Here is a 121896-nt window from a genome sequence, read left to right on the forward strand (position 1 = left end):
ATTTATGGTATTAATGGTGAAATGGTAACCCTAGTTTAAAGTGAGAAAAAGTCTTATTCGACCTTTATATACATATAATATTACTTTTTTAAATTGGTCGTTTACGCGGGTTACATATAATATATAACCCGACTCATTTAATAAACAGGTTATACGGGTTCACTTCGTATTGGTGGGTTGACCCGCGGCCGACCCGTTTATTAAATGGGTCATGGGGGGTTGACCCGCGTTTTTTAATCGTGCGGGCTCTACCTACTTTATTTTGTGTGGATTTCGCGTCATGTATCTGGTCGTGTCGAAATTGACAGCCCTACTTGCAAACCACAATGGTACGCGTACGGTGTTAGCAAATATTGTAGGATACATTCCTTCCCTTAATTTCTAATTTCTCTTAAGATATTAAATCAAATTTTATCCTATTGAAAAGCCTAAATTAAAGAAGAAAATTCACCAATTACTGACCACGGATCACATATTTGTTTCTTTCTCTACCACTATTTATTTATTTATTTAATAAATGGACCAACTCTTTTATTGATTAGCAAAACTATATATAATAGTCTACCTAAAGGCGTTGTAAAAAAAATCATTACCAAAACAGTTATACCTTCTTCAAACCATGAAGCACATCCAACGCAGTTCAAAATTCATCCATGTAAGTTAATGGTAGAGATGAACCGAACGCCATTGGCATCATATTTCCTCATTAGCTAAAATTGGAGCATTTTCTAGAAGCAGAAAATCTCCACCCTCAGCCACTTCTTCCATTGTAGCCTCCACCGCCGCCTCAGCAACAACCTCACCAGCCGTTTTCCTCTATTCATTATTGATGCCACCATTCTTGGCCTTTTTCCACACCTTTTCTCTTTCTATATTTGCTAATTTTTCTATTCTTTATTCTATCTTTATATTGCTCGATAAATATAATATTAGTCGAGAGCTTCCCATCTTGCAATTATAATTTATTAGACTAAAAAGAAGGGTGGGGCTATTCGCACACCAATTTTCTCTATTCACACACCCCATTTATTTATCTATTACTTTAATTCAATTTTTTTTACAAATTACCCTAACTACCCTCCCTTACAATTCTGTTTCATTTTTTTTTTATTTGGCAAGTCAATCATTTCCAAATATTCAAGGGTTTCAAAGGTTTTGGGTTGGAAGATCGAGTAATAACTATATCATAATATTCAATTAATTTAGTTTAAGAAAATTTCAAATCAGATTGATTTGAATTTATTTTTGTATTAAATGATGGGCCATGTATAGAAATTATTATTTTTACTTAATTATTTTAGGTAAATTGTAAAACTATATAGGCAATATAAGGAAATTTTGAATGAAAAAAAAAAACAATTTAATAGAATGTTATATTTGGTTGGAGGAGGTAAGAAGAGTATTTATTTTTTCATTTTTCTCTCTTTGTCCTTATTTGTCTTTTCATATAACTTAACAAAGTCAATTAATAATTGAAAAAAGTTGGAGGTCCAAAGAATCACCCTCTCCAAATCCTCTTTGCCAAAAAAAAAAAATCATCCCCTGTAACAAAAAAAAAAATCATTCCCAAATCCTAAACCCTTATTTTCCTGCAGACACAGAGAACTTCAAAACTCTTTACGATTTTCTCTTTTCTTTTCCATCAAAAACTTCTCTAGCATAGTCATTCTATCTCTCTAACGTGATGCTTTGAAGTTTAATTATGGCAGAACAAGCAACTTTAGACCCATCTTTGAAAAAAAAATTACATCTGATTTGCAATTGAGACATGGAAGAAAAATATGAATTTGATTATTCGAGCCCCTTTGAATTTATCATTCCTAGTAAGATTCTAACTGAAATTATTTGGTCTAGTTCAATCCATCGCTCCCCATTAAAAGGATCAATTTCTCAGCGATTTGGTGGACTAGGAGCTTTACATTTGTGCGTTCTATTCATCTTAGTTTGATTTTGGTATGGCTTGCTTGCTAATCATGGTTTTGACTTGAGTTGATTGATAATTTTGAAATTATTGATGCTTTGATTTCATTTTGACTATAGTCATATCATCACTCTGCAAAATGCTTTATGTCACTGAGAATGGTATCTTGAATCAACGTTGCTTAATCAGATGTGAGAGATTTTAAATCTCCTTTAGTTTAGGTGATATGCTTGTATCTTTCTTCAATTTTGTATAACAGTCATGATGACATACCTAAATTGACAGGACCCACCCCGGAATTTCCCTCCTAACTCCAAGATGGACCTGCGGGGCCCACTTTTCGGGAAAATTCGACAGAACCTCCCCTAAAAGTAGACAACCCTAAACCTGTTGAAAACACTTCTAAGTATAATAAATTTCTATGCCTGAAGCCACCCTGCTTCCAAGCAACATTCCGCAAATTTCCAAGTATAAACATCGAACTACTTATATAAATTACAACCCAGCAAATCAAATCATTCAACTTCCTCCAATATTATACAACTCCCGTACACACATAATTATACAAATGTATAAATCCACCCTTTTAAGTAATCAGAGCAATCTAAAGAACATACTCGAAATATAATACATAAAGTAGGTTAATAAATAACCTACTGAGGATAGATGGCAAAGGTGGTGCTAGCCTCCACTCCTAAGCCGGTCAGCAACGCTGCGATCTGGGCAATTGAAACCAAAGGGCCCAGGGGAAAGTACATAAAAACGTTAGCGTGAGTGGACAAATAAATAAGTATAAAGGAAGAAAAATTTATACTTTCCCACAAATTTAAATTATAAAATCTCGATGCATGCAACATTTATAAAACGTATTTCTTTAAATTTAAACTCGTGAAAAACATACCAGCCCCGCTGGTTAAAAGAAATCGGACTAGCCCCGCTAGTCAAGTAATGGTAAAATATGGGGAAGAAATTTCACCATACGAAAGAAGGGAGCCTCCCAGGCTCGGGTCGGAGTGTCCCACACTCTGGAGCATCCCATGCTCTGCTCTTACTCACCCACAAACACATAGTAAGCAGGGAGGAGTACTAATAGGCTAGCTAGCAATAAAATATATCGACCCAGGTATGGTGGGTAAAAACTATTAAAATAAAATAAATCCTTAAGGCTTCCCCATGTCCCACGAATAAAGAAAACACGGGTACGATTCCCAACCGTACCCGGAAATTCTCGTAGAATCGTATAAATTAACAGCGTGTCCCACACGCTAAAGGAATAAGTAGATGGTCAATGAGGCATTCCCAATGCCAAAATCGAAAATCAATAAATAAACATGGAGATTTACTCCAACAAAATTCAATTTGTAAATAAAGTCTCGAATCGACGAATATAAATATAATATAAATAATATAAATCCGGAAATCACATCGAAAACAATTCGTCGAAAATCAACATCAAATATAAATTCGAATCCGAGCATAACAACTTAATAACCGAAACTCACAACCGGTATAAATCATAATACTTCACAAAAATCATCATTGGAAACAAATCCACGAGATAAATCGTAATCAAATTCCAAAATCAATTAGTATGCTCGGAAAATAATAGGTTAATTAAATAGAACATACTTTAGTAAATAAATGCATGCATCACTTATTTAAAAACAAAAGTCCACTCACAGTGTACGGCTAAGCCTGCCGTCGATCCGAACCCTCCTCGAGGGAATCCTCCTCACGTCCTGTACAATATAACGTTCGTAAACCCATAATTACTGGATGGAAAACTAAATTACGATAAGTAAAACCAAACCCTAACATTAAATATATTTGCCCAAAACCTCCCAATCTTCTTCACTAATGTTATTCCCTTAATGTATAGGTTTAAGGGCCAAACCGAGGAAATCCGATGGATGGATCCCTCGTAATTCAATTAACAATTCCACCATTGAACAACATCAAAATCCATATTCATTCCATCTCCAATTCTATCCCAAAGCTGCAATTATGAAACTAAATGTATAATTGACTATTTAGCTCAACAACAGAAGTTAAAGACTGGCCAAACACAGTCTCACGTGCCACCAACAGTGGCGGCGCGTGGCACCCACGCGCCGGTACCAACCTCCACCACCGGCTACCAAATTCCATGTATAGCTACAACTCAACCCACTGATTAATTTCTTCAACTACAACACATCCAAATAACAATTAAAAACGGCCGAAATCATTTGATGAACACAAACCCAGAAATTCCCAAGAACCCTAGAATTTCATTTCGTCAATTCGACTTCTACACAATAAATCACGATACAAGGCCATAGGGGAAATGATCAGTGATGAAAACCGAACCTTCGACGCCGGTTTGGTGGCCGGAGATGGCCGGAATCGCCGGAAATCGGCAAAAACCACGAGTTACTACAGTAACCTTCCCAGCTCAAATCGAGCTCCTCCGGCCAAATTTTTGCAAAACACCACCACAGATGCGTTGAGGGGGAGGAGACGAGCTTGGGGATAGCCGGATTGCGTCCTGGGTCGGCCGGAGGGGGAAGAAATCGAAGGGGGAAGAACAGGCCGAAAGGGAGGAAAGGGTCGGGGGAAGAAGAAGAAAGAGTTACCGGGGGCTAGGTAGATTTTCCGAAAATGGAAATCTACCAACAGTAACTTCCATTTATATATTAATTACCATGAACAGTAACTTTTACATTTTCAGCCATAACTTTCACATACTAAGTCCAATTTTTACGCACCACATATGCACGCGCTCGGTTTAACGTCCCCTACAACTTTCATGATGAACATTTCTTCAAATTTTGACCCGAACAAAAAGTCAACTTTTAGGGCCACTAAATATCGATAAAAAGTAAAAATTGAAAGTATTCGACAATTACCGTCCAAATAGTGAGTAAACCGTTAATTCTAGGTTCGGGACGTAACATAAATCCCCAAACTCAGTTACATAGTGATTTTTCATCTGAGCCCTAAACTTTGCCACACTAATTGCAGAACTTTTGACAGATTGCACTTCATTCTACCCATTATTTTTTTTTTATTTTTTATTTTTTCTAATCAGCAATGACATTCACGAGAAAAATTGGTTTATTGTATAATGATGTTTAATTCATGATTGACTTGCCAAATAGAAAAAATAAAAAGAAACATTTACAAGAGAGGGTAGTTAGAGTAATTTGTAAAAAATAATTGTATTAAAGTAAGGGTTTTTTACTTCAACAGTGTCTGAACTGTTCGAGGACTTTTGAAATGATACCTGAACTTTCAAAGTGATCAAAGTGATACCTGGACTCTAATTTTCTTGTCAACGGAATACTTACCGTCAATTTCCGTCACGGAACCGTTAACTATGACCACGTGTCCGGCACATGAGGCACAAATAAGGGTAAAAGACTAATTTACCCTCAAAAGTATTTTTTTTATTAGTTTTTATTCTTTATTTTTTTGCTTTCTTTCTTTCTTGTTTTTCTTTTTCAGCTTCTTCTTCCCTCTGCTTTCTTTCAGCTTCTTCGTCAGCGACCCGAAGGTCCGCCAAGTCGGGTTCTTCGCCGCCTCGGAGCCCATCGCCTCCTCCCCTCCCGTCTCCGATATTTCCCCCTCAGGAAACTCTCTCTCCCCCGCCACGTCACTCCTCCGCCGCCGCCCGTCCCGTTCTCTTCTCTCCCGTTCCCCCCGCCTCCTCCGGCCGCCGCGACTCCCTCGCCTCCTCCGGCCGCCGCGACTCCTCTCCTCTTCCGGCCGCCGCGACTTCCTCGCCTCCTCCGATCTCTTCCCCGCCTCCTCCCCCACAACCTCCACTTCCTACGCCGACGCCGATTAATGTGCAAGAACTAAACGCAGAAGAAAAAAGAAGATTAATCTAATGTTGATATGTGCATGTTAATTTGATGGGTATTAATCTGATGTTGATTTGACTGGGATTGGGGAGGAAGAAAAAAGAAAAAAAGATGAAGCAGAATTGCAGGAACTAAACGCAGAAGAAGAAAGGTCGAAGACCAGGACAGAGAGAGAGAAGATTCTGTTTTGTGTTTAATCTCTATCACCTAAGAACAGTATAAATAAAAAGTTTGTAGAGATTATAACATTGGCAGCTCGTGCTCCAGTGGTGGGGAGTTGAACTCTTGTGAAAGAGGTTGGGGGTTCGAATCTCATGTCTTCCAAGGTTATATATTTTGTTTAATTATTCGGTATCGCCTAAAAAGAGTATAAATATAAAGTTTGGAGGTTGTAAATCGAGGGCAGTTTGTGCTCTAGTGGTGGGGAGTTGAGTTGTTGTGAGAGAGGTTGGGGGTTCGAATCTCATGTCTTCCGAAGGTTAATATATTTTGTTTAATTATTCGATATAGCCTAAAAAGAGTATAAATACAAAGTTTGGAGGTATCATACTGAGGATAGTTCGTTCTCCAGTGGTGGGGAGTGGAGTTCGTTCTCCAGTGGTGGGGAGTGGAGTTGTTGTGAGAGAGGTTGGGGGTTCGAACCTCATGTCTTCCAAGGTTTATACCTTTTGTATAATTATTCGGTATCGGGGAGTTGAGTTGTTGTGTGAGAGGTTTGGGGGTTCGAACCTCATGTCTTCGAAACTTTTGAGGGAATTGAGTTTTTGATCGACTTTTAAGGGGAATTGGGAGAAAAAGTCTGTTTTGCCCTCACTTTTTTATCACGTGCCTCCGGATAACGGTTCCGTGACGGTAGGTATTCCGTTGACAAGAAAATTAGAGTTCAGGTATCACTTTGATCACTTTGAAAGTTCAGGTATCATTTCAAAAGTCCTCGAAGAGTTCAGACACTGTTGAAGTAAAAAACCCTTAAAGTAATGAAAAAATAGAGAGGATGTGTGAATAGAGAAAATGAGTATGCGAATAGCACCACCCAAAAAGAAAAGGCAAATACAATAATGAAAAGGGTGCGGCTATTGCCACCCTACTATTTTCTTAGTTCACCCTATAAACATTTGAATGATTGAAAGACTATATTACCCAAGTGCAAAATGACTAATAAGTACACTAATTTTCTAAAATCCAAATATGTAAGAAAAAATAAATATATAAGTAATTAATTAAATATAAGACTACTTAATTTCTCATTAGATAACATTAATCTTTATCTTCTCAACCCAAATTTGAATTTATTACTATTTCTTTGTCTTTTTGATGCCTCCTCATCGTTAATTCATTATTCAATTCACAAAATCATTACTTTTAACTTCATCAAAATCTCTACAATATTCTTTGTCACCGAAAGTAAAAATTTAAAACACGAAGAAGAAAAAATCAATCTCTTCTTCATTGATCATTGTTGTAAATTTACTAATCTCTTTACATAGATTGAAATAGAGAACATTGAAATTCCTAATAAAAAAAAAATCATTGAAATTGAAAGAAAAAATTAAAAAAATGGGAGTAAATTAGATTATGATTTTATTAGGAAACTTTAATAAATTTTAATTTTTTTTATGAGTATAAATTAAATGATAGATTTTCATTAAAAATATTTATTTTCTAATTGGATATGTCATATAAGGATATTCTTGAAAAGAGAAATGAGTTAAATAAGTAAATTTAATAATTGAAATTAAAACGTAGGGTGTAATGAGCAAGTAGGGTGAACAAAGAAAATGGTAGGGTGACAATAGCCGCACCTTAATGAAAAAGGACATAAAACCACACTCCTTGAAACACAATGATTAAAGGTAAATCACTGCCTAACTAGTAACTAATAACCAAAAAAATAAGAAGTTGTACAAGAAAGTAAAACTGTAAAACCAACCTAATAAAATTGAAAATTGTGAAACCCCAAATAATTACAAGAGAGACCAAGCCTAATACTGGTCTCTTCGCGTCAGAAGTGTGACGAGTAGGGCTGGGCATAAACCGATCCGAAGTTCCAAAACCGGCCGAACCGGCCCGGAAAACCGGGTCGGATACTGAACCGGATAAAACAAGGCTGAAAAGTTAATTTTACCGAACCGGACCGGAATGAACCGGGTCGAAACCGGGTTCTGCCTTTGAACCGACCGGAATAAAACCGAACCGGTCGATTAATTAAGTTATATTTAAATTTATTTTCTTAATGGCTGTCGAATTTTGATTGGGAAGAAACATGTTTTACGTAAAACCTGTCGCACCAGATCCCTATCAGCTATAGAAAACCCTCAGCAACGAATTTCATCTCTCCTCTCTCGTCTCTGAGCCTCTCTCATCTCTCTCTCATCTCGACGTTGTGCTTCGTCTTCATAACAGGAGACGAAGACGCTAACACCAAATCGCAACTCAGGGTCAAAGACCTCAGATCTTGACCCCCACCTAAACCCCTCTCTGCTGCTCTGCATAATGAAGAAGCTAGCATCAATCTCATTGTCTCAAAGCTTCAAATCTTCATTGTGAAGAAGATGAGGCCGACGAAGTTTCTGACAACGCTAACAACAGCGACAGCGCCGAGAACTAGACAGAGCCGAGAACTAGACAGAGCCGAGAACCAGACAGCGCCGAAACCGAACCGGGCCGACTTGAAATTCGGGTCACCCGAAATTTTCGGCCCAATGTATTTACATTCAGTTTTTGGCCTTAATTTTAGGCCCACCGAATGATTCGGATCAGACTCGGTTTTGGCCCAAAAACTGAACCGGGCCGACCCGCGCCCACCCTTAGTGACGAGAACGTAAATGCATATGAGAAATACGATGCAAGTAATTACTCCACTAGACGTAACGTGAGTACGCGATGCGTCGTTCATGTTAGTTGTAGAAAGATTACAATTGGTATGCAAATCCAACGGCTCAGGCTTCTCCAATCCCAGATCTGTTGACTAATTTTTGTTGCGTGTACTACAGAGGCAGGGAGAGAGAGAGTGCTTGCAGGGAAACCATTTCAGAGGAAATCTAGAGAGCTCCATCGTCGCCATGGCGCCACCGGCATCGATTCGGTGGTTCGCGGCCGCTTCAGCTCTAATGCTCTGCCTTCTCATCTCTCCATCCACCGCCATCTACTGCGACGAAGACGACTGCTACGATCTCCTCGGGTCAGCTCAGCTCCGCTCCCTAATTTTTCATCTTCTTCCCCAAATTACCCTTCTTTTTGACCTGTATTTACGACCTGAGCAGGGTTACGCAGAGCGCAAACTCGTCGGAAATCAAGAAAGCGTACTATAAGCTATCTTTGAAACAGTGAGTTTTTTTTTTTTTTCTCTGAATTTTTTTATTTTAAAAATCGAATTAAGGTTTTGATTTTTTTTTGTTTGATGAATGAATTCTCAGTCACCCGGATAAGAACCCGGATCCGGAATCGAAAAAGCTGTTTGTTAAAATTGCAAATGCTTATGAGGTACTTTGGATTATGTGATTGTATAGAAAATGTTTGAAATTGATACAAAGCTAGTTGATTTTCTGGACATTTGTGCTGTTGATGATGGAGTGTGATTGCTGCATTGCAGATTCTGAAGGACGAGGCGTCGCGGGAGCAGTATGATTATGCAATTGCACATCCTGAGGAGGTAAATTTATGAGCAATTTAGTTGGCATTGAGTTAAAGGTGGAAAATGTAGTAAAGATATGACCTTTACGACGTAATGTAGTATGCATTGTATGGTAGGTACAGAACTAGAGATATGATGGCCTTTACTAGATGTGGCTGTTCCTTGGATCTTTTGTTAGTTTGTTGCATTGCATTCTATTGTATGCCTTCTTATGTACTTAGGTTGCGCCGCACCCTTCTTTTTCGTGTTGTCTGGGAAATTTACATGGTTCTCGTTATAAATGTTAAGTACACGGTTATTAAAAGTGCAATGTCAAGAGTCCCATTGTCTGTTTGTAAGTCTGGTGGAGGTGTGGGCAAAGATATGTTTGGTTACAGATCAATTGTGTCCGGTTATTTGAGTAACAGTCCTGGACTATTTCAGTATAAGATGTTGCGTTCACAAAACAACAATATTCTTGTTAGCGATTACTCATTATGCCATATTTTAAATATAAAGGGGTAGTTTGAGTTTTCAGTACTTAAAATTTGTAGACTTCTGAGCTTTTTAAATATGTGTGGAAATTATAATCCTAACTGTTTTTTTTTTTTTTTAATCTTTGCTAGTATTTTTACAATACAGCTCGCTACTATCAAGCATATTATGGTCACAAAACGGTAAGAGAATTTTCATTGTTTAAATTATGAATTTATATTCTGCCAGGTCTCAACAACCTATGTTAGTTTATATTGAAATTTCATTTTACTTATATTCCTAAGAACTTTTTATGCTGACCTTCTAGGATCCTCGTGCTGTACTGGTTGGCTTTCTTTTGGTTCTTTCAGCATTTCAGTATTTCAATCAATGGACAAGGTATAATCAGGTACTGTGGCAAATCAAAGTATTTTAATACTACATTACTCCAGTCTTAATGCAGTAATGTTTGATTTTCTGGAGACTAATATGTATGGCTTTTAAAACTTGGACAAATGCCCTTGATACATGTCTCCTGATAGCTGATGTCGTTCAGATATCAGTTCTAGATATTATAATCTTTTCATGTTGTACTCTGAGAATATACTATTGGCAATTGCAATAAGGTTTGTACTACAGTAAGGCCATTTGAATACTCAGGTGGATTCTTACAGTACTTTGTTATTCATATTATTCGTTTCATGATATCGAAGGCTGCAAAAATTCTCAGTTTTTCCTTGACACTTTTGTATGTTTCATGTCATTGTAGGCTATAGACATGGTTAAAAAGACGCCTGCTTACAAAAATAGACTTCGGCAATTGGAACTTGAGCGTAGTGGGGGGACTACAACTAAGAAGAAGAGTAACAAGCAGACAAACAAGTAAAAACTTCTGACAACTAAATTGAAATAATAAATTGCATAGTTGTTCCTTTTAATCTTGGTGGTGTGCCCATGAGTATGTAGTTTTGAATATCTTGTACATTTAAACTTCTTTAAGTTTCTTTTGAGTGTTAATCAATTATACTGTTGCTGATTTTTTGTCAACAGGAAAATGGATGAAGATCTCAGCAAAGAACTTGAATTGCAGATCACAGGTGCTGAGCAACCCTCCATGTGGGATCTTCTTGGTGTCCGTTTCATTCTGCTACCCTACACTATTGGCAAGGTTAAATTCCCATCTTTTCGTTCAAGAAATTTTGAATTTTTATAAGTAGTAGCCAAATTTCACCCATTTTGCTTTTGATGGTTTTAGTTTGACGTCCATGGCTGTAGTTCATGTTTGACATATTTCACCCATCTTAGTTTTTGATGGTTTTACGTCAATCATTACAAGGATTACCAATTAGTTTTTTGTTGATTCAGCTGCTATTATGGCATGGCTGTTGGTTCTGGAGATACAAGGTGAAACAAGCTCCATATACATGGGATGATGCCTCCTACCTGACACAGAGATCCCTTAGTGCGCCGCTTGACGCATGGAGAAATGTTGGTAAGAAACTTTAACTCACAAAGTTTTTTTTCCTGTAAAGGGAAGGAAACTTGTATTTGGTCGGGTTATGTGCTTCTTAATTTTTTGATTTTGGTGGTGAATTCATGGAATCCTTACTTGGTTGAGGGTCATCAACTTTGAGATCCCAGTAGACTACCACCATTGGGGGATGGACGTATGAGAGCTTTGTTTCATCATCTGTTTGTTTTCAAATGGACTTTTAGTTGCACAAAAACTTTCCTACAAGATTCTTACAACATCAAAAACCTGTTTATGGTGTTTAAACTCAATCCTTCCCATTCTAAGGCTTGGGTTTTGAGTTTCAGAACTGTTACATTCTAGATGCCCTTCATAATGCACTCTTTACTAAATAATGGCTTTGATTTGTCAGATGACTTACGAAAGGAAGATCTTATCAATAGACGTTTATGGGAAGGTTCGAACTTGGAGAGCTATTATGCAGAGATGCGAAAAGAATCCAAGCGCAGAAGATAGCAAGTTTTGTTGCCTTTGCTACCTTTTGCCCGAAATACTGACTATATATATTTTCAGCAAAGTAAAACTAAGACATGAAGAGTCGACCAAAGTTTTATAAAAGTAGCGGAATCTGAGTGGTGGAGTACTGGAGTTGGTTTAATGGATTATGAAGGCCGAGTATTAATTAGGATTTTAGTTGCAAGCGACTATACTACTAAATTGTATTCTTATAGAAACCTATAAGGGGAGGTTTGTATGGATCGAGGTTTTGTAAACCTTGTATTCTCCATGAAGCATATTAAATTATTCAACTCTCCAATCTAGTAATGTTAGAATTCTTTGGAATTTTTTTTCCTCTCCATATCGTCTGATTTTATTGGAGTAAATGTAACCTGGATTTATCATAAGTTTTATAGTAGATTACCCACAAGTGTCATCCACTATGTTTTTATCCCGCAAATGCTTTTAAAGTTTTTCTCTTCTTAGTTTGGGGGATAAAATTGAAATTTTATGGGAAATGAATCAGATATGCATGGTTTATCAGTATAAGATGTCGTTCATTGTTACGGTGACATACTGAGCTGCTAAATCATTATGTTCAAGTTGGTTTTGGTTTTTGGTAGAAGAATAGTGGTGTTGATGAAGTTCCATGGGACAAAGGAGGGTTCAGAATGTGGCGATGTTGAGAGAGTATTTTCCAAATGAAAAGTCGGGGAGTTGTTGAATAAGAAGTACGACGAGAAGAAGTTTGATCACAATGCCACAAATTCAAATTGGCGACAAACTACAGCTACCCTAGAAGAGAAAAGGAAGAAACAGAGGAGATGGTAAAATTTCTGGTCAAGGCATTGCGTATTTGATTTTGTGATATAGGCATATAGCTATTTATACAGTTTTTTCATTTTATCTTTTTCCTTCTCTTCCTAAATATATCATGCTTTTGTTCAGAATCATGTGTCAATGATGAACTGCTTTCCTTGGAATCTTTGTTTGGTTTTCAATTGGTTCATCTTCTTGTCAGACGCAACAGACTGGTAATTAATTTTTTTTTTTTGAATTATTTATTTCTTAAGAGGTAGAACATGGTAGATGAATTCAACGCCATAGATTAAAATTTACGACAAACTATAGCTGACCTGTCTTCCACTCGCAAAGGAAGAATCAGAGAAGATGGTAAAATTTCTGGTTAAGCCATTGTGTGTTAATTTTGTGATATAGCTATTTATACAGTTCTTGTTTTTATCTTTTTCTCCTTCTCTTCTTTTATTGTTTAAATCCTCTCTATTTGATATATAGGATGCAATTAGTAGTCATAGTAAAGAAAAGGAAGCCAGGCCTGCTGCTGAGAAGTTGCAAGTTGCTCTCTCAAGCGAGCTTGATAAAGTACCGGAAGAGAAATTAGTTTTTGAGCAGAGGGTAATACAATTATCTAGCCTCTTCAAATCTTACAGATTTCTTTATTTTCTCTAATTCCCCTCAGATTTACAAAACTTTGCATAATGTCTATCTCTGACATTCTTAATCTCCGTAGGCTCTCAAGTTTGAGGATGATTATAATCAAACACGAGTATAACAAGTGTTTGCAACAGTATAATAGCAAACTGCAACGTGATGTTAACAAAATGGATGAGTCCCGGAAACGAGCAGAAAATGAGAAGCTGACTATAGTAGAGAACCTTAGCAACTTGAGGGGTTTCAAGAAGGCATTAGGAGATCAATTGGCTTCACTTAAAGATTCATCACATATTTCAGTCTAATGCTTTGAGAACTGCTGTTGCATGGGTTTTCCCAGTTTTAGACTAATTGACTTTACTGGCGTCTTGCATGTAGGCTTCACATGATGATGCTTTGAAGCAAAAGGAATGTCTTCGAGGGCAATTGCAAGAGGTTAGAGATGACCATGATCACCATGTAAAAGAGAATCATGATTTGAAGGTTGAAGTTGTGAGACACATGAATGAGCAGTCGTCGAGAAGCCACCTTGTGTTCACATTGCGTATTTCTGGTATCAATGAGGTTTGTGTTTTACAGTAGTGAAGATCAAGTTCTTAGATTTCCTGTATGCTTGTTTAGTTGTTGGCCTTCCTATGGTTATGTGATGATATACTTGTCCTATCAGAATCCTGAACAGCTAGTTCAAGGGGTCGTAAACCTGATTGAACTTGCTGGAGGTGAGCATTTATCAAGAAGTGGTGCAACTGGAGACCGTTTGAAGGAAACTCAGGTTCGTTCCTCTTGACAATCTGATGTACTTCTGTTATTGTTTTTTTATGTGTCAGACTGTCAGCTTACTTTTTGTCTGTTCAATCAGGTTATTAACAAAAGTCTTTCATCCTAAAGCGATGTGATATTTGCTCCGGCAAAGAAGGACTATCATGTTCCTTTTAGGAATTCAAAGCTCACCTATATTCTCCAGGTATGGTGATTAGTATTGTTCTAAACTCAACCCCTACTTAGGAATCAGCACATTCTGTATTGTATCTCAGTATCCTTTCGAACATTTAATTGTGTCATGAACAGTCTTGTTTGGGAGGGGACTTGAAGATCCTCATGTCTGTCAATGTCTCACCAGATTCTACATCAGTAGGAGAATCTCTGTTCGCTCTGGTTTGCGCACAGGGTAAATGCCTGCGAAATTGGGGTTCCTTGGCGCCAGACAACTGCACGTCCTACTTCAGATTCTCGCTTGACTTACGGCTGATGAGGGCAAGGTCGTCATGGGTACGTGGGTAGTTTCGTATTGGGTTTGTATTATTGACCTGCAGATCTTTCTGCTTCAACCTTCTTCTACTAATTTGTACTTCTAGATCCATAGTGAGAGACTGAATTTAAATGTGATACGAATGAGATATAAATGGTAGTTACAATGTGCTAAACATTAATGGGATATATAAATGGAGGAAATTTGGAAATTTAGGTAATCTTCAATTGGGTTTCTATGAATTGAAACGAAATAGCAGAAACAACGATGAACAATGAGTAGCTAAATACTTTTGTGTTAGGGGCTAGTTTGAAGCCCTAAACTATGGTTCAAGTTTCATAATAAATTTCTATGTTTTAGTTATTTTGTCAATGAGATTGTTCTTTGGTTCTGGATTAGATGAGTCTTTTATATGTATGTTTTATATAGGATATGCATGTAATTGGTGTTAAGTTAAATAGCAATTCACCTAATAGTTTTGTGATTTTAACCAAAGTAGTAAAGCCTCTCGTCAAGGTGTGTACCAGAGATGAGGAATGCAACTAGACACGCTTGTTGTACTAGTTTGTACACTTAGATTGACATCCTTCCACATGTGCTTAATGCTTAGAACTTGCTAAATGTAGGAGCCGCTTGTGATCTCTATGTTGCATGTTTTCAAAAGGTTCTAATAACGGCACTTGTTCTTGTTAGAACATTATAGGGAAGTAATATAAGGTACTTAGCTTGCTTCTAGCTTTGTAACTTGGTCAATCTCTTTCTCATGACTTAGTAATAAACATAGGAAGAAAAATTGGAACTTGGATTGTGTTTAGTGGTGGATAACGAACTCCTAACTGCTCATCATCATATTCACAAACTTTACTTTAAATTCATATTTTGTTCTTACTTTATTTTCGGTAGAATTAATCAACAATTCCCCCCTTGTGTTTTTCAATTTGTTTCATACGGTAGTTTAACATTCTAGTTTTCTTTGTTTTATAGGTTACATAAATTGAAGGTGAACCCTTGATCCTTGGCGTAGAACGATCCCTTACTTTCACTACTACAACTTGACAACAAAAAGGGTTTTAAATTGCGTGCTATTTTTAGCAGAGCATCAAACTAGGAATTGCACTAGTTAAAAACGCAACCAAGCAAGAGGATGAGAGGTAGCCTTATTAAGAACTTCAATTTGATGTTTGGTTGTGGGGAAAACGTATATTTCCTCGTAAAGTTTTATGGTTGGCTAACAGAGAAAATCCCCTTTGCAGTTAGTGATACCTTGTCTAGTTTGAGAATCAGAAGCAACGGGAATCTGGAGCTCATAGATATGAAAAGAGCATGTACAAAAGGCAGATGCGGAATGGAGCAAAGGAAACTGGACAGGAGGATATGTTAAAGGCAAACGTGATAGTGACACAGTCAGGCAAGTCCTTGTCTAAACACCAGTGATCTTGCCAGAATTGAGGGTTTATCTAATGTACTAGTTGGGAATTCAAACATGTATCATGTATCAGTAGATGACATTTTAGACTTCTGATTATGTTCTGCACAGCCTCGTTTGGATATGGTAGATGTAAGAAAAACGTAAACTGAATTTTGTATTTCTGAACATTGTAATGTTTGACAAAATTGTATGACTGCCTGGTATAGTAGGACTACCATAGTCCCCACTCATCATTTTCGATATGCTAGACATTCTAAACATGTAAAAACTTGTACAACTATGCTAGACATTCTAAAGGTGTAAAAACATGTACTACTGGTAAACATGTAAGTAATTGTGCTGCAGTTGAGTTACTGTGCAACACTCCTTTCACACCGGGGCTTATAGGGCTTTGCAATTACCTTCTTCCCGTTACCGACGAAAAATCTTGGTCTGTGCTGGAGTAGGTACTGGGTTGCGGAAGATGCAAAGAAATAGGCATATGCGTGAAGTGGTTTTTCGTGTGTTGTGACGTTTTTGGAAACGGATGGAATCAAGCCAAGGGAACGAATGGTTACTGCAGGCAAGAAAAAGACACTTCTTCGTTAGTCACATTTCCAGATTTAGATTCGTTTCCATATAAAAGCTCTGTGAACTGAAATACTTACAAAAACTTATACAGCTCTACCTCGGTGACTTCATCGTCAATTCGTCATTAATATTAAACGTCAAAAACACACATCGCTGTTTCTCCGTTTCCACCCACGACTAATAATTGAAGAGGTAAAGGAATTTTCCGGCCATGGAGCCCAAGATCTCGCGGGTGGGAAAAATGTTGAGCAGGGCTTCCGCTGATGAAGAATTTGTGAACATGATCCTAGCGCCCCGGCCCAAATCAACGTATTCAATCGCCTCTATTTGACCGACCTCGTTCAAGCTCCTCAATCTGGGAATTTCACAGAGAACCATTATCGCAAAAACACCGGAATTAACAGAGTCCCAAATCAAACAAACAAACCCTAAAGAGCTAAATTTCACAGCAAGAAGCAATCTAATCACAAATAACAAGTCACACAAAAACGGAAATCAGAAAATCGCAAATCTAAATTTTACTCGATTGATTGTTCGCAATCGATCACAAAACAAAAACGGAATCAACAGAATCGAAATTGAGAGAAAGAAACCCTACACATTGTTCAAGTGTGAACACAGATCTGGGTCGGATACTGGAGCGACACAAAACCGGATGTACATACTCCGGCCTTGGATCGCGTCTAGCGACCGGGCGGCCACCGGGTCCTCATATGTCTGCACGAGTCTTGGATTCGCGAGGTAAAGAAGGTTATCAACCCAAACATAGAAGTTGGAATTGCTCGCCGGACGAGCCATTTCTGAGGCGGCAAGGGGCGGGAGAAGAAATTCTCCGGCAGCCGTGGGTCGTCCGGCGAATGTGGCTTGCACCCGGACAACTTCTGCGAGCGACTGGCACACCGGATCAAAGATCCACATGGTGTGCTGGCCACTGACGAAGGTGATGAATGAGATGTTGAAGTAGCTGCCAGACTTCGTCTCCTCCATCTCCGCCGCCACCGGAAACCCCACCAGAGCCATAGGGTCTTCCGCTAGTTGCCGGACCAGAAACTTTTCCGGCAGTAGCCAGTAGGTGAAACAGCTCCGATTCCATTTCTAGGGTTTTTAATTTTCAAGAAAAATGGAGATGGAAATCGGAGAAGGAAGCCCAGATTTCTGGGCTAACCGACCTGGTTTTTATAACTCTCGAGCGCGGGAAGAGAAAAGATTCTCAAAGGTCCTCCAATGATAAAACGCCACGTGTAATGTAGCCGTGTGGGAGAGAGAGAGAGAGAGAGAGAGAGAGAGAGAGAGAGAGAGAGAGAGAGAGAGAGAGAGAGAGAGAGAGAGAGAGAGTTTTACCCACGTGTGTGAGTGTCGTTGAATTTTCGACGGTATATAAATCACAAGTAACATTTTTCTATTTATTGTAAGGGCGCACACACCTTCACATTATGTAGTGTAAAAATTTCAATTTTTTTTGTTTGTCTGTAAAATCAATATAAAAAGTGCAAAAAAAAGTCACACAATTAGAATAATTCTTGTTTAACCACGTGAAATATGTATGATTGCATTAATATTAAAAACAAGAAATCAACTTCAACTAGAAATGTTTTTGTGTTCTTTCACATTTTGACGGTAAATACATTAGCTTCAAACTTGAAATACTCACTACTAGAATTTTTCTCATATACATCGGCCAGAAACCGATGTAAAAAAAAATTTGTACACATGTGTTAGTGGGTGATGTAAAAGATCGCCAAAAAATAGACATCGGTTAAAAACCGATGTCCCATACAACAATAAACATCGGATTAGATTCCAGAATCAATGTTAAACTGCTATTATGATCACAAATTGATGTTTTTAGATATTGTTAAACCTTCATATTTATGCATTTAATGCTTAACGAAATATAAGTCCAATAGCACTAGTATTCATTTTAACATCGTTACTCATTCTAGAAACGATGTGTAACCGCTTCTTAAACATCAGTGTTTTTTAAATTTGCCTGCTGTTTATAAGCTTTACGAGTACTTGCCATAAATCACACTATTTAAGATTGAATCTACATTCTTTTGTATTACTCGACCGATGTTCATTATTCTGTTAAACATCGTTTCCTTTTATGAAGTGATGTCCATTTTTCTATTAAACATCAGTTTTTGAGGTTGACACCGATGTTCATTCTTATACTAGACATCGTTTTTCATTTAATAAATCGATGTCCATTGATTTGTTTTACATCGTTTCTTACTTAATAAGTCGATGTCCATTGCGTTGTTTTACATCGTTTCTTACTTAATAACTCGATGTGTATTGAATAAAGAGACATCGATTTTTGTTTCCAATCTGATGTATCATCTCTTTAATGACATCGTTTTTGTAGTTTAATATTGATTTGAAATAGACGTATATACATCATGTCCTTTACATGAGCATGATGTCCACTAACTTTGTAATTGCTGCTACAATGCATCTATGTAATCCACATTTGACAACATGAAATCCCAAATAATTTGAATATGGGGCATTGCATTAATTTGTATCCAACATCAAAGATGTTAATAGTTCAAAAAATGGGCAAAAAGACCCCAACCTACTTCAAGGCTAGCCTAAAACATACCATTGCAATAAGTGTACATGTAGTTTTGTTCGCAAAAAATCTAGCTAGCCTTACTGAAAATCACTTTGCTAGTCATCATCTATAGCAAAGTCTGCAAATAGTCAGCCACCTCAATGCGCACCTTGTCAAGTTGCTGTTGGGTGTATCCTTTCCGAGTCTTTGTTGCCCACTAGGAATGTATTTCATAATGTAAGTCATAATCATCAGGTAAACGCGCTATTTATAATTAAACAAAAGTTTATATCAACTATAATGCATATACCTTAGTCGGAAACGAAAACGTGTCATCATTTATAATCTCCTTCATGTATCTCCTACACATAACATCTACAAAATGCTGGCTAAGTAATCTGCAGACTCATCTAGAATAAACCACGCCCCTTTCGAAGTCTTGCCCAGGCTATGGCTGCTGCTGCCGCACCACCCCAGTGTGCAGATCCTGAGATCTGACTGTTTCCCTGTAAAAACAACATAATGTCACACTGCATTTACTAGAAAATAACAATGGCTGTGTACTCGGGGTTTTATGGGGAAGAAAGTTCAGTAGTTCAAACTCATTATGGCACAATGAGGTTGCTTGGTCATGCCAAGTCGGGCCAGGTTATCACACTTGAACAATAATATGCACAGAACATAAACAAAATGATGAACAAAATCTAATTGTCAAAATACTCGGTTTAGTTTTAAAACAAATGAGTGATGATAATCATGGCTCAACTCCAACTCTATTTTAAAAGCCAATGCGCATGCAGAAATATAAAAACGGTAGAAATCAACATACCTCCATTATTCTTAAGATATCCTTTCCAATTAGAAAGATTCCCTAAAATAGAAAAAGCAGAGGTAACATATTTTAGGTATTTGCATAACCGCCTCAACAAATCAAACGACATATATAGAAGCACACTTACCAGTAGCATGGCAGGAACTGGTATGATAAAATCAAAGTAGAGGGTAGCTGTGGGGTGAAGGAATATATCAAGCAACATGATGCCATTAACAGCACCGCTTGCCCCCTAAATGTCACAAACATACTCAATAGTTAGATGTTTCAAGTCATGATCCTAACAGAATATAACAACTAATCAAAGTTAGTTTGTCAACTTTTAGTCAAACAATCGATGAAAATAATGAAGCTGGTGGAGTGAAGGTCTATGTTAAACTATTCATCCTTTCTTGCCTCCATATAACATGCCTTCATTCAAAACATAACTAGCATTGTGCATGGCATTATATGTCAGAAAGTAAACAGTGACTTGAATAAATAGACTACGTCTCACAATGCCGTGCATAAACAACAAGTTATATAGTGGTGAGAATGACAAATGTTCTCGGGAGAAGTTAATTTCCACGGTATATTTTCTTATATTCATTGGTAAGATTTGACACCAGACACTTCTAAAGAAGGAGAGGTAAGGAAAGGGAAATAAATAGAAACCCAAACGCCATGCAAAAAAAGAAATATCACATTTTTATTCCCATTTATAAACTTCATTGGATGGATAATTCAGACTAAAAAAGTATAACATCCCTTTCATGATTATTTCCTTTGGTAATTATTTATAGGCTGTTAAAATTTGTTGAGAATTTATATACAGAGAATCTACTATCATTTAGTAGCCTGGTTGATAACATACCAATATTAGGGCCTTAGAAGCGTCCATAATCCCAAATGGTTGATTCTGCAAACGTTAGACTGAGAGAATTCTCAATAGGTATATTCAGTAAAAGTTCACTGAAATATATTGACATCTACTTAATGTTATGATCTTTTTGGGTAGAATAATCCCATCTTATTAGAGGGGATTACCACTTAATTCCATTACAGTATCTACTACTTTGCCAAAAACTTCAATTGCGGACAATTACTTTTTATGTTTATAAAATACTGACTCAATGCTTGATAGCTGATAGAGTTATTATCTTTAGTATCATGGTACCTTCAATGATGCAGCCAGGAAGGCATGGTGCACCAAGTAAAAGACTGAGCCACCAATAGCTCCAGCTAGATACAACTTCAGCAAAAACTCAGGCCCAAAAGTGAAATCCAATCTGGTCAATACACCAAAGCCAGTAAGCAAGATTGAAACTGATTGAAGTCGCCATTTCATAAAGATTTATATTAACAAAATAAGTTGAGCAAACTTAGCTTTATGATACATGCTTCAACCAAACAGATTCCATAACAAATATAGTAGCATACAGGAATCCTTTAGGATATGTGTGTTTAAGAAAAATTGGAACCAGTAGCACGCAAGAGAAATAGCTTATGAGGAAGCTGAGCTTACATTGATCCCAAAAAAATACAGTCCAATCATGTTAGAAATGATATGCCCAATATCAACGTGACTAAATGCAGAAGTTATCAATGTGTGAAGACGTCCACTTGTAAAATTGTTTAATGAGATCTGCTTAGAGAAAATCAAGAAGTTAGGAAAATGAAGTAAGAAATGGAATATTATGAGACAAGAATACTAAGCAGCTATAAAGAGTTCTGTCCGTCAACATATTGTTTCCTTGAGTTGTGCACTTGTTACTTAAGTCACTTCTGAAAAGCCAATGGGTACACATAATCAAGCAGCTGCTCCAGAAGACAGAGCCCATAAATGGTCAGGAATTAAAGATTAAATACAAAAAAGTTGACAGCATTTAGTAGCACACAAGTTCAAATTAAGAACTCACAGTAAAATTCTTGTACATGAATATAGGGTCTGCTATCCTCCATAAAAGAAAAACAGCAACATTAGCTACAACCAATCCCAAAACCATGTCACCGCTTAATAACCTTCGCAACCATGTTCTCCTGCAAACAGAACATATAAATTATTCACAAAAAGGATCTTGCATGTAGTGCGTTAAACGACAAATATGGAGTGACGAGAAACTCAAAAATCTGCTGTTGTGTTTGATAGTATTCTCTTTTCAATATGTGTTTCTTCAATAAGTGAAATCCGAGATCTTGTAAGTGTACTTATTTTGTAGCAGTATCGAGGAAACAAGCTGAACCAGAAACTGCATATCAGATCTATACTTGATTCGTAATTCACAACATGACCACAGGTCCACAAGTAAAGTAATACCTATAGTCATATGCATGTTCTCTTGCAACTGATTAACTCATCACTACCAGAACTCGTTTTTTTATTTTAACTCAAAAACACAGTAATTTCACATTTCCAACTTGAAGATGATATCTCATTAAAAAAAAAAAAAAAAAGGAAAAAAACTTGAAGACGGTATGAAGGCATATCGAATCCCAGACTATTCTGCCCACTCATGTTTAATACATAATAATGTAAAACCCAAAACCTATAACTCAACAAAAGTGCAAAAATTTCCCAAAATCAATCACAAACAATGAGAAGAATCGAGAGAGAGCAAACCAGATATGGAGAATTCCCAGAAAGCTCAGAACATGAATGCCCAGAAAGCTCGAATGCAGCCCACAAAGCTTCGGTAGATGAAACACAAATCCTTGGAAGCAAAATAATAAACAAAATCAGATCAGTGAATTAATGACTCACAAATCCTTCGAAGACATGCATTGAACAAATTCGTCAATTACCTAAGACAAAAAGCTCAAATTTTCTCCAAAAGCCCGGCCTCCATCTCTGATTCTCTTCACCGTCTTCGAGCAGAGGAGCTGGTCCGAGGCGGAAAAGGAAGAGGACGAGGCGGGTCGGGTTGTGATTGTAGCTGGAGAACGAAGACGAGGCGGAGGGTTGTGGTCGGAGGCGGAGAACGAAGAGGAGGATGGTTTTTGTCGGATGGGGAGAACGAAGAGGCTGATTCTCTTCACCGTCTTCGAGCAGAGGAGCTGGTCCGAGGCGGAAAAGGAGGAGGACGAGGAGGGTAGGGTTGTGATTGTAGCTGGAGAACGGAGACGAGGAGGAGGGTTGTGGTCGGAGGCGGAGAACGAAGAGGAGGATGGTTTTTGTCGGAGGCAGAGAACGAAGGAGAAAAGGGCGGTTTGGTCGAATAGTGTTAGGGCAAGCTGAAGTCAATGATACTCCAAATATGTCTAAGTGTGGGAATGAATTTTTCCTCCCCCGCGCTTCTTTTACAAATTTTAACTTAGCCGCTCAGCGGTTTTCTGAAAATTCAAACAAAAATTTTGTCATCAGTCAACAGTAAAAAGCGATGTCAATTATATGCATACAAATCGGTTTTTGAGGAATCAATGTTAATGACATTGTTTTACATCGCGTGTATTTCTCACCGACTTAAATGGCATGATGTCTATGAGCATAATTCTAGTAGTGACTATATCAGCGAAGAGGTCATCGTGAAAGTATTTTTATTTTTGGATAAAAGAAAGAATGATGAACTTTTAAATCAGGACATTAAAAGTATTTTAGAGCTGATTTCAAGTTAACACCTTGAATTTTATATCTATAATCATGTTAGTCCATGTGCTTCTAATTTTTTTAGTAATACCTCTCTATATTTACTAGTTTCACTAATTTTGCCTCTCAGTTAATGTAGTATTCTTTCAATTTTGACTATTAAAAACTGAACTCGCTCTAATGGGCCGCACCATTTGTTGAGGTGGCAATGACATGGGCGTCTCAATTAACTTAAATATTAACATCTTCCGAGCTTCATTTAATCATTTGTCTCACTTTTATTACAGTGGTGGGTTTCAAATTACTAATATGAAAAAATGACAATAGTTTTTGAACTCATCGATAATAGTACTTTTTTGGATAAATAGTAGTTTTTTTTATTCGTAGGGAGTAACTTTTTAAAAATCACTGTTTTGACACAGTGATATTTTTGTACATAATGAAAATTAACATTGAGGTGGCATTTTTATAAATATTGATATACATTAGTAATTTTTTCGTGAAAAAAATATAGCAAATGGGTTTTGGTTGCAGGGCTTAGTTTTATAGTGGCGAAGCTTCTAGAGAATCTCACGCGTTCGTATGATCTGACGGTGGGTTGTGGAATCAGATTTGTTTCACTGGGACCCGCATTAGTACATACAGCAAACTTAATATTTGTTGATTGGAACAACAGAAGTCATGGTTTGTGGATGCAAGATTTTCCCTGGAAAGATCAAAGTAATCCAAGCAAAGGTTGTGGATTTGCAAATGACTTAATTGACTATCTCAGTGCACGTACTGAAGGTACCCTATCACAATCTTGACTTTACCTATTATCCTATATCTACAGTGTCAAGGTGTCTTGTGCGGAATGTAAAATGAAAATTTGGGTTTGCAATGGCATTTGGCCTTGTGCTCAGAGTGCATGAATTGTTGCTATAGCGTTGAGATGCATTCTCCTAGATTTTAAATGATGTTAATTCAAATTGAACCTAATATTCTTTGTTTTTCGTTGAATGTCAACAGTGGCCCGAGTTTTCTGTTAATTTCCCTACCCTGGGAACTTATATCCTGGATTTTTCAAGAAATTTGATTACAGCAATGCAGCAGTGCGTTTTCTATTCCCTGTACCTCTTGAGATATTTTCTTATATTTGTGTTTCAGATTGTTTGATCGATGTCCAATAACTTATTAAGTGACTGTGCTTAACTAGGCCATATGAATTGATATTTAATTTCTGGTTGAGGTCGTTGCGTCTTTTGACTGTGTCTGTAATCTTCAGGTGAGGCTAATTGCATCTGTCCCTGGATATCACACCGGAAACAACATGAAAAGTGGGGACATATGAAACTACGTACTGTTCTCCAGGACTGTACTTTTGATAAAGAGTTTCGGAAATCTCCTCTTGCTTATTAGGTATGTTACACAACATCTTGACTTATGTAGTGTACCTGCAGTAGTTGATGGTGGATATCAGTACTGAGTGCTTCTTTTGATTTGATGCAGCAATTGAGCAATGCATTTGTTCCTCTCATTATTTGGGATTTTGCATTGCTATTTGTTGCAAGACATATTAAATGAAACAGTATGCATGCATGAGTTAAAAGTTAAAACTTATGGTGTAGACTGCTTTGATTAGGGAATGTAATAATCAGAAACAAGAGAAATGGTAGCGATTAGCGAAGCATATCTCATTTAATGAAAGCGTTATTTATTTGTATTCTTGCCTTGTTGCAGTTCTCCTCCCTACGTTCTTTGGATGAGAAATGGATGGCTGAGCTTGCACATTCATTCATTCATTGTCATCAGGTTTTTCGGATGATAAAACTCCTCTCGGTCCTGGGGAGCCACGTATAATATGGCCCACAGTTGGAGATGTCAGATGCTCTGTAGAGGTACTATCAAGGCTGTAATGTTGGATATACAATAACAAACTTCTGTAGAACAGTACTTGAGGAGTAGTCCTGATGCGTTATTTTTTTGAGATAGAACAAGTATAGGTCTAACGATGTTCTAAATCGTAATATGCTAATATGCACAGTGTTTTCTGGAAGGAGTGACTCATCGTGTCATCTTCACTGTAAATTAGATTTTATATCCTGCTTCTTGGTTTGGGTTATGAAACTGTTAAGTGAGTACTGGTTTGCTTTTATTGCCTTTTACACCTTGCATGCCAGGGTTATGCTGCTGGAAATGCTGTTCCAAGTCCAGTAAAGAATGTGGAGAAAGATTTCTTGAAGAAATACTGGGCAAGATGGAAGGCAAGCACACTGGCCGCTGATAATCCTGATATAGCTTTCCTTTCTAGTGGCATCTTACACTCTGAAATCATAGTTAGAAACTCCATAAATTTACACCGACACTTCTGCCTCTTTATTACAGTCGTGCAATGCCACATGTAAAGACATTTACTCGATACAGCGGTCAGAAACTTGCGGAAGATTTCATTCCAGACCTATTGGTTCTGATTTCTTTTATATTGAATGAGAATGAGAATCGAGCTCTTGATGAGCATACTCCCATTTTCTAACCCTTCCGTCAGGCTAGCTAATTAAAAAAAGGATACGAAGCTTTCTCAGATGGTCGGTAATTTTACTCTTTTCAAAAAAAGAAGGAAAAAACAAATTGAAAAGCAACGTTTTCTTTTGCTAACACTTTTTTATGGTTAATTTTCTACGACTCTGTTTTATAAGGTCATTTTTGGTTACGATGGTAGGAATGTAACCTTTGATCTAGCATAATTTGAATCCAATTCTCAACCCTCTCTTGAGCTGTTCTAGAAGCCCCAAACGGTGAACGCCTCAGGACTGGAGCTCCTCTTCGCCATAACATAGAGCAGTCTGCAAATTGGTGGGTTAAAACCACGGCGGTGCCGACAGGACCAAAAGACGTCCTCCCCTCCTCCGAGATAGACAGTGTAGCCGCCAAGCGTGCTGATACTTTGTCGACCATGGTGAATTAAGTCAAGGATGCTGAAAGACGATAGAGGCAGAGAGAAACCCTAGCGGCCTAGCTCCTCGTTTTCTCTAAAAAAAATTACACGAAAAAAGCTTAGATAGAGATACTGGATTAAGTTATAGTTATGCAATATTACCACTCGTTCGTTTTCAATTTTGGCTAGCTATATTTAACTAGAGAATCATGCATAGCTAAAGCAAAAGTTATATTCTTCTCTCCTCTTTTGTCCACATGTCAATTTATGATTGGATAAAATATAGTATACTATTTAGCTACTGGATTAAGTTGTAGTTATGAAATATTACCACTCGTTCGTTTTCAATTTTATCCCCCCAACTAAGAAAATAAATAAATAAGATATAGTTTATTAGTAATATTTCTAACTGATGTGGTCGTTGTCATACTGTGGTCACCCCACTACCGAAGTCGGGCCACCGTTGCGCCTCTTTAGTCGTCCAACCATCGGCGAACACTGTCGAGCATCCCAGTCCGCCCAAGATACACCGGCATCTGGAAAGTCTGCAACAGGATCAGGATCGATCATCCAAACCAGCCCTCAATCGACCGTCGTTCCGACCATCGACGTCTGCCGGCCGACGAATGTCCACCAACAGACGCCGCTCCGACCCCAGCAAACCCCATTTCCGTCTCCGATCCCTTCCCACTTCCACAACGCAGCCAGTTCCTTCGACCAATAGGGACGAAACCAGACAACTTCCGATCCAATCCTTCGAAACCGAGATACAACCCTGGAGAGAACACCCGTCCGACCTCACCTAACAGCCGCCGGCGCCGAGGCGCAGCCGGACAGGCACTAGTATACACAGCGGCGGCCTCTAGGGTTTTCTCTAGAGAGAGAAACTAGAGAAAGGGGGAGAGTGAACATTGGATATTTAAAAGAGTGGTACTATCTTATATGTCATGTTCACGATAGTAGAAATGTATGTAATGTGCTACTCTGACTTGAGATTAATGAGAATTATTTATGATTTTGTTTCAAAAAAAAAAAACTGAAATAATTATATTTACGAAGGAACTATTTGAACTTACAATTTTTTTTATAAGTTTAGAGAAATGTTACTAAATTAAAACTGCTAGTTAATTAACTAGATTTGAATCTAATCAGCATAATGCAAATTTAGAGCATATCATCTTCATTGATAAATCACGAAAAGTTATATATTTCTTATCATCTAGTAATTGTGATCCTTTGACATGTTAATTTTGCTATTTCACCTTCACACATATTGTGAGCTATTACAATCTATCTATGTACCAAGAAACATTATGCATATTTGTATCTTTTCATGTTTTCTTTACAATAAAATGATCCCATCGCGACAATTATAAGAAAAAGGGTAATAGTATAAAACGTTTAGTAATTATGTGAGATATGAGATATTGAAGGAAACTAAAAAGTTCTACCTAGGAAAGTAACTTAGATGATTTAAGCAACTTAGGGTACCTCGCCGTGAAGCCCTGACGCAGATGCTGCTCCGTCATCGAAGCAGTACAGAACGTAATATGCATGGTCCTCAAATCTCAGTCTTGATGAATCAACGGCAGTCGAGCAATCTGTGTGGGTAAACGATAAACCAAAGAAGAAAGTGGAACAACGAAGTTAGATGAAAGTCGCCGACCCGATGAACTGAGAAGCCGCTAGCAGAGGAAGGAGTAGAGTTTTGGCGGTGTATGTGTTGATGTAACTCGCAGCGGCTCGAATGGCCAGAACTGATTGGTGCGAGCGAGGGTCGTTGATCACCACTATGGGCTGTCCGGACATAAAGCTATCTAAGCAAGCAATATTTTATTGAATTTTTCTTGTGTCATAATCTTCATTGGTAAACCATAAATTTTTAGAGCTACTCCAAGGGACGAACTTCAAAAATATCGAAATGATTTTTTCTTCATGATCTTCTCAATTTTCGACTTTTAAAAATCATAAAAAGTCATTTGGTCGAGATTTTAATGTTTTGTCAATTATAAAATTGCTCAAAAATTATAAATTTGTAGACAAAAACAAAATAAATGTGATAAAAATAAAATAAAATCAAAACAGCCTGCCTCCAAATTTAACCAACACAGTCCTCCTCTTCTTCTATTTCTCTCTCTCATGCAACCAAGCATTCAACAATGGCTGACCTTCTGGTCTCTCTCTCTCCCCCTCCCCCTCCTCTCACTTCTCTTAAATTCTCTACCTTTTTCCATTTTCGTCTGACCAAACGCTTCTTCTGTTCGTTCTGTGCAGGTAGGACACTTGGTTCCCTTTAGCAACCACGTCCAAGAAGACGCTTCAATCCCCAAAATACCCCTCTCCCGGGGCCGCAATTCCATCGGCCGCAACTCCGCCCCTTCCCTCACCGACAAGCGCCTCAGCCGCAACCACCTCTCCCTCTCCGCCGACGCCTCCTCCGCCGATTTGGTCGTGGTAAAATTACTAAACTAACCTCCCTCCAATGCTTGCTTTAGTGTAATTTAGTAGTAAAACTGTTAAAGACGATTGCTTTGAGTGAATGAATGCGGTTAATAATTGTAGGAGGGAAGCAATCCGGTTGTGGTAACTAGCGGAAATGATAGGAAGAAACTGTATCATAAAGAAAGTATGACGATTCGAGACGGTGATATTATAGAGCTGATTCCAGGGCAGTATATTTTTCAGTATAGGAAATTGTGTGGTGATAGTTATGAGAAGTCTTCAAATGGTGAAGAGAAGGCTGAGGAGTCTAGTCGAAAGCGGTCACATCAGTTAGAATGTGGGGAGAATGGTTCGAATTTGAAGCGTTTTAAGGTGTTGTTCTTTTTGATGTTCATGTAGTTTGGTGTGTATTTGCTTTTGATGATCGTGGGAAATGTGACTCGCTTGTTTTTGTTGATGTTGAAGGGTGAGGTGGAAGGGAAGAGTGATGATGGTGGTGGTCGTGTGGAGGCGATACGGCATTTTCGTGTTCCTAAGGATAAGTTACCACAGACGTTTCGGCTTTTGAATGTGCAAGGACTGCCCCCGTGGGCGAATACCTCGTGTGTTTCTATAAAGGATGTGATTCAGGTAATGATCACAGCTCGGTTCATTTACCTCATTGAGCTTTGGTTCATGTTTCACGCATTGCTGTGTAATAGTTTATCTGTTTTGCACTGCATAGTTTCACGTTTAGTATGCAAATGCATTCTGTATAAAAATTGATTGATTAGGAATTTTTGGTTTTGGATTGGAAGTTGATTACTTAATTCTTTCTGTAGGGAGACATCCTTTTTGCTGTCCTTTCCAATTACATGGTAGACCTTGATTGGCTGATACCTGGTATGCTGTTCTGTTCACTTTGATTGTGTTGCCTGTTACAATGTATACTACTTCAATACTCTTAGATGGGTGTTTGTACTTTTAGATGGTTTATTATCTTGTACCATGTCTAAGATATTTCGATCATTGCATTTAGTTGCATCTTTTCCATTCTTCACCGGTTGATTCTGATTATTTTTCTTTTCTGTTTTTTCTCTTCACTGGATTTAGCTTGTCCAACAGTTGCAAAAATCCCACATGTATTGGTTGTTCATGGTGAGGGTGATGGTACACTGGATTATATGAAGGTTTGCTTTAGCTCCACCTATGTTGATTCTGTCTATGACATGCTTTCGGACTGTCTTTGTTTGGGAGCACATGGAGTTTAATCTGTTACCTCTCTGCTTTAGAGAAAGAAACCTGCAAATTGGATTCTACACAAACCACCATTGCCTATTTCATTTGGGACACACCACTCAAAGGCCATGCTTCTTGTTTATCCTCGAGGAGTGAGAATAATAGTACATACAGCAAACTTAATATTTGTTGATTGGAACAACAAAAGTCAAGGTTTGTGGATGCAAGATTTTCCCTGGAAAGATCAAAGTAATCCAAGCAAAGGTTGTGGATTTGAACATGACTTAATTGACTATCTCAGTGCACTGAAGGTATCCTATTACAATCTTGACTTTATCTATTATCCTATATCTACAGTGTCAAGGTGTCTTGTGCGGAATGTAAAATGAAAATTTGGGTTTGCAATAGCATTTGGCCTTGCTCATAGAGCATGAATTGTTGCTATAGCTTTGAGATGCATTCTCCTAGATTTTAAATGATGCTAATTCAAATTGAACCTAATATTCTTTGTTTTCTTGTTGAATGTCAACAGTGGCCTGAGTTTTCTGTTAATTTGCCTACCCTGGGAACCTTCAATATAAATCCAGGATTTTTCAAGAAATTCGATTACAGCAGTGCAGCAGTGTGTATTCTATTCTCTGTACCTCTTAAGATATTTTCTTATTTGCATGCTTAATTAGGCCATATGAAATGATATTTAATTTCTGGTTGAGGTTGGTGCATCGTTTGACTGTGTCTGTAATCTTCAGGTGAGGCTAATTGCATCTGTCCCTGGATATCATACCGGTAATAACATGAAAAAGTGGGGACATATGAAACTACGTACTGTTCTCCAGGAGTGTACTTTTGATAAAGAGTTTCGGAAATCTCCTCTTGCTTATCAGGTATGGTTACATAACTTTTTGAGTCATGTAGTGTATCTGCAGTAGTTGATGGTGGATGTCAATGCTGAGTGCTTCTTTTGATGTGGTGCAGCAATTAAGCAATTTATTTGTTCCTCCATTTTTTGGGATTTTGCATTGCTATTTTTTGCAAGATCTATCAAATGAAACAGTCTGCATTAGTTAACACTTATTCTGTGGTTTGCTTCGTGATGGAGTGTAATAATTAGAAATAAGAGAAATAGTAGCGAAGCATATCTCATTTGATGAAAGCGTTATTTATTTTATATCCTTGCCTTGTTGCAGTTCTCCTCCCTAGGTTCTTTGGATGAGAAATGGATGGCTGAGCTTGCACATTCAATGTCATCAGGTTTTTCGGATGATAAAACTCCTCTCGGTCCTGGGGAGCCACGTATAATATGGCCCACAGTAGAAGATGTCAGATGCTCTATAGAGGTACTATCAAGTCGGTTACTGATTAATTCTTCGAGAACCTTTTAAAGTAGACCTTGCTTTCAAATCTATGGTATTTTCCAGAAGGCAGCCAGGTCTATATAGACCTCATGTAGTGACTATTAAAAAGTCAATTGGTCAAGGTTTTATATATCTAGTCTTTTATAAATTATATCAAGGCTGTAATGTTGGATATACAATAAAAAATATACATATAGAACAGTACTTGAGGATTAGTCCTGAGACGTTATTTTTTTGAGATCGAACAAGTACACATCAAAAGAAGATGTTCTAAATCCTAATATGCTAATATGCAGAGTGTTTTCTGGAAGGAGTGACTCGTTGTGTCACCTTCACTGTAAATTAGATTTTATATTCTGCTTCTTGGTTTGGGTTATGAAACTGATAAGTGAGTGCTGGTTTGCTATGATTGCCTTTTACACTCTTTGCCAGGGTTATGCTGCTGGAAATGCTGTTCCAAGTCCAGCAAAGAATGTGGATAAAGATTTCTTGAAGAAGTACTGGGCAAGATGGAAGGCAAGCCACACTGGCCGCTGGTATCTCTTTCCCTTCTACTGGCATCTTACACTCTGAAATGCATAGTTAGAAACTGCATAAATTTACACCGACACTTCTGCCTCTTTATTACAGTCGTGCAATGCCACATATAAAGACATTTACTCGATACAGTGGTCAGAAACTTGCGTAAGAGTTCATTCCAGACCTATTGGTTCTGTTTTTTTTTTTTTTTCCCTCTCTCTCTCTCTCTCTCTCTCTCTCTCCCTCCCTCCTTTTCTTTTGGGAAAAATAATGCATTCCCCTGCAAGTCGTGCTATAATTTCCAGCAATAATTTTTAACTCCTACAATTTCCCAACAGTTGGTTTTTGCTAACATCAGCGAATCTTAGCAAAGCTGCATGGGGAGCTCTCCAGAAGAATAATTCTCAACTCATGATCCGTTCTTATGAGGTAGGCATATCAGAATCATAAAAACTTTAATATTAGTAAATGCAGACCCCACAATAGTGTGGCATGTGAAGAATAATTTCTTTGGCATTTGCTCAATTAGTTTCCCCAATGCTGAACTTGAGATGTGCATCTTTGTCAGAACAAGAATTTTCTCAAACTGTTGAATTTAAGTTACTGCATTGAGACCCTACACGTTGAAGGCACATGTTTCATTTGAATTATATTTTGCGCACCTTATACATATGAATCGACCAAGTATTTTGCGCACCTTATATTTTATCCCAAAGCTCCTGCTCAAGCTTTGGGATTATTTGTGTTGACCATGTTTGGATGATAACAGCTTGGGGTGCTGTTTCTACCATATAAAACACGAAGTTCTGGATTTTCTTGTACCAGTAATGGGGTTCCATCTGAGGTTATAGCTACACCCTCACTATTTTACATACAATTATAGTTATTTAAAGAAGGAAATTGAAGAAAATAAGACTAGAGAAGTAGAAGCATCTAATTCCATTGACTTCCAGGATAAATCTGAAGAGTCAGATAATTCAGAATCAAGGAGAAATAAACTAGTGACTCTGAACTGGCAAGGGAACAGGAACACAGATTCATCATCTGAAGTAATCACATTGCCTGTGCCCTATGAACTCCCTCCTCAACCATACACCACCCAAGGTCAATCACTTGCTCTTCTTACATTTAGTCAGTAAATATTGCATGCCCATTCTTCATAATCTTACTTCGTTTTTCATCTCCTCACCAGATGTTCCTTGGTCATGGGACCGGCGATACACCAAGAAAGATGTTTATGGTCAAGTTTGGCCGCGGCAAGTTCAGCTGTATGCAGCAGCTCTTCAAGATTCTTGAGATCTCTTGTACATTTAACTACATGTCCTTGGCTTCTTTCCCAGCTCAATTGTTCAATTGTGAGCTGCCGTGGAAGAAATCTCTAATGCATGTAACTTCTTGTAAAATTTTCCTAAGTTTTCATATTCCGATTGTTCCAACACATTTCTTATTCCATGAATACTCCAAACAATCCTTAGAACCATGCTTCACAAGTATATATGATGTCATCATTAAATTTAGACAAACGCATAATTAAGAAAAAACTAAAATAAAGAACATAATTGGACATTTATTTTATATGGAATTAAATTGAAATTGACGTTGTACCTATTTTTGGCTACAATTTTGGATCAGAATTAGTTGTTACAATCTAAATCCACAATGGCAACAACAATCAAATATTACAGCCAGGAAATCCGTAAGATTACATGAAACGGATAACGTTCTTTGATTTTTTTTCTAATCATAAATTCAGAATTTAACCCTCATCAAAATGCCAGATATAATGGGATACAGTTACACATAAAATTTCCCTTCAATATATACATGGCATAACGATTGATCTCAGAACAAAATGGATGTCACATTTGAACCCCAAAGAGGAAGGCCATCCTTCACCATTGAAATTGGTTACTTCGACAGTGTCCTAGAGATCAAAGAAAAGGTTCAGAAATACCAAGGAATACCCGTTTCCCAGCAAACCCTAGTCTTCAACGGCCAAGTCCTCCACGACGAACGCGACGTTGCCTACTGTGAAATCCTCGACCAATCCAAGATTCAGCTCATTATTAATTCCGAATCCGATAAACATGCTACCAATGTCAAGCTGGAAAACTCATCCCCACCCAAGAAGATCCAGCTCAATGTGAAGACCCCCACGTCCAAAATGCATGTCCCCATAGAAATGGACCCAAATGACACCGTGACCAAGTTGAGGGAGAAGATTCAAGGCTTGGAGCCGGTTCCCCTTAGCCGTTTGGTGCTGCATTACACCGGTAACGAACTACACGATCATCGATCTTTGCGTGAATGTGAGATTTCCGACAATGCAGAGATCGAGGTGAGCTTGAGACCGTCCCCAACAGCTGTTTCAGCTGGTGGGGCAATGGCGGTGTCCCCCGGGTCAAAGAATAAGTTGAAGCTGATGGTGCTGCCCAAATGCGGGACTAAAAAGATTCCAGTGGAGGTTAACGCATCGGATAATGTAGGGGAGCTGAGAAAGGAGTTGCAAAAGTTACACCAGAGGCTACATTTTCATCTGCCTCAAGAGAGCTACTTCTTCATCTATAAGCAGAATGTGATGGACGATGACAAGTCGTTTAGGTGGCACCATGTTTGCCAGGGTGATACTATTGAAATTTTCAATGGGAGCGTTACCGGTGGTTCCTAGAAGCCTAGAATTTAACATATTTTCCTTGTCCCTGAATTTTCCTTGTATACAAGTTGGCACCATGAAATTCTATGATTGGGAATAATTAAGACCATAGTCTAGACTCTAGATGTTAATTATGTATTGCCCAGTGTTTCAAATGCGTGGGGTAAGGCTTTTTGTCTAAGCCTTAAGCCTCAAATGCCTTGGGGCGCTTTTGAGGTGTTGAGGTGAAAACTTTTTGCATATTACCTTTTAAACCTTATCTTTTAAAGAGTTAGTGTCCTACATTGATAGAGTTCTACAAGGATGTTTACACTTACTTTGAAGCACATATATGTTTATCTATAATAAATATAAAACTTATTTTGATTTTCATTTAAAAGAAAGAAAGGAAGAAAATGTCTTTTATAGGTAGCCTCAAGACGTTTTGGTGAAGCCTCGCACGCTTCACGCCTAAGGCATGCCTCAAGACGCGCTATTTTAAACAATGGTATTGCCATTTGCTACATTTATTCATAATTTGCTAAAGTCTCACTTGAACAGATTTTAAATACATGACTAATCAAGGTTTATTCATGCTTCATATATCACCTGAAACTGACACAACATTCTCATATATTTTTCTTCTAATCAGAGTTTGCTCAAACAGAAACACCAGGCAGATAAAATGATGCAGGAGATGTGGGTCCAAAATTTGGTGAATTGATGCGATTAGTAGGCTAATGAACAGAATTCTTGTTTGCTTCCATTGCCATTGTAAAAGAACTGATACTGTGGGTTGCTTAAAGAACTAGGGAGGATTATTAGCATTCAATTAGTGATAAGCTTCAAACTTTGTTTGCATCTTCCACTTTGTTGCCCAGACAATTGTGGTGACCCAAAGGACCAAAAATTGTTCCCTTGCCCAATGTTATTAAATAAAGACCTACTCGTCACTAACTTTCTATGATTCCTTTAAACTATGCTGATACCAATAATCAACCACAAATCATACTCAGCTTAAGGTGTTTCTTGCAAATTAGTTCAAAACAAAATGCAAACAAGTTTCTCCTGTATTCATATAGTACAACTATGAGTAACGATGGAAGATTTCATTATTCCAACTAGCCTTCACGCACGCGCGTAAGTGCGGCTGAATGCTTTCTCAACTTTCTTTCAGCTTCTAGCTCATCCTTAACCAACTGGACAGCAGCTTTGATTCGACTAGGTCTGAAACTGTCTTGCCTATCCAATTGCTTTTCATACACCAACAGACCAACTCTTTAATTATAATTCTAGCCTGAGAATGATCAGTCTATACTTGCTCAGCTGTTTAAACAGATCCTCATAAGAGTCCTGCACACAAAAACCACATCAAAAAATTTAACAATTTTAGTTAAAATCAAGGAGTTTCCATCTTGCACAAAGATATATGCGAGTGCTTCATTTTTCCTGCAGAAAGCGAATGATATAGCTTAGTTTTGTGTAGTACCTCATGAATTGAGTCCCTGGTTACTTTAAGGATTTGGCAAGAAGTGAATATCACAAAGAGGGCTGTCATTAATAATGGGATAGCAAACTAATATGAACATATTGTGAATGCAGCTTATTAATATTAAACTGCTAAATGGGCAAGCATGCATAAGACATTGCCTCTAAGAAATCGGTTTGATTTTAACTAAAATTGTTAAATTTTTTGATGTGGAGTATGCTTATTATTATACCGAGCTAAGTAGCATACTCTAACAACTACAAATTCATCGAGCTAAGTAGCATACTCTAACACTCATTAAACTGCAAAAATGGGCAAGCATGCATACCTTTAATAAGGCTGTGGCTTAAATTGCAATGAAACAATAACTTATTCGATACTTGACGACCCAAATCAAACGAAGCAATAGGGCACCTGCCACAAATATAAAACGAAAAGGGCATCACTTTCTTGAACTCATAAACACACATTTCACTTCACCATCATCATCATCAAGTAATTGCACCTAATGGTTCAGATTGATCAGCAGAGCATGTAAATAAAGACATTATTACACAGTATCCAAACCCAGAAGCTAAGAACACGAAGGCTACCTCAACAAATAAAGAACAAATTCAACAAAAATTACATGCAACCAAAGACCTAAAAAGAAAAATTCACCGATTTCTATAAACTCTCCAAGGCGTTCTACTGGCCGAGAATGGTATTATGGTATGGTTACTGGTATTCAAATCAGGCATTCAACCACCAGAGAACAAAACTTGTCTTGAGTACAATCAAAGACCCAAACTTGTGCAAATTTGTTGAAACAAATCAGATGGTTAAGTCTTACCTTTGAAGTTCCCCAGAAACAAAGTTCCCTACTTTCAGATACCCAACAATCTCAATTGCATGTATATCTGAACCATGCACCAATCTTTCACCCCTCTTGTAAATTATTGTACACGCCCAAAAATCCAATCCTCTTCCTCTTTTCATGCTTCTTTCCTTTCTTTCCTCTGCATCTCCTCTTTCTTCCTTCCCGCTCCGTCTTCTGCTTCTTCCTCTCTCTCCCCATTTCTTCCTTATTCCGAATTTCTTCCTCTATCCCTTCTTCCCCTATTCTGGCTTAGTTTGGGATTGCTGTGCTGTGAGGGGAAGCACTTTCGAACTTACTGTGAGAGGAAGCACTTCCGAACTTGCTGTGAGGAGAAGCAGCTGAGGTGTTTGGTAAACTGTTTTTAAAAGTGCTGTGAGATCCAAAAGCAATTTCTAGGTGTTTGGTAAGTTGCAAAGCAAAAGTGCTTTGGCTAGGTATAATTAGCAAAATAGTCATACATGCTAAGATATGCTACTAAAATACATAATTTTATTTTTTGATTATGTAACCATACCAAATAAAAAAAATTCTCATGTATTATTCTTGAAACCTTGGTTGGACCGAATAAAATATTTACTTTAAACCCTTCAATATGCATATTATGTTTTACTATTACACAAAATCTCATCTAGAATATTTGGATTAATTTTCCGACCATAGTTCAACGGAAACCATTACACAAAATATATTAAAATCACTTGAAATTTGCAACTAAATGCTAAGTAGATGCATTCATTAGACTTTGTGCAATTGCATTTCTTAACACCTCTATTTCTTGTCTTCCTGGACCATCTCCATCATGTTCATTATCCTCCATCTCTTCACTTGAATAATTTCCACTTTCATCAAAATCAATATCTTGTTGAGCATATCTTCTTATGTAATTATGAAGAGCCATAGTAGCAATAACTATCTTCACTTGTTTTTCATACGGAAAAAATGGCATATCACGTAAAATACTCCTTTTTTTTTTCCATACTCCAAAAGTGCGCTCAATAACACCCCTGAGTGAAGAATGTGCATGATTGAATATTTCTTTATGACCGGTCGGTTCATCACCTCTACGAAAGGGAAAAAAAAAACAACTATTGAGACATCACTAATCTCATTGAGAAAACACAAGTACATGACACGAGAACTCGGACGTTGGACTATTATTTAAATATTTAGATCACACCACTACATTTGGAAATAAGTTTTTCGAATTAAAAAAACCAGAGAATGCTATGAGAATGATCACAAGAAATCAAATTCCTACTGTAATGATTAGACCTGTTCACAAACTAAACCAATCTTTATAGATGGATTAAAACTCAATAAAACTGCATCAAGTGAGCTGGTGAACATGGTTGAGATGGAGACGGCAAGACAATTCTACATTTACAGGAAGAGGTTGCTGCCCTTCAGTTTGAACTTGATGAAAAATTACAAGGCATGATTCAAGAAAATAGGACACTGAAAAATACCATAGCATCTAAAGAGGATGAAATAAGGACGCTGAGAATAGATTGGGAAAAGGCAACCTTAGAACTAACCAATTGAATTACGACATAAGAGCTTGAAAGATGCCAAACCAAATAACCAAATAACATATGCCCTCTTTCTAATAGAATACAATACAGAGTACATTCATCATTATTGTACAAAAACAAAATATGTATTCCAATATTCATGTTTTTTGTGTGTGAGTTTTGTGCATGTGTCAGCACAAGGAAGCAGAAAACCACAATATATCCAAGCAAATAGTGCAGAGAATATAAATACATATTGATTCAAGAACTCGATCAGAGGAACAATAAGAAAGTAATGGCTCCAATCAATTGAAAATGCTGGGAATAATCTTCACAACCAAAGCAGACGATTTCATAGTTCAGAAAAGGAATCAAATTAAAATACAAAGAGAAAGAAACCAGACTGGGGAAGTTCATGCATGCTAAGCTAGGCAATTCGACAAACATTTGATATGTATAGCTGGAAACAATATCACCAAAAAATCCTCGAAGTCAAGTTTTGATCAACAATAATGTGCTTTGATCAACTTCCCTTGGGACTTCTCACAACACAACAATAACAACCACATCCAGAAGGCTCAAACATAGAAAATTCTTCTCATTCCCTCTAGTTTCACGAAGACTAAACAAAGCATAAACAAGCAAATCCAAATTTCTGATGAAGTTGTGAGTTTTCTATTCTAAATATCCAATACAAATATTTGGGGTTTGAGTACATATTGGATCATGAACAAAGAAACACACCAGCTAATAATTCCTCGAAGTCAAGTTTTTATTCAATAAGAACTAGTAATATGCTAAGCAAGCAAGCATTAAACTATTACCCCAACCAATACTAGCTAATAGGTACTTCTTTTCTTTCTTGTTTCAAATCCCATTTGGGGCTTTCTGTATAATATGGAATCACTAACAAAGAAAACCCACAAGCTAGTAACTCTTTTAAACCAGGTCTGTATCTAACAAACACCTCTAACATGCTAAGCAACCAATAAAGCATCAAATTTTTAACCCAAATTCCAAAACGCAATTCAATAATTCAACAAACCAACAACACCAAGCAATCAAAATCCAAATTAAATCAAAACCCAACTAAGAACAAAGTACCAACTAACTTACTTGACAGGCAAAACCTCCTCAAGCTGGTCCATGGTGTCCAAAGGCCCTTTAAACGAGCTCTGAACCTCACCCTCCGACGACCCATTAGACTCGTCACTGTTATTACCAACCGACGAGGACCTCGAGATACTAGAGTCCTCCTCCAACTCCAAACGACAATCCTGATCAAACCCTTTTGTGTCGTAGATCGAAATACAAGGCATCCCATGGATGAACCTCCCGGACCGTGGGATCATACCATTCCCACTATTCCCATTTCTGTCCAAAGCAATAGACATGATGTGGGTTTTGGTTCAAAGTTGCGAGCTTTGATTTAAAGACTGAAACTTTGGATTGAAAAACAACAGAGAAGAAAAATGAGGACAATTGGGAACTAATAGCAGGTTTCAAAGTTGAGAGCTTTGATTGAAAATCAACATAGAGAGAAAAAAATGACTGGAATTGGGTATTAATAGCTGGTGAGGAAGAAGACCCACATGGGTTGGAGACTAGGAGTTTTATCTGAATCGAATTCAGGGACTTTAACTATCTGCAGAGAAGAAGCATAACCCAGAAGACCCAAAGTCTGCGCAGAGGAAGGAGGCGAGGCCGGCGAGAATCCAGGAATTGAAGGACGTCAACAGCGACGAGCTGAAGAAGAAGGCGATCTGAGAGAAGAGGATGGAGAACCAGGCACCGAAGAAGAGGAAGGAGGAGATGTGGAATGATAATGATAATGACGGCAAAGAGAGATGAGGAGGACAGAATTGGCAGGAAGTCCAATTTCATTAAACAACAGTGGAGAGCTCCTCCGTGTTTTCCCAAAGCAGTTTTTAAAAGCTACAAATTGTAGCTTCTCAATTTCAGCTTTACAGAGAAGCAATTCCAACCAAAAGCAGCTTTCAAAGATTTTACCAAACACCATGCTCTTGTCCCAAAAGCAGAAGCAATCTCAAAAGCACTCCAGAAATCAATCCCAAACTAAGCCAGTCTCTCTCTCGTTTTTTTCTTTCTTTCTCGTTTTCTATGTGTCCGGCAGAAGCCGAATCTTGGTTTCAGTCTCATCTGTTTTTGTTTTTTGTTTCCTATATGCTCTGTAATTTACGTTGTTAAATATGGGCAATTTCGGAAGTTTAAAAATTTGACCAAACTATAAACAGTACCAGACGCTTCGCTTTATATATGAAGATATGTGAGAGGCATTGCACCTTCTGTGCCTGTTTTGCTCTAGGTAGGCGGCGAGTTCCTTGCACTTGCAATGGTCGCTGCCTCTTAGTAGCAGAGGGAAATTAAGTGTCATTGGATGTAGTGTCCAGTGGCATTATGATGGGAAAGCTATGCGTATGGTAGTTATGCTTTGCTGCAGTCGGGTTGCAGATCAAGTTATCTTTTCGTTGTATCACCGTTGCGTTAAAGCAAATAGAGTCGCCAGTAGAGCGCTCTTTGCTAGTTGGTACTTTGTTGAGTACAAGCATTTAGTAGAGACTCAGGATAGTATTTCAGGATGTTCTACTTATTGTAATCAGGGGTTTAGGCTTAATGTCCCCCATTGTATTCGACAGTTTCTTTAATTAAGACTAAAAAGATTCCAGTGGAGGTGAACGCATCGAATAATTGTAAGGGAGCTGAGAAAAGAGTTGCAAAGTTACACCAGAGGCTACATTTTCATCTACCCCAAGAGAGTTACTTTTTTTTTTTTTTTTTTTTTTTTTTTTTGAGTAAAGAGAGTTACTTCTTTATTTATAAGCAAAATGTGATGGACGGCAAAAAGTCATTTAGGTGGCACCATACTGGCCAGGGTGGTACTATTGAAATTTTCAATGGGAGCGTTATCGGTGGTTCCTAGAAGTCTAGAATTTAACATATTTTTCTTGTCCATGAATTTTCTTTGTATACAAGTTGGCACCATGAAATTCTTTGATTGAGAATAAAAAAAGTATTGCCATTTGCTATACTTAGTCATAATTTGCTAAAGTCACACTTGTACACTTTCTTATAAAATAACAACCTACTTGAAATATCTCGTGCTTTTCTACTAGCTAGACGATAATATTTAAAAGTATATATAGTATTCGGAAGGTTCATTTTGATATTGTGTTTACAATTGAATCATCATTTGAAGACATATTGATACCGATTTGCTCCAATTACACTCTTGTAATTCAAGTTGAGTATCATCTATGCAATCCAATCTTTTAAAACCAAATCCATCCTGAATTAAAAGTAAAGAATCCTATTCCATGTTGGAAAGGCAAGGGGAAGTCGATAGCTATACTTGGGTAACAATCCAAAGCAAAATGAAGAACTAACATAAGATATTTAGGGGTGGGGAAGAAGAAAAACTATTAATATAAAAAATCCCAAAATAACAACAAAAGGTGACGCCGTAAGGGCCCCGTTATCCACCCACTAAAAGGCAATGATTGAGTCGTATGAGGTCATCGTTTTCTCCCCTCCGAAAACGACTAGATACCAAACCTTGCCGTCTAACCCGGGTCACCACCATCTCCACCGTACACGTGTCTCCAAATGATTGGCCCTCCTCGTCACGCCTCGTCGTTTGCGTGACCAACTCTCCCACCTCTTCCGCTATATAAAGAAGCCCTCAGCTCCTCTTGTTCTTCAAATCTCTCTTTGTTTCAATCCCTCTCGAATTCTTCATCAACCTCTGTCTCTCTCTCTCTCTCTCTCAAGGTAACGTCGCCTCTTCTCTTTCTTTTGCTTAATTTTGTTTTTGATTTCTTAGATTTTGAATTCGATCTGTGAAACGATAGGTTTGCATGTGTTGAATTGAGCAAAATTTTGATGGAATTTGATGAATTTTAGACGATTAGGGATTTTCCTTGAGCTGATTGTTATAGATTTATGATCGATCGTTTGGATCTGTTGAAAACTGTAGTAGTTATTGGATTGATGAACCTATTGCATGTGTTGAATTGAAGAAATTTGATGACTTTTGTACGATTAGGGGTTTTGTTGAGCTGATTGTTATAGATTTATGATCGATCGTTTGGATCTGTTGAGAACTGTAATTGCTAATGAATTGATGAACTGCGAACGGATGTGATACTGATTCTGTGTAGAGCTTGATTAATCAATTGGAACTGTTGGAGCTTTTTGTTTATTTGGTTTTGATAGATCTACATGATTTTGATTAGGTATAAAATCTTAATCTGGAGTTGACCTAGTGATTTTGAAAGATTTTTGTTTTTTTGATTTTGATAGATCTAGAGGTTGTTGTACAAGCAAAGTAAAATCTTGATCTAGTGATTTTAAAATTAGTTTTTTTTTGTTGTTATGGAATTGAATTTTGAATATTACGTTAGGGTTTGAAAATTCAGTTGGTTTTATGGTAAAAAAAAAATGAAAGGAAAGTTGGAAAATTGATTCTTTGTTTGGAAGTTGGTTTTGTGTTTGATTGGTAGTGCCTTTTGTATGATATAGTTGTTACTTTTCAACAAGTCTACATGTTATTGATGATGGATTTTGATATAGAATGGAGGTCTTATGTTATTTTGTTTATTGCAGATGCAAATTTTCGTGAAAACCCTCACTGGCAAGACTATCACCCTTGAGGTGGAGTCTTCTGACACCATTGACAACGTTAAGGCCAAGATCCAGGACAAGGAAGGAATTCCCCCAGACCAGCAGCGTCTGATCTTTGCTGGCAAGCAGCTTGAGGATGGCCGAACCCTTGCTGATTACAACATCCAGAAGGAATCAACCCTCCACTTGGTGCTTCGTCTCCGTGGTGGCATGCAGATCTTTGTCAAGACTCTGACCGGAAAGACCATCACTCTTGAGGTTGAGAGCTCTGACACCATTGATAACGTGAAGGCCAAGATCCAGGACAAGGAGGGCATTCCCCCAGACCAGCAGAGGCTCATCTTTGCCGGCAAGCAGCTTGAGGACGGCCGCACCCTTGCAGACTATAACATCCAGAAGGAATCCACCCTCCACTTGGTGCTTCGTCTCCGTGGTGGCATGCAGATCTTTGTCAAGACCTTGACCGGAAAGACCATCACCTTGGAGGTTGAGAGCTCAGACACCATTGACAATGTGAAGGCTAAGATCCAGGACAAGGAGGGAATCCCACCAGACCAGCAGAGGCTTATCTTTGCCGGAAAGCAGCTTGAGGACGGCCGTACCCTTGCAGACTACAACATCCAGAAGGAATCCACCCTTCATTTGGTGCTTCGTCTCCGTGGGGGTATGCAAATTTTTGTGAAGACCTTGACCGGAAAGACCATCACCTTGGAGGTGGAGAGCTCAGACACCATTGACAATGTCAAGGCTAAGATCCAGGACAAGGAGGGTATCCCACCAGACCAGCAGAGGCTTATCTTTGCCGGAAAGCAGCTCGAGGATGGCCGTACCCTTGCTGATTATAACATCCAGAAGGAATCCACCCTTCATTTGGTGCTCCGTCTTCGTGGTGGTATGCAGATTTTTGTCAAGACCCTTACAGGGAAGACCATCACCCTTGAGGTGGAGAGCTCAGACACCATTGATAATGTGAAGGCTAAGATTCAAGACAAGGAGGGGATCCCACCAGACCAGCAGAGGCTTATCTTTGCCGGCAAGCAGCTCGAGGATGGGCGTACCCTTGCAGACTACAACATCCAGAAGGAGTCTACCCTTCACCTTGTCCTCCGTCTCCGTGGTGGTTTCTGAAGTCTGGTGATTGCAAAGCAGCAGCTGTGAAGATCCTGAATGTTTTCTTTTATGTTTTTACTTTTCGTGGTACTTTTTTTGCTTCCTTGCTGAGGCAAGTATTTTAATTTCATGTTTGGTATTGCCTCCCTGTTGAGGTAATTGGACAAGTTTTATTTCCTATGATACTCTTGGTTTTATAAATAAATTTGGATCTTCTGTTAAATATGTTTCTGTTTGTTTGATTGCATGAGTGATCCAGCTCCAAGTTTAGGTCCTTTTGATGCTAAAGCAGATGTTTGGTGTGGTTTTCGGGCTAGCTTGTTGTGCAGGTTATAATCCTGTTTTGATGTGGTCTGAATTCTATTTCTCAAGGTTCTGCTTTGTTTGAGTTTGGATTTACACTTTTTGAGATCCCTTTTCTTTGAAAATTTTGAGAACAAATGATCCTAGATCATATTGTTGTGTGGCCTTCCTCTTTACCTTGCTTAGTTTTCTAACCACTTACGCCTGATTTAAGTGGCAAATTCTCGGTCTGATTTCATCACCGAGATGTTAGAATAGGTGTCTTACAAGTATAACAGCTGGGAGGTATTAAGTAAACCATTTCGAAACAGAGCTCATGTCCTCGAACCGTATCATTGCCATTAAGTGCATCGAAATCTATTAGCCACCATCCATTATTCAACTAAACTACGTATTTATGAAGCAAAACTCCACCATGAAATTCAAATTAGCATCAAAACATGTTCAATATAAGTCCCTTGTGCCTTTGGTTTTTTTCTCTTGCTACTTGTTTGCAGTTGCATTGTCAAATAATTGATGATTTTTATCAGTTCTGTCAACACTAGGTTCACACATCACACAAATATTTGTACACAGCACTTCTCTACTAAATTAGCCAATGGTGATGCATAATCGCAAATGTGGTATAAGAGAAGCAAATAAGCATGTACAACTTCAATCAAAACAATTCATATACCTTATGGATGCTTTTAGAAGATAACAATGATTAAAGATTAAATTCCAAAGTACATGTTATAACCAAAGGTTACATTGCAATTCTTATTCTCAAAAAAAAAAAAAGGTTACATTGCAATTCTGAATAACATATATGCCAGTACCATATAGCAAATAGACAATTCAGCTATGAATCACGGTGCACAGAGAGTCAACCGACATATCGTTTGTATTATCATTGCTTTGTTTGTAAATCTTGGTGTCCACTACTTGTTTACCGCACATCGCACAAACTTCTGTAAAAAAACAAATCACATACATCAGCTTTCCTGCATTACTCAAATCTGACAAACCAAATCCAATGAGATCTGGAAACAGAAACACTACCTTTGGAGTAAGCACAGGTGTGACAGTATTTTCCTTCTTGGTGTACTGCTCGCAAATAATGCACTTGGTATTTCCAGTAGTTCCATACGGACTCCACCTAAGCATTGGAATCCAGTTACAAAAAGATTTACTACATGTCTCGGTGACTCCACACTAAATAAACAATCGGCACTGCAAAGAACTAATAAGCGGAACTTAAATTGTTATTGTACAAACGTATAATGAATGTTTAACCTTATCAACTGATCAAAGACATAGCAGTATATGACTTAGATACTGTACATATGTATCTCTGCGAAAACTGACCGTGTCCTCTACACAATTTGCAAATACCTCAATCTCAGAACCTACTCAGAATATGTTCATTCTTCTCTGTACTAGTCTAAGAACAAACTTAATCAACAAATGCAAAACTACTCTATACAACTTGCAAATACACTCAATCTCACAACCTAGTTGGCATATAACATCTATATGTTACTCACTATTCTCTCCATATTAGTTAGTTTTAAGAACTTGATTGCAGTCTACTCTACAATCTAATAGAACATTTACAACCTAGTTAACACATAATATACGTAGGTTACACATTATTCTCTGTATAGCTAGTTTAAGAACTTGACAGCAGTCTCTACAATCTAGGCTGTCGACCAAAAACTGATAGAAGTGAAATATCAGGTAGAAATTTGATCAAACATGTTCAATCGAATCACACAATATTCTATTATCTTAAAGCAATAAAGTTGCAAATACCAACATAGCTGTCATTGATAACTTTTACACATATATGCATAAATATTCAATTTAAACACTAAATTTGTCTTATATGCTTCTTCTTTTTATTATATTTTCACACTCAGGGTAATGCAAATTTGCTTCATCATTTACATTTCCGAACAATTACTGATAATATGATCCTACTGTTGTGGTTTTGAAGTTGAGTGATGACATCCATCTCAATGAGATTGATTGTGTCCATTTGATCGTCTCTGCAAATCAACAGGTAAATATCTGCTGTCCTTTTCTTTTTCTCATAATATTCAATTGACCTACAATTGAAGTGCCCGGCATTTCTATTATATGTATGTGATTTAAACTTCTACTCAATTATTGGTTTTTTACCAACTGCTTTTCTTTGGTATCTTAATGCTTTGGCCAACTGTTCTATGGCGACGTGTTTGGTGTTCAGCAACAGGATCCTCCTAATTATCAGGTATGGCTTGTGATTTGGACAATCCGGTTTCACTTGTAGAATGCCGTCTGCAAAGTTTTAATTGGCATTAGATTGTATAATTTGCATGTTATATAAAGTAACATTTATGTTCCATCTGAGATTTAGGAAGAGCCAGTTGATAAGACAAAGCATTGAGGTGATTTGGAGGAAGAAGAGGAAGAGGAAGAATCGATGGAGGACGAAGATTTAGAGGATGGTATTGAATCTGTAGATAGCCTTTCAAGGTATATCTTTGTTTATTTCCCATTTTCATTTTGTTTTAGTATGCTTGTGAAGTTCCATAAGACCCTATGTATGTCTAATATCGTTCTCCTCGCAACTCTTTTATGTATGACAAATGGTTATCCTCAACTCTTTATTCTGAGACTCAAAAATATCACTATTTATATAATACCGTCCATGTTTAACCATTACTCCTGATATTTATTGCAAAATGTTTTTAAGTGTGAAATGCAAGTTAGTCGCAAGTCTCATGAGACCGCAAAAACATCACTATTCATATAGCACCATCCATATCTAACCATTAGTTCGATATGGACTACTCCGGCGGGACGTTGAATCCCAGAATGACTCAAATTGAACTCCAGAATCCAGTTTTACTTCTTCTGTCAATTATTCAAAACTCATCTTTAAGCTTACTTCTCTACTAGAATTGGCCAATGGCCAGGCATAATTGCAAATGCGCTAAATCCAAGCAAATATGCTCAATGCACACGTTAATCAAAATACATTCATAGTACATTCACTGCCCTATCAAACTTGAAAAGCGCAAGCGTAATCAGAGAGCTTTTGGAAGATATCACTGATTGAAGATTAAATTCCACAGTACAGGTCATAAGTCATAACTAAAGGTTACAATGCAATTCAGAATGACAAATATGCCAGTACCTTACATCAAATACACAATTTAGCTATGAATCAGTGCACACACAGTCAACCAACAAATGGTTTGTATTATACATTGCTTTGTTTGTAAATCTTGGTGTCGAGTACTTGTTTACCGCACATCGCACAAACTCCTGCAAAAAACAAATCACATACATCAGGCTATCCTGCATTACTGAAACAAAACCAATGAGAGCAGGAAACAGAAACACTACCTTTGGAGTAAGCACAGGTGTGACAGTATTTTCCTTCTTGGTGTACTTGCTGCTTGCAAATAATGCACTTGGTGTTTCCAGTAGTTCCATATGGACTCCACCTAAGCATTGGAATCCAGTTACAAAAAAAAAAATTAGTATATGTATCCGTGACTCCACACTAAATAAACAATCTGCATTGCAAAAAACTAATAAGCGGTGATGGAGGACTCAAATTGTTATCGTACATACGTATAAGATCAAAGACATAGCACCATATGACTTAGATACCGTACATATGTATCTCTGCAAAAACTGCCTATGTCCTCTACACAATTTGCAATCTACCTCAATCTCATAACCTACTTAGCATATAACATCTATTTGTTATTCCTTCTTACCTCTATTAACAACATCTTAGGTTACTCATTACTCTCTGTATTAGCTAGTTTAAGAACTTGACACAAGTCTGCTCTACAATCTAGGCTATAGACCAAAAACCGATATAAGTGAAATTCCAGATAGAAATTTGATCGAAAAGGTTCAATCGAACCACACAACATTGAACATTCTATTATCTTATAAAACACTAAAGTTGCAAAGTACAAAGACTAGCTGTCATTGATTACAAGTAAAACAAACACATATATATTCAATTTAACCAATAATTTTAGTATTTGGGCAAAGAAAACAAATCAAATAAAAATTAAAAAAAGGGTACCTTTTCTTCTTGGACAAGAGCTTGTTCTCGTTGATTTTCCGGCCGCCGCCTTCGGTGGTGTTACTGGCACCTTCCTTCCACTTGTCCGGCACTATAACCTTCGCAAGCTTCTTCTCACCTATAAAATTCAACAAATTTAATCAGAATTCGACCCAATTAGAGCATCGATCGGAAATCAGAAACTTCACAATTCAATTTCAATCTCTGCTTTTTCGAAAAAAAAAGATAACAACTTTGAAGAGAATTTGATCATGGATTAAGAGGGTACTTACACTTTTCGCACACCATTGTTTGCTTGTTGCGCTTCGAATTGGGATTTTGAAACTGGAGAAAGAAACCCTAATTTGAAATTTTGGGGATTTTGGGAGTCTTGTGCTGGGTTGGTGTCGCAGTTCAACTCACCGTTTTAGGCTGTGCAATCTAATAAGTAATAACAGGTCTCCGTGACTAAATATACCCTCCTGATTGCGGTAAAACAAATTGAGCTGACTGATCCCTACCGTCCTTTTATAAAAATCGGGGATATATGCCTAATCGCAACCGTCCAATAACATTATAAGGATTTTTTATTTTTTTATTATTATTTTGTTTACTACTAGGTATGCGATTTTACTTGGCAATATATGCGTTATTGGGACACGGGTCGTGTCGTGGTTTCATGTATGTTTTTTGTTTAGATTTGGAGTTTGCTTGCTTTGGTTCAATTTTAGTTTATGGGAATTGTTTCGGTTTTCGGATGATCAGATTTTGGTTCAATTTAGGTTGAGAAAGGACCGCTGCTAATTGATAATACTATCAAATTCCATTGCCTTGAGATATGATGCATTATTTTTTATTTTGACCCGTTGTTCAGTTCTATACCTGAATTTTTATGGAGTAGACAGTAAAACAATCTATTTGATTTATATTAAGAACATCTTAACAAACAGAAAGTTTCAAGTCTAGAACATCTTAGCTTTAGCAGATTTAGCTAGTGTATTGTTGAAAATTAGCTGCGGAGACCTTGTGTAATTGCTTGTGTATCGGTTTGTTGATGGGATCATAGATGATAGGGGCGTCTACCTGCAAGCTTTGTCTTTTACATAATATATTCCATCCAAGATTGAAGATTCTTTACTGATTTTTTTGTCTTCTGTCGACAGTGGCAGAATTTGTTTCCTGCCTTGAAAAACAATGCAACAACGCACAAGAACGAAACCCTTGTGACTGTACGCCTCGGGTGGAACAACAAAAACAAAGTCGCAGACGCCGACGCCTAATTCATGAATGTATTAATAAGAAGCTTCCTCTTTCAAAGAGACAAGCAAAGGGACTTGGTTATCATCCTTGCGCAACGGGTGTTGATACTAATGACTAACCTTCTACTCATTCTGCTGTCACGTCCTGTAACTGTTGTGGTATCACCCACTGGCGTCGACATTGTCCAAACCGTGATCAACGTGCTCCAGAATTAGGATAAAAGACAAAATCAAAATCTGCTGCTGGCAGCGACAACAGTTCATGTGAGACCAAAGAATGATCACAACTTTCACCCCTTGTAAGCCGTGTTTACTTTGCTCTATCTATATACTGACTTGTGTGTTTACTTTGCTCTACCTAAAAAAAAAAAAAGTTCTTGCTTGTCTAAAGTTCTTTGAAATTTTCAACTTGAAATGACATATTGATCATCATTTATGACATGTTTACTTGCACTTGGAAGAAGATGAAAAATCATGGAGGATATAAATATTTTTTATTTTTTATTGAACAAAATCAATTTAATGAATCTAATCAGAATTCCATAACCAAAAAACAAGATGCCATACAAGTACACATCTTAGTCTATCCCCATACTCAAACTCTACAACTTCACAATATATATCATTCCCATGGACTCAATGGACACTCCACTGGCAATGTTGGGAACCTCTCGGTGTCCTTGCAATAATCATAAACAACAATGTTTCTTTGTATCCAAGCATAGTCCATTTTCTGAGAATCTGAAAGGTGCCAAGCATCATACTGATCCCACCAGTTCTCTGTTGTTGTGGACACACATTTAGGGTATGGATCTTCCCACTGGCATGCATCAACACTGAAGTCCTTGTAGGAAGACACAAATGGTGATTTTTTCCAGTCTGTCTTCTCAAGTCCACCTCTCGTCGCCCATTCATCGGCATTCCATATGCTCGAGAACAAATACATGGGTTTCTCGTTGGGGAAGAAGTCGTTTGCTTCACCATTGTTCTTAAACACCCTTATGGGAACTTTGTCAACAAAAAAACTGCCAGCAAAATCCATTGCAAGACTGTGTTAGTTCTAATATTCAACATTATAAACTAAGCAACTGAAAGAATTTTTTAGTGCCAACATTTGGAGGGGGCTGGTATGGAGTAGCCTGTACTCAACATTTTGCGTACTATTTCTTTGCTACTGTCTTGAAGGTGGAAACAAAATGCTCGATGAATGCACGGGTAGTATTTATTTTTCATCAATATTCAAAACAAGAGCCTAAAGATCATAAATTTACGGTACTAATACATAGTAGAAGTTGCAGTGCCACAAAACCAGGAGCATGTGACTGTGACAGACACATTACATCACTTTGGGACTTGCAGCATGTGAGTATATAAATGTGCCAGCAGATAAAAAATGAAAGGTAGATATGAGCTAGGGGATGAAATAGAAGGGTCACAAATTATAAAAGAGAAGCTTGTTAAGGCCAAGAGAGACTCACACAATCTGATGATTGTTCCAAAGAATTGAATAGGTATGATAATCCTCAGTGGGGTCAAACCAAAGGCTGTGCCTCATCTCACGGTTCCCAGTTCCATTCTTGTAAACATTTGTCTGAATCAGATAAGGCTGCCCACTCCTATTCCCCAAGAACTCAAAATCTAGCTCATCTCTGGTTGGCCCTGCTCCATTTTCAGTACACATCTGCAGCACCATTTTTAGCAGTTTCAAATTTTTACCATAAAAAGCAAGCACATAATTGTACAAACACTGAAAGAGGAGTATGATTTACTTCCATAAATGAATGAAGTAAAAAGATGGGACTTACATAGTAAGCTGTCACTACACCAGCAGAGTCGCCTCCAACCAGCTTGAGCTTCATGCTGAACCAACCAAATCTGTACATCTGTTTCGTTTGAAACCCGCAACCTATTCAATAATAGCTACTTGATTTAGCAACGAAACTGGAAACTAATCTTTGAAATGATTGATATTCTAAGTTTCAATCCTTTTTACCTGTATTATTGTCGAGCGAGAGGTACCAGATCTCCCCATCTGCAGAGGTTTTGAAATGGTCCTCGGACCACATTATGTTGAAATTGTCTTCGAAAGAAGTTGATGGTGCAGCTGATACAGATGAAGAACAATAAGCAGCAGCCATGAAAACTGCAATGTAAACAAGAATAGCAGCCATCGGAGAAGATGCCCTTCTTTCCATTGTGGAGGCAGAGAAGTAATCTGAGATTGGGAGCTTCTTTCAGCTCGATCTTCTCAGGAAGAAGAAGAGCGGTGCATTAATAAATATGGTGGTCACTATTTGAAAATGACTTGGAGAAAAGGCTAAAACAGGAAACCAAAGTATTCACATTTCTTTGTCTGCTTAATCATTGCATATAATTTATGAATGGCAATGGCTGAAGTGCCCAAAAATGACTACGACTTAGTAACTTAGGAGATAATTGGGTAAACTAGAAGAGAATGCATATGTCATTCTGAAGAAGCCAGGCTGCTATCCAATGGACTTTGGCAATTGGGAGAATGAAAAATGGTTGTGGGCCATGTGTTGCATATATGAACATGATGGAATGTGATTGATCATTCAATAATCGGAAGCTCTTGGATCTAAGACAACTGGATTTTGCTGTTACTAAATGCAGCAACTTATAGGGTAGGTCTCTAGAGTCTTTTTACTTCTAGCTATCATATATCCGAGTAAGTGATGCTCCGAAGCATGGTAGAATTCTTTAGTGTCAAATCTAACAGCGAAAAGTAATTTTAGACCAGATCGATGTCAAAAGAGCAGAGAAGGGTGAAAGGAGGAGCTGAAATCTGCTTTGGTCAATAATACAAGAGAAAGCACCCTAAAAAGCCTAAGATTTCTCCATTAGTATCTTTTCCACACTACTTTGGGGTTCTTTTTCTGTCGGTTTTCGTTTGTATTGTGTGAGAAATAACACAGTAAATCACATTAAACAAGACTATTTAGTGGAAATAGTGAACAATTTTCCCCAATTGGAGGTTGCTTTCTTGGTAATAAACATGACCAACATGCTTAAACACCACAACCAATAAAGAAGAAAGGATATGCTACAAGCCTGCAATGAATATGATAAACAATGTCTTTGTAGTTTTCCCAGCACACGACTTGGGAAATTAAAAACACTCTCATGTGGGAAACCGAGGAAGAAGTATAATAATGAATAGTAGTAGATTTGAGTAAAACCTTCAAACATTGACTTGGATGCATTCACATGCTTGGTCAGGAAGGTGATGGGGAAGCCAACACCACCAATAGAATACCAGAGGAGATTATTATTAATGGAGGGGTACCCTTAATGCAGTGACTGACTGACTGTGACTAGCTAGCAATAAGTGATGTGAGGAAAAAGTAGCTGTTCATTTGTTTCAGCAAAGCAATATGTGACCAAGTTTTTCTTGGCTTCATTGGCTAAATTTGAAAGGTAGAAAATACCTTGTTCAGTCTCTTCTGGCTAATAATGGACTTGGAATTATGTGGGTCAGCATCATCCTTCTCATATCCTCAGAGGCTTGCAACCTTTTTTCAATCTCTTGCTGGTGTGTGTGTTCTGCTATCTCACTTGGAATTGGCACAAATTTGCATTTTAGGGAATTAGATTTCGACCGTGCTAAGCTTCCTTTTCTTGTCTATCGCTTTTTCTTTCAAGCAAACTCATCAAAACATTTTATTTCATACCTAAACCAAAAATATCAAAGCATATACGAAGTAAAACATGATTTTATTTCTAGTTGCATACTTACATTTACTTGATTGTCTTTGAGACAAGCCCAAGTGCCCCAACACGTCGTCCTGAAACACTTGGAAAACGAGCAAAATCTACTGAGCAAGACATGTTTATTTTCTTTTTCTATTACACATGTCTTATCTGTTTTGAGACAATTCATCAAACACTTTATCTTCACACGTATAATAAAAACCGCAGAAGTTAAAACACATGAAAACGTCGAGCAAACTGTTTGAACACTTTAAGAACTTAAACTGGAGTGAGCACAATTGCTGTCACCCTCTAAATCAACCCTTATGTAGTTTCTCACTCTCTTGTTAAACTGTTCTTCAGCTTTGTTTCTGCAGCATTGGCAGCTTTGTTAAAGAGAAGGTTCAAAATTTAGGCTTGGGCTCACCTTATACTCAACGTCTCAACTCCAACCCAACCCAAAAGTCCTGCTTTTTCAGAGTCCAAGCCCAAAATCCTTTTTCTTCCCAACTTCTCTGCACCAAAACATCGGAGCAGAACAGAACCACTTCAAACACCAAATGCTTCTTCTTCGCAAAGCTTATTCAACAACTTCCAGTACTTCCCTAACTTGGAGAACCCAAATCAAACAAGCTCACTTAGCCTCCCAAATCTCCTCGATTCTCTTACAGAGACGCAACTGGGTTCCACTCCTCCAAAACCTCAACGTCCCCAAACTAAACCCTCCTCTGTTTCTCCAGATCATCCACAAAATCCAGAGCAACCCACAACTCTCTTTGGATTTCTTCAACTGGGCCAAGTCCAATTTACGTTTCGAACCAGACCTCAAATCCCACTGCCAAATCATCCAACTCTCACTCGGGTCTGGCCTCACCCGACCCGCCAAACCCATCTTGGACACACTAATCCAGACCCATCATGTTTCCAAGCTTGTACAGTCCATGTCTCAGGCTTGTAAAGGTACAGATTCTCTATCCAATATGTTAAGTTTTGTGCTTGGTTGCTATGCAAGAAAGGGTTTGGTTAGAGAAGGCATAGAAGTTTATAGAGAAATGAGTGTTCTTGGTTGTGTGCCTTCAGTTTTAGCCTGCAATGCATTGCTTAATGCTATGAGGCAAGGAAATGAGACTAGATTGGGTTGGTGTTTTTATGGGGTTATGCTCAGAAATGGGGTTTCACCAGACCAGTTTACATGGTCTCTGGTTGCTCAGTTTCTTTGTAAAGATGGGAAATTTGAAAGGATTCTTAGACTTTTGGATTTGGGTGTTTGTGATTCTATGTTTTATAGTCTTCTTGTCGAAGGTTATAGCAAAAGTGGGAATTTTGATGCTGCATTTTGCTACTTGGAGAAAATGAGTGATGGGAAATTGGAACCTGGTTTTAGTACTTATAGTTCTGTTCTTGATGGGGCATGTAAACTTGGGTATGTGGAAGTGGTTGAAAGGGTAATGAGGATTATGGTAGAGAAGAAATTGCTTTCGGAGAGTCCTGTTTCGGAGTATGATTCAATTGTTAAGAAGCTTTGTGCTTTGGACAAAACTTATGCGGCAGAGATGTTCTTTAAGAAAGCGTGTGATGAGAAAATTGAATTGCAAGGTGCTACTTATGGATGTATGCTGCAGGCATTGACTAAAGAAATGAGAATAGTGGAAGCTATTCGGGTTTATCGGGTGGTTTGTGAGAGGGGTATAGTAGTGGATGATAGCAGTTATTATGCATTTGCTAATGTCCTTTGCAAGGAAGAGCGATCTGAGGAGGGTTTCGAGTTGTTAATGGATGTTATAAGAAGAGGGTTTAGTCCTTGTGCATCAGAATTGTCTGGATTTATATCATTTCTATGTGGCAGGCGTAGATGGAGAGAAGCAGAAGATGTGTTGAATTCAGTTCTAGACAAAGGGCTACTACCGGATTTGACTTCTTGTTCTTCGTTAGTAGGGCATTACTGCTCTAGAAGACGGATTGATTCAGCGATGGCATTGCACAGTAAGATGGAAAAACTGAACGGCAGTTTGGATGTGACAACTTACAATGTACTTCTTGGTGGGCTTTTTGCAGCAAGGAGAGTTGAAGAAGCAGTGAGAGTGTTTGATTACATGAGAATTCACAACTTGATGAGCAGCGAAAGCTTTACGATCATGATTCGTGGGCTTTGTCAAGTAAAGGAACTGAGAAAGGCCATGAAAATTCATGATGAAATGTTGAAGATGGGACTTAAGCCTCCTGCAGCAACTTATAAACGTTTGATATATGCATTCAAGTAAACCTTATTGAGCAGTGAAAGCCTCACAATCATGATTTGCCGGTTCTGTAGGGTAAAAGAGCTGAGAAAGGCCATGGAAGTTCATAATGACATCTTGAAGATGGAGCTTAAACCTGCTGCAGCTACGTAGAAACTCCTGATATGTGGATTCAAGGAAACCTTGCATAAGAACACATAAACTTATGAGCAGATGAAGGCTTTTCAATCATGTTCAGTGGGCTTTGTTGTCTAAAGGAGCTGAGAAATGCCATGAGAGTTCATGATCAAATGTTGAAGATGGAGCTTAAACCTCCTGCAGCTACTTATAGTCGTCTAGTACATGGGTTCAGGTAGAGAAGACACAACTCAAGCAGTCATGAACTCATAATTCACCGGCTTTGTTGCGTAAAAGGAGCTGGGAAAAGCCCTGAAAATTCATGATCAAATGTTGAAGATGAGCTTAAACCCCCAGCTGCTAATCATAAACATTTGATATGTTCAAGTAAAACCCTTCTAAACACAGTAACTCCAAATGTGAGTGATCAGTGATGAAAGCAAAACGACTCTCGTAATTCTTACTCTATTGCTGGTTGTTAAACGACATGTCGTCTAAACCAAAGAGTCAAGAGTCAACACTCAAAAATCCAAGTCTTCTTCCTCCTCTTCTTCTTCCTCACAAATCAAAAACCCAAAATTTCCTCTCTGCAATGCGGAAAGCCCCAACCCTAACAATGTCTCCAATTCCCAAACTACCCCTCTCCCTCCTCCTCATCTCCGCCCTTCTCTTCCTCACCGCCTCCTCCTCCTCCTCCTCCCAATCGGACCTCGTCTCGGAGCTCCAATCCCTCCAATCCCGATCCAAATCCGGCGTGATCCGCTTCACCGACCAATCCGTCTCCCGCTTCCTCACCTCCGCCCCAACCCCCCGCCCCTACTCCCTCCTCATCTTCTTCGACGCCGCCAAGCTCCACGAAAAACCGGAGCTCCACCTCTCCGACCTCCGCCACGAGTTCTCCCTCGTCGCCGCCTCCTTCATCGCCAACAGCGCCGACGAATCCTCGCCGTCCCACTCCAAGCTCTTCTTCGTCGACATCGAATTCCAGGACTCGCAGAACAGCTTCGCCCAATTCGGCGTCAACTCCCTGCCCCACATCCGCCTCGTCGGGCCGGGTCAGAGCCCGAAAGAGTCCGTCCAGATGGAGCAGGGCGATTTCGCCAGACTCGCCGAGTCAATGTCCGAGTTCATCGAATCCAAGACCAAGCTAGTCGTCGGCCCAATCCAACGCCCGCCGATGTTCTCCCGGAACCAGATCATCCTCGCCGTCATGGCGTGGCTGATCTGGACGCCGTTCATTATCAAGAAGATTATCAACGGCAAGACTCTGCTTCACGACCCCAGGGTTTGGTTGACCGGGGCGGTTTTCGTCTACTTCTTCAGTGTCTCCGGCGCTATGCACAACATTATCAGGAAAATGCCGATGTTCTTGGCGGACCGGAACGACCCGACGAAGCTGGTTTTCTTTTACCAGGGTTCGGGAATGCAGCTGGGAACAGAGGGGTTTGCTATCGGGTTCTTGTATACTATTGTCGGGTTGCTGCTGGCGTTTCTTACCAGGGTGCTTGTGAGGGTTAGGAATGTGAATGCGCAGCGGATTGTTATGCTTGTGGCGCTGGTGGTTTCGTTTTGGGCTGTGAAGAAGGTGGTGTATTTGGATAACTGGAAGACCGGGTATGGTATCCATGCTTTCTGGCCTTCGAGCTGGAACTGAGGTTCGGTGAGGATTTGGATTCACCAATTGGGGTTCTATGAAAGGTGAAATTTTAGATTTTGTGGTTAGCAAAAACTTTGATAATGAATTCGAGAGAATATGTTAAATGCTGCTTTGGCAGCCTGCAGGGCTTTACATTATGTTTGAATACTTACAAACTATGTGTTAGTAAACTTTCTGATTTTGATTACATGCTTTGCGGTTATGATGCTGGTTACATTGCTTTGTCTGTTTATTTATGTTTTCTTAGGCTCTGAATTACTCTAAGTTTTATGCTTTCTGGTTCAAAGTAGCTTAAAAGCTGATAACTTGTCTCACTGTGTATAAATGAGTATGCTTTGCACACTGCTATTTCTTCTCTTGTTGAATGCTGTTTTACAACTCAGTTAATGAAGGCTGCTTGCTTGGTTCATGGTTCCACTGCTTATAACCTTGAACCTTGATGAGTGGAATGTAATTTGCTTATGCTAGCTTTTGGTTTCATGTGCTTGAATACCAAACACATTCAGCTCAAAGCATGATAGCAAGTACTGGTATTCATAAATGGTCATTGAAATAAATTGTTGGTATAGGGTTTAAGGTAGCATAGAACTTGAGTGAAGCTGTGGGGTAGATTTATATAAATGCAAAGGGAACCATTGAAAGATATATTTCAATCCATATGAAAGACAGTTGGTGGAGAGAAATTCTCAGCTTGAGAGGCTTTGGATTAACTAGCCAGTGACCTATGTTTTCTTAGTTTCAAATTCCTTGTGATTGTCTAGCAATCTTGACTGCATTTCAGCCAATATGGTAGAATTTGACTTTATAGAATCTTCATCAGAGCAACTTGTTTGTTAGTTTTCTGGTCAGTTCTGATGGTGAAGTTGGAGCTAGAGCTAGTCTCCTGCTTAGCCTAGCACTGCCTATTAAGTATTAACTTCCACAGCAAGGAATATGAACCTTCAGTGTGTTTAGCCAAAATCATGTTGTGTAGACAGAATGGCTTCTTTTTCTTGTAATCTGGGTATTTGGTCTCGAACAGTTTCAGACTTTTGGGTGCGGGACTGCGGGTGTATGTTTAGGCCTTTAGGGTTTGTATTAGGGGTTTGGGTGTATGCGCATCGATCATATTCCAGATAATTTACCGGTTCACTATCTTGGGTTGCAGTTTGTATTGATAAAATGAAGTTTGTTTTGTTTGTGCGAGTTTCTGAAACATCGTTGAAGGGTAAATACTAAATAGTGCTGTACTGCTTATGTTTTTAGTACTAAGTTCTGGAATTTAAGATAGCTTCTATATGCTCTATTTGCACACATTCAAGAAACATCAGAAAATGGCAGAAGTCTTTGTTTTTTTTTTTTCAATGATGAGGGATTAGAAGCCACGAGCTTACTCTCCCCACTTATCAAACCATAAAGCAATTCTGCCAAGCTAAATGATCATGTGCTTGATGACCAACCCCAGCTGAAGAGTCCGCAAAAAGTTGGCCTCGAAGGATTTCCGCAACAAATTTTTCTGCAATTTCTGTAATATTTGTTTAAGGGGCTTAATTTACCGCAATTCAAATTCCTTAATAGCATGTTTACTTATTCAGAATGAATGTGTTAACTACCACAAACAGCTACTAAGATGGAAGTCGACTCCATCATAAAATTAGGAACTCATTCTTGAATAAACTCGGAGTTCAATCACCTATAGAGAGTAATTGATTCCTCCTGAATGACTTTTACTTACCAAAGATATTTTTAGAAATTACCCCAATTTGCAAGCCAATTTCAATCACAAAATAAGGCTCGATGGAAAACAAGCCAAATCTGAGCACCTATAATGATGGACTCAGCTCGTCTCTTTTACAAACATCTGAACGATGAAATCAAGCATTGGATCAAGAACTTGCAACTTTTCACAGCTTGGGGGTGGGAGGGGGGCTGAATTTTATTGAAAACTAATGTGTATTAGAATCACTAACTGTATGAATAAGAACTTTTAGTTTAGTACAAGAAATATGGAGACTGATTTCCCCTTAATTTCATGCAGATGGTAAAGAAAAGCTTCCCTGTTGGAAAGAACGGTCGTTCAGGAAAGTATATGATTCCTTACTTTCGGCACTATCAAAAGTCCCACAAAACGTAGAAATGCAGCAGTGTTGATTCCCCATTTCAAGTTTACCCTAGTATCCCTGAGATTCATCATAATATTGCAACCCTTTTGAAGCCACAATGGTCCATGGTCAAGGGCTAGATAGTCATCTAGTACTAGTTCAGAGGCGTCTTGGTGACATGTTATGCACCTTTAGGGCAGATCCATCGTCCTTATATTCGAGTTGTGAGTGCTTCTGAGGCGAAGAAGCAGATCAAACAGAGAGGGAGCTGAGCTAGAAGAAATGGAAGAACAAGTCGAAATGGTGGGGAGGGCATTTGTGGATCATTATTACCTTCTGTTTGACAGTGATAGAGCTTCCCTGTCTACTCTATATCAACCAACCTCTATGTTGAGCTTTGAGGGCCAAAAGATTTTTGGGGTTGACGATATTTCTGCGAAGCTTAATCAGTTGCCATTCGATCAATGCAAGCATCTGATCAGTACTATCGATTCCCAGCCATCATCGACAACCGGTGGCATTGTGGTCTTTGTCAGCGGCAGCCTCCAATTACCGGGGGAAGAACACCTTCTAAGATTTAGCCAGGTTATAATTTTCACAACTCTCCACATTTACTAATAGTAATTTGGTTGTGTTTATATTAAAATGTTGTTGTACTGTTGCAGATGTTCCACTTGATTCCAACTCCACAAGGAAGCTTCTTTGTCCAGAATGATATATTTCGTCTGAATTATGGTTAAAATTTGTTCAAACTCTACCATTGAGTTTCTGCAACTGACTGCTGAAATATAATTGTTGTAACTTGCACAAGTGAAGGAATAATAAAACTTGCACAAGTGAAGGAATAATAATGTTCTCCATCTCTTTGTTAGCATTTCATTTCATGCCTTCCTATAAAATTGCATTTGGTTTGTCATGTAAAGACCATTTCTTAATTAATCAGCTTCTAACCAAAACAAAAAGTGGACGTCAATCCAATGAAAATATTCTTTTAATGAGAGATTTTTGCCCGTGAAACATATATTCATCTGTATAAGCGTCACTAAAAGAGAAATTTTTTTTATCAGATAACGACAATACTTCATTGACATTCGTATATTTTTATGGAATATCAATGATCGGCCAACTAACTTACCATAGAAGTAACCAAACTACCAAACAATTCAGGAAGTTCTCAGTTATGTACTAATATATTTGTCTCTGGTACTAATAAGTAATAACCATCTAGATATCACTGAGACAAAGAGTTTACGCTTCTACACTAATTATATGAGCTAGTCTTTACATATGAGTTTCTCAAGTTATAACAAAGGTTTTCTTTAGAGACCGTACCACTCATACCAGTCAATTTGCTTTTGGGGATCGGACGGACGATTCTTTTTCTTTTCGTTTTCGAAAAGAGGGAGCATATGAATGTTTTTACCAACAATGAGGTTCTCAATAGTTGCCAATGGATTTGTCGTTAGGTAATTAATGAGTTTTGATTCCATTTTCTAACAGTGACTTCGTAAGAAGCTCAAAACCAGCGCCCCATGTTTTGAGCAACCTCGGATATTTTCTTCTTTAATTTCCCAAAGTAATCATACAAAGAGAATATTTTATAAAATCACTTCTGGAGCTTCAGAAACGTGAATGGAGACTCCACTGGTGTAGAAGAATAGATAATGTCACTATCTCTTTTAATCAGCAGCACTGGATCGATTTCCCACATGACTTTCTACCAGATATCGAACAGTGCTTTCTCTTTGTCTAGACACCATGATTGCAATTATAGAAAGAAGCTTATGATTTAGCTACAAAATCCACTAAAGCTCAAAGTTAAAGTTAGCCTCATAATGTCCAAAAACACCAACCCTTGCTTTCCTAAGCCTTATCCGTAAACAATGAACGTTTTTGCACATAATCGTATATAACCGGTCATAAAAAAGAAAAAAAATCTTCGAAGAATCTCTTCAAACGCAGCCTGTTAAGACCTTAACCTCTTCCATAATGACACACACTTTCACTTTAAAATACGTTATCATCTCTGCTAATTAATTTATTTTTCTTACAGTACAAGTTGTTGTCTATTACTCTATTTAAGAACTATAGGACGAGAGAAATAAGCAAGAGAGAGCATAATCAATTAGCTACAAGCAAGAATGGCAATCCAACAGCCTCTGCTTGATGCTCCCAAAGCTACTTCTTACTGCAAATTTCTCTATCTAATCCTCTCCTTAGCCGCTATTATAAGCTCGATCACCCTTGTTTCCATCCAAGTTATGATCAAAACCAGCTCCTCTATTTCTCGTCCAGGAGCCATGAGTGCTGATGTTGATCTACTACAAGGGCTCCTAGAAGAATCCACACCACACTTGCAAAAAGCCCTTGAGACGGCGAAAGATGCTTATACTAAGATCAATGATCCTAAAGATCGAGCGGCTCTTGTCGATTGTGTGGAGCTGATGGATGTCACCATGGACAGGATTCTTGACTCTAGAGTGGCTCTCAAGAACTTGAAGGTGCAGAATACCATGGAAGATGTTCATACATGGCTTAGCAGCGTCCTCACTAACCATGTCACATGCTTGGATGGACTAGAAGGACTATCAGCCCGGACTATAATGGAGCCTAGGCTCAATGACTTGATATCAAGGTCAAAAGCCTTCCTAGCCAAGTTGGTTGCAATTTCTCCATTAAAAGAGAGAGTGATCGATGATCAGCCACCGAAAATTGGAGATTTCCCAACATGGGTCACAAGCAGGGACCGGAGGCTAATGTCGAGGGATTTTCATAAGGGAGTTGAGGCCAATGTTGTGGTGGCAAAAGATGGGAGTGGGAAATACAAGACTATAAAAGAAGCAGTGGCAGCAGCACCAGATAAGAGCACAACCAGGTATGTCATTCATGTGAAAAAGGGAACCTATAAGGAAAATGTTGAGGTTGTGAAGAATAAGAAGAACTTGATGATTGTTGGAGATGGCATGGATAAAACAATCATCACCGGCAGCCTCAATGTTGTTGATGGATCAACCACTTTCAAATCTGCGACTCTAGGTAAGGACTTATAAGCTTTACAAATAGGTTGACTACATGTTTATATAGCTGATTTGTTATCTTGTTGTTTCATTCTTAGACAACTTAAACTTTTGAGGCTCGTATTTGTCTAAAATTTTTACGAGTTTGGTTGGCATGTGAAGTTTAGAGCATTTAACCCAACACTAGGGACACTCAAGTTTTACTTGGCACATATGTACCAAATATGTAAAATCCTACATCATCAATCTTTATCTTCCAATGCAGCTGCCGTTGGTGACGGATTTATAGCCCAAGACATTTGGTTCCAAAACACAGCTGGCCCGGAAAAGCACCAAGCTGTTGCACTTCGAGTCGGAGCCGATCAATCCGTGATAAACCGGTGTCGCATTGACGCTTACCAAGACACTCTCTATACCCACTCCAATAGGCAGTTCTTCCGAGACTCCTACATAACAGGTATCTTGTCGACTTTATTTTGGTTACATTGGAATGTATGTGAATCCTAAGAGGTCCTAACTCATTTCTCTACCCTTCTTCAGGTACCGTAGACTTCATATTTGGAAATGCAGCCGTAGTACTTCAGAATTGTAAGATCGTGGCACGAAAACCCGCGAGTGGACAAAACAACATGGTCACGGCACAAGGTCGGACGGACCCTAATCAAAACACCGGGACTTCCATTCAAAAATGCAAAGTAATTGCAAGTTCAGACCTAGAGCCGGTGAAAGGGAAAGTCCGATCTTACTTGGGCCGCCCCTGGAAGGAATACTCTAGGACTGTTGTGATGCAGTCCACCATTGGTGACCACATTGACCCAGCTGGGTGGTCTCCATGGAGCGGAGACTTTGCTCTGAAGACACTGTATTATGGTGAATATGCAAATACTGGACCCGGGGCGGGTACTAGCAAGAGAGTGACTTGGGCCGGGTATCATGTCATTAAAAGTGCATCAGAGGCCCAGAGTTTCACCGTTGCTGGGCTTATACAAGGTGGGTCATGGTTGAAGTCCACCGGGGTTTCTTTTACCGAAGGGCTGTGATCATTTGTGGCCCATCACATTTAGCCTTCTATCTATTTTCTGTTTTGTTTCAATAAATAAGTTGTTTTTGTTGTGGCATTTTCCAAGGGCTAAGCGTCATTTTCTCTAGTTAATCAAACCACAGGGTTAGTTCCAAATATATAGATCAAACTTCTTGAAATTTCTAAAGAAAATCACAAATTAGTTTGAAAGTTAGGAATTACGCGGTAGAACTTGAATTAATAACGCAAAGATTTGGAAAATCGATCAACAATTTTGTTTGAATAACAAAAAAATGATAAATTGACATAAGGGCACTAATTGTCATTTTCTTCTAGTGACAACAAATCCGAATTGACTTCGATCGTTTTCAATGAGTTGTCTACTCATCAAAATTAAGTGTCAACCAATCACCTTACATTTTAATATTATTCCAAATTCTGAATATACAAAGTATCAGGAGGATAATGTTAGAGATCTCTATTGCTAATAAATAGAAAATTAGACCCGAAATTGTCTCAAGGTGAGCAACACCACATTCCCATATGAAGTAGCTTTAATTAGATTGTGTTTGCCTAATGTGATAATTTGAAGGATTAAACAATCAAGAATAAAACGTGCTTCCAATAATCACAATAGCTTAACATGTTATCTATAAACAGCTAAGCCATATATCAGAGAATTTCCAATAAAGGGCAGCATGATTGCAATTTGATACGCTCCAAAGGCCCGGTTGGTGAGAATAGAATAATACATGAAGTTAAAAGGTTTCTAATTAACAAAAGAAATTAAAAAAGGGAAACCAATTGAAGTTTAGGTTATAAAAATAATTCTTCTCTATTTGTTAGTGCATGACAATTGTATATTAGAACCAAAATGAGAGCTCATACCCAGCTGGATGAGAAATTTATGATCTGGTTGAAAAATTGAATTTAATAATGTCTAGCTATTGAAGGAAAGATTGAGATTTTTTGTCAAAGGAAGGAAAAGGTTCAATTTGGATGTTAACCTCTTCATCATTTTGGTATGACAACTTATTTTGTCACCTATTTGGTTTAGGCACTTATGCTAAAGTTTAGTTTGTTTGAAAGAAATGTTGGAGTTTAGTGATCTATTTCAAACTTGAACCAATTTGATTAAAGAGATTTTAGAGTTTAACGATATATGGAATGATATTTTCTTTTTTAATCTGGGTGAAGTATCAAACCATCTCGGTTACGTTAGTGAGTTAATAACACTCCCACCAAGTTAGTATTTAAACTAAGGTCCATGAGGGTACCCCAGTAAAGCCAAACTAATTACCGCTGTAGGCGCACGAACCCGAATGTTTCTCAAACCTACTGGGCACAAATTGATAGGAGTTGAGGCTAGACATGGGGATTCCATGTAAGGTTGCTCGGGGTGGTTGATATTTAGACCGATATTATTGTGCCCTGTTAAATATTAGGTTTGAATATATATTCTCAAATATAATATGTATTGTCGTTTATCATATACACTGATTCGGTTAATTATATTTATTGTGGGTCTTCAACTTCATCTGGAAAAATGTAAAGTAAAATTCAGCGGGAATAAGCGAATGAAAGAAACGAATGGAGAGAAATATTAACGAGGGAATACATTTGGGTAAAAATGGTGAAATTAGTTAGACAAGTTAGGCAATTTTGTCATCAAAAGATGACTTAACCTTTTCCCTCATTTTAGTTTAATGCTAAAAACCAAACTTAACAACAGGGTTAACCAAACTAATTAGACTAAACACATGAGTCCAAACTGCTTTGAAAGTTGGTCTAGTCAGACACTGCACCAAGCAAATTCCAGCTTCTCCCTCTGTGTGTCTCAGATTTTCACCCGCAATTTAAGTATCTGTTGCATTTTTGGAAGGCTCTTGCATTTTTTCAGAGGGAGGGAGCCTCTCAAAAACAAAACCAAACCAAACCAAAAGCAAACCAGCACCACCCAATTTCTGTTCAATTTTGTTCCACTCTATTCTCTCACACCCTTAATCTGTTTTTGAGGTTTCCATTATTTGTTATCCAATCCCACCCACCTCTTTTTTCTGTTAGACCTTCTTCTCCCTAGCGCTGTTTCTCTCTGTTCCAAACTACTGGTTCCTCCCCCCCCCAATTTGACAAAATCCCATTACACTATTGTTTCTGGGGTTTTTGTTCTTTCACTATCATTGTTTTTGGGTATTGGGGTTCAATAGAAAACTAGTTTTTCTAGCTTCCTAAAGAGCTTCAAGAGAGTAGTTGAAGATAAAGATGGAGCATGGAGGTAATAGGCTACCTTGGTTGGATGTAAAGGAGAAGCTGCTTCTTCCCTAATCAATCCTCTTCTTTGTACCATCCTAATCATCCTCTTATTAAGGTATATTAATTAATTTTATATCTCTATTCCCTGTAATCAATGCTGACTGATATACTGGGTCTGCAAATGCACCGTCTAATTTTACAGAATTATTGGAATCCTTTTTGTGTTTTCCCTATAATGAATCATCTCTGTGCTATATTCCTTATATATCAGATACCAATCCTCATTCACAGGGATAAGAAAGTTCCCAGATCACATGCAATGAACCTTATTTGATACTGATCTATCCTTTTTTCTCATTTCAAAATAGTTCTTAAGCAAAAGCCACCATTAAGTACATTTGCTTTTTGGCAGGCAAAAGGTACACCATCATCATCTCTTCCCCAATCTTTATTTCTGGTGTTTGCTTCCCTCATTCTTCAAGGAGCTGTTGCATTTGGGCAATTTGGGCTTCTAGTTTCCACCATGGCCAAGATTTTCAAATACATCTCTCAAATATTTGGTAACTTTATTTCTCTCTCATATATCTGCAACTCTAATTTGGGTAAACGATTGCCTTGTATATCTATGCAATAGCTGGGTTTTCATGCTGATCTGGGGCTAAATGGGAAAATGGGTGTTGTTGCAGTTGTGAAGGAGCGTGAAATGGAAATTGGGTTCCCGACAGATGTGAAACATGTAGCTCACATTGGGTGGGATGGTCCGTCTGATAGTGCACCCAGCTGGGTACGTGGCCTAACCTTAGCAAATTACTGATCTTTCTTCATTTTTCAGTCTTATTACACAAGGTACCAACCAAAATATGTTCTTTCATTTCTCAATTGTTTCATTCTGTTGCAGATGAATGGGTTCAAAAATGGACCCGATTTCTCAACACTGGGTCGCAATAACACCGGTGATCGAAGGGACTCCTCCAGCAGCACGGCTCCTTCTCCTTGGGCCTCCCACGGTATGCTTATCTTCACTATCGAGTCTCCAATGTTTCTTTCATTGATGCATGTATAACTAGTATGTAAGGTTAGGCAAAATAATGCAGAAACTGATGGTTGGGGGCCTTAGTGTCAAATGAATAATTTGAAGGTTTTGTCAATATGTTCCATTTCATTAAACTATGGGTCTATGGCTTGTGTATCATGCATGTGCATTTGTGCAGTATGAGTACTCCAACAGTCTAACCAGACAAGTATGAGTAGGGTCTTTTTTTTTCACGGGCTAAATAGTTTTAGGGGAAATGGGATTAGTGTCTGTTTTAGTTTATTGGTAATAGATGCTAATAAGGTATGGAAAAGTTCTCAAGATTCTTTGCCCCAACTGGAGGGCTTGGCTCTTCTGTCACGAGACAGCACTTTCCTACCTAGAGGAATATGGTAGCTCGTGGCCCTTTACAAAACTCTAGCTAGTTCTTGGTAATGGTGGTCCTGAGGGCTATAGCTCTATAAACATTCTTATCTTTGGCTTGATTGTTTTATAGCTATTTATAAATTGGTGGGATCATTGTTTCAGTGGGTCTTAAATTGAGATCGATGCAGCTAAGGGATTCAATTCTTATGGTTCAATCAATTTATAGCATAGTTTCATTTCTCGTAACATGATGATACATTAGGTTGGTAAGGTTCACACATCTATATATGAGTACCTATCATATCCTCCTGGAGTACTTTTGGTGTGGTTGTAGTGTCAAATCTTGTTTTGGTAATGATGGTGTGGACAATTTATTGTAGATTATGGCACTTGGGATGACTTCAATAATAGTTTTCACTCTCTTTTGGTTGTTGTTTTGTCAATCTTTTGTGACAGATTTTGAGCAATCCATGGGACGCCAGCCATCAACGAACTTGATAGACCTTCCTCCTAATGACCCTGCAAATGTTCCCAAGAAGCCAAAGCGGAAAAAGGTCAAATCTTCGTCTTCCTCTTCCTCATCATCGAGATCGTCACGACCAATGAAGGCGTCAAAGGCTACATATACGCAAATGGAACCTACACCAAACCTGCTAATATAGAAACACTTCAAGATTGTCAAGTTGATCAAAGTTCAGAATGTGCATAGTAAGACTCTGGATGACCTGCCCATATTTCCGTTACTCTGCAGTGTCCACAAGGGCAAAAGAATGAAGATCCAAAAATTGGGACATAGCTTAGAAAAGCAATAGGTTTTGGGAGAAATTCATAATGTGAATTAAAAGAGTGGAAGACGATTGTCCAAAGGGTGACACCAGTCTAGAAAGACACCAAATTTTTTGCTTTCTCATTAATGTAATAAGCATGCGGAGAGGTGAATGATTTAGTTGTGCTGGTATGGCTTTGCTAATTCAGATTGTCAAACGAGAAATACAAGTATTCATTTTTACTACTAACGATGAATGATCGATTGAATCTACATACTGAAAGTACAACGAAGATAAGACAAACTGACACAATTTATGTTATGAAACCAAAATGGCTATACTCAGATTATCAGAAGCTGTATAAGGCACCCCCAAATTGATCTGCAAGCATGTTCTCAGAAAGTATAGTTCGTGAACTGAATGAGAGTGAACTTGGATTAGCATGTCATTGTCGCTGATACAAATGAACTTGAGACAGAATCTTTGAGCTTAGAGTCATCTTCTACCTGCAAATAATTTATATAGAGATCATTTTCAAAAAAAAAAAAAAAGTTTATATAGAGATCCAAACTAATTGATAATAGTTGAGACTTGAGAAGGTCCGTGTCTATAAAAATAGGGCTAACGGCGTTCGTGTTTATGACCATAGAAAGTGAGGCTAACGTTGAGAATGACAAGTGAGGTTGATGGTAGGCATTACAAGTGAGGCTAATGATGGACATTGCAATTAAGGTTAACGGTGCCCAAGCAAGCGAGGCTAAGCACACCAAAAGATGTGGTATACTATCAAGTTCCCAACACCATGAAACCAACCCTAGAAATTTCTCTAAACAATCAAAATTGTTGAAAACCATGATTTCCATAAAAGAACGGTGGACTATAGTCTTACCAAAATCGCATATTTTTTATATCCAAAAAAAAAAAACAATCGCATATATATATATATTTTTTTTTTTAAAGGGGTTTGGAACCCAGCCTAGCTGGGAGGCTCAGCCCCACGCCCGGTTCCATTTATTATATTAATATTAGGGTTTTGCATCAGGGGGGGGACATAAAACCCGAACCCCGAGCTACATAGAAACAACATATTTTTATTTTCTTACCAAAATTTCTTATTGGTAAATCATGATTTTTTGAGCAATTTTAAAATCTCGATCAGATATTTTTTTATGATTTTTTAAAGTCGAAAAATTGAGAAAATCATTCAAAAAAATTGCGTTGAGATTTTTGAGGTCTGTGACTTGAAGCAGCTCCTAAAAATCATGTTAAAGGGTGGTTCTAGTTAGACCTCCAAATTTGATATTTGGACCTCCAACTTTTTTCAATTATTAATAGACTTTGTCAACTTATATGAAAAGACAAATAAGGATAAAATGAGAAAAATGAAAAAATAAGTAAATAAATAAATACTCTTCTTACCTCCTCCAACCAAATATAACATTCAATTAAATTGTTTTTTTCTTCCCTATATTTCCTTATATTGCCTATATAGTTTTATAATTTACCTAAAATAATTAAGTAAAAATAATAATTTCTATATATGACCTATCATTTATTACAAAAGTAAATTCAAAACAATCTGATTTGGAATTTTCTTAAACTAAATTAATTGAATATTATGATATAGCTATTACTCGATCTTCAAACCCAAAACCCTCGAAATCCTTCTTTTAGCAAATTCAAAGGGGTTCCAACAACATATCAAGATCGAGAACCAACCCATCTGATTAATTTTGGTGAAGGAGAGACCTAATCATAAGATAACAATGTCATGTGATTTTGATTCATTCTTCTTCTCGTGGTTTAAGATAGAGATAAAAAAAAATAGAGTAACGGATTATTGTATCTCATGTTCAAGGGCGTTTTGGTAAAAATAAGGAGGTCTACTTAGCTTTTTAAGTATTCTAAAAAGTAAATTAGAGGTGTACTAAGTATGAGAGGTCCAAATAGCAAATTTGGAAGTCCAACTAGAACCACCCCATGTTTTACCAATTGTAAGATTAAGAAAAGAGTAGTTTTATATATACCCCTAATTACTTAATGCACACGCCTATATTTTTTTGTCATCAAAGTTCCATCTTTATCCCTCCTCATTAATAAATAAATAAAAATAAAAACAAAGAAGAATCCATAAAAATAAAATAAGACATTTAAATCAAAATATTAATTAAATATTTTCTTATAGGTTATATTTTTTTCTCATGTCTTCGATCGTGATAGTATCGACCTCTATTCAAGATCATATGTGAATGTTAATGGCAGATGAAATAATTGTAGTCCACATGAAGAATTAGCAAGCAACCAAATTGGTTGAAACATATTGAAGGAGGTTATAAACCATCAAATATATCTTGGATACATGAATACATCATCATCAATCACTTTGTTTGCAAAACAATCACCATGGCTCATTCTTTACCAGTTTTACTATTGACCATGACTATATGGATCATGAAGATATTGACATATATTGAATCTTTAAAAATCTTAGAGGCATGAAGTTTTTCAACTTGAAGAAGCAAAGTTTGACAATGGGTGAAGAAGCAAAATATTTATAAATTCTATTATAAGGTCATGGTATTTTTTCAATGTGAAATCGATTACTTCACATTCTCATAACATCCCTTTCTTTCAAGCCAAACATGTGAAAAAAATTATATTAGGTAACATAAATCACCAATGGTCACAATTTGAAATATACTTCAATTCTCTTGTGGCTATAGCTATATTCAGAAGCTAATGCAACAAATTAATCTTCAAGCATGTATCCTCTTCTCGAAACTTGGATTAGCATAATGGTTAATACCAAGGAATTAACTTGAGACACGAACCATGCTAGCGATGAGCTTAGAGCAGTCGCCTTAATTCTACCTGCAACAATGATTAAACTTTTTCAAAAGCAACAATGGCTTCAACTTGGATAATTGAGGCAAAGCCAATAGAAACAATCAAACAAATCCCCATATCACAATCCTTCCACAACCCCATTGTAACAAAAGCTGGAGAAGCTAACCCAGACGTACATTAGAAGTTTAGAACTATGCAAGTTTAATTTAAGGGAAAATTTCGCAAACAGTACACCAAGTAAATGCCACTAATAATTCTTATACATAAAGTTCCAAACCAAACATTTTGATACACGAAATCTGAAACTCGACCCACTATCAGTACACGATGTCAATTTTTGACACCAAAATGTCCATTATGCCCTCAGTTCTTTTTTTTTTAATAAATTTTTTTTTCTGTTATTTTTTTTTTCCTTCGTTTTTTCTGTTATTTTTTTTTCTTCCTTCTTTTTTTTTTTCCTTCGTTTTTATCTCTTTCTTTCTTTTCACATGACTAAATATTGGCTGAGTTACAAATATAAGCTGTAGGACCATAAATCTCACCAATTGGAGGGCAAGGGCGGCGTTGGAAGCGAGGGAGTGAGTGTGGAGGTGAGGAAGGCGGCGTTGGAGGATAGGGAGTGAGCCTGAAAGAAGGAAGAAGAAAGAGATAAAAACGAAGGAAAAAAAAATAACAGAAAAAACGAAGGAAAAAAAATAACAGAAAAAACGAAGGAAAAAAAAATTTATTAAAAAAAAAAAAACGAACTGAGGGCATAATGGACATTTTGGTGTCAAAAATTGACGTCGTGTACTGATAGTGGGTCGAGTTTCAGATTTCGTGTACCGAAATGTTTGGTTTGGAACTTTATGTATAAGAATTATTAGTGGCCTTTACTTGGTGTACTGCTTGCGAAATTTTCCTTTAATTTAATAATTTATGAATACCGGAAGGTTTCCAACCAATCAAACAACTATTTCTCTTTTTTAAATTGGTCATGGATGTAAATTCCATTAGCATCCCGAATTCCTACAGATAGCTAAAAAAAGGATTTACTCCCGCAATTCTAAATCTTCTTATAAACAATTTTTTTCAATCCAAACAACAGAATCAGCATTTCTGTTGTGAACAATCCGGTAAGTAATTGCAACTTGATCGATCAGAATTGTGTTAGAGAGATGAGTATGAATATACGCAAGTTGCTAGTAAATATGTTCTCGAAAAGACAATATATTTTCAGAAGGTGCCATCCAAGCCAATACGGGCGCCAAATCATCAACATCTTTCAACTCCTTTGGAGAATTCGACATCACGAGAAAGAGGTGGTTGACACCATACAATGGTGAAGAGAAGTTTTTTATAAAATCTTCTGGAAAAAGTAGAGTCTACAAAATTCAAAATTAAAAAAGTTAATGATATAAGATAGAAAAGCTTGAATATGTAAAGATTAGTTGCACTTATAAACTTGGAATAGTATAGAATTTAAGGTCACGAACATAAAGGGTGACTTTCTCTGAAAAGCTAAAATTTTCAAGAAAATCTCTAAGTGTTAGAAAATGTCTGAATGGCCCGTTAAACTCAAGTAAGTCTCCATCCCAAAGGTCCCAAAGAAGGATGTCCGCTACCCTTAGATTTGGAGCTTTCACAAAAACCTTGGACTTCAAAAACCCTTTGAAAATGAAAGAAACTAGATTTGGAGTATTGATTGTGGCCTTCAAACAGTCATGGCATCCATCTACACTAAGTTGCTTCAAGTGCTCAGCATGCACGTTGATATATTTCAAGCTCGAGGATTTATTCAAGGTAACATTCTCGAGGAGATCGAAAAGAGTTTGATGAAAATGTGAAATATTCAAGATTCATAGCTTCATCAACGGTAATAACCCGAGTATTGCAACGCTCAATTTTCAATGATTTGAGACTTGAACTTAAAACGCGCAACTCCGAGAATTCAAAAGTACATGATGTTATTGACAAATTCTCAATGAAAGGACACTCCTCAATCAAAAAGAAGAGACTGTGATCATCAAAGTGCACTTTTTTCAAGTACATAGTTTTTAAATTGGGTAAAAGTAAGGTATCTAAGGAATGTATTGTGAAGATCTTTTATTCTCACATACTCCAACTTCATAACAATTAGGGTTTCTGCATTAACAAGGGTCCTGCGAGATATGCAGTAGTAGAGTTCCAACCGATTCTGCCAAGCAAATCCCCAAAATAATCAACTAATTCTAAGACTAATATCTAACTCCTTGACGCTTCTCTCGAATACAGAACTCAGGCACTTATCTATTAAATCATAGTCTCCGGGTGCGTACCTCATCATGCGAAGTCTGAACTTATCTAATATAAGTGTTGTTCTTGCCGGTCTTTGTCAAGAAATTTCAGCCACCTTTCCACGATGTTGATGAACTTTCTATGTTCAAGAATCTTGTTAAGATCGATGTGGTAGTTGTCATACTTACCAGGCTCATCGCCCTCGTCGAAATCCAATATGGGGGCCGATCGAACACCAAACACCATCCCATTGCTTGGAAAGAAAGCTCAAGCGAACAGCAGCTTTAGTGGGAAGGATTTGGAGAATTTGGTGGATAACAAGGTCAGGTAAAGGAGGGCGTACATCGACGACGTCCATGGCGTTTGGTTACGATCCTTTTTGCTTTCTTCCTTATTTATAGAAGTAAATAGAATCCAGCATAAATTAGACTTTGGAAGAAAGCAATGGGCTTGGGTTTGCACTTTTTGTTTTTTATGAGATGGTATTTTTTTTATGAGATACGATAATTATCATTGATAAAATGACAATATTACAGAAGATAGTTGAACACCAAAACAGCCCTCATAGCGTAACATTACACCGTTCAATTGAAAAAAAAAAAAAAAATCGAACAGCTCGGGGTGCGGAAGAATTGTTATCTAAATGAGCTCTCTCCTTCGTAGAAGGGAAGCCCTATTAATTAAATTAAAAAAGAAAAAGGAAAGAAGGCTTGTGTTAGGGAGACCACAAACTATAGCTCAAGCCCGAACCCGCCTTGAACCCTAAGACAAGGTGCAGGCCCAAATCCGCCTTGACTAGTTTGTCCTGCACCTTGTGCAGTATCACACACACATAAACTCATCAAATCAGATATGTTTTCATAATTGATAGATGAATGATGATCGAGTTGCTAATTCTGGAATGAGTAAAATATTTTCTAACTTAAGCATTCCCAGCATTGTGTCACCAGTATGAGTAATTTTCAGCTGTTTACCATTACCAATTTGCACAATATTAGTGGTAGTGTGAACAACTGAATTTATTTGGTCATGTGATTAGTTGCACCAATGTCAACAAGCCATAATTGAGGAGCAAAGTTGGTAATAGCTAGCAACCATTGCTGTGGCATTTTCAGTCTCATTTTGTTATATATCCAGGGAGTCCAATGATGAAGGCCTTTGTAAACCCCGTGACTCATTTTTGATGTCTATTTCAGCAGTCTTGAGTAGAGTTTTCAGCTAACTAAGAGAGCAAACCCTGAACTGAGCTCTTATGACAGTTTTAATAACGAGAAACTCAAATGGCAAACCCTTAAGAACAGTCACCACAATGTCTTCACCAATCACCATCAATGACAAGACCAACAGTTTCAAGTGCATCCTTAGCTGCCTTGACTTTATCAAGATAAGTGTCTATTTCATAATTTCATTTCATTTCTTCAAATTTTGTAGATTCTATTTCAAATTTTTTGCTTATTTGGTGCAGCAAATTTGAGTTTTAGCCTTGACCACATTTCTTGGGCGAATTTGCTCCTAACAGCACAGGTCATAGCAACAAGCAATATATTCAGATGCAACATTAGTAGATCCATCTAGAGGACATTACAAATTGAGGTGGACATGGGGTTGAGCCATCAACAAAGCCAAAGAGGCTCTAACCCCTATAAAAAGAAGACTCCATTATGAATAACCAGGTAGGATAGTTTGATTCATCGAGTAAGATGTTAGGTAGATAAACTGTAGTATTTGTAGTGGTCTGAGAGATATTCTGAGTGTATGAGATTGTCAGTGGAGGAGCCAGAAAATGATCTCAACGACAACTGGGGCACTCAAAAGTTTTTTTTTTTTTTTTTTTTTTTTTTTTTTTTTTTTTTTTTTTTAAGTTTGAAACTTAAACTTAAAATATATCAAAATTGTAATAAAAATAATAAAGGCTAGGGAAACAGATTGCTCTGTCCTAGCAGCGGCTGTGAATCAGGAAGTAGGAGATTTATCCATGCTCAGCTTCATTCTCGACGACCTCAAGGCTCACCTTCAAAATTTCACTGAGTTTAAGGTAGTGTATGCACCCCGTGAGTCAAATAAGATAGCTCATGCTATAGCAAACAAAGCTCTATGTAATAGTAATAGCCAGAATTGTCTTGGTATTGCTCCCGAATTTATACGAGATGCCATTCTAAACGAGTGTACTCGTTAAAGTTTTAATGAAGTCTAGTTTCAAAAAAAAAAAAAAAAAAAAAAAAAGGCTAGGGAAAGATCAATATCTATTTTTGTACTAGAAAAGATCAATATTTTTTTTAAATTCCATATTTTATTAATAGAACATATAGTTTTTAGATTTTAGACAATTTTTCATAATGAAAATATAATTTATCTTTGAAACTATTAATTTTTTTTTTTTTTTTTTTGAGAAGAAATAATAGTATTGATGTTAGAAAAAGAAAGAAATAACAAAAGAAATTAGCACATTGCTCAGAGGAAATAATAGTATTAATGTTACATTGTTGCTACCAACAATCGATCGAACCAAGGACCAGCCTAACATAGGTATATGCCCCCATTCTGTTATGGATATAACCAGATTTATATATATTAAATCGTCACTAGAGCACGGGACCCACCGTGCCCCAACATGGCTGCGCCCCTGGAGGATGTCATTTCTTGGAGAACAACCCATGCATACGTAACATAAATTAGATAATTAAGCTAATTATTAATAGCAAATAATTAGCTACTAGGTTTTTTTTTTTTTTTTCCTGAGAAGGAAATTAGCTACTAGTTAAACATTAATTCTTTTTCAACTTATATTAACTGTTATAGGCTTCTAACAAACTCCCACGTGAGAAAGGCTTCTAACAAACTCCCTTCCCGCCAGTTTTGAGAGGTTCGAGCCGGTGTGGTATAAAACCCACTTCCCAGAGCTAGCTCTCGCCCTCCTCACCTCACTACCCAAATTCAAAGAAAATTTCAGGATGAGCTCTCCCTCAAAATTTCCTCGTTAGCCCCCTCCCTCTCACTCCTTCCCTCCCTCTCACTCCTTCCACTCTGATAGGAGTCCCGATTTCGCAGTCGGACCCTGTCTCCGGCGGCGTCGTCACGGTAGGCTCTCGACTACAACCACCCGTTCATTACTTTCCGGCGTGAACAACCCTACATTTTCTACTCCGACGGTACTCCGATGATTGCCGTCAACGTCACCTACTGTTTCGCCGCGGAATCGATCACTCTTCCGCCGTTGGCCGCAGAGTTGATGTTGCAGCAGGTGAATTTCCCGGCGTTTCTTGTGCCAGTCTCAAATCTTTTCTACAACATTCCGGTGGCGCCGGTTCTTGATCCTAATTCTACGGCTCCGATTCTTACTAGGGGTCCTCCGATCTTCGATCTAAATTCTAGGGCTCCGATTCTCCATCGCGATCGTCCGGTAGTGATCATCGCACGGTGAAGATTAAATTTGTCGCTGCTCCGCTTCAAGAAGACGAGCTTTGGAGCTTTTTCTCAGCCAGGTAAATTTTTTTGACTCACTAGCTTTCTTTCGCAGATCTCATTCTGGCTTTTTACATTTTGTTTATGGTAATCTTTTGCTCAATGACGAGCTCAAAGTGAGTTCTCAAAATTAACCCTATTGACAATTGTTAGTATATAGCAAGTAGGGATCGTTCTATCCGGAGATTGAGGGTGCTCCTGTCATTTAAACGTCAAAGAAAAGAATATTAATCACAAATATGCAATATTTACAAAAATTACAAGAGAATTAAGGGGATTTCAAAAATTATTCTTATTTACTAAACTAATTAACTAATTACATTGACCAATCAACCAAGAAGCAAAGATAAAATGGACGGATGAGATGTATGATAAAGTTAACAACCTTTAACACAAATGCAAGATCACAAATCATAGTTCACGAATCAAAACACAATAACACATACTTGAACGAAATCAATCAAGAACAAACCATAAACGCATGCATAAGTTCTTTTTACTTTCCTTAATTAAATTAACTAGATGAACGCACCATAGTTAACCCTATTAAACATGCAATGCTAGTGAGTGATCAATCCAATAACACACATATTCAACGCATTAAACACTTAGAAAGTTTGATTGATTTAAGAAGAACACACAAGTTAGAACGCTAATCAAGCATGCAATTCTCTTTGTTGATTTACCTAAGTAATTATAGGTTTTCCACTTTAATTAACAAGACCTAGAACGCTAGCATCTTATTATGGATTCAATCATGCAATTCGAAACCTAAGTTGGCTATCAAAGAAATCGAAAACATGATAGGTGGGATTGAAGATCAAAATCAACAAACATTCAAGAATATATCAATAAATCGCAAATTATAAATCTGAAAATCCTAAAACGAATTCATGCTTCAAGATTATTGAAAACTAAATATCAAAACATATACTTTAATCTCACAAGAAATCGCAACATCCAACAAAACCAAAAACATAGAACGCTATTAAATCTGATTTTTAAGTTACAAAACATCAAAACCGAAAATAACAAGTTAGGGTTCATGGTTACACTTTTAAAGAAACTTCAAGAACGCAATAAGGTCTGCAAAGGTGGTGGATGGCAAGGATAGCTACGGCAAGGATGGAGAATGGAGGATGAACTTGCTTCATGGCTTCAAAGTCTTGAACAATTGGAGAGGCCGAAACTTTGAGAGAATAAATGGAGGAATTTGCGATTTTGATTCAGGGTTTCATGATGATTTGCACGGCAATACATTCCCTCTTTATATAGTGCACGGCCTAGGGTTTAATTCCCTAAAAATTCTCCTTGTTTGCATCATCCGACCAATGAGAAAATTCCTTGAAAATTGGAGAACAAGTTACCTTCTCATTGCCAAAATTCTTCAATGTATCTAGCCATGATTCGGCCACCATGCATGTAGAATCCAACCAGGAAACCTAAAATGATTTTTATTTTCTTTTCCTGATTGCATACGAAGTAGATTTTCTCCCAAACTCTCCAAATTGCTCTTGCCAAAATCTTCTTGAATCTTCCTTTATATTTTCGGCAAAAATCAATAATAATTAATTTAGGATTCCTCCAAGACGTCAAGAATGGCCTAGAAACTCATGTACAAGTCACATGCTTCAATCTTTGGGCCAGACTTCTCAATTGGACAATTTCAAAGCTCATTCCTTTGTTGCCGAAATTTCTTGTGCATTCTAGAACATTCTTGAGCTATCTTGAGTCATCTTGAAGCCACAGCATCTCCCAGCACCACCAGGACTCCTAGTGTCATCAGGTTTCCTAGTCCAACTAGGACTCTGTCATTTCTTCATTTCCGAACACCATTTTTCGGAGCTCACTCCTAGTTGCATTAGGATTCCTACTTCAACTAGGATTCTTTTCCTGGTAGGATTAGGAAAGCTCATTTCTCCATTTCTTTCCCATTTCTGCGCCTCACTTCCTCCTTGCCTTCATTTCTTTCATTTCCAGCTCTTCTTAGCTCATTTCTTGCATTTGAAGCTCATTTGTACCTAATTACAACAAAATAAGTTAGAAATGACATTGTTAAAGGAATAACTAAGTAAAATGTATGAGAAATGATACTAAAAACATAGGAAATATTGGTTCGATCACTCAAGTTAGTTTAAGCAAATTTTTTTACTCTCTTTCCTACTGTGGCTTAGTACACTCTGAGCTTGATTTACTTTGTTTTGTGGATTTACTCTGCTAGCTACGAAATTTACTTTGCAGGACATGCTGTTCTTGGTATAGATTAAATTAACTAGAATCTGCGATTGGATTTAGTTTGCAGAGATGTATGATTTTCTTGGTAATTAGATTATTAACTAGACTGCACTTGGATTTAGTTTGTGGAAATTTAAATGTTCTTGGTAGTTAAATAGATGAAGTAGATTTTGCACTTTGATTTAGTTGGTTGATAATAAATTGTTCAATTCAGACTGCAGGCATTAAACTGCCAGGAGCATTTGGTGAACATCGAAATTTCGGTCCTAAACAAACAGGCCTCTGTCACATTTTTCTGGACCTGCAGCCGTGGACATGATGTTCAATTCCGGCAGAGAAGAGCTTTATGAGATTAGCGGTAAATTCTGCTGGGCTATCCTCTGAGGTTTTGGCTTAATACTCAAAATAATCGCCGAGCATTCATAACGTTTAGTCGGGGCAGAGCGCCATAAGCAGAGGTCTACCAATATTTGTAAGGATCCACCGTTACCTTGTGTTAATGTTCTGTTATTTTCTCAGTACTTCTTGTTTTAATTAACTTTATTTAAGAGACTGAATTTTACTACAGCAAAGGAGATAGACCAATCTTGGAGGTCGTGAGGTTCCAACAGGTCCTGGCTACAGAAGTTCCTCTTCACGCTCACCATTTCTTCTACACGTCTGCGGCAGTTCAGAAGCTGGTCCTACAGACACCAGTCTTCACTCTCGGTGGCAAGAGGATTGAGGCAAAATGGTACATACCACCCTCCAGAGATTGATAGTTTTTCTAGATCTTGCTAGAGGATCAATTGACCACAAATTTAAACTTCCCAAACGTTTTTACAAAACTCAGTTTTAGACTTTCCTTTTAAACTCAGTTTTACAATTTACCGTAGAACTCAGTTTTAAGCTTTCCTGTAGAACTCAGGTTTACAATTGACACTCATAGACTTGCCACAGATTTACATTTAGTTTACACTTTACAGAGAAAATGTAATGCAAAGCACTGTATAAATGAAATCTCATTTTTCCTGAATATTGATTGAAATATTTATATTTCATATGTAAAATACTTTCATCCAAGGCAAAAATTCCCAAATAAGTATTACATGATGGTTAAAATATCTGGTCTAATGACCGAGGAATCAGTCCCCTCTGGTCGATCTGTTGTTCCTGGTATAACCTAGAGGAATCAATCTTCTAATACCTTCTTGTGACCCCTCAAATTGCTAAGATTCCTACAATAGTCAACTTCACATTTTCCTTTGCAAGTTTATCTTCTAGGGTAGCTATAGTTTCTCTCAATTTTGAATATTGAGTTCGTCTACCACGTTCTTCATCTCCACCTCTTAAGAAAGAAACATTAAAAAAAAAAAAAAAATATTACCATTCTGTTGCTTCTGACAAGAAGATGAACCAATTGAAAACCAAACTAATATTCTAAGGAAAGCAGTTCATCAATGCATGACACATGATTCTGAACAAAAGCATGATAGTTTTTTAGGAAAACTAGAGATGCGGAACTTAATTCACTGGAAGCCATGAATAGCTTGATTTAGTGGAATGAACTCATGCTGCTGTAGCAGACAATTCCAATCATAAGGCAACTAAATTACCAGTATCCGCACACTTCTTTTCAGCAGCATTCAATAAACTCTGAACCCTCTCCACCTCAAGAAGATGTTCTTTCTCAACCTTCAGGTAACCATTGGATGCAAATCCTGTAGATTTTTATGATATGCAGCTAGTTGTTGGGTGTTCCCCTGCCAGGAAACCAAATACTGATCAGTACAAGAAACAACATTTCATAGTTCAAAATAAGTAGAAGGCCTATTTTAGACATATCATTCAACATTTGGTAAAAAGAGAACCTTGTGATTAAACTTCCTCTCCTCGTACTTCTTATTCAACAACACCCCGACTTTCTATTTGAATTCCTAAAAGGAACATGATCATCCTTCTTTGCCAGAGCAAATATCACATCGCTTAAGGATGACAGACTTTTATTAATATACTGATAAAGTGAGCTGGCAATCTGACGCATTAAAAAACAATAACAGAAGTACATCAGATTCTCAAGAGGAACAGACCTGAGTTTCCTTCTAATGGTCTCCAGTTGCACCACTTCTTGATAACCGCTCACTTGCAGCAAGATCAATCAGGTTTAGGACCTCGTGAACTTGTTGTTCAGGATTCTGATAGGACAAGTATATCATCACATTACCATAGGAAGGAAAACAACTAAACAAGCATACAGGAAAGCTAAGAACTTGATCTTCACTACAGTTAAACACAAACCTCATTGACACCAGTTATACGCAATGTGAACACAAGGTGGCTTCTCGATGACTGCTCATTCATGTGTGTCTTGCCTACAGACCTGATACATCACAACATAGAAAAATTCAGCTTCGAATGCACTATCATCACTAAGATGGAAAAGCAGAATGTGATTATAGCAGAATGAACATGCCTACTCTGAGCAGCATGTTGTAGAAGAGATAAATTTTACTGCAAACATCCAAATGATAGTGAGGTCAGAAACGGGTGTGTTTCCATTGACATCGTGCTTTATCGTATATTGTTTGCCCACACCACTTTTGCGTCCTTGTCAGCTCAGCTCCACTTAGAGTTTCTGGTCACTAAATACATTGTCAAATATGACCATACCAGTCTGTACTGAGTCAATGTCACAATCTAGATCTTCTGTTGATGTAGGATAGGAAATGATGGGAATTGAGTGGCATCATCAGGTAGCAATGGACGCACACGGCAGAATGTTGCCTTTTAATTCGTATATAACACAAGAAGATCAGTACCAAATAAATCTTGAATTGGTCGGTTTTTAGTCTTAGTATTGTCTGGTTCTTTGGTTCTCGGAGCTTATTTTATGGTAATATTATGTTAGGGTCTTTTAGGTTCTTAGGCAGTGGTTCAATTCCAATGTAACCCATTTAGGGTGAATCATTAGGATATCTCTTGATTTTCACTGAATATTAGAGTGGCCTGAACTGGTTGAAGCCTCTGTATGATCCAATATAGCAAAAACGACTAGCATCATTGGGTTCTAAGTGACTTGTTCGACGGCGTATCTATGAGGCAGAAGATGGATGCCATTTTCCATTTCATTAGGTTAAGGAGAAATAATGGAGGTTTGAGGTTTTTGGTTTCAAGACCTCAAACCTCCTAATTGAGATAGGCACATTGCACCAGTAATCCCAACGCTGTAACGACTAGGCTTAGAGAATAGTTCAAGACTCATTTTTGACTTGATTTATTCATAACCTTTTTATTTTCATTTTCTTCCTTTTTTTTTTTTTGAGAATAAGAGACTTTTTATTCAAATGAAACGAAGTTACAAAATACGGGAATGACCGGTGGTGGACAAGAATTCCCCACTCTCCTCCCTAAACCTAAACCAGTTACGGGTCCGTCACAATAAATGACATCCATGAGCCGAAGGGGCCCAACCCCTAACCATCCATATCGCCCAACGTCTCGGGCTACCGAGAATCCTGAGAATATCGATACCACCTCATAGACAACCGCTAAAACAACCAACGCCCTCTTCCACACCGTGCCCCAAAACTGCCAGACCACGTGCAAGGATCGCTCGTCAGCACATTGACCATAAGACAAAACCGACAATAAACCAAATCGTCCCCAGGAGAAACACCACATCCATGGTACCTCAATTTGACCTAACCCTAGCTCAACAGAGTAGGGACATGCTAAATACCAAAAAAACCTAACGAAAACCCTAATCGAAAACCAAACCAAGAAAACTACTGTAAACAAAGACATAGACCAGCCGTAATCATCTTCCTTCTCCTCAGACGACCCGCCGGCAGACCACCACCATAAATCAGTCTCGTCGGACATGCAATGTCGGAGAGACGCTATCCACGCAGCAATCCACTCAAGCCTCAACTTTAGTCGGCCAGATCTAGGCTTATAGCCAGAACCCGACGAACCCCCACCGAATATCAGTAAGAAGCTCGCCGTACCTTGACGCCCAGATGCATCCATCAGCTTGATAGTCCGACACCCTTGCGTTCTCCTCCTATCGACCAATCTCAGAGAGAGAATCGGCGCCATACGATCCATGGCATACCGCCGCCACGATCTGGCCTCCGACCTCCTTCTCCAAGCCTGCGCCGATTGCCCACCGTCCATACTGCCCACCTGCGCCGCCACCTGAGAAGAACAAAACGTCATACCCGACCAAGAAGGACAAATCGGAGACCAAATCCGGAGCCCCGATACCCCACAATCCCGTCCGGCAACACCCTCCACTCGTCGATGAGGCCGGAACCTATGATCGACGTTGGGGCGCCGCCGGACAGGCATCAACCGCTTCTGTGCTTTCTCCAAAACCTAGTTTCTTCCCTCTATTCTCGGAGCTCTTATTTTGTGGTTTTTCATTTTCTTCCTTCAAAACAAAGACATTAGATAATAAGAACTCGGAAGGGTATTATTATTATTATATCGTGAGTTATAAATTTCAATGGTAAAACACTTTTTTCCACACTTACGGTAGTTTGAGTTCGGCTCCCTCCTCTTCTCAAATGACCGCTAACCATCTTGCCAAATACAGCACTAACTTAGGGGAGGAGGTTTCATCTGACTTATTCTCCACAAATTTATCAATCTCACACATAATCTTAATTTTGAGTTTCTCCTTCGACACCCATTTCTCGATTACTGCATTTGATTTGGAACATTGACTCTAAGATCGAAACAATTCTCAATCATATACTTCCTTTCTAGGAATAACAGACCCATGTCACATAACATCATCATATAGCAGCCGATCTAAGATCATCATCTTCCTAGTAATTGTGAAAAACATAGACATGAAAAGGGCTTGGAGGGTTCTAACACCCATGTTTATCTTGTTTGCTTTTGAATTCTCTAATTTCACCATAGCTCAAGATTATGGTGATGATGATCAACAACCAGCTGCACCACCCCCGGCACAAGACAATTGCAATGGGATCTTTCTAGCCTACTACTTCATTTCGCGCCACAAAATATACCCTCTCCTCAAGAATGCAGACAAGCAAGCATGGGCCTTCAATTCCACGGCGACCATAATCAACACCGGCTCTTACGAACTCAAAGCATGGAAGATTTATATAGGTTTTCAACACAAAGAGATTCTAGTTGCTGCGAATGGAGCGGTTCTAGTGAATGGTGAGGATTTCCCGGCTGAGGTTGGAACTAATGGGACTTATTTTTCTGGTGCCCAACAGACAGATTTGAAAACCTCAATTAGCACAGGCGGAGATTATACCCAAATTCAAGCCCAGATACAAATAAGTGGCACTCAATTCGGGCTCAAGTCATCTGTGACCCCAATGCCTAAAACAATACGCCTCGTTAACGATGGATTCAAGTGCCCCTCACCAACCAAAAAAAGTAAGTACTAATCAATTGCATATGTTCATATTTGAATAATAATGTACCTATAAATATGTTTCTGTAGTTTGCTTGGTTCCCTTAATTTATAGCCATGTATATATCTTCATTAAATCTTTTTTTGGTACACAGAGACAGCACTTACTGTTTGTTGCGTTAGGAATCCGAAAAGCAAGGTCACTACCAACACGGTCAAGTTCTTACCTCGCCAAAAGGGTGATCTATCAATCTCTTATGATGTAATTCAAGCATATGGGAACAATTATCAAGCTCAGGTGACAATGGAGAGCACTAGCCCTTTGGGTCGTTTGGACCATTGGAACATAAGCTGGGAATGGATGAGAGGAGAATTCATATACAATATGAAAGGAGCTTATACACATAAAATGGACTATCTGCCTTGCATTTATGGTGCTCCTGGACAACAATACCAACAGATGGACTTTTCGAAGGTTATGAACTGCGAAAAGAATCCCACCATCGCTGACCTTCCCAGGGAGAGATCAAACGACTCTGAAGTCGGAAGGATACCTTATTGTTGTAGAAATGGTAGTCTCTTGTCTCCCATAATGAACGTAACCCAATCCAAGTCTGTTTTCCAATTGCAAGTGTTCAAGCTAGCTCCTGACTTGGAACGAACAACATTGTACCCTCCGGAAAAATGGAAAGTTTCAGGGGTAATTAGTGCTGATTACAAATGCGGGCAACCTATTAGGGTTGATCCTACTGAATTTCCAGACCCAAGTGGTCTTCAAGCTTCAACATTAGCAATTGCAAGCTGGCAAGTAATTTGCAACATCACAAGGCCTCAAAATAAGAAAAATAAGTGTTGTGTTTCATTCTCTTCTTACTACAATGAATCTGTCATACCCTGCAACACATGTGCCTGTGGCTGTACTAACACTAAAAATTGCAACCCTTCTGCCCGAGCCATGTTTCTACCTCCTGAAGCTCTTCTTGTACCGTTTGAAAATAGGTCAACCATGGCGGAAGCTTGGGCGAAAATCAAGCATTTTCATAAGCCCAAGCCACTACCTTGTGGTGACAATTGTGGAGTTAGCATCAATTGGCATGTGCTATCAGATTACAATGATGGATGGACAGCTAGAATCACATTGTTCAATTGGATGCCAATGAATTTCGAAGATTGGTTTACCGCAGTCGAAATGAAGAAGGGTGGTGGACGTGGCTTTGAAAATGCTTACTCTATGAATGGGACCAAAATTTCTAATATGAATAACATCATCTTCCTCCAAGGTTTAAAGGGCATGAATTTTTTGGTGATGCAGACAAATGGAACAAAGCCTAATAGTCCCAAGGTTCCTGGAAAGCAGCAATCTGTGATTTCTTTTAAAAAGTCTCGTACACCGGGCATAGAAGTAGCCAAAGGGGATGGCTTTCCTGCAAAAGTGTTTTTCAATGGGGAAGAATGTTCGCTTCCTACTTCAATTCCATCATATGGAAACCGGAATCATGTAAATTTGGTAGTTGTATTTTTCCTTTCAATTTTGAGTACTTTTGCTATGTAATCAACCATAACCTTAAGATAGATGCACAAAATGAAGTTAGACTACATCCTTGTACAAAACAAATTTCTATTCAGGTTACATAGTTGCAGTAAACTATCACCTAGAGCCAGTTCTTTGCTCAATACCACATTTATTCTTAGAGGACCATCTTACTATAGGTCAATTTATTTAGCTCACATTCTTCTAATTTGAACACATTGTATGATGATGCATTTAGGCCTTGTTTGGTTCACAAAGTAAAATTTCTAGATATCAATTTTTTTACTCTTTTTTACTGATATTAGAATACATAACTCCAATGTATATAATAAGTAATGTTGAGAAAGCTATTACAAGAATGTGAAAAAGATTTTTCTATTCTAATCTTGACATTTCTAGCTCCGTTGAGGCAGAGGTCATGGCGGAAATTCAAGCTATTGAGCTAGCGTGGGTTATAAAATGAAAGCATATATGGCTTGAGGTGGACTCAACCCTTGTTCTTCATTATCTCCGTGATCCTCACCTTCCTTGGAATTTAGGTGTTGCTTCGAGTAATTGCTTGCACCTTATTTCACAAATGCATTTTCGGTCTTCTCATATTTTTAGGGAGGGCAATCAAGTGGCTGATGCTCTTGCAAATATTGGTTTGTCCTTGGCAGGCATGACATGGTAGGATGATCCTCCTCCTTCTATCTGTTAATATTGTCAGCGAGATGAACTTGGTCTCCCAAATTTTTGAATATATTAAGTTGATTGTATTGCTTCTAATGTTTTTCTTTTGATTGTTTGTGAGGGAGGTCTTGTTCTTCCTCTTTGGTTGTAACTCTTTTCTACTGCTTTTAATGAAGAGAAATTTTGAAAAGTAACCTAATTTGGGGACTTGAATTGAGTTTTAACCTTGTTTTGTATATTCATTGAAATCTAACCCAAATGAGAATGCAAAAGACTATAATATCCTTCAAAATAATAAAAATATCTAAAAGCCCATATAAACCTTGCTTTCTGACTTCTTCCCTTCAATTTGTACGTTCTTTTATTTTTCTTTCTCCAATTGATAGCACACACTGACACACAGCCACCAAGATCTCCGCCCAATTTTAAACTTTCAATGATTAAGGCCAACTTTCTTCCAATGAAAACTTTCAGATACAAGAACATGAATAAGTTTGTTGGCAGGTGCTCGAGTCGATATACAAAGCGAGGGGAGCCGATCATAATGCACAAGGAAATTAAGCATAATTCTCACTTTTTCAGTGCATAGCGACTAAACAATAATACAGGTGGCCGGGTTACTGCATTTATTCTCACAAGTCACAAACCAAATATTCTCTTCACAAAATGAAAACTAACAATCTTGAACAAAATCTCATTCAGAAAAGAATGATTAATTTAATTGAACGGGATCAAATGCAGAAGCCAATGATGTAAAAAGACATGGCATTCCCCCAACGCAATCAATGTCTACTTGATCTTCTTCTTTCGCCTCAACTAGCTGGTTGTTGTGTCCACACTTCTTCCTACAGTTGACAACACCGCAATGAAGGAGTGCATAACACTTGCGGCAGATCATCTTCTCTTGGTTATACTTTCTAGTCAATGCCATGAGAGAAGGCTCGATAATACCACCACGAAGCCTCAGAACCAAATGCAGAGTTGATTATTTTTGAATGTTGTAATTAGCAGGAGTACGACCATCCTCGAGCTGCTTTCCGATGAAAATGAGCATCTGCTGGTCCGGGGGATACTTTCCTTCTCCTGGATCTTGGCCATGACACGCATTGTCGATAGTGTCACTAGATTCAACCTCAGGGGTGATGGTCTTCCCGGTTACCGTTTTCACAAAGATCTGAATCTTCTCAAGCTCTGTCTCTCTCTTGCTCTCTGTCTCCGTGTACGGCTAAAAGGGATGCAAACAGTATTCATCCTATGTAAAACGGCATATAAAAACATTCGTCGACTTATCCTTGACGTTTTCAATGCAAAATCAGCCTTCAAGAAATTGAGAATATCATAATTTCAGAGCTCCAAAGTGTTTCAAAAAAAAATAAGTGTTTCAATCAACATGAGAGTATTTAAGTCATTTTACCTTACCAAAAGGTTAGTTTTCAACTATTTCTTAAATGTGGGTCAAAAGTCATTTTCAAGGCTGAAAATTGGTCATTTATCAAAATTTCTCTTTAATGAATTGGGGTTGGAGAGTATATTCTCTTCCGCCCCTGTTCTAACCTATATATATATATATATATATATATATATATATATATATATATATATATATATATATATATATATATATGAGTGCGGACGTCGATGCTTCTGCTCCGTTCAGGCTCCGACGGCACTGCGGGTCTTACCGGACGGAGGCTAGAGGTCAATCTTGACCTTCTTCTTGCTGGTGGACTCGCCAGCTACCAGTTTGCAGTCGCTGCCCAGAACCTTGAAGTTTCAGGTGAGGTCACTGCCCAGAACCTTCGACCTCAATCTCCATGGTGAAGCGGTCTGGAATGCCCCTGGTCTCCGTCCAGCAAGACCCGCGCCGCCGTCGGCACCTGAACGGAGCAGATGCTACGGAGCAGAAGCATCGACCAGCGCGGACGTCCGTCTCAAAACGGACCTGTGTGTCTATATATATCGATATAGTATTGGTTTTAGTAGTAAATGAGTAAGTAGTGATGAGGAATGATGGAGAGTTGTGTTAAGACTAGGTAACTTGCCCGCGTGATGCCGCGGGTTTCCATTTTTTTTTAACTTAAATGTATGCATATTATAAAAGCCGGTGTTTTAACAGGACATGCATATTGACATATTTCTAAAATGTAAGTTGGGTTTTAACGAAGCTGTTGTATTTACATTTTTTCAAAAAAATGCATAATCTAACCAAAGCTGTTCTTTATGTATAAATTACAAAAGTCGTTAGTTATCACCAAAATATCCTATACTTATACTTCGCACCAATTACTCTACCTCGCTTCTTCAGATGTGTCATTAGTTGGTTCATTTGCTGTTGATGCCTCTCCTGTGTTGATGAGCAGTTCATTTGTTTTTGGATGAGATGGGCTGCCACTGCAATATTGGATAGCAAAAGTAACTAAAATGAATGAAGCTGCAGATGGTACTTCATCTTGAATATGATGAAAGAAAACAGCAACATATGAAATATAGTATTGGTGAAGATATTACGAACTATATAGTATGAGACAGCAGGCAGTACCTCGAACTAACATATATATGTGATAAATACAGGTATCTTCTTTGTTCCAAGCAGGAATGATAAAGAAGATAACTAATATTATGGATAATAGACACATATTGATCTTTACATTCACTAATTTAAATACCATTTTTAAGAACCTCTAAAGTGAATGGCATAATAAAATTCATTTTAGATGAGAATTAAACAAAGTTGCAATCTAGTCACAGAAGCAAAGTAATGAAACAATTATGTGCAGTTTTATGTAATGTCTGAAAATATAAGTTAGGAATTTTGAATTTTTGCTTTGTGTAATGAAACGTACAATTATGTTCTGGGCATATCAGCAGCTCACTTTGTGGCTTTCTCCTCATTTGCTCGAGCATGAGGGGCATGAGGCATAATAGCCTCATTTGCTTGAAGCATGTGGGGCATGCTGCATAATACCAACCATCTTCATAGACGAACCTGGTCAATGTAGCTCTGCAAAAGACCAATTTGTCCTGAAATGTAAAACACCGTGTATTTAGCATTGAGATATATAGGATAATAGGAATGTGAATACATACTTGTTTAAATCAGATGACAATAAGGAATGTTAAATTGGGAATATTATGTAAGGAACAAATGAAAAAAGAAGGTAGTTGAAAGGTGCTGATGGCACAAATAAGCAGCTCAAAAAAATGGAAAATTAAAAATTACACGATGGAAATAAAAAAAAATGGTAATCAAATATCTTTAAGTTACTTTCTTCTACTTTCTCAGAAGAAAAAAGAATTGAATATAAATGAAATGTGAAATTTCACAAATTGTATGGCAGCAGCCAATAAGCTGAAAACTTCAGGAGACTACAACATATTTTTATCAAATCTGGTGCACCATCATTAACAATCAGACGCAAAATGAAGTATATTAACAGAGCAATTACCTAAGCAGGAAACTTTGACCACAAATGAATCTAATTTTCACCACAATGAACCAAGTATAAAACTTGATGAAGTTTGCTTTATTAGAGGCAGAATTAATTTCTATAAAGTCTGTCAAAGCATGCCCAAAACAGCTGTTTTCCCGAAAAAATAACCATGTCACTGCATCAATGCAAAAACAGATATAGTGTATATACTATATAAGAAGTAAAAGTGCAAACCATCAGATCAAATTGCATTTGATAAAGGTTTTACTTGTGTTCTGCACAGATCAATAGAAAACTAAGCACTTGGGTAAAGGGAATGCTGAAAAGGTGTATCATGCATCTTACAATTTTTTCAATTACACACAGGAAAGTGTTCTACATAAAGTTGTGTCTCACCATTTCCCAACAACTTAGAGCTCACAGTTAATCACATGCACATTGTTTAAACATATCCTCCTAGAAAACTACTTGACATCCGGGAAATTTACAGGTTCCAAAATTAACAAGAAGTGATATATTTCTAATATTAACTACTTGCAAGTTAAAGCAGTAGATGTAAAGTACATTAGTCTAAAGACTTAAACAAAGGAAACTATGAGCATTAAGTAATTAACAGTTGAGATTGTCCACCACATATAAGTGGGATTAAGGATGTTTGATTCCGACAGTCTTTTTCTCCACAGCTTCCAACTCCTTAGGACTCATGGGTTGCTTGGGCAGAGGTGACAGGATGAGGAAATCATAATCAATTATCCGAAAATATTTTAAGAACTGCGATTTATCTTTAGCGAGTGAGGGTGGGTTTGGCTTATACTTTTGAAAGGAGGCTCTCCATTCTTCCCCTGTATCCTTCTTCTCTCTCTGTGTCGACCGTCGAGCGAATGAGTGTAACAGAGAGATCGAGCGTAGGTGGTGGCTTAACAAACCCGTAGGTGGCAGAGGCAAATGAGTGTAATTTAATTGGGGGGAGGGGTAAAATGGTAAAATCACTCAGACTGGTTACTATTCATTTGGTGCTAGACGTCGAACTCGATCCCCAAAAAAAAAGTGAGTTGGACTCTCTCATATGACCCAGAACTTGTCATCCCTTTTCATATATGGGCCAATCGAATGTGGGCATAACAACATACAGAAAACAACAACAAAAACAACCCCCCTGTGCGCTAAACAATTGAAAACAATGGCACCTTAATTTAACCGTATTTCAAGTTTCATTGTTACACACTCGGATCGATCCAATATTTTGTCCTCCAGTCAATAATATATGCACTTCAAATTAAACTATACGGCCTCTTTTCTTGTTTACATCATAACGACCTTGTATATAACAATGTTGCTACAATGTGAAACAAAATATTTGCAACACCGATCAGTCATAACCCCAAAATCAAATTACACAATTCTTATCCCTTTGTCATGGCTTCTCACAGGGGCTGGAAAATCTGTGCTACTGTTACTGGCATTCTCTTCATCACCATCTTAGTGGTCTTAGTCGTTCTGTTCCTTACAGTCTTGAAGATCAAAGAACCTGACATTGTGGCGAGGCCGGTTAACCTAGAAAGCTATGAAGTGGTGGTCTTTCCGGCGATAAAGTTTAATGTATCGGTCGGAATTTTGATCACAGTGAAGAATCGAAACTATGGAAGCTTCAAGTATGACAATAGCACAGCTCTTATCAGTTATCGTGACAAAGTTATCGCTGTAACTCCACTGAAAGATGGTACGATCCCATCTCATAAGAAGTATAACATCACGGCTTCTATGGATATATTAGCAGACAAACTGCTATTTGATTCAAACTTCCTAAGAGACTTGCGTGCCGGGGTACTCAATTTTACTTCACACACCACAGTGCATGGGAAGGGGAGCTTGTTGAAGATCTTTCATAAAAAGGCTACTAGTAAGACCGATTGTAACATCTCTATCATTGTTGCATCTCAGAGCGTCGATTCCGCTTGCACAACCTCGATCAAGTTTTAGTAATGTTTATTTGGTTGGTATGAATATCTATGCAGTTTAACAATATGTTATCCATCGTATTGTTATTCTTGATTACATATAACTTGCAAAATAGATGGTTAATAGGCTTAACAATACTATTTGAATTTGAGCACTATTATTCATCTTGAGCAATGCATTTATTTTCTGGCCTTTGTTTTTAGGATTTTCTGATGTCCATTCACCCAATTCTTGCCATAGGAGTAAAGGAAGTTGTTGTATTGCTTTCAATTTTCATTATTAGATGAATTCCTAATATAAAATATGGTGTAAATTTATTCCAAAGCACCTATCTTTCAACTCCCACGCTGTAGTCCATTTAGATTCTCACAACTTCAAGAACCGTACGACCTAAATCAACCTACTAAGTTGATCGAACAATATTGCACACTTTGTAAATTATGTGTAAATATTAATGCAGAACAACGTTATTGAAAATTTCAAGTACATGATATATATAGATATATATATTGGAATATTTATTTCTTGGGAGATCTGTTGCTTGCTTTTATACAAGCTAGCCTATAATGATCAATATATATATATTTTCTGTAGCAAGCAGATCAAAGAAGAAAAGGATTTTCATTAATGTAGCTAGGCCCCAGTTGATCAATGACATGTGCTTTACACAAACATCAAATCAAAAAGAAATTTTTGTGACCCACCATATTTCTTTTTTCTGAATGAGAAATGTAAATATTGAATGCAAATGCCATTGAGTTGAATATATAATATGGTGGGCGAACATTTAAAACAAGCATAATGAATTCATTCAATGTTGTTCAATTCATAAATACTTGTGTGCTACATTGTCAACAAATGACCTGCCACAGCTAGCGTATATATGCTATACATGATAAATTAATCGATCCATCCTACATTTTCTGAAAGTGTTCTAATTGCTCGAGTCTAGGTTATTCTTAACTCGATAATATAAAATGAGCTTAAACTCCTTTAAAGCATGCATGCATTATGCGCGTTTGATAATAGGCTCAAGCTGCTTGAGCCCTAATTACATATTTTCTTCTTTATTCCAAGCTATAAAAAGTATTAATTACGAGGGATCCGGATTTGAGCCAATTCCTGTCCTTGGTTATCCTTGGCTTTAAATCCCATGCGTCCGCTCAATATTTAAAGGTGGATTAGTGCTCCACGTCAGCGTACAACACTAAAAAGATGACCAAAATTGACTTTTCAAGACCACAAGACGTTCATTTCTCTATTTTCTCCGTTTATCTCTTCTCCTTCATTGTTCCCAACCTTTCTTCTCTCTAATCTTTCACGTCAACAACACGAGGCTTCATCAACAGAAGTACAGAACCGACTGCACCCACCCAAAAACTACCACTATTAACATCCAAATTAACCCTCTTCTGTAGAACCTTCTATAGAATCCAATAGCTTAATCTTACACCAAAAATTGATAACTAGCTATAATCTCGAATTCTGTTTCAATTTCTTAAACTCAGTCTCATTCAACTTAAATATGAAATCACAACTAACCATCTACCCTAACCCTTTTATAGAGTCCAATAGCAACCCAATAATAGCTTAATATATCATGCTAGATTATAAAGTAAAGAAATTTGAAACCCCAAACTGAATGTAGAAAAATCGAACCTGGTGGTCAGAAAAATCCAATAGCTGCAGGTATATATGAATGCTGGGTATCAAGAAAAATTTTCAATTCGATTGAACATTTGGAGGAAATTGAAACGAATTGAAGCTGCCTCCTTGGTCTCATTCGCAGATCTAAGTTGCTGACAGAACTGATATACATGAACGCCGAACACTCATCTGAATACTCCTTCCTTTACGTGTATTTTTCAATTTTTTCTAAAACAAAATGGGTTAGAATCTTCTATCAAGATTTGCTGTTTTTTTTTTTTTTTTTTTTCGGTGTTGTTGCATATATAGATTTACACCCATTGCTGTGCAATCAAATACGGAAATCTGGAGTTACTTGAATAGGCCACCTTATGATGATAATAACGAGATATAAAGGGAGCGAAACCAAGGAGAAGAGGTAGCAACTACTTTGATGTGATTGCAACTTGATTACTCTAGTTGTTGATGATGAAATTGGCAGAACTCTCGACGTGAAGGAGAAGATGCAGATGAAGAGATGACGAAGAAGATAACGGAAGAAATATTAAAACAAACGGATTGTATTGAAAATCGAAACTTTAATAGTTAAGTGATGATGTGGAGCACTAATCCACCTTTAAATATTGAATGAACGCATAGGATTTAAAGGAAAGGATAACCAAAGACAGGAATGAGCCAAGGCGGGTATGAGACTCCTAAGAAAAAGGCGGGTATGTATTTAGGATCCCGGCCCCCCAAGTGGATGATTCTACATTTTTCTCCTAGTAGCTAGCTAGGTTGGAAAATAAGGAAAAAGATAAAATGATGAGAGACGAATTAAGAAACACTATCCCACTTCTCCTTCTGTCATTCATTATACCAAACATACCATCTTTTTCTTTCTTTCCAAGTTTCCATTGTTTTTCATCTACATTGAGCAAATAAATATAAGGGTGAAGTTAATGACCATGCTCAAATTCGAGTCATGAATTAAAGGGCATAATCAAGTTATGGCCTGTGATGAGAAGGGCGATTGTGTTTCAACTTTCAACGAGAAAAAGCTCAATTTCAAACAAGGGTAACAACTTTTGTTCCTTTTTCTTCCCTGGGATAAAAGGTCGGTGTCCTTAAGTCTGCCCTAAAGTTAAAAGGTACAAATGACTGTGAAGGACACGATCGATCACCTTCTGTTTTGCTTTCACAGAAAGAAGAAAAGGTAGTAAATTCTTGAAAATGATTACCCACAAAAAAAAATAATAATAATGAGGGCTAGCTTTTCCTTGATTGTTGACATCAATAACGTAATCATGGTACTACTGAATAATACATTAATATGTTTCACATTACTTATAAAAGTGCGATGATTTGATGCATCCCAGTTAGATGTTTTTCTATGCAAGAAACAAACAAAAATAAGTTCAAACTAAAGTGTGACGAGACTCACTTGGTCTTATGAATTCTCGGTTTATTTGAGTTGTAGTTTTCTTGTTGCTTTTAATCTGTTAAACTGAAGGTTAGTACCTCAGTAGTTCTGACGAAGTGGTGTTAGTTCAGTGGTTAGAACGTCCACTATCTAGGATCCAAGTTCTGGGTTCGAGTCACTTTGGGGGTAAGAGTGCAATCTTTTGATCCTCATTATAATAAAATATAAAAAAAAATAGTACCTCAGTAGTTCTTCTGTTTTTGGCTAGGGGCATGGCATTGTCCTCCCTTCTTTTGTTTGTAATAGTCAACTCTTTTAATAAATCCGGTAGGAAGGCTCTACTCTCTCCAATCATATTTTAGCCTAAAAAAAAAAATGTCTAAAACTAAAGTCAAATTTTTATGCTTGTTAGAGGAAATTTCATAAGAAAAATAATTATTCATAAGAAGCAAGTATAGATTCTTACTAAATCGCAAATTCAAAGTATTTTTTTTTCTTTTGAAAGAAAAGAAAATTTTTATTTATTTAATTAGTTGCAAACAAAAGCGAGAGCTATAGACCAACAATATATAGCTTGAGGTGGAGAGAATGGAGAAAGGGCCTCCGAAACTTGCGGAGAGACCCGGTGAAACGAAATTTCGATTTCGTGTTGGCGGCGGTGAGCCTCGTGCTCTCCAGACCAGGAAGAGGCGAGATGACGGCGGCGGGGGCATGGAGAGGTCGTGGCTTCTTCTGCAACGGCGCTGGGATCTCGACCCAGTTTCTCAAAGGCTCCGGTTGAGGTTTTTCTTGGCTGAGGGTGGTGTTTTTGGATGTGTTTTGACGGAACGGGTCGGAACTGCGACGGTGGTATTTGGGACCCGCATCGTAGGTCGGCCTTGTTTGATCGAGGGGATCAGATCTGGGCGGTTAGAGGTGCTGGTGGTGGCGTCGGGCCAGACCATACCCAACTCGGGCTGCGATGGCGCGGGGCTCCAGCGACCTGTGATGGAGGAAGAAGGGCCGAACCGGATCTTCGTAGCGCCGGCGGTGACTGGGCCGGCTGGAAATATGGCAACACTGGTGCTGCAGGCGGCGATAGGCCAAGGGCAAGAACCGCCCCCGAAAAAACCGGCGGGAAACCCTAGTTTTGAACTAGGGTTGACCTCCGTGTTGACTGGGTTGGTTGGAGCATATGGGCCGGTGGTGACTGGGCTTGTGGCCTCTTACTATGGGCCGCTGGTGATAACTGGGCCTCATGGGAGGCTCAAATATGGAGAGGGACTACAGACCCTTAAGAAAAGCCCGAGGAGCAACTTGATGCCGAGGTTGTTGGCTGCTGTTGAGGCGGAGGCAAGTACTATCTCTAACCCTACGGGGAAGGAGAAGGTGCTTGCTTAAGGTCTCACAAAAATTCAAGACATTCTGAACATCAAGACTTCTCAAGTGGGAGTGATTTCTATATGCTTCTCTAAGATGTTTCTAGTTGATATGTGTACCACAATTGAGTGTTTGGCAGATTAGACTAGATGAATTGATTTTGCCTTAGGAAGTGAGATTACTTTTACTTATTTTGTTGGCTTGTTGTTTCAGCGAGCGACCATTTTAGTTTTAATGAGTTTAGGTGTGACTTAGATAGGGCGCCTGGTTAAATTCCGGATCTTCTTATGTAAGTTCTGTTAGACTCTGGCCTGTTTTTATGGCTTTGATATCTAATTAAATCAAATCCTTTCAAAAAAAAAAAAAAAAGCGAGAGCTATTACATATTATAATTTATAGAAAGGACACAATCACACAAGCAAACAGCTAAGAGCAACTCTAACAGCTTCCCTATAATTTCTGTATTATTATAGGGAAGCTGTTGGAGTTGCTCTTATAGGGAAGCAAAAGTCAAAGTTTTATCTTCTTTTTCTTCTCCAACTCCAACAGATTCCCTATTTTACAGCAATATCTAAAATCACCATAATTGTTCTTTAAAATATTAGAGATTGCTGTAAATATAGGGAATTTGATTTTCTCTTTCCTCATTATCCCTAAAATATGGATAGTTATAGGGAATCTATTGGAGCAAAAGAGACTCATTTTCCCCTAAAATAGAGAAAAATCAAAATATGAGGAAGCTGTTGGAGTTACTCTAATGAAGCCCGTAATAAGATCCTTAAGGAATCAATAGGCCAGATAATCATAAGAGTGCAACACAGTTTAATGAGTAGATTCAATGGACATGAAAAGATAGATAGTCATTTGCGATTCATGTACTTCTATCATCCAAAAAAAATAAAGGAAGGAATAATGATTCAATTAATGAGAACTATGTACATACCCTATGTATATGAGGGAGGGAAGATATGAATTTGAAACCTCTTTAAACCAAGGAAAGAGAAATACGATGCCATGACACTCAAGCTACTCGATGATGAATAAGATTTGGTAAGGAATTAAAGACGTTACTTCGTTGCAATGTATTTAGCTCTACAAATATTTGTACTAGTTAAATAATTAATTATAAAAAGAAAAAAATGCCTCAAACCCCTAATAAGATGATCTATTGGCTATGCATACTCGTCTATAAGAAATGAAGGACAAATAGCAATAATTTGGCTAAGCTAGATGCTTCAAAGTTCAAAACGCCGGCAGCATCTCTCATTTAGTATATTTTTTTTCAAAAAAAAAAAACATTATAATCACAGCCTGAATGTTTTTATTTTGTATTTACAATGTATAAAATTTTGTTTTCAGAGTATTATTCAGTATTTTTTTTTTGAAGGAAATACAACAATCTATATTAAATAATACTAAGAAGTACATAGGACGATGCAAAAACATCGAAAGTAAACAATGAAAAGATAACTAAATGCACAAACACATCTAAAATGAAAACTAAACAGAACGTACAAGAGCAAATGTCAGGAGGCATCGATAGTGCATACACTGCATAAGTCTTTGGAGGAATGAAACTTATAACCGTAACCATAACCAGTTATATGAGTCAGCTAACTCATCGAAAATTGAAAAATGACTAAAAGAATCATCCGAACCTAGGAAAAGGGTGAAGTTTCCACCGAGAGATCGAAACTAGCTAAGGGTGTCAAAAATTTGATAACTAGCAGACAAACTCTCAAGAACAAGAACCATAACGCCGGGTCCCAACTCCATTATCACCCAAGATTCATGACCTAAAACAATGCATCAATCACAACCTCAACTAAGAACCAGTTTTGAAATTGACCTATTGACCAGATTCCCGGATCTCATGTCCATATTCAAGGACCCGGAACCCATAGTCGGATCCTTAGGCACCAGAAGAAGCTAGCCTCAACTCTACTATATCCAAGGAAGCTATAGGCCAAAACAATAAATCCTATGGTCATTTCATGAGCCAACACATCGAAATTGAAGCCTACCCTTTAGAGCAAGTCCATCGGACTTGATTATGCCATGGCACCAGGTCATATTCTGACCCAGGTAAAAGAAAAAAATTCCATTTTTTTTGCTTCCACGGCTTGGGGCAAGCCAACAGTAAATGACCCAGGCCTCTTCCTAAGTCAAGTTGCTGACCTAGGTCTTGACTCACTGACCTGGGTCTCCAGCATGGCATGCCAACAGTCAAACAATCTGAACTGTTGGTTTTGATTATATATTGAATCCAACGGTAATTAATTAATCACAATTCTAACGGGAAGAAACAATCATAAACGGTAAAAAAAATGGTATTTACCGTTTACACAATTTGAGTCTAAAAATTGCCCACTTACTCCAGTAAGAGATTAGTGTGCCCATTTACCCAATTTAAAATGAAAAAGACTATTTTAGACAAAGCATGACATACAATTACAGACCTATCCAGTTCTTCGCTCTCTTTCACCCTCTGGAACTGCTTCGGCTTTCGCCTCCTCCACCAGCTCCAACTTCTCGTCTCCGTCGTCCGCCTTTTTCAACAACCACCAGGACCACCATAGCCACTACCACCACACCGACTACCACCACCACTGTTCCGCTTCACCGACGCGTGTCAATCTCTACACCTCCAGTGCTCTGTCTCCAGCTGTCCGCTTCTCCATCGAGCACTGTTCTATCTCCCCAAACCGATCCATCACCGCTTCCAAGAAGAACGACCCAAACGCGGCGGCCAGGAAGACGTGTATGTGCTCGCCGATGAATCATCCAGGCTCGTTTCGCTGCAGTCTTCACAAGAATCAAGGGAGTGCAAATCATCACAATCAAAACCAAACGCCGTATCCCAACAACAGGCTGAACATGCGCAGATCTGCCATGACAAACTCGTTGGTTTGAATCAGTGGAGTCGAGGACGAGTGGGTGAAGAGAGCCTTGACGGCTATGATTCGTCCTTCTATACACCAGCAGAGGCGGAGAGCCGGGTTCCATCCACGGCAGAGCCGACTCTCTGTCATGTCCAAGGCCGATGCTGAGTGAAGGATTGGTAGAGAGGATGTTGAGTCACAAATTATTTATGCAATTGTGCCCCATAATTATGAAAATTGATTTGTCTTCCATGATATTTTACCCTTTTTAATCCATTTCCTTTTATTTGTAGGAAACCTTGCATTGAGAATAAAATGACTATTTGAGGCTTGAAATGCGGAGATTTGAAGCTAGGGGAAGAAGACACGGAGATTGGAAGAAAATTGCAAAATCGACTTTTCTGGTGATTTTTCCGACAAACTTTTTCGGCGAGCCGCCACTCATGGAAGGCATTTTCTCCAGCAAAGGAGGAACATGGTTGTGAGAATATCCCATCACTTAAAATTCAAATATCTCCCTACATCTTGTCCTTTTGTCACCTTGCCAATTTGGGACCATTTGGGGGACAATGGTGTAAGAGCATCTCTTGCACACTTTGGGACCAAAAAGGACATACATAGCTGATCAAAGAGATGCCAAAGACCAATTATTCAGAATTCTTGACTCCATTGAATCATCTTCATCCTATCCAAGATCCATTTTTCTCTCTAGAGAAGACACCACCATTTCCACCACTAAAACCACCCTCTCCACCTCTAAAACCTCCATTTCCACCACTACAACCTCCATTTCCTCCACCACTCAACACCACAACTCACCTTAGAGATCCCAAATTTCACTATTCTTACCAATATCAAGAGCTTGGAGCAAGGAGAAGGAGGTGACTACCACCACATCATGTTCTTGGAGACCCATCTCCACCACCTCTTCCGGCATCATCAATAGTCACCTTTTACTCTCTATCTCTTTATGTATTTGATGTTTAATAAATGTTGAAGCTTGTGTATCTAGCTATGTGTGAGTAGTGAAGTAGGGTGGGCTAAGGTTGAAAGCCCTAGCTAAACTTGCTTGGATTGATGCTTTTGTTTATAAATTGATGCAAATTCATGTTGTCATTCTCACATGCTAAGTCAATAGTTGAATGCATTACTTAGACCTAATCAATTTGAGTTATGTGTTTGTCATGACATGAAGTTTTTCCAAGAGATTGATTACCTTTAGGCAAAAAGGGAGCATGAAAGCACACCATGTGTGCATGTGAGGGTAATGAGCTAAAATCACCTAGAGATAGGATTGGTTTGCTTGCTTGGTTACCTAAACTCTAAGCTTTATGCATTTAGGGGCAAAGGATTGAGACCTATCTGGTAATTGAATTTGTCTCTAGGTAGTAAGCTCTAGACTTATCTGATTAGAGTTAATAAAATGAAAGGGGTTTAAGCCTTAGTAGTCCTATCCGGATGCTAAGAGGGTAGTTGGACAATTAGCTTTGCATCACTCATATTCAATTGCTTTAATGCTTGCAAGGGAGGCAAAAGGTGAAACCCAATGCCCTAACTCCCATCCATTTGATAACAACTTGTTTAGTTTAGCTTAGTTTATTTTACTTGCTTTCATTGTTTCAATTTGAATAGAAACCAATCTCAAAATCAAAATCAAATCTCTACACACCATCTTGCACATACTCACCATGAACTTTGGTTCACTTGTGATCCTTTGTTTGTGATTGTACATTTGCATATTCTTCTAGTTTTTCCTTAGGTTTTCCCTAGCTAGGAAAGGATTTACCAATCCTCGTGGGTTCGACATCCTTACTTAATCCTCTATTCTATAACTTGTACCTCTTACACTTGAGGGTGGCTTCAATGCTAACAAGGAAGTCCCGGCCGGGGGGGGGGGGGGGTGGAAGGCTGAAGTTTGCTCCGATCTGGTGCCCAGAGCAATTTCTGAGTGGCCAATTTTTTTTTTTTTTTTTTTTTGGTATACTGTGAGCTCCGAGAATGGGGAAGGAAAAAAAAAGTGAACATGTAGAATTGAAAATATAAATTGATCAATTGTGTCTGTAGTGTATTCATTTTGGTTTTAAGAGTTTATGCAATTCACTGAAGGGCAATAATATGATTATTGGAGGGTAATAATATAATTATTGGGGGCAATAATATGATTATTAGGAGGCAATAATATGATTAGATTATTGGGCGGCAATAATATGATTATTGGGCGGCAATAATATGATTATTGGGAGGCAATAAAAAGAGTATTGGGGGGCAATAATATGATTATTGAGTATTACTAGGGGCAATAAAATCGGACGCCGGATTTCCGTCACCGGAGTTTGGGCCAGCCGCCGGTCACCGGAGTCCGGCAAGGTCTCCGATTACTTCTCTCTCTAAGTGACAAAGAAGGAAAGGGCAAAATTGTCCTAAAAATAAATAAAAAGTTAATAAAATAATACTTAATTGGGTATTAGGGCAAAAAATATATAAAATATTGTGTAAATGGGCAATTTCTTAGAGTGTTTGGGTAAGTGGGGTTAATTAACCCCAAAATTGGGTAAATGATCATTTTCCCAAAAAAAAAAATCTAAAAAATTGTAAAAAACTTACCTATAAATACCTACCCTCCCTCTCACACCCAAAAAATTTTCTTTCTTAAATTCCACTAAAATATTTTGTTCCTCCTCCTAATAGCTTTCATCTTCCAAAATGTTCATCCCTACTATTTATTTACATCATATATTTCTCATTTACACTAAATAAATTAATTGAATATTCAATGAACAGTAACTGACCTAGTGACCCAACAAGTAAACTTGCTCTTAGCCGCCCCCCCTTCTTGGTCGCCCTCGCCAACCTCACTTGCTAAAAGGAAGCCTAAACAAATTTGCCATGACAACATATCCATCTACTACAAGCAAGGGATAGACACAATATCGAAGGGAGGATGTCATACCAGATGACAACATGCGTGATCATTTTGAGTGATCATGATAGGTAGAGGCAGAACGAAGATCGTGCATGAAGTGCTAGACTAGACTCCGATGACAGCGTTGCTAGGGTTCTCGAGAGCGAGAAACATTTACTTGGTTCTTTGATTTAGTTGAAGAAAAAAAAATCACTTTACCTTTTGATACCATTCATTACTTTTTTTTGAAGGCAATAGCCAATATATTGATCAAAAGCCAGAATAGCCCTTACATACCATTCCGCTGCCATCTAGACAGACAAGAAAATGTATTAGTACCCACAATGGTACATAAAACTAGGTCACTCATTTGACATTGAATATATCATAGACATAGCGGGATCCCCCTTTGGTACTACGCTGGAGGCGCTAGAAGAACTAAATAAAAATAGAAGGACCCGGCCCTCCCAACCTAACTTTGAAAACAGTGAATCTAGTCGCCTAGAGACCTCAATTGGTGTACAACTAGTGACACTGAGACTTAAGTGGACAAGAGTCACAAAACCAAGACCCAATACTAAACTAGATAGGAAAAAATCCACTAGATTGCCCCATAAAAGGCCTACATAGACTAGAAAATAAAACTAGCCCAAAAGTAGATAAAAGCTAAAAACATAGGGTTGGGCCAAAGGGCCTAAACCCTAGCCCAAAATAACAATGGCTTAGGGCAGAACCCCAGCCCAACAGTTCGTGGCCTAATAGAGTAGTCCACCAAGGAAATGGCACCAGGCCCATCAATCTGGTACGGTCCAGTACGTCCAACTTCTCCCACCAACGCCCTGTCATGCATCACCATCCGGCCAAGTCCACCCGACCCACACCACCAGACCGGCATCGCCACGAGCCGCCCTGCCATGCCATCATCCCAACGATCCAAGCCGTTCCGCTACTGCGACATACATTAGCACAGAAAATCAATCCCTGATCCAGGTCTTGAAACCCTACTGCCATCGAACCATGGCATCGCCAATCCAAAAACCCAGCAGCAGAGATCGATTGCCGGACTGTAAAGCACTAACACCGCCGTGGCCGCCCTCCTAGCTGAACCTTCTGACGAAATCCTTGTAAATTCCTCTGTAATAATTGGCAGCATTTAGTGGGTTTACTGTGGATTAAAGAAAAGTGGAGCATGTTTCCGTGTTTTGAGCAACAAAGGGAAAGCAGTGCTTCTGCTTTGGCTCTCTCTCTCTCTCCCTCTCTCTCTCACTCTCACTCACTCTATCGGCCGAACCCAGCAAGAAAAACAGAGCACGGCTTCTCCGGTCTCTCTCTCCCTCCACTGGCCACCAAACAGCGTCGGACCATCTCCATTGGCTTCGTCTCGACCTTGCGCAGCTGTCAGAGGCAGCCTTGAACCGCGACACGGCCACCAGCGGCGGCGGGAAGCTCCGCCCGGTTTGAGCTCGTTTTGGTTCCAAGCTTGATATCTCAAGCTACCGGTCACCAATCCTCACCAAACTTCATCCTCGAGCTCGCCTCCACCTCCTGAAACTCCCAGAAGTGTCCTTCCACGGCGGCGCTGGGCGTGGTGGCAGCTGGAAGCCAACCCCGATCAAAAATCGAAAAAAAACCGAGCAATCGATACGGATATCTCGAGCTACAGACCACCTCTTCCGGTAATTCTTGTACTGGTAAACTCAGATTGAAGTTTTGAACAACTTTCATGAAGGGATTGAAGCGAGTTGTTGAAGTTTTTACGTCGGAATTCAAAGCTCGCCGGATTCTGGAAATTTTTCCGGCCACCGAAGCTTTCGATCAAGATATCTCGAGCTGTAGAGCTTCGTTTTGAGTTATTCATGAACCAGTGAGTTCGCCTTGATGTTCTTAACAACTCTCCAGAAGGAATCGAGGCCTGAAGTTGAAGTTTTTACGTCGATCGGAGTACCTGCCGGATTCTGGAAAATTCCGGCCAACCCGACTGTTCTAGGTAATTTCGACCCCTTCCGGTAATTTCCAGCTTACATGCTAGTTAGGAAAGTTGTTAGGCTTGATGAGGAGAAGCAGAGCAGCCTGGCCCCGACACCATTGGCGGTGGTCGGCGGCGGCTCGGCCCCTAACTCCGGCGGCCCTTTCAGGCCACCTCCTGGGGTCAAAAATGTGATTTATTTACATTTTTAGATTCTACATTTCAATACGATCATTTCGATATATTATACGCAATTTTTGGATATCGTATGATTTAATTATGAATTTTACGATTTCGATCAATTTCGATTGTTCGATTAATGATTTGTGAAGATCGGACCGTCCGATGGACTTGTAGTTTTGATATGTTGATTGTATGACTATCCCAGTGACCTTGTGTGGTCATGGGCGAAGATCCGACCGTTGGATCTTCGTATAATTGTGAAATGGTGTTTTGGAAGGCGATTCGTGAGAATCCGACCGTCGGATTTTCATATAAATCTATGGAGACGTTAATGAAGGCGATTCAGGAAGATCCGACCGTTGGATCTTCGTGATAAATTCGGGAGGATGATCCAAAGGGAGATCCGTGAGGATCCGACTCTTGGATCGTCGTATAAATCCGATCTGACCTTTGGATCATAGTATAAATTCGATCTGACCGTTGGATCGTCGTATAAATTCGATTCGACCGTCAGATCGTCATTTATTTTATTTTATGAGTTGTTGGCTAAGTTATGATCATATTGGATTAGGTGATTGACGGTCTTCCTTGGTGAGTGGTTTTGGTTTGTATTGTGAAATTGAAGACGCAGCGGGATTATCGAAGTGAGTAAATCGCACATGGTTCATTAAAGAACCGAAATTCAGTGATTTTTAGTTAATTTGTAGTTTGTGGAAATTGCTTTTAAGAAAATAAATATTTGTTTTAAATTATATGGACTTGTTCGACTACGGTCCATGGGTAAGTAAAATATATTTAAAATATAAAATGAATTTCTCGATTTTAAATGCTGTGAACTATAGTTGGTATTAGTGGTCATTCCTGTGAGGGTGACTACGTATATATATATTTACGTGAAATATATATTGGATGGTGTGGCATTTGGGAAAGTGTGGAATTGATGTGATTTATTTGCAATTCCGAGCTTTATTCTTTCAAGAATATAAATTATTGTGTATTATTGAGTTGATTATGATAAAGAGTAATTGAGTAAAGTGCGATAGTTGAGTCGTTGAGATGAATTAAATGGGGAGTCGAGTGAATTGAGGAAAACTGTTATTCGTAAAGGTGAACCTTGACCAAGGTGACACATTACGGTTCAGTTGAGGAGTCGAGTGAATTGAGGCAAATATTTTCGTAAAGGTGAACCTTGGCCAAGGTGACACATTACGATTCAGTTAGAGCTCTAGTCTGTCTGCCATGCATTGTACTTCTTGGGGGATAACTGCGAGTTATCGCGCCCTTGGGTGCAACGTACTGCTTGGGGGATGACTTTGTGTTATTGCGCCCTTGAGTACAATATACTTCTTGGGGGATACATAGTGTTATTGCACCCATGGTATATTTTAGTGTAAAAGAAAGTGCGGGGTTGTTCTTTCTTAGTGATCATTGTGAGATGTGATTTGATTGATGCTTGAAGTGATGTAGTGCACTTCAATTATTTATGATTACATAAAATTGTGCAATCCTTAAATTTACTCATACGGGCTGTCAAAAGCTTACCGGGTTTGTGTTGTTGCAATCCCGGTACACTATTCAAATTGTGTAGCGGGTAATCTTACAGGACAGGAGAATCAGGGCGGTGATCGTGCGGTTAGAGCATTTGTTATAGTTTTACAGCAATTGTAATAGTGAGGTGAGTTAAGCTCATTTGAGCCTCACAATTTGATTTAGTGAGAGTGTGCTGTAATAAATAACTTGAGGATTTGGTTTATTGTAATATTGAGTGGTGTGAAGTATGGTTGTTTATGAGAAAAAAATTCAGGACGTTATTTGTAGTTGTTATTATTCACGTTTCAATTTTGAATTTATCATTCAAAATTCGGGGCGTGACATCCTCCGACCGAGTCCTATGGATATGTAGATCTCCCATCCGGCAGTAAACCCCATGACGATGGCGAGGCCGGAGGCCAGCACTGACGTCTGGGCGCTGCCGGACGAGAAAGAATTCAAACGGTTTAGGGTCTTAGAGTTTCTCGAGGTGAGAGAGAAACTTTGGGAATGTTAAGGTCAAAACACCATTCATTCCTTAATTTGACAATTATTCTCTTTACTTATGATCACTAAAAACATGAGAGTAAATTAATCTTACTTGTGCTCAAAAAATTCTATCTCTTTACAAAATGAAACAAATTTTTCTAAAAATAATTAACCACCCAGATCGAATTCCTCCTCACACCCAAATATGATCATATTAGCTGACTTAGATGTATGTACATCATAACAACTAGTTGTTAATGAAGAAGAAGCTGATTATGGAATAGTCCGGCCGTATGAAAGGGAAAAAAAAACAAAGTCGAGTATGCAATCACTATAGAGTGAGGGAGATAGTGAAAAGGTTGGTGTTAGGGCAGTTATGGAGTCGTAAATCATTTCACCATACCCCCTATAAGAAATTTAAAACATGAGCTAGCTAGGATTGATGATGGTGATCTTTGATAGGGATGAGAAGCATGAGATCGATGCAAACCAAATTCTCTCTCTCTCTCTCTCTCTTATGGTATTCGCATTTACTTCACCTCTCCTCCCTCCATAAATGCTATTGCACCCTCTCAATACGCTCTGCAATAACTCCTCTCTCTCAGTAGTCACCTGTATCCCTCTTTCTTCCCCAACTCACCATTTTGGATTCTATCTCCTCTTTTTTCTCGTCCGTTTTCTCTTCCCTTCTCTCTCTATCTCTCTTCTCCATCACCGCATTCATCTTCATCTTCTTAAACCCTTCAAAAATTTTCACCACCACCAAAAAATCCCAGCAGCACCACTCGCTCCGGTGGCCTAAAATGCCTTGGGAACAGATCTGACCCTAGCTAGCCTTGACCCTCCTCAAAGGCTCAAACGGTCAGTTGACTCAGTTCTCCAAGACCTTTTTTCTTCTTTCCACACATGATCTGTCTCTTCATTATTTTTATTTTTAGAGGAATCTTCCGTTATTATTTTCAAGACAAAGAAATTTAAGCGGGGTGTGAGCGGTTATAATCTTTGCGAAAGATTATCCAGATATTTAGCACGTAAGAACAAAAGGCTCTAATGACTTTCTGGAGGTCATTTCTGCCCTCATGTCACTTGTAACAATCTCTTTAGCTTTTCTCAGACAGGGGGGTTGCAATAGCATCTCTATTAAATTCAAATCAACCAACCCCACCTCTCTCAAACAATTCATATAAGACTATTCTCATCTTTCCAGTAGAGAGAGGAAGGTGTCTAGGGTTTTGTCTGAGAGAGAAAAGAGAGAGCGAAATACGCAGAGCTGCCGGAAAAATGTTTCTGGTGAGTAATTGTTACAAGTACATGAACAGAAAGTGGTTGGTGTAAGGTTTCAGTCATCTCTTTTCAGCTAATCATTACATATACAGGTCCGTTCAGTTTTCATTTTCCTTATCCAGTGGTTAAGGACTTTGACCATTTTGGTTTTCTTCATTTTTCTATACATGTATTTTTATTTTGTGATTTCTCATGAGGTTTAAGGAATGAATCACAAGAAAAATCCTTCTCGGTTGAAACGCTAAGTCTGTTTAGAGAGAGAGAGAGAGAGAGAGAGAGAGGTGGGGGTAGGGGAGAACTTGAATATATGTATATACATGGTTTACAGCTTGATATTATCTTGTACATTTATTTCAAATTCCACAGTGGAATACAGATCATTTTCCCTTTGAATTTGTTTCCCTACCCTTTATTTCATCCTATTCTGATTCATTTCTCCCACCTCTTTCTATTTTCTTTCTGCACCAAATAAATCACTGTGCTAGCTACTTAACCCACTGTAAATGTTAATTCCAAACCTCTGCAGTGTTAAATTCTCCGTGCGTGGTCTGAGTTGTTTAGTATTACATGTTTATTAGAGCTCTAGCTGGTTTATATAACTGACAGACTAAGACACCCATGTTTTTCTTGGCAGATTGACGTCATATATATATATTGCTAGCTTCAGCTTTGTGAATTGGTTTTTAGGGATTTGGTAGAAATGTTTCAGCCAGGCATGTTCGACAGCCACCATATGAGTATGCTGGACATGTCGACCCACAAAAGCCCTGAGAGTGATATGGGAAGGAGCCGGGATGATGATTTTGAGACAAAATCCGGCACTGAAACAACAGATGCTCCCTCTGGAGATGAACTAGATCCCTCCCAACCTCGCCCCAAAAGGAAACGCTACCACCGCCACACACAGCGCCAAATCCAGGAAATGGAAGCGTAAGAGAGTGATTTATAGATTCCTTCTCTTTAGGGGTTTTGTTTGAACTTTGGTAATTAGGGTGTTTGTGTTGGACCGACAAAGGTGGCCGACACACCCCGAAAAGCTGGCTTGAATCATGTCTCGTAGAGATCAAATATAACAAGACATTCCCAAAATCATTCTTGTTCTTTCTGATAGTTTGATCTTGATCATTTGTTTCTGGTGATTAGATTCTTCAAGGAGTGTCCGCACCCAGATGACAAGCAGAGAAAGGAGCTGAGCCGTGAGCTAGGGTTAGAGCCTTTGCAAGTCAAATTCTGGTTTCAAAATAAGCGAACCCAAATGAAGGTAACTCCCCGAAATTAATTTAGACTCTTTCTAAAAGTCATTTACTTCCAAATTAATGGTCTTATGAACCCACTTCTAGTTAATTCTGTGTTCAGGCATTATCGCAATTATCTTTTGACTTTGTAGTAATTAAGTAATTGATGCAACCTCTACACAGATTAAGCTCCAATAATATAGCTTTTGATTATTTTGTGATATATCAATTTTGACACGGATGATGACTAATACTCTTACTCCCACTTATGTGTTCATGATAGGCCCAACATGAACGGCATGAGAATTCGATTTTGAAAAATGAAAATGACAAGCTTCGTGCCGAGAACAATCGATACAAGGAAGCCCTCAGCAATGCTACATGCCCCAACTGTGGAGGTCCGGCTGCTCTTGGTGAGATGTCCTTTGATGAGCAACATTTGAGGATCGAAAATGCTCGTTTACGTGAAGAGGTAGGCCATCATTGTTACAAATCAAACAATTTTCAGCCTACATTCTAACAAAATAAGTTTTTGAAAGTAGGTGTAATTATACTAACAAATTTTTATGTATGTATGTGTGTATGTATGTATGTATGTATGTATGTATGTATGTATGTATGTGTATGTTCATGAATTTTGTGATTGCTTGATGCAGATTGATAGGATATCTTCAATTGCCGCCAAATACGTTGGCAAGCCTATGTCAAGCTCATTCTCTCACCTTTCATCTTCTCAAGGGCCTTCCCGCTCCCTTGATCTCGCGGTTGGCAGTTTTGGGGCTTCGCAGTCTGTTTATGTAGGAGAAATGTATGGATCTGGTGACCTTTTCAGATCAGTTTCAGTGCCTACTGATGCTGACAAGCCCTTGATTGTTGAGCTTGCCGTGGCAGCCATGGAAGAACTCATTAGAATGGCTCAGGCTGGAGACCCTTTATGGGTTCCTGCTCATGACAACAGCTCATCAACTCATCATGATATTCTAAATGAAGACGAATACTTGAGGGCGTTTCCTCGGGGTATTGGCCCTAAACCATTGGGCTTAAAATCTGAAGCTTCAAGAGAATCAGCATTGGTCATCATGAATCACGTTAACCTTGTTGAGATTCTTATGGATGTGGTAATTATATTAGTTCTTTTTTCTTAATCTTATACTTTAAATTAATTAAACTAGTCTCTAAATTTGTCATGTGTTTCAGAACCAATGGTCTACTGTGTTCTGTGGTATTGTTTCAAGAGCAATGACCCTTGACATCCTATCAACCGGAGTAGCTGGAAACTACAACGGAGCCTTGCAAGTGGTATGAACAAAATGTCTCTAAATTTGAAATGGATCATTTCTGTAATTTGCAATTTTGCATAGCCTCCTCAAAACATACATATATAATACTCTAATACTATTTTTTTTCCTTTATTTTGTTCAAGATGTCAGCTGAGTTCCAAGTTCCTTCACCGCTTGTTCCAACTCGTGAGAACTACTTTGTAAGGTACTGTAAGCAGCATACTGATGGAACTTGGGCAGTGGTTGATGTTTCCTTGGATAATTTACGCCCAAGTTCAATTTCAAGAAGTCGTAGAAGGCCATCCGGTTGCTTAATCCAAGAATTGCCTAATGGTTACTCCAAGGTAATGTTAATTTCACCCTTACTAAACCAGTTGTAGTCCATGTTTTACGATTATTCATTTTCTTAACTAATGGAAGTGTACTCAATCATTGTTAAATATGTGGTTTTGATTTAGGTTGTATGGGTGGAACACGTAGAAGTGGATGATAGAGCTGTTCACAACATTTACAGACCACTAGTAAACTCTGGTCTTGCATTTGGAGCCAAGCGTTGGGTTGCTACACTTGATAGACAATGTGAACGTCTTGCAAGTTCATTGGCCAACAATATTCCGGCTGGAGATCTCTGTGGTACATGACATTTATAAATTAATTTCAATTTGGTAAATTGTCATCAATACATCCAACATGATCATACTGCTCCCCTAACTTGATCATTCTGTGATGTTAATAGTCATAACTAGTGCAGAAGGGAGGAAAAGTATGTTGAAGCTCGCGCAGAGGATGGTGTTGAGCTTTTGCACTGGCGTTGGTGCTTCTACGGCACATGCGTGGACGACATTGTCAGCAACAGGCTCTGATGATGTGAGGGTCATGACCAGGAAAAGCATGGATGATCCTGGCAGGCCTCCTGGCATTGTTCTAAGTGCTGCAACTTCCTTCTGGCTTCCAGTTCCTCCCAAGAGAGTCTTTGATTTCCTTCGAGATGAGAATTCTCGGAGTGAGGTACATAAACAGACACCTTAACCTAATTTCTGCATTTTAAACATGAGGGTCTGCATTGCTCATATGTATGCACATGTAATGTGTGGTTGTCATTATAATTTTTCAGTGGGATATCCTTTCAAATGGTGGCCTAGTGCAAGAGATGGCACACATAGCTAACGGTCGTGATCCTGGTAACTGTGTCTCCTTATTGCGTGTAAATGTAAGTTTTAAGCTATTTCTATCAAAAAGTAGTGTTAGAGGGGGTATATGTTTTAGACCACATTAGTGAACCATGCACACAACAATATTGTGCATTCACTGATGTGGTCTAAAATATACTGTCTTGTATGTGGCCTGTGACTATAGTTACTTAGTAATGTGGAAACTCAAATTGGTGTTGTAGAGTGCAAATTCTAGTCAAAGCAACATGCTGATACTCCAGGAGAGCTGCACAGATTCAACAGGATCGTATGTGATATATGCTCCAGTTGATATTGTGGCCATGAATGTCGTGTTGAGTGGGGGTGACCCTGATTATGTTGCACTTCTGCCATCGGGTTTTGCTATCCTACCTGATGGGCCTCCTGCTGGAGGAGCCGGAGGAATTCTTGATGTTGGTTCCGGTGGATCTCTACTGACAGTAGCATTTCAGATCCTAGTTGATTCAGTTCCTACTGCAAAACTCTCGCTTGGATCTGTGGCCACTGTTAACAATCTGATTAAGTGCACTGTTGAGCGGATTAGAGCTGCGGTCACATGTGATCAGAACCCATGATCCTGGAATTTCCTTACATAAGGTGAGCTCACTAGCAATTGTATCTTTGATATATTGCCCTGGAAATTTTCTTTTCCCTTTCTCTAACAATATCATGTCTTTTTTTTTTTTTTTTTCAATTGCAGTGGGAAAGGGAAGAAAGAAACAAGAATGATGTGGTTTACTGAGTAATTGAGGACTAATTAGGGAAGAGTCAAGAACGCACCTTAAAATATCCTTGTTGGTTGGTGTTTTGTTGAGGCATAGAATGCAAAGCCAAGAAGCGATTCACCACCCCACAAGGGTAGTGGGTTCGGGTATTGACTTCCCCTAACAAAAAGATCAAAGTGAACTCAGGCCTTAGTGTGGTTAATTGTTAATTACAAAGTTAGAATAACTATGTTCCGCTACTGTTTTTGTCGTAGGTCCTAATTAGGGTTAGGGTTGGGATTTTGGGGTTTACTTTTGTTCCTAGGGTGGTAATTTCATAACTGTATGTAAGATCGAAGCCTAGGGTGGTAATTCCATAGCTGCATTCCATCTAGTGTTTCTGCTCCAAGAGGTGTTAGTTCGACTTTTGAAAGTCAAGAATTATGGTTTATGCAATTTCAGATTAATGTTAGTTGCTTTCAGAATGATTTTTGCTTCTGTGTATGTTGGTTTTATGAAAGAGACACCTATCATCCCCACTGATCCTTAATTCACTACGTGATCATATATGGTTGCCTACTGAAATACTTTGTATATGATAATGTACTCTAATAAGGCTAAATACTTGGTGCTCCTCCTCCATCGATCAAAATGATCAATTTGTTTTTTTTTTTTTTTTTTTTTGAGAAAAGGATAATTTTATTAATTTATCCATGGCCAAAAGGCACGTACATCATATGTTGTCTCACACCAAAATTGGTGTACACCTAGATCCACTGAGAATTAAGTTGACAGGACCAGACCAAATGCAGAAAACTAAATGCACAAAGGTGCCTAAACTGTCCCTGATAATGAAACCTTATTGTAAATAGACAAAACTAAAAACTTAGAAAAGGTTTTAGCCCTAGCCTAAATAAAAGCTCAATGGGCAGCCCAACAGAGAAGGGCCCAACTCAATGACCACACGACGCATACCGGCAAAGCCAGAGGCCCGCTTGGCATGGCGGCGCAGTCGAACAAGCGAGAAGGTCAATTAAAGAAGAGAGTAGGTGGCGGAGGCGCGCTAGGGTTTTAGTATAGGTCTGAGTAGGTCGCGGCGCAGTTGGAAGGAGAAGACAATTGTTACGGCTTGACCGAGAAAGAAAGTGTTTTTAGCTCAATTTGTTTTTTTTTTAGGAAATAGATACTTTCATTAATATATCATTGGCCAGAAGGCACGTACATCAGATGCTGTCTCATACCAAAATCATAAATGATATGAGCAAACTAACAAAAGACAGGTACCCTCATTAGAAAACACATGCGCTCACTTATTGAGCCTAAAAACAAGAAACAAAACCCTCTCTACCAACCTCCCAGGAAGTAGTAATCTAGTCGCGTAGAGAGCTCAATTGGTGTACAACTAGAAAACAAAGATGAAAGTAGTAGAAGACCCCACTTCTAGCATTTGGCAAAAAGGAAAAACCATGAAATCAAAGTTGTCCTTTGCCCTTATCTCTAGGGTTGGAAGCAGATCCAGTAGGTGAAGGATAGGTGAGCTTTAGAAGACTACCCTTAGTCTTCTTACTAGTGCGCTGAATCTTATTCTTGCTGCCAAGAGGCCTACCAGTCTTCTTCTTCAAAGTTAGCAAAACAACATCATTGTCATCTTCAATCAATCCCAAAGCATCAGCCTGTACGGTTGGAATTTTTCCACCCAATATAGTTTTGAATTTCTTGGGGGAAGGGTTACCCACACTGGTTCGATTTCGTTTCTTAGAAGACAAACCAGCATCTTGAACCATCTACATACCTGCAGAACCATCCAAATCAACAGTCTCTATGGGAGGTTCGACTGTGGGACTCTGATCCTTCTCCAACTCGTGCTCCAAAGGAGCATCAGTCTCAGTAACATCCCCTGTAGGGACCGAAGGAGAAGTAGGGGAAATTGGCCTCTCCAATCCACGAATAACGGGTTTCCTCTTCAAAGGGATAAGAAGAGGATCAGTCCGACCTTGGCAACATGTTTTTTTTTTTTTTGGTCCGAGACTCAGAGTAACATCGTTGTTGTAGTTGACCAAAAAAGGTGTACCATATAGCTATTCACTACCTCTTGATCTAGCTCGTCCGACCTTTAATCATGCCAATTTATTGGTCGTCCTTTTAAATTTCAGCAATCTACCTAGCTGTAGAAACTATGCAAAAAGGCGTACTTATTTAACATAGACATTTCCTGTTACTGCTAGAACTACCTAGCTAGGAATGCTAAGATGCATGATTGCTTTCCCGTTAATGTACATTTTGACTGTAAAATCGGAAGAGCCTTACTGCCTTACTGCATATTCACTACGTACGAATGCAAATGTATAAAGGTATCTGCATTCTGCAGCTCGCAATGATTGTGATTTGAAATGGCAAGCAGATGAAGTTCAGAGAGGTCTTCAATTTCGACTTAACCAGATACAAATTTCTATCTACTTCTCCATATGTGTGAGGTCATTTGAATTCATATTTTAGCAGTGCAGGCCTGTCAATGTACGATACAAAAATCCTAATATTTACTACACTGTGAGATTTGAAGAACACTGAAATGAGGTACCACCTCGATTCAAACACTGTGTGTAAAATTTATGGTTTTAACCAAAGGGTTGTTGAGCTAATTTAATATACGATATATAGAGGAGAAATTTAATTTGCAGGATAGGGACCCCTTAAAATAGGTGGTACTATTTATAAGCTATGTACGCTGAGGTACTATATGTACAGGCATCATTTATATCCAACACCAGGACCTATTTGTGCATAGAACAAATTCTTCCTACTACATCACCAACTCGAGAAGCTTCGCAAAGCTCTAGGCTAGGTTTCATATTTAATTATCTAAAATTTCTCTTGTCTCTTTGTTTCTTTGAGCATTCAATTCTTTATATACACAACAGCCTTATGTTTGTATATTTAATGAAAATCCATGGTCACCAATTGCTTGAAACTAAAATTCAATTTTTAGTATTAATTTTAGAAGGATAAAGTACTTCAATTGAGATTTTAATCCAATGGCAATCACCAAGAAAATGGCAGCGTTAGGGATACTTCAGAAAAATCAGTATGCATTTTATTACTTGAGTCTGAAAAGAAAATTAGAGTTTATAATGACTTGCTAATTCCTTTCAAAAAAAAAAAATGACTTGCTAACAATGTTAATAAAAACTCAAAAATATGTATGTAATGATTGATGTCATTTTTTTAAGTTGATAGCAATGTAAGTAATGCTTTCACAGCAAATGGTGCAAATATTTATCTTTATAGCAACCCTTTGGCCTGAAAATGGTATTCGTACTCCATTAGCTAGAACGTATCCGTAAACCCTAAATCTTAAATCATAATGTGCTTCGGATTCTATCTCCATTTATTAAGTATAGTACTATATATAGAGTTGTCAATCGCTATAGATAACTCATTTGTTCATTTAACATTTTGATTATTTCAAAATAGGTTTGCTGACAAAAATCAATACAAAAAAACCCTAGGAGAGTTTTCCTCTCAACCTAGTCTTCAACAGTGCCCTAGCCTCCTTCCCTAGTTTCCTGCTATCACTCTCTTCTCAACTTCTCTCCATCCAATGGCTTCCATTGATGTTGTCACAGCAAGCTTCACGGCTTCCCTTGCCCTCGCTGAAGGAGGCAGCGCTCCTGACCTTCGCAGGTCCTCCCAACCTTTTCTGATTGGAAAACCTCTGACCCGCAAGCCAGTTGATCCAAAGACAGAATTTAGGGTTCAGGAACGGGCTATAGATTTATTCTTGTTCTCTTTTGAATCAGTGTGTGAAACCAACAAGGTACTCCGAGGTGGGGGTTGGTGTTTTGATCAAGCCCGGGTTTGCTTTGAAGAGTATGACAGCGTCAAACCTCTTCAAAGCAAACTTTCTTGGTCTTCTTGCCTAATGCTAGAAATATGGTCTTCTGCTACTTTCATCGTAGTTTATCTAGTTGTACACCAATTGAGGTCTCTAGGCGACTATGTTACTGTTCAAAGGGAGGTTAGTAGTGAGGATTTTATTTCTTTGTTGTTAGGCTCAATAATAGTGAGCGTATGTGTTAACAGTGAGGGTCACTTGTCTTTTGCTTGGCAGCTTGTCCCATTTATGATTTTGGTATGAGACAACATATGATGTACATGTCTTCTGACCATGAATAAGTAATGAAATTATCTATTCTTCAAAAAAAAAAAAAATATTTTGATTATTTCAATCTGTTAGAACTATATAGATCGATGCTTCATTGCCGTAGACGCACTGGAAGTAAAAAAATTAAAACTAGCAACTGCCCACAAAACAATACAAAATATTGAAAACTGGCATTGATTCTGTGCCAGTGTCACCCAACAAAATTAAATAATTCTGACCCACAAAATACTGAAGGGAAAATATTATATCTATATATATATATGGTTCTTAACTTCTTACATTAATACTTGTATATCTCTAAAAATCAAAGTACGTACAGGCCTTATCGTTGCGTATTGTTTGTTCAAGTACAGTAAAGATTAAAGAATACCACATATGTATAGCTACATGCATACAGATACAGTGTTTATTAAAATCGATGGTTGTGAAAAGCAGTAGCTATTTAATTTGGCAATGAAAATGCAACCAGAAACTCATAACAATTGTCGAAAAAGAAAGATTAGGTCCAATTATATGCGACAGAGGACGTACCACCGGACAGAAATTTTGAATGCATGGAATTGGTCAGTTCATGAGCCCGTTGATATAGTAGCTATAGCTAGCTAAAGTATCTTTGAGCAATGGCAGAGAATTAACTGGTAGCTGAAGCTCTTGCAGACATGCAGTAAATAGTAATTACTATTTGGTCTTTCTTTTTCTCTTCTTCTTCTTCTTTTACTCCTCAATTTAGTTCTTTAAGCAGTGAGGTACAGTACAGTGGCTACAGAATATACATAAATGCTGCATTGGTCGTAGAACTGAGTAGGAACTGGTTGATTGAGAAGGAGTTCTTGAAATGATTTGCATAGAGTTGTACACACATAGCTAGCTAGTAAGCCTAAGGGAAATGCATATATATAATATCAGTTCCCTGGTTTCAATATATGTGTAAAATGATAAGAAACTATTTCTAATTAGGATTAAATACTTGTTACTTCTCAAACTTTTGCCTGAAAAACAGTTTAGTCCCTCGCCTTTCAAATTAAACTGGATAGTCCTTATTCTTTCTAATTCTCACACAACAGGTCCAAAACAGGTATAAAATGACTATTCTACCCCCAATTTTCTATTTTTATTATTATTTTTATTTTTTCTATTTTTTTAATCTTTCTCCCCTTTTTTTTATACTCTCTCTCTCTCTCTCCCTCCCTCTCTCCCTCTCTCCTGGCCGCACGGCCTCTCTCTCTCCCTTGACCTCTCTTCTTCTTCTGTTCCTCTGCCATCACTGGAGACCACCACTTCCGGCCACCATCTCACCAAAAACCTAAACTCTCCCTTTCTCTCTTCTCAGCCTCGTCCTTATCTCTCTCCCAATGCAATCACATTTTCAACACTTTCATACACAATAACAGTAAAAATTGCAACCTACATCATCTTACCTCCCTCTCATTGCACATAGGGATCTGCAACAACACCATGGGATAATCCTCCACATTCTCAGTCCCACCCTCCTCCTCACTGGACGGCGTCGTTTTGCACTCCATGGCGGCCTTGGGCTTGACTCGCCGGAACTTGATCCAGAAGCATCCGAGCACCAGAATGACGCGGTCCACCGACTGTAATTGACTCTGACGTGGAGCCAATTCGCATATATACGATTCCAATGACCTCGGCGGACCCCACCGTCGGCGGACTGAAATGCCAGCCCTTAAAGTAGGCAACGAGCTCAACGCAAAGCAGCAAGAGCACGAAGATCAGGAACCCCTTGATGACTCGGTAGAGCCGCGACTAGGCGGAGTCGGCCGGCGAATCGGGAGAGGCGATGCGGCGGTTGGCGGTACGGACGAGGCCGACGAAGGAATTGGTGACGGAGGCGAAGGAGGCGGCGATTTGTTGGAGTTTTAAGAGCCAGAGCCAGGAGAGCTGGCGGGCGCTCAGGGTGCGGTCTTTGCTGAAGTTCCGATCGGCGCCGGGGCTGCTGATCTCGACGGTGACCAAGTGACTGGAGGAATCGTCGCCGTTTTCTTGATGGAGAGAGGGAGGGAGGGGGAGAGAGAGAGTGAGAGTATAAAAAAAAGGGGAGAAAGATTAAAAAAATAGAAAAAATAAAAATAATAATAATAATAGAAAATTGGGGGTAGAATAGTCATTTTATACATGTTTTGGACCTGTTGTGTGAGAATTAGAAAGAATAAGGACTCTATCCAGTTTAATTTGAAAGGCGAGGGACTAAGCTGTTTTTCAGGCAAAAGTTTGAGGAGTAACAAGTATTTAATCCTTCTATTTAGTTGAAGGAGTAACAAGTATTTAATCCTTCTATTTAGTTTGAGGAGTAACAAGTATTTAATCCTTCTAATTAATAGGACATTTTCATTAGCATCCATGCAGAATTTTTTTTTTTTTTTAGTTGAAAAAGTCATACTATTATGAAGTTCAGCAAGCAGTACAATAACGGTTTGCCCAAAGGGCCGTCAGAAGAAGTCATTACATAGAGCACACTATACTAGCACACCCCTCCCAGAAGCATACTACTTAGCACACCCCTAGCACACTCCTAGCACACCCACCTTTTTGGATGAAGCTCAAAACAAGGAAACCTTAGAGCTCTGAAGAGAATTAAAAGAAACAACAGAGCATCTAGTTTCCTTGTTGATCTTTCCTACTCAACAAAAGAAAAAAATAGGCCCAACATTATGAAGTTCAGCAAGCAGTACAATAACGGTTTGCCCAAAGGGCCGTCAGAAGAAGTCATTACATAGAGCACACTACACTAGCACACCCCTCCCAGAAGCATACTACTTAGCACACCCCTAGCACACCCACCTTTTTGGATGAAGCTCAAAACAAGGAAACCTTAGAGCTCTGAAGAGAATTAAAAGAAACAACAGAGCATCTAGTTTCCTTGTTGATCTTTCCTACTCAACAAAAGAAAAAAATAGGCCCAACATCCTTTCGTGAAAAAGGATGTGAACCCACTGCTACAATAACGAACAAAAATCTAACAATGCTATGAGCCCAAATAGACCAGGCCCATACTACCAAAACCCTAGCAGACCAGGCCATTAGTTACAAAGACCAAAAAGCCCAACCAAGCTAGGCAAACCCTAGCTGAGTCGTTTCTTCCCTTGCCGTCGCCGACACTGCCAAATGGACGAAAAGGAGAACCCCCACCTATCATGGACGAGGAAGACATAGAGCTCGTCGCGCCTATAGTTCTCAGCCCCCGACAGAGGATAAATCGCGGCCCCAATCCGAACCACCATCATCATCATCATTTGACTTCCAGCCTGCACCGCCGCTCCCAACAGACGATTGAGAAACTAGCCTGCCAACGCCGCAATACTCACGCCGACCATCACCATCGAGCATAGATACAAGGGCCAGATCAGAAACAGCGCCACCATCCCTGTCCTCACAGCCAGACAGAGCACCGAGTCCCCGAACATGATACCCACCAGTACTCTCCTGCCATGGAACAAGAACACCGACCAACACAAGGAGGCCAAAGACAAACGAAAAGGAGCCACAAGGTGGAAGAACACCGTTGCTCAAGGGGCGACCAGAGAAGAAGGGGAACCTAGCCTTGTCGGTCGGAGGTGTGATGCCGCCGCTAGGGTTAAAAGGAGATTTTCAGTCTCCTTTGAATTTCTGACTTTCCCATGCAGAAAATTTCTAAATGTCAATAAGACATAAACCATAAAAATTAAAATTAAAATTAAAAAAAAAATCAGAATTTTTAGAGTCCATAAAGTAATTTTTTTTATGTCAACAAAAGTGGGAAAATTGTAAAAAAAAAAAAAATCATTCGACATTTTGAGTGCCGTCATTTGGGAAATTTGGTCATGACAATGTACATTTTTACTGAAAATCTCCTTTTAATTGAAAATCTCCTTGTACCAAAATATCAACAATGATAGAGTATAATATTTAGGACATGCTATAAGTGACGATTAGCAAAATTATCAAACTTTCTATTTTTTTAAAGATTTTCCAAAGGCGCAAACCTGAAAAATGATAAGAAAATAGAAAATTTGATAATTTTGGTGACATCACTTGGAAAATGTCCTAAAAATTATGGTTTATCTATGGTGAAACTATAACATGGAAAGATTTGAATAAAAACTAGTCTTGTCATGGTTTGGCACTCATAGCATGCCATCTCATGTTACCTTGTCAGCTCTTGACATTGGTTGGTGCAGTGGTTAAGGAACAGCTAAAGTTGATGGGAGCCAGGTTCGAACCACCACCAGCTCTTTTTTCAGGCCACCTTCTCCAGTCCCCCGCTCCACCATTGCTCCTCGCCTCCGCTCGCCCAGAATCAGCCACCCATCTGAAAACCAGAAGGAAGAAGAGCAGGAGGAGGAAGACCAAAGCTTCTCTAACTCCGGCTGCACTACTCTCTGATAATGTTAGGCAGAGGTAAATCTGGGTTGAAGGAAATTGGTCAAGTCGGTTTCTCGCCTTCTCCATAGATGTTATTCAAGGTTCCATCAGGATTTGGCGGATGGATAAACCAAATTCAAACCCAGATTTCATTGGGTCTTCAAGGATGGATGCTCCGGTAAGCGAGACTCTCTTGTTGTTCTAGTCGGCGTATAAAGCTGATTGTTGTTGAGAAATCAAGGTTCGCAGCGATCTATCACCGTGCAAATGAAGCCTCAAAACTTCTGCTGATCTGGTTTGTTTCTGTGAATATTCCGGTAAGCAATGTCCATCTCGGTTGGATATCATTTAAGGTGGTCTTCTTCCTCATTTTCTCAGTCCGTGTGGTGGTGATCTTCTTCCCCATCACAACCGGTGGATCCTCAGGGAGAGTTTCTTCCTATTTTTTATTATCTTATTGCTTTGTAACGTGGAGGTAACTAGTGGAGAAAGCTAATGCTCTGAAAGTTGTCTCCCGCGTGCTAACACAAAAGGTTGTCTCCCGCGTGCTAACATAAAAGTGACAAAAGTGATGAAAGAAGGTGCATGCATGCCAACAGCTGAAGTAGACAGGAATAAGAGATTTGACTGTTCCCAGAACCATGCGTGCCTACACTCGGCCCAGCCACCCCCAAAACCCACTTTTGCTTCTCTTCTCAGCTCTGAATCCCCTCCTCTTGACTTCTGCATCGACGATCTCCAGCCTCCATTTATTGAGAATGGTCTTCTCTCAGTCCGTATCTCGGAGGAACCATATCTTCGGGGACTAGCGCGTTGCAAAACCAATTTAGTCGGGCGCTTGGTGTTGCCCTCGAACGCGTCTCCTTTAAAGTCACATGATCTGAAGCGGCAGCTCAGCGCTCTGTGGCCTTCTATCAACAATTGGTCCGTCTCCCCCCTTGGCAGGGGTTTCTTTATGCTTCATTTTCAGAGTTTGGAAGACATGCAATTAATCTGGTCGTTGGGATCGATTAGTTTGCAACAGGGGGCCCTCCGTCTAATTAAATGGTCACCTTGCTTCTCCCCTTCCACGTACAAGAACACATTTGCCCAAGTCTGGGTTCGACTTTGGGACCTGGGGTTTGATTTCTGGGAGCAACAAACATTGTTCGAGATAGCTAGGGGAATTGGTGTCCCCTTAAAACTCGACTCGCGTACGGTGAACCGATCTGTGGGGTTGTACGCTAGGGTTCTAGTGGATGTGGATCTTTCTCAGGCTTTGCCTCAGCAGCTGCGGGTGACTCGTTCTACAGGTCAGCAAATTGTTATCGGTGTGGAGTTTGAGGCTTTACCGATTGTTTGTTCGAATTGTGGAATTGTTGGGCATCAAAGTACTACCTGCAGAGTGTTGAATGTGGTGCCCCCTATGGAGGATGCAACGGTAGTACGTGGCCGATCCCTCCAGCGATCGAGTAGGTGGCAAAGAAGATCTAATGCATCGCGTAAGAATTCTAAACAGAAGATAGAGAAT

The 121896-nt window shown here is 38.5% G+C and overlaps 17 protein-coding genes, 2 long non-coding RNA genes and 2 pseudogenes across 37 annotated transcripts; 15 read left to right on the top strand and 6 right to left on the bottom strand.

Annotated features, from left to right (window-relative positions):
• Positions 1-8757: 8757 nt before the first annotated feature.
• On the top strand, positions 8758-12258 carry LOC133729844 (chaperone protein dnaJ 50). The gene is made up of 10 exons (XM_062157430.1): positions 8758-8947; positions 9030-9092; positions 9183-9249; positions 9359-9418; positions 10006-10056; positions 10182-10262; positions 10623-10735; positions 10904-11021; positions 11219-11345; positions 11737-12258. The coding sequence occupies exons 1-10, from the start codon at positions 8829-8831 to the stop codon at positions 11838-11840; spliced, it is 903 nt and encodes a 300-aa protein (XP_062013414.1). The 5' UTR covers positions 8758-8828; the 3' UTR covers positions 11841-12258.
• Positions 12259-13358: 1100 nt separating this feature from the next.
• Positions 13359-14704, top strand: LOC133729845 (uncharacterized). The gene is made up of 4 exons (XR_009856518.1): positions 13359-13838; positions 13942-14046; positions 14134-14238; positions 14343-14704. It is a non-coding gene; the product is annotated as an uncharacterized LOC133729845 (long non-coding RNA).
• A 684-nt stretch (positions 14705-15388) lies between these two features.
• LOC133731509 (uncharacterized) lies at positions 15389-16142 on the top strand. Its single transcript, XR_009856696.1, has 2 exons — positions 15389-15674; positions 15777-16142. It is a non-coding gene; the product is annotated as an uncharacterized LOC133731509 (long non-coding RNA).
• Positions 16143-19074: 2932 nt separating this feature from the next.
• LOC133731438 (RHOMBOID-like protein 12, mitochondrial) lies at positions 19075-23320 on the bottom strand. The gene is made up of 10 exons (XM_062158809.1): positions 23287-23320; positions 22693-23181; positions 22511-22601; positions 21810-21930; positions 21408-21535; positions 21068-21170; positions 20765-20809; positions 20039-20143; positions 19909-19950; positions 19075-19585 (listed from the first exon to the last, which is right to left on the bottom strand). Exons 1-10 carry the CDS (start codon positions 23318-23320, stop codon positions 19490-19492), a joined length of 1254 nt encoding a protein of 417 aa, XP_062014793.1. The 3' UTR covers positions 19075-19489.
• A 5152-nt stretch (positions 23321-28472) lies between these two features.
• LOC133729846 (tyrosyl-DNA phosphodiesterase 1) lies at positions 28473-33373 on the top strand. Of its 6 annotated transcripts, none has more exons than XM_062157432.1 (16): positions 28473-28561; positions 28662-28841; positions 28950-29201; positions 29295-29459; positions 29651-29711; positions 29922-29998; positions 30101-30358; positions 30580-30669; positions 30797-30931; positions 31235-31384; positions 31835-31938; positions 32033-32086; positions 32260-32350; positions 32691-32765; positions 32875-33025; positions 33114-33373. In XM_062157432.1, the coding sequence occupies exons 1-16, from the start codon at positions 28547-28549 to the stop codon at positions 33215-33217; spliced, it is 1962 nt and encodes a 653-aa protein (XP_062013416.1). In that variant the 5' UTR covers positions 28473-28546; the 3' UTR covers positions 33218-33373. The 6 variants fall into 6 exon arrangements, 5 of the variants coding, with proteins under 5 accessions (XP_062013416.1, XP_062013418.1, XP_062013417.1 ...); XM_062157434.1 differs by having other exon boundaries at positions 29073-29201; XR_009856519.1 differs by lacking the exon at positions 33114-33373 and having other exon boundaries at positions 32638-32765; positions 32875-32964.
• A 400-nt stretch (positions 33374-33773) lies between these two features.
• On the top strand, positions 33774-34708 carry LOC133729848 (ubiquitin-NEDD8-like protein RUB2). The gene has a single exon (XM_062157438.1). It carries the CDS (start codon positions 33774-33776, stop codon positions 34587-34589), a length of 816 nt encoding a protein of 271 aa, XP_062013422.1. The 3' UTR covers positions 34590-34708.
• Positions 34709-35565: 857 nt separating this feature from the next.
• On the bottom strand, positions 35566-40563 carry LOC133729849 (uncharacterized). Of its 10 annotated transcripts, none has more exons than XR_009856521.1 (4): positions 39529-40563; positions 36875-37223; positions 36371-36456; positions 35566-35906 (listed from the first exon to the last, which is right to left on the bottom strand). XR_009856521.1 is itself a non-coding variant. In XM_062157444.1 (4 exons), exons 2-4 carry the CDS (start codon positions 37018-37020, stop codon positions 35896-35898), a joined length of 243 nt encoding a protein of 80 aa, XP_062013428.1. In that variant the 5' UTR covers positions 37021-37256; positions 39529-40563; the 3' UTR covers positions 35566-35895. The 10 variants fall into 10 exon arrangements, 6 of the variants coding, with proteins under 6 accessions (XP_062013428.1, XP_062013426.1, XP_062013427.1 ...); XR_009856522.1 differs by having other exon boundaries at positions 35566-36002; positions 36875-37256; XR_009856520.1 differs by having other exon boundaries at positions 36875-37271.
• A 1480-nt stretch (positions 40564-42043) lies between these two features.
• LOC133729847 (polyubiquitin) lies at positions 42044-44386 on the top strand. Its single transcript, XM_062157437.1, has 2 exons — positions 42044-42201; positions 43036-44386. The coding sequence occupies exon 2, from the start codon at positions 43036-43038 to the stop codon at positions 44179-44181; it is 1146 nt and encodes a 381-aa protein (XP_062013421.1). The 5' UTR covers positions 42044-42201; the 3' UTR covers positions 44182-44386.
• Positions 44387-47516: 3130 nt separating this feature from the next.
• On the bottom strand, positions 47517-48971 carry LOC133733519 (uncharacterized). Its single transcript, XM_062161139.1, has 4 exons — positions 48814-48971; positions 48542-48659; positions 47842-47942; positions 47517-47760 (listed from the first exon to the last, which is right to left on the bottom strand). The coding sequence occupies exons 1-4, from the start codon at positions 48827-48829 to the stop codon at positions 47696-47698; spliced, it is 300 nt and encodes a 99-aa protein (XP_062017123.1). The 5' UTR covers positions 48830-48971; the 3' UTR covers positions 47517-47695.
• A 1288-nt stretch (positions 48972-50259) lies between these two features.
• LOC133733520 (probable xyloglucan endotransglucosylase/hydrolase protein 8) lies at positions 50260-52205 on the bottom strand. The gene is made up of 4 exons (XM_062161140.1): positions 51773-52205; positions 51585-51685; positions 51258-51460; positions 50260-50804 (listed from the first exon to the last, which is right to left on the bottom strand). The coding sequence occupies exons 1-4, from the start codon at positions 51972-51974 to the stop codon at positions 50402-50404; spliced, it is 909 nt and encodes a 302-aa protein (XP_062017124.1). The 5' UTR covers positions 51975-52205; the 3' UTR covers positions 50260-50401.
• A 1586-nt stretch (positions 52206-53791) lies between these two features.
• LOC133729850 (pentatricopeptide repeat-containing protein At4g21170) lies at positions 53792-55753 on the top strand. Its single transcript, XM_062157445.1, has one exon. The coding sequence runs from the start codon at positions 54051-54053 to the stop codon at positions 55749-55751; it is 1701 nt and encodes a 566-aa protein (XP_062013429.1). The 5' UTR covers positions 53792-54050; the 3' UTR covers positions 55752-55753.
• Positions 55754-56315: 562 nt separating this feature from the next.
• Positions 56316-57688, top strand: LOC133729852 (probable dolichyl-diphosphooligosaccharide--protein glycosyltransferase subunit 3B). The gene has a single exon (XM_062157447.1). It carries the CDS (start codon positions 56332-56334, stop codon positions 57496-57498), a length of 1167 nt encoding a protein of 388 aa, XP_062013431.1. The 5' UTR covers positions 56316-56331; the 3' UTR covers positions 57499-57688.
• A 1870-nt stretch (positions 57689-59558) lies between these two features.
• Positions 59559-60451, top strand: LOC133729853 (nuclear transport factor 2B). The gene is made up of 2 exons (XM_062157448.1): positions 59559-60167; positions 60248-60451. The coding sequence occupies exons 1-2, from the start codon at positions 59865-59867 to the stop codon at positions 60320-60322; spliced, it is 378 nt and encodes a 125-aa protein (XP_062013432.1). The 5' UTR covers positions 59559-59864; the 3' UTR covers positions 60323-60451.
• Positions 60452-61636: 1185 nt separating this feature from the next.
• On the top strand, positions 61637-63717 carry LOC133729851 (pectinesterase). Its single transcript, XM_062157446.1, has 3 exons — positions 61637-62618; positions 62865-63056; positions 63140-63717. Exons 1-3 carry the CDS (start codon positions 61724-61726, stop codon positions 63637-63639), a joined length of 1587 nt encoding a protein of 528 aa, XP_062013430.1. The 5' UTR covers positions 61637-61723; the 3' UTR covers positions 63640-63717.
• A 1706-nt stretch (positions 63718-65423) lies between these two features.
• On the top strand, positions 65424-68288 carry LOC133729855 (CRIB domain-containing protein RIC10-like). Of its 2 annotated transcripts, XM_062157449.1 has the most exons (5): positions 65427-65988; positions 66286-66433; positions 66560-66657; positions 66772-66880; positions 67729-68288. In XM_062157449.1, exons 2-5 carry the CDS (start codon positions 66397-66399, stop codon positions 67932-67934), a joined length of 450 nt encoding a protein of 149 aa, XP_062013433.1. In that variant the 5' UTR covers positions 65427-65988; positions 66286-66396; the 3' UTR covers positions 67935-68288. The 2 variants fall into 2 exon arrangements, with proteins under 2 accessions (XP_062013434.1, XP_062013433.1); XM_062157450.1 differs by lacking the exon at positions 66286-66433 and having other exon boundaries at positions 65424-65988.
• A 15094-nt stretch (positions 68289-83382) lies between these two features.
• Positions 83383-85995, top strand: LOC133733526 (COBRA-like protein 10). The gene is made up of 2 exons (XM_062161146.1): positions 83383-84239; positions 84372-85995. Exons 1-2 carry the CDS (start codon positions 83675-83677, stop codon positions 85766-85768), a joined length of 1962 nt encoding a protein of 653 aa, XP_062017130.1. The 5' UTR covers positions 83383-83674; the 3' UTR covers positions 85769-85995.
• A 1019-nt stretch (positions 85996-87014) lies between these two features.
• Positions 87015-88235, bottom strand: LOC133731440 (ubiquitin-ribosomal protein eL40 fusion protein-like; annotated as a pseudogene).
• Positions 88236-88580: 345 nt separating this feature from the next.
• LOC133731441 (uncharacterized) lies at positions 88581-90190 on the bottom strand. Its single transcript, XM_062158810.1, has 4 exons — positions 90154-90190; positions 89866-90025; positions 89293-89420; positions 88581-88810 (listed from the first exon to the last, which is right to left on the bottom strand). Exons 1-4 carry the CDS (start codon positions 90188-90190, stop codon positions 88668-88670), a joined length of 468 nt encoding a protein of 155 aa, XP_062014794.1. The 3' UTR covers positions 88581-88667.
• A 1076-nt stretch (positions 90191-91266) lies between these two features.
• On the top strand, positions 91267-91830 carry LOC133731442 (late embryogenesis abundant protein At1g64065-like). Its single transcript, XM_062158811.1, has one exon. It carries the CDS (start codon positions 91267-91269, stop codon positions 91828-91830), a length of 564 nt encoding a protein of 187 aa, XP_062014795.1.
• Positions 91831-98275: 6445 nt separating this feature from the next.
• LOC133731443 (uncharacterized) lies at positions 98276-99271 on the top strand (annotated as a pseudogene).
• A 7480-nt stretch (positions 99272-106751) lies between these two features.
• On the top strand, positions 106752-112412 carry LOC133729856 (homeobox-leucine zipper protein PROTODERMAL FACTOR 2). Of its 4 annotated transcripts, none has more exons than XM_062157451.1 (12): positions 106752-107545; positions 108088-108383; positions 108597-108714; positions 108972-109160; positions 109345-109806; positions 109886-109987; positions 110112-110312; positions 110427-110601; positions 110705-110976; positions 111083-111178; positions 111362-111755; positions 111859-112412. In XM_062157451.1, exons 2-11 carry the CDS (start codon positions 108154-108156, stop codon positions 111731-111733), a joined length of 2217 nt encoding a protein of 738 aa, XP_062013435.1. In that variant the 5' UTR covers positions 106752-107545; positions 108088-108153; the 3' UTR covers positions 111734-111755; positions 111859-112412. The 4 variants fall into 4 exon arrangements, with proteins under 4 accessions (XP_062013435.1, XP_062013438.1, XP_062013436.1 ...); XM_062157454.1 differs by having other exon boundaries at positions 106752-107459; XM_062157452.1 differs by having other exon boundaries at positions 106752-107030.
• The last annotated feature ends 9484 nt before the right edge of the window (positions 112413-121896 follow it).

This window comes from Rosa rugosa, chromosome 2, assembly GCF_958449725.1.
Source record: "Rosa rugosa chromosome 2, drRosRugo1.1, whole genome shotgun sequence".
Taxonomy (NCBI): Eukaryota; Viridiplantae; Streptophyta; class Magnoliopsida; order Rosales; family Rosaceae; genus Rosa; species Rosa rugosa.

Bases quoted from the DNA above. Each gene is read 5' to 3' on its own strand.
- LOC133729844 (XM_062157430.1), top strand. From the start codon at position 8,829: ATGGCGCCACCGGCATCGATTCGGTGGTTCGCGGCCGCTTCAGCTCTA. The intron at 8,948-9,029 runs GTCAGCTCAGCT...CGACCTGAGCAG, and splicing joins GACTGCTACGATCTCCTCGG to GGTTACGCAGAGCGCAAACT. The intron at 10,736-10,903 runs GTAAAAACTTCT...TTTTGTCAACAG, and splicing joins AGTAACAAGCAGACAAACAA to GAAAATGGATGAAGATCTCA.
- LOC133731438 (XM_062158809.1), bottom strand. From the start codon at position 23,320: ATGTCATTAACATTGATTCCTCAAAAACCGATTT. The intron at 21,931-22,510 runs GTTTGCTCTCTC...TTCTGTTTGCAG, and splicing joins CTGGGAATTCTCCATATCTG to GAGAACATGGTTGCGAAGGT. The intron at 21,171-21,407 runs AGCTTCCTCATA...CAGATTGGATTT, and splicing joins TTTGGGATCAATGTAAGCTC to CACTTTTGGGCCTGAGTTTT.
- LOC133729846 (XM_062157432.1), top strand. The intron at 31,385-31,834 runs GTACTATCAAGT...ACTCTTTGCCAG, and splicing joins ATGTCAGATGCTCTATAGAG to GGTTATGCTGCTGGAAATGC. The intron at 32,766-32,874 runs GTTATAGCTACA...ATTGACTTCCAG, and splicing joins GTAATGGGGTTCCATCTGAG to GATAAATCTGAAGAGTCAGA.
- LOC133729848 (XM_062157438.1), top strand. From the start codon at position 33,774: ATGGATGTCACATTTGAACCCCAAAGAGGAAGGCCATCCTTCACCATT.
- LOC133729849 (XM_062157440.1), bottom strand. From the start codon at position 39,806: ATGTCTATTGCTTTGGACAGAAATGGGAATAGTGGGAATGGTATGATC. The intron at 37,963-39,528 runs GTAAGTTAGTTG...TCCCTTTCGTAG, and splicing joins GAGGAGGTTTTGCCTGTCAA to AGGTGATGAACCGACCGGTC.
- LOC133729847 (XM_062157437.1), top strand. From the start codon at position 43,036: ATGCAAATTTTCGTGAAAACCCTCACTGGCAAGACTATCACCCTTGAG.
- LOC133733519 (XM_062161139.1), bottom strand. The intron at 47,943-48,541 runs GTACCCTTTTTT...TCCAATGCTTAG, and splicing joins CTCTTGTCCAAGAAGAAAAG to GTGGAGTCCATATGGAACTA. The intron at 47,761-47,841 runs GTAGTGTTTCTG...TGTTTTTTGCAG, and splicing joins CACCTGTGCTTACTCCAAAG to GAGTTTGTGCGATGTGCGGT.
- LOC133733520 (XM_062161140.1), bottom strand. From the start codon at position 51,974: ATGGAAAGAAGGGCATCTTCTCCGATGGCTGCTATTCTTGTTTACATT. The intron at 51,686-51,772 runs GTAAAAAGGATT...ATTATTGAATAG, and splicing joins CTCGCTCGACAATAATACAG to GTTGCGGGTTTCAAACGAAA. The intron at 50,805-51,257 runs GTGAGTCTCTCT...TTTTGCTGGCAG, and splicing joins TGGAACAATCATCAGATTGT to TTTTTTTGTTGACAAAGTTC.
- LOC133729850 (XM_062157445.1), top strand. From the start codon at position 54,051: ATGCTTCTTCTTCGCAAAGCTTATTCAACAACTTCCAGTACTTCCCTA.
- LOC133729852 (XM_062157447.1), top strand. From the start codon at position 56,332: ATGTCGTCTAAACCAAAGAGTCAAGAGTCAACACTCAAAAATCCAAGT.
- LOC133729853 (XM_062157448.1), top strand. From the start codon at position 59,865: ATGGAAGAACAAGTCGAAATGGTGGGGAGGGCATTTGTGGATCATTAT. The intron at 60,168-60,247 runs GTTATAATTTTC...GTACTGTTGCAG, and splicing joins ACCTTCTAAGATTTAGCCAG to ATGTTCCACTTGATTCCAAC.
- LOC133729851 (XM_062157446.1), top strand. From the start codon at position 61,724: ATGGCAATCCAACAGCCTCTGCTTGATGCTCCCAAAGCTACTTCTTAC. The intron at 62,619-62,864 runs GTAAGGACTTAT...CTTCCAATGCAG, and splicing joins TTTCAAATCTGCGACTCTAG to CTGCCGTTGGTGACGGATTT. The intron at 63,057-63,139 runs GTATCTTGTCGA...ACCCTTCTTCAG, and splicing joins CCGAGACTCCTACATAACAG to GTACCGTAGACTTCATATTT.
- LOC133729855 (XM_062157449.1), top strand. From the start codon at position 66,397: ATGGCCAAGATTTTCAAATACATCTCTCAAATATTTG. The intron at 66,434-66,559 runs GTAACTTTATTT...GTGTTGTTGCAG, and splicing joins ATACATCTCTCAAATATTTG to TTGTGAAGGAGCGTGAAATG. The intron at 66,881-67,728 runs GTATGCTTATCT...CTTTTGTGACAG, and splicing joins TTCTCCTTGGGCCTCCCACG to ATTTTGAGCAATCCATGGGA.
- LOC133733526 (XM_062161146.1), top strand. From the start codon at position 83,675: ATGAAAAGGGCTTGGAGGGTTCTAACACCCATGTTTATCTTGTTTGCT. The intron at 84,240-84,371 runs GTAAGTACTAAT...TTTGGTACACAG, and splicing joins CCCCTCACCAACCAAAAAAA to AGACAGCACTTACTGTTTGT.
- LOC133731441 (XM_062158810.1), bottom strand. From the start codon at position 90,190: ATGCATGATACACCTTTTCAGCATTCCCTTTACCCAA. The intron at 90,026-90,153 runs GTGCTTAGTTTT...GCATTGATGCAG, and splicing joins TCAGCATTCCCTTTACCCAA to TGACATGGTTATTTTTTCGG. The intron at 89,421-89,865 runs GTAATTGCTCTG...GGTCTTTTGCAG, and splicing joins GGTCAAAGTTTCCTGCTTAG to AGCTACATTGACCAGGTTCG.
- LOC133731442 (XM_062158811.1), top strand. From the start codon at position 91,267: ATGGCTTCTCACAGGGGCTGGAAAATCTGTGCTACTGTTACTGGCATT.
- LOC133729856 (XM_062157451.1), top strand. From the start codon at position 108,154: ATGTTTCAGCCAGGCATGTTCGACAGCCACCATATGAGTATGCTGGAC. The intron at 110,313-110,426 runs GTAATGTTAATT...GTTTTGATTTAG, and splicing joins TGCCTAATGGTTACTCCAAG to GTTGTATGGGTGGAACACGT. The intron at 110,977-111,082 runs GTACATAAACAG...ATAATTTTTCAG, and splicing joins ATGAGAATTCTCGGAGTGAG to TGGGATATCCTTTCAAATGG.